The sequence below is a fragment of the Coregonus clupeaformis genome, unplaced genomic scaffold (genome assembly GCF_020615455.1).
Source record: "Coregonus clupeaformis isolate EN_2021a unplaced genomic scaffold, ASM2061545v1 scaf0112, whole genome shotgun sequence".
In the NCBI taxonomy this organism is placed as follows: Eukaryota; Metazoa; Chordata; class Actinopteri; order Salmoniformes; family Salmonidae; genus Coregonus; species Coregonus clupeaformis.
Genome location: NW_025533567.1, coordinates 110,947 through 242,460, shown reverse-complemented (window position 1 = coordinate 242,460; position 131,514 = coordinate 110,947). Strand labels below are relative to the sequence as shown.

Sequence of the window (131,514 nt, the reverse complement as noted above, 5' to 3'; positions counted from 1 at the left end):
AAAAGTAAAATTGAGTCAAGACCAATTTAGTTTGGGCAACAACATTTTATTCTTAGGCTACGACAACACGATTTGTTCTCCAGCGAGTTTGACTGTCAACACATTATAGTTTATGCGGTTTGCTGCCCTCACAGTGAGGTAAGAGGGACAAGGTCAAAGAAGGTCATGAGCTCTGGAAGCATCCTCCCAATGCACACACACACACAAATACACAAGCACATGCACATGCACACATATCCAGACAAACATCCAAACACACACACCCCCATGCACGAATGCAAACACACACTCTCTCTCTTTCTTCTCGAAATACAAATATATAACTGCTGATTGAATAGATTTTGGCAATCATAAACGCTTTCATTTGAAGGACGTTGACCTAGACTGCTCTCAGGGGCATGCACGTACATAAGAGCGTCTGCTAAATGACTAAAATGTAAATGTGACACTGTTCCATTATTCTTACATGTGCCCAGCAAACATATTTCCAAGCCAGAAATATAAATTACAAATATGTGTCCCAAATAATGCATCAAGGCTACGCTACTTTGTGAATTCTGAAGCTTATACCTTAAGCCATGGGGCATGGGCTATAATTCCATGTGTCCATGGTAGTAAATATACACTGAGTATTGTGACTTGAGTTTTCTATCAACTATTTGCTCGCGCCCCAACTTGCCCATCTGGCCATAACCTTGCAATACCAATAAGCGCCCTTAATAACATTAATTTGGGAGATAGAACTTAAGTCAGGGGGATGGAAAGAGATTGAAGACCCTCCATTTTTAGTGTGTGCAACTTCAGATGACAATGTCCATGGAATGAGGAAGAAAGGAGGGGTGAATGAGATGCAAAGAGATCTCAATCTCTGTCATGTATTAATGTTTTGTTATGAGATCTTGGTCTAATATTACACAATGTCTTTCTAATATGACTATTCATAACTCCATTCAGGCTATTTCACATTTCACTAATGAACATAACATGAAATTCCCTATTATCATAAAACTGTAAAATACTGTAAATTAATGAAATATTAAAGATGTGAACTGCTACTATAGATCTGTCCTGAGAGGACTGAATGATCCATAGTAGAGGTTGAAACTCGATTCTTTTAACATTCAAATTCTAATTTGAGATACATGTTAAGGACGATACGCCAACTGGTCCACCCACTCTCATCTTTCAAGGTTCTTAACTTCTCAGTAGGGGCTCATAAGGTATTAGCGGTTGATTCCACACGAAACTACAACAAAATAAGATGATTTCGGGGATTTCAACAAAATGTAATCCATAGAAGGGTCTTTTGGAAGGATTGTTGACACCAATTGTTGCTTTGTAGCAGCTACAGATGAAACATTATGGAGTCTTAAAGGAGGCCTGTGTAAGGCCAAAATGTCACAAATATTCCATATTCAATTAATTATTTCTCAATTATGCTTTAAGATACAAATGTCAAATATATGTCAACAATCCTTCCTCCAAAGGACCCCCTCTATGGATTAAATTATGTGAAAATCTTATTTTGTTCTAGTTTCGTGATGAACCACCCTAACAGATTATTCCTTTTGAAGGTCATCCTACAGTTTCACATGAAGGGACGTGCTGTGTACATGGTGCTGATTGTCCTAAGAATAGCATGGAGGGGTGTACAGGAAGGCAGTACCATTGTCTGAGAGTGGTGACAGAGAGTAATGGGCAGCCCCTGCAAGAGAGGGAATGGATTCAAAGGAGAATTTGAGAGAATCACATGGCAGGGGGGGTTGCCATGCCCCTTACAGAACCCTCACACATTCAGACAAAAACAGGAATCCTGAGAAGGAAGGTAAAAGATACAGGTTTCAAGAGAGAGGGGATAGTACATGAAAACCCTCCTGGCCCCTGTTGCTTGTATTGAATGTGTGACAATGTGAGAGTTTCTGTGTAGCCTATCTACTAGAATTATGCTCTCCCTCTCTATGTCATATAGTAAATAATATATTTCAAGTCCATAATATACAAAATTAGACTCATGGATAACCCTAGGCCTATACATTATTTAGTTAAAGATGGGTAATATATTGTAGCGACCCGCACAGACAGCTGTGTGTTATGTGTTAGGCTAGTAGATGGTTGTGTTGTACCTACCAGTACCCAGTGTTCGCGGGGTCCGACATGTCAATCAACCTGCTATCTGCCAATCACGGGAATGCCTGGAATGTTCTGATGCCGGGCATCCTGGCGGTTGGCGGAGTGGCGTGGAGGGGGTTTGGGCAGGGGGATGGAGCATTGGAAGTTAAGACCAGGTTTAGCCTTTGTTCTCTCTTTTTTTTACGTCTGGGCTTCACAAGAGAAGGTCACGATTGGATTGTGGGTTATCTTTCATTTATTTGGCGTGGGCTACAGCCAAACAGTAGCCTGTGTAAAGTTGGTTTAATAAACCGTCCATTCGTAAACTCAATCCTCTGTCTGGACAGTTGTTCTTTTATGATCTAGTCAGGTCATTACATTGGTGTCAGAAGTAAAAACGTTGATAAAAGTTAGCCAGCTAGCTAGCTGACTTCTGTGGCTAGCTACCGTAGGTGAGAACGGGGTTGAAGATGCTTCGAGGGAATCCGAAAGTGAAGGTGGAGGTAGGGGGACGATTATGGCCAAGGAGGTGCGTGTGCATGGACGTCGGGGGGTTCTGGCTGAGGAGATCGCCAGGGCATCGGAGCCCAGAGGCCGCTTGAGGGAGGACGTTAGAGTGATGGCGGCTGAAGCGGGCATGAGTGCTTCGTCGACTGTGTTTCGCGCGATTCTGGTGGGCGGACCGAAGGGGTGACGTCGGCGCGGCGGGACGAGGAATCTGGGGCTCAGGATGTAAACAAACATGGCGGCGCCCAGTTCCCGGCTGCGTCCGTATCCGTTAAGACCCCGAAGTATTCCGGTAAGGCGGATTGGGAAGCTTTTCATGCTCAGTTTGAACTGTTAGCTCATTTTAGGGGGTGGTCGGATGAAGATAGGGCACTGCAGTTGGCTTTATGCCTCACGGATGAAGCTCTGGCCTGTTTGATATTGATTAGCCCCGAGGACAGACGTGATTATGGTGCTTTAGTGGGAGCACTGAGGAGGCGCTATGGACAGTGTGTACAGCCCGGGCTACTGCGCTCCGAACTGAGTAATAGACGCAGGCAGCCTGGAGAGCCTCTACGGGTGCTAGCTAATGACATTGAGAGCCTCTCTCAGCGGGCATATGCTCACATGCCCCCCTCCGTGCAGAGCGAGCTAGCACGGGACCAGTTCATACAGGCGCTCTCTCCTACGGAGCTGCGCATACAGACCCAGCTGGCTCATCCTGAGTCATTGCAGGTAGCCTTGGAGATGGCTTTGGAGAGGGAGCTGGTGTGGGCTGGGGCTTCAGCTGGGGCTTTGGTGGGGGTGCAGGGAGACAGACCCTCTGTGCGAGCTGGGGGGCAGAGCAGCCCGGAGCCGGAAAAGCCTGCATGGGTGGCTGAAATGACAGAACTCATTCGTGCTGTGTCGCTACAGGCGGCACGAAACACACGCCCTGGTCCCAGGGTCTGCTGGGGTTGTGGCCAGCCAGGCCATCTGCGCCGAGATTGCCCCATGTCCCCCAGAGCTCAGGGAAACGGCTCGGGGTCCGCATAGACCGGGTAGTGCGGACCCCTGGCTTTCTATCCCAACCACCATCTTCTTCAGGAGGAGCCCACCGGCACAGACAGGGAAGCAAGGCTCCACTTCCCCCAGAAGCAGACGAGGGCAAGCGGATGGAGCCTGTTGTTGTGGTGGGCCGGACCTGTGTTGGGGACTTTTGTCATGTCCCTGTCACTGTGGAGGGGGTGCCCTGCTCCGCCCTGGTGGACACTGGGTCCACAGTAACCCTGGTGAGGCCAGATATTGTGCCAGGTTGGACTCAGTGTGAGCCTACAACTGTGCAGCTCCGCACAGTCACAGGTGAGCTGGCACCCATGAAAGGGAAGGGAATAATGACTCTGACAGTAGGGGGCAGGACTGTGCGTCATCCTGTGTGGGTGGCGGCTGTGCAGGACCCTTGTATCCTGGGGTTGGACTTTCTTAGGAGCACAGGCTGCCAGTTAGACCTAAATAGGGGCACACTGAGCTTCCAGGGAGGGCCGGAGGTCACCATGGCCCCTAATGTCACATTCACTCAACCCAACAAACCCTTTACTCCAACAGTTAAAGCAGCAGAGACTCATGGCTGCCCCCCCCCCCCCACATCTGGGTGTGACTTTTCCCCAGCCCCCCTGTCACCTACGGCGTTGCGTTACATTCCCCCAGCTACCTCCACGACACAGTCCTCTGTGAGCCCGGGCCGCGCCCCCAGCCCAGCTACCCCAGATGGGAGGGGGAGAGGACACTGTCTGCAGTGAGGGAGATATGGGGGAGGAACTGTGTTGGTCTTGACCCCGAGCAGCAGGAACGGTTGAGGCAGTTGCTGTTTGAATTCAGAGACAGCTTTGCGCTGAGTGAGGAAGAGGTGGGTCAGACTCATCTGGTGCAGCATGAGATCGACACAGGTGATGCTCGACCTATCAAGATGCGTCCCCGCCGTATCCCGCTGGCACGCCAGGAGGCGGCAGACAAGGCTGTGTTGGAGATGCAGCGGGCAGACTTCATTGAGCCCTCAGACAGCCCCTGGGCGGCGCCAGTCGTCATGGTTCCGAAGAAGGGGGCAAGCTGAGGTTCTGTGCGGACTACAGGCGGCTGAATGAGGTAACCAGGAAGGACTCATACCCCATACCACGTATCGATGAGTCGCTGGACCTGGTTAGGGGGTCCTCCTGGTTCTCCTCACTAGACCTCTGCAGTGGCTACTGGCAGGTGCCCCTCTCCCCAGAGGCCAGAGCCAAAACTGCGTTCTCCACTAACAGAGGACACTGGCAGTTCAAGGTCCTGTGCTTTGGCCTGTGCAACGCTCCAGCTACTTTTGAGCGTTTGATGGACAGGGTGCTGGATGGCATCCCCCGACAGCAGTGTCTGGTATACCTCGATGACATCCTGGCCCATGGCAGCTCCTTCCAGTCAGCCCTGGGGGCGCTACGGTGTGTGCTGGAGAGGGTGGCTGCCGCAGGTCTGAAGCTCCACCCCGAGAAGTGCCACTTCATGAGGAGAGAGGTGTCCTTCTTGGGCCACCGAGTGGGGAAGGAGGGGATCAGCACCATGGAGGACAAGGTAGCGGCTGTCAGAGACTGGCCCACCCCCACCGACCAGCGTCAGCTGAAGAGCTTCCTGGGCCTGGCCTCGTACTACAGGAGGTTTGTACGGGGCTTCTCAAGCGTTGCTGCTCCACTGAACCGCCTGCTGCCGAAGGACAAGGCTTTCACTTGGACAGTGGAGTGTGAGGAGGCATTCAACACCCTCAAACGTGCACTGATCGAGGCCCCCGTGCTCGCCCCCCCTGACCTCACATTGCCCTTTATCCTGGACATAGACGCGAGCAATGTGGGCATGGGTGGGGTGCTGGCCCAGGTGGGGCCAGAGGGGGAGAGAGCGGTGGCGTACTTCAGCAAAACATTTGACAAACATGAGCGCCGCTACTGTGTCACCCGGCGGGAGCTCTTGGCTGTTGTGGCTTCCGTCAAACACTTCAAGTACTACCTGGGTGGTCTGCCCTTTACTGTAAGGACTGACCACTCTGCTCTCCAGTGGCTCATGTCTTTCAGAGAGCCAGAGGGGCAGGTGGCACGCTGGTTGGAGGAGCTTCAGCCGTATGACTTCACGGTGGTGCACAGGGCAGGGGCACGCCACTCCAACGCCGACACCATGTCCCGTCGGCCCTGTACTGCAGACGGCTGCCGCCACTGTGAACGGAGAGAGGGACGGGAGAGAGAGCTGTGTGCAGAGGAGGGGGTCTGTGCCACAGTGTGTCGGGCGAGCGGGCCTGTCTGCTGTGAGCTGCAGACTGTCGATGTGGCTGAATGGGGGCAGCAGCAGGGACGGGACACAGACCTACAGCCAGTGCTACAGTGGGTAGAGGCGCAGGTGAGGCCACCATGGGAAGAGGTGACAGCGCTCTCACTCGCGACCAAAGGGTTGTGGTCAAAGTTTGAGCGACTGCGGCTGGCTGATGGCGTGTTACAGCGGGCATGGAAGGAGTCAGCTACGGGGGAGGAGAGGTGGCAGGTGGTGGTCCCAAAAGCATTGCGGGAGGCTGTGCTCCAGAGTACTCATGGGGGGGTGGGGACTGGACACTTTGGGGTCACAAAAACACTGCGCCGCCTCCGTCAGGGCTTTTACTGGGGGCAGCACAAGAGGGATGTGGAAGACTTTTGCCGCCGCTGTGACAACTGCACAGCGAGAAAGGGCCCCCCAGGCCGCTCTCATGCTCAGCTCCAACAGTTCCCAGTGGGGGCTCCCATGGAGAGGGTGGGAGTGGATGTAGTTGGGCCGTTCCCCACCACAGACAGTGGAAACCGCTGGGTGCTCACGGCCATGGACTATTTCACAAAATGGCCCGAGGCCTATGCTCTGCCTGACCAGGAGGCAGAGACCATCGTCGACGCCCTGACAGCGGGGATGTTCAGCAGGTTTGGAGCTGCAGAGTCCATCCACAGCGACCAAGGCAGAAACTTTGAGTCCCGTGTGTTCGCCACCATGTGTGAGAGGCTGGGTATGCACAAGACCCGCACTACTCCTCTCCATCCTCAAAGTGATGGCCTTGTGGAGCGCTTCAACAAAACGCTTGGACAGCAGCTGGCCATCGTCTCTTCCAAACACCAGCGTGACTGGGACAAGCACCTGCCTATGGTCCTCATGGCATGCCGCTCCGCTGTCCAAGACTCCACCTCCTGCACGCCTGCCCTCCTCATGCTGGGGAGAGAGATCCGTACCCCTGCGGAGATGGCGTTTGGTCGGCCCCCTGGATAGCCCTCATGTTTCCCCGGGGCCGGAGTATGCCCGGAGACTCCAGGACCGCCTGGAGACAGCCCACACCTTCGCCAGAGAGCAGCTGCTGAATGCAGGTGTGAGGCAGAAGAGGAACTATGACGTGCACACCCGGGGAAGGCACTTTGTGGCTGGGGAGCTGGTCTGGGTCTACAGCCCGCTAAGGAAAAAAGGCAGATGCCCCAAGTTGGACAGTCACTGGGTGGGACCCTGCAGTGTCCTGGAGAGGGTAGGGGAGGTTGTTTACCGGGTGCGGCTTCCTCCCAGGGGGAGAAAGGTGACACTGCACCGGGACAGGTTAGCCCCATATAGAGGGGCCTCTTCTCCCCAAACCCCAGGAACCCCCACAATTCCCCTCTCTGGCAATGACATTCTCCAGGCACCCACCCCCAGGTGCCGCAGACAAGGCTCCAGACAGCCCACTCCCCCTGTGTCACCGCGTGGTTCCCCAGAGCCACGGACTGTATTACCCGTTCCCGCTTCCTTGTCCCCCATGTCCTTGCCTTCATCCCCTGGTTCCCAGAGGGGCACTCTGCGGCCATCACAGCCACGCAGGCAAAGGAGACCTCCGGGTCGCTTCAGAGACTTTGTTTGTTCCCTCGGGGACGAGGGACTTTGTGGTGGGGGGGCTGTGTAGCGACCCGCACAGACAGCTGTGTGTTATGTGTTAGGCTAGTAGATGGTTGTGTTGTACCTACCAGTACCCAGTGTTCGCGGGGTCCGACATGTCAATCAACCTGCTATCTGCCAATCACGGGAATGCCTGGAATGTTCTGATGCCGGGCATCCTGGCGGTTGGCGGAGTGGCGTGGAGGGGGGTTGGGCAGGGGGATGGAGCATTGGAAGTTAAGACCAGGTTTAGCCTTTGTTCTCTCTTTTTTTTACGTCTGGGCTTCACAAGAGAAGGTCACGATTGGATTGTGGGTTATCTTTCATTTATTTGGCGTGGGCTACGGCCAAACAGTAGCCTGTGTAAAGTTGGTTTAATAAACCGTCCATTCGTAAACTCAAGCCTCTGTCTGGACAGTTGTTCTTTTATGATCTAGTCAGGTCATTACAATATTAAGACAGTATAATTAAAACGCAAAGAACGGGAGCCCCATTTCCATACACATTTTGAACAAGACTAATCACGTGTTCTTCAATAAGTCACATGAACACTTAACATTAACACATTTGTTTTTTATATTTGTTTGATGTTCTGCTTTTAGAGTCAGTGTGCTTCCTTTGTTGTGTTTTATTGTGTATTTATTGGTGTTGCATGTATTGGCTGGTGCCATCAAATTTCCCCTTTGGGAGATTAATAAAGTACTATTTTATCTTATTCGACGTTTTTAAACATATCAAAAATTGATTCAAATACACGCTAACCACACGTTTACAAAAATGCTTGCAAACTGAGCTTGCTTCCTAATTCTACATTGAGGAACTGTAATAATGATTTTTTTGTAGGTAAGCGTTCTTGAATTGTGTCGTTTGTGAGGGTTGGCGACACGTTTCATACCTGAGTCACCAAAGAGTAGGCCTACCTTTCGTTTTTCAGTCTCCCGTTTAGACGTTTCAACAGTCCTGAATGAAGTTTGCTATCAACGCTACTCTATCGCCACCTGCGGTTTACTACAGGTTGGTGCTCGTTCTCCAGTCTATCACGTCATCGCGTAACATTGTAGTTCTATGTTCACTTTGACGCAAGAGACACACAGACCGACAAAATGGCTTCACTACGACCGTCGTTTTTGTTGCTGTCAATTATTCCCACAATACTTATATTGTGTGCTGATTTTGCGTGTTGCAACACTGGCAGAAGGGTATGTCCACTGTTATTTATCTAATTCCATAAATTTAGACAACTAATGTGCTTGCTGTTAGCTCTTGCTAACCGTCTGACCTTAGCTAACTAACCAAATTAATGAAGACAACGCATGCATGCAAAACAGGTGTTCAATATGCAGCAAATACAACTTTAGTTACTGTGCAAATAATGTTTTCACCGACGTCTATCAAACACGAATCTAAGTAGTCAGCGAAACTAGCGTTACAGTAAAACACTAAAATTACAGTAACGCTAGCTAGATTGATATGAAGCTATTATGTTGCTTAGCTAGCCGTAGTTAGTTAAATTAGTTATCTAGGTACTGTAGGTGGCTTTGACAGCCTTGGTGGTGGTGCTGCTCATTTTCTGTCACGCCATGGCTTTCATTTGTAATATTGCACGGATGTGTCCAACACATAACGTTAAGCGCTGTTAATCAAGCCAAGAATTCGGATCAATACCACCATGTTTTATGTTTGAATGGCAGGACCAATTTGTGGAAATGTATTCTCACATTTGAATTGCCCATTGTAAAGTGTTCCCAGGGTAGATCTCTCTATTACAGGGTTCTTCAATTCCGGTCCTGGAGGGCCGAAACACTTCTGTTTTTTATTTCTACCTGGTAGTTAATTGCACTCACCTGGTGTCCCAGGTCTGAATTAGCCCCTGATTAGAAGGAGAGGATGAAAAACAGAGGTGTTTCGGCCCTCCAGGACCGGAATTGAAGAACCCTGCTCTATTACATCATCCAAGGGGCCCTAGCTAGTACTTTCTGCTCCAGCACTTCTGTTGAAAATGTTTTGCTCCGCCCAACTTTCAAAAGCCAATCAAATTAGTTATGCAGCCCATAGTGCAGATCTGACCTGGGAACTGCCCATGCAGTAAGTAAAACTGCTAGACGGAATAGTTTCCGACCCTACATTTGTTTACTGCTGCGCTGGGGTCGGTCAGGCTTCCTGTTTAGGTTAAGACACCGCGGAGCCTGCACGATATATGGCTCGGAAAACGTACCTCAAACCAGGGATGAGAAAATGCGTTACACTTCGAATTGTCCCATTATCCCAACTGTTACACCGAGAAAAATGCCAGTTTTTCTGTAAAACTGCTGTTTTCGTCCTAATGCTAGCTAGCAGTAGCCACATCAGCCATTATGGAATGGCACGACGTGTTGAACATAGGACTGACCCCATTTAGTCGACTGGTCGATTGTTTGGTCGATAGGCTATTGGTCGACCGAGATTTCTAAAATAAAAAAAATCATGGTATACAAGACACCTATCTGATTCGCACCTGTCTGAGTGTACTGATCCATTGTGGAGGCCGTTGAGATGGCACAAGCCATCAGTGTAAGACGGGCTACTAAAATTGTATATGGTTATATTATGTAAGAACAATGGTGCAACACAAATAATTTATTTTATAACATTTAACATTTTAGTCATTTAGCAGATGCTCTTATCCAGAGCGACTTACAGTTAGTGAGTGCATACCTTTTTTCATACTGGTCCCCCATGGGAATCAAACCCACAACCCTGGCGTTGCAAGCGCCATGCTCTACCAACTGAGCTACATGGGACTAACAAATGCGCTTTCTCCCGCGTTGGATAGTAGTCACTGTCCTCGGTTCTGAAACACATCAGTCCTCTGTTGAATTGGCGCCTTTAACTAGACCATGTTGCTATGTGCATAATAGCAAAGGTAACCAGCATATTCGTGTTGAGAACAATGCTGCGTAGGCAGCAGCAGAGTTGGGAGACGAGAAAACATCCTTTGCCTTAATTGTCTAAGAAAAATGAGGAGAGAGGAAACCCCAACTTAATTAGGTCTATAATCAATAGCCTAACTGTTAAATGTGCCTGGCTTTATAAATCATCCATTTATATCTACAGAAATAAGACAGATCCTGCTTCTGTTGCCTATTTGAGTGTTTGGTTGATAGCCTACTGATTCCGTGAGCACCAAGCCTCACAACAATTTCACAAATTCTGCTGTTTTTCATCTTTGCTATGCTGTAATAAAGGCTTTACACTTTTTTTTCGTTAGACCAGCTTCTCTGGTATTACTTATAATTTATTTAGTGTTGTTTACATTGTTCCAAATTGTCTGATTTTTTTTCTTTATGATGATAATAATAACCCTCCTTTTTCCTTGATCTCCTTCTTATTGTTATTATTACTATTATTATTATTATGATCCTCATTATGTTAATAAGTAATGTAATTATCATTAGTAGGCTTAGTATAGCAGCCTTGTATAACCACCATCGAGCTGTAGGCCTAAGAGTGCATCCTGTTTAGTCTTAATACCGTAACTTACTTAGGCCTATATTTCAATACTTATGTAGGCTACAGCATCAATCAATAATTTATTAGTTAATGTCATCATACAGCATACGAGTCAATCATGATGTGAAATGCAATCAAGCATTTTAGTTTTAAAGTAAAATAACAAAGCGAACATTGAATAATTAGCGTAAACAATACATAGGCCTAAACCGTTCCATTTCGGAAATTAGATTCACGAATGAGTGAGACTGTTTTTAGTCTTTGCTGCAATGAAGGCTTTACAAAAAACAACAAGAAACTGTTACAACAGACTCTATAATTTATTTAGTGTTGTTTATGTTGTTCCAAACGGTCAAAAAAAGTATATTGTAATCTAACAACACCTGTTTGGCACACATAGGCCTAATATGCACGCAGTGCTTGCTCCATACCTTATTTTTCTTGATCTCCAGTATTTTACACAACTAGTCAAATTTATTCCACACGTCTGACTTCCCCTTTACCTCCTGCTCAATCAGCAAAAATTCCATTTTTTACATTTTTACATTCTAGTCATTTAGCAGACGCTCTTATCCAGAGCGACTTACAGTTAGTGAGTGCATACATTTTCATATTCCCCGGCTTTGAGTTTATTTATCACTACCTCTGCACCCATTTTGCTGTCACGTGTTACAGTGTTCAGAGTTTGTTATAACCAATTTATTGATGTGATTATAACACCATTTCTCATCCCTGGATTGAGGTACGTTTTCCAAGCCATATCTCGCTCCGGCTCTGCAGTGTCTTAATCTAAACAGGAAGCCTGTCCAACCCCAGTGCACCTGTATGCAAGAGTAGGGTTGAAATCTATTCTTGCTAGTAAAACGGTCTGTATTTCCTTCTCCAGACTGGTGATGGAATGGACACAGACTTCAGTGGATTCTCTGTGCCTCTTGAGCATTCCTTTGAAGTTGGTGAGTATGTATTGTCTAACTGTGATGTTACGCTATTCTTCAAGGTTCCATTTACCAAATGAAGCAGATGTTGAGGTCACAATCTTGGTGCTCATCATGTGTTGTTATACCATTTCTCTCTTTCAGATGATGTGTCTCGGTTCCGTGTGCGTGGAGCTCTGCAGTTGAGGGGCGGGAGGGAGACCAGTGTGTCCCTCTCCCAGAGCCAGCTATCAGAGGAGGACAGGAACACTCTGAAGGTGGGAGAGGAAGGGAGAGGCAGATGTGGTTTGGAGTTTACTGTCAGCAGTCAGGGTTTTGTTCTGAGTCTGTATCCCTCCTGTCCCTCTGACACAGGAAGTGGCTGCTGTGGATGGTCTGTACAAAATCAGAGTGCCCAGAGTGTCTTTGTCGACTGACAGGCAGACAGAGCGCCAGATGGATGGCTACCTGACGGCGTTTGTCAGAGCGGTATGTGTGTCTCACACTCATAGCAGGCTGAAATTATAAAGACAACACACCTCATTGGCATTTTCTTTTGTAAACATATCTGTTTCTTCTCTGTTTCCCTCAGTGCTCTTTGGTTGAGTCCCACCTCAGCGATGTCATCACCCTCCACACTGATGTCTCTGGCTACCTCATCGGCGTTTCCATAGTGACCATTCCAGGCGCGTGTCGGGGGACAGAGGTGGAAGATGAAGTTGATCTGGAGGCCTTTAACACTACGCTGACCGTCATAGCGCCTACCAATGCACCCCAGTGAGTCCTCAGTCCTCATTGATGTTCTGACCACAGAAATATGATTCTGGCTCTATCAAATCTTCATTTGATTTGATTTTCTAACTCTTTGTGGTCGACTTCAACCTTTCTCTTTCTCTGTCTAACAATATCCTTCATCATCCTCTCCCCCAGGCCGGAGACTGCTCTGTTTATTGAGCGCATGGACATAGAACATGAAAAGAGAGGGAAGCCACAGGAGCAGAAATCCTTCTTTGCCAAATATGTAAGTGTGAATAGACATCTGTGGTTTGTGTCATGCACTGTGGTCGTGCCATGTGTCATTATGACTGTCTATTGGGTCTATCCCTGGGCTCTTCAAGTCTTTAAAACTCTCTGCTCTGGTGTTCAGTCTTGAGCTGCTCTCTTCCGTTATATATACACTGAGTGTACAAAACATTAAGAACACCTGCTCTTTCCATGACATAGACTGACCAGTTGAATCCAGGTGAAAGCTATGATCCCTTATTGATGTCACTTGTTAAATCCACTTCAATCAGTGTAGATGAAGGGGAGGAGACAGGTTAAATAAGGTTTTTAAGCCTTGAGACAATTGAGACATGGATTGGATATGTGTGCCATTCAGAGGGTGAATGGGCAAGACAAAATATTGAAGTGCCTTTGAAAAGGACTATGTAGGTGCCAGGCGCACCGGTTTGTGTGCAACGCTGCTGGGTTTTTTGCTCTCAACAGTTTCCCATGTGTATCAAGAATGTTCCACCACCCAAAGGACATCAACGCTTTCGACATCTTGTAGATAGGGCTGTGGCGGTCATGAAATTTCGTCAGCCAGTGATTGTCAAGCAAATAACTGCAGGTCTCACGGTAATTGACCGTTAATTAACATAAACACATTTAGCATCTCCTGTCTTCCACACATAGCCTACAAGCCACCGATGCAGACCTTTGGAACATCTACTTTTTAAAAAGTCTAATAAATCCATGTAATATAGCCTACACATTCACAATAAATCCATTATTTATTTTAGACAGGTCTAAAGAAACATGATATGAAGAAAATGTAGTCTATTTCAGAAGAACAGAATAGCATACTGAGTTGTCCTTATGTTAGGCCCTGATCTGACGATGCCATACGGCTGTGAGCTGCACTAGTTCATTTAGCAGACAAGATTTGCTTAGAATTATTTTATAGTATGAAGAATGAAGAAGTATGAAGAATACAATTGAACATAGCTGAATAAAATAGAAAGGATATTTTCTCCAAACGATTTGAGGGAGTGCGCACATGGGGCAATTCTGTGTTGAGCAGTTAACAAAGAAACAGGTACTCCTATATGCTTAATTTAGAGTTATTTATGTAACTTTAGTTGTGATACAAACGTTGGGCTATATGTTTTGATTTGTAATACATTCTAAGGCTGCATGATGTGACTCTTAATAATGATTTGAAAAAAGTTCCGTTGTGCCCTTGGGCTGAATATAATAATTATAAATCCCTTCTTTCCGGCTGCATGCTCCAAAGCACCTCTCACTCAAATGGCTCTCCGTCACGTGATCACGTCTTTCTCACAGGCTACAAGTGAAGACAGACACATCAGGGATGCAACTGCGTGCGTCCTTATCCAATTGCGTGCGTCCTTATCCAATTCTGAGGCGCATATTGAAGATAATGGAAGAACTGTCCACATTTACTTTTCGTCAGCCAGCAAGATGAGTAGGCCTAACGAACGGCAAAAGCACTAGCCTATATCAATCTACTATACCCCACAGTACAAAAGTTGACCTATTCTGTGCGAGAAATAAATATTCTAAACATAGTCTGGGACAGTTGTGGGATGGGATATATCCCAAATGAATACAACCACTAGTATCAAAAAAGCTTTTTTAAGCAATGAGGCTGACACAACAGATCAGAACGTTTAGCTTAAAATGTTAATGAACTATTAGGCTATTTCTTCTCATTATAAGTGCAGCAATGTGTACATGGCAGTAGGCTATAAGAGTGAATGTTCCATTAGCGGGAAAACACCATTCTCAAAAGTGACCGCAAATGCTATTATGCATGTAATGCTTTTATTATAAAGGTGCATTTTTATGGTGAAAATTATCTTCCCCAAACTTGAAACTCATGTGCTGCGTATGTATGCCAGTTAGGCTCTAAACCCGTTGTAAAGCTTATTTAATATGCTTAATTTTAAGAAGTTATTTGGCCACTTTAGTTGTGATACAAACCTTATCAAAACATATAGGCCTATGGGCTAGACTACATGAGGTGTGCGACTATGATTTTAAAAAGTCGCAAAAAAAGCCGGCCATCATTCACAAGTGATAATATATCGTTCACAAGTTATAGGCTAATATTGTCACCCATCAGACTGTTCTTGATTTAATCTTGTCTTTACATATACTAAATAATATATGTGTGAAATTAGTTTTGATTTAGAATGGACCATTATCATGCACCTGTCAGAACAGGAGCAGGTGGAAAAAAAATACATGTCATCTATGCACTTAAATAGCGAATGGAAGACGCTTTTCCCGTGGTTCATTTTCATGCCAGCCAGGTAGGCTATACTCCTGTTGTAAAGAGAAGAAATGTGCTTAATATTAGGAAAGTAGAGAATAAATATAGTAGGCCTAGCCTATAGAAAGCTGATGGGATCCTCCTCTTTTTAATAGAGGCCATAACTCTGTTTCCTCACGCAGTTGCGTAGCCTATAGAAATGTTGCGCAACATGAGCTCATGGGCTCTCATGAAGTGTTTGATTAGATTTTCGATTACATTTGCATTGATGTCAGAGTGATTAGAGGGACAATAGAATGCTGAGTACCAGGCAGTTAGCAAGTTTGGTAGGCTACTAATGACCATCAGCAGTATCAGAGCTTGGAGAAGCCTAATTACCATGACTAAACGGTCACGTGGAATTTGACTGCCATCATGACTCGTGACCGCCGGTGTGGCGGTAATACGGTCACAGTAACATCCCAACTTGTAGAGTACATGCGCCGATGAATTGAGGCTGTTCTGAGGGCAAAGGGGGGGTGCAACTGAATATTAGGAAGGTGTTCCTAAGTTTGGTATACTCGGTGTCTATCTGCATGTTGTTGTTTGTCTTTTTGTTATGTCCTCTGCCAGTCAGGATATGTCCTGTCCTGAGGGGTATACTACGATTGAAGCTACTCAGGGTTTTCTAAAGCTAGCCAGCTTCAGTTAGGTTCACATTCCAGCTCAGGCTTGTGGTCCTCTGTAGCTCAATTAGTAGAGCATGGCGCTTGTAACGCCAGGGTAGTGGGTTCGATGCCCGGGACCACCCATACGTAAAAATGTATGCTCACATGACTATAAGTCGCTTTGGATAAAAGCATCTGCTAAATGCCATATTATTATTATTATTATTATTATTATTATTATTATCTGTACTATGACGGTGGATATTGGTCGTCCGCCTGCTGCTAACTCTACGTATTTTAACACACAAAGTCGTCTTCCTCAAATGAAGGGGATGATGACGCAATCTTTGCGAGAGGGAGGGAATCTGATTTTGTTGTTCCTCGACTCGCAGCTCAGACACTTCATTCAGGATAAATTGAGTTAGCCCTGAGTTAACCTGAATAGGAGCAGGGTAGTTCTGAAGGATTCGTTGCCATAGAAATGTACCTGGCTAAAAGGTGAGCTGAGCTACTTTCGTGGTACTGGTTATCCCGAGTTGAACTCAGTAGACCAAAGTTACCTCGCTAACTCCTCAAACCTCGTTCATAGTATAGGGCTCTGTGCTGTATTGTTATATGTGCTGTGCTTCCATTGCTGTGTTTGATTTAATCAGTGCTGTTGTCTATGAGTCTGTGTTGCTGGTTGTGACTGTGTCATTTGTTGACTCAGTGCTGTGCTGTGCCGTTTGTTGACTTAGTGCTATGCTGTGCTGTGTTCCAGTGGTATTTGATTCTGGGAGGCGCAATCTTCCTCATGGCCAGCAGTTCGGCACAACCCTCAGCAGGGGGAGCCGAAGAGCAGCAGAGCTGATTCCCACTCAAGTACTGTTCTCACTTTGGCTCGTTCAGCAACTCACTCTGGGCTGTCAGCCTATGTCTGTGCCGCGCTCCGTGTCTCTTCTGCTTCTTGCAAGCCTATGTATATGTGTGTTAATACTGTTCACTGATTTTATTAACTCTAACATTTTTCACTAATCATTTTTCCTGTTTGTTCCTCCTCTCCTGTCCTTGTCATTCAGGGTCAATGCTAATGATCTAGTGCTAATGATGGGGTTTTTTAGTCACCGCAGACCTTAATTAATCCAGGTGTGTCCCATTTGATTAGTAATAAACGGAAGCACTCTGGTAAAATAGGATTGGATAACATACACACCCTTCATTGCTAAACTGGATTAGATTATCACAGTTTAAGTAGCCAAAGTCACCACAGTCATTTTGTGCCTCCTTCTTTTACACACTTGCATTGGAATTGACCCTGAGATGTGTTTCACTTCACTGTTCACCTCACTCTCTCAGCCACTCTCTTTGTCCTTCTCTCGTTTGCTGAGTGAGGTGGACATTGAACGGGATGAAACTGTGGGACTGTTGTGCAGGAGAAGCATCACTAATCACAGCTTGTAGTCTTACAAGATGTTAATCTAACTCAGGGTATCATTTGATGATAACATCAACATCTCTCTCCCTCTCTCCAGTGGATGTACATTGTTCCCCTCGTTCTCTTCCTGATGATGTCAGGAGCTCAGGATCAGTCCGGGGGTGGAGCAGCTAATGGAGGAGGCCGATGATCGCCATGCCAACAAGATTTATGTGGAGCAATTTCTTCTAGTTGTACATAATTATGTAGAGAAATGCACTCGCACACCATTCAACACACTGTTACACATAATTAGACTAATATGGACAGATGAGCTAACCTTGAGAACGTATGTCATGAACTTCATTTTTAGTATTGATGTGATGGGAGAAATAAAGTATTTATTACTACCTGATAACTGTGTCTGTCTGACTATTGTATTGATAGCCACTAGCCAGTATGATGCCACTGGATATGTATTCAAGAGTGGGGTGGGTGGGGACATGCTGGGTAAAGAGAGAAATGGGAGTTGTTTTCAGTCTACTCTACTCCACTAGATGTCCTCTTTCTCTGCCCATCCAGAATGATGCCTTATTGAAGATTTGTTCAACATGAATGCAATTCGATAGAGGATGACAGAAGGGAAATTGTCATTTTCGTGAACATGTCACCATGGACAATATTTGCAGCATTTTTTTTGTGGTCATTTTTAAAAGTACATTGTGTAATAGCTGTAGACAGTAGAGTGTAATAAGGTGTGTTTATTATGTGTTTAGCTATTGCAGTGTCAGAGAACTCCTGTCATTCAGACCACATACCCTGTCCTGCCATTCATCTCTATTTTATTGCATGGCTTGACTGGCACGCATATCCAAGCGGGCACATAAAACCACATCAAAGCAGTCATGCTTCACAGTCCAATAATACAGTGACAGATTAGTGTTGCCAGGACACTATTGAGTCACCAGTTAAGTCCAACCCCTATCCTCAAATTTCTTCTCTGATCTACTGCTCTGTCCCTCTTCCTCCTCGTGAAAATCCTTCTGCTGTCCATCTTCTATTCAATTCTCTGCCTGGCTCTCTCTGGTACAGCCTTTACTCCCATCTCATCTTTGCTGAATTCTAAGCCATAGCTTCACTCTGTCTCTGTGTCTCTACCACCCTCCTCCCTCTGTGTCTCTGTGTCTCTACCACCCTCCTCCCTCTGTGTCTCAGTGTCTCTATCACCCTCCTCCCTCTGTGTCTCTGTGTCTCTATCACCCTCCTCCCTCTGTGTCTCAGTGTCTCTACCACCCTCCTCCCTCTGTGTCTCAGTGTCTCTATCACCCTCCTCCCTCTGTCTCTATCACCCTCCTCCCTCTGTGTCTCTGTGTCTCTACCACCCTCCTCCTTCTGTGTCTCTACCACCCTCCTCCCTCTGTGTCTCTGTGTCTCTACCACCCTCCTCCCTCTGTGTCTCTGTGTCTCTACCACCCTCCTCCCTCTGTGTCTCAGTGTCTCTATCACCCTCCTCCCTCTGTGTCTCTATCACCCTCCTCCCTCTGTGTCTCAGTGTCTCTACCACCCTCCTCCCTCTGTGTCTCAGTGTCTCTATCACCCTCCTCCCTCTGTGTCTCTACCACCCTCCTCCCTCTGTGTCTCTACCACCCTCCTCCCTCTGTGTCTCAGTGTCTCTATCACCCTCCTCCCTCTGTGTCTCTATCACCCTCCTCCCTCTGTGTCTCTGTGTCTCTACCACCCTCCTCCCTCTGTGTCTCTACCACCCTTCTCCCTCTCTTTCTGTCTCTCTACCACTCTTCTCCATCTCTTTCTCTCTACCACTCTTCTCTCTCTCTTTCTGTCTCTCTACCACCCTTCTCCCTCTCGCCCTCTTCTCCCTCTCTGTCTACCCATCTCCCTCTCTGTCTCTACCCTTTTCACTCTGTCTCAGTCTTCCAATCACAGTTCTCCTCTCCCTCATATTTATAAGTATGAGTCAGGCTAGGAGGATTGTAGAATCCCAGCAGTATAGCTTTAGAGACAGAATGTTCTGTAACCCCTGTGTCAACATGGCCACCCCTCGTCAGTCAGTCTCGACGTCCATTTGCCTGTTTTTAGTCTATATCTGCAGCTGTGAGGAATAGCTCCTTATTTTCAGAGGATCAGTGTTGAGCTCCATCGCTTTAGTGCCCTCTGCCCCTCCCCATCAGCAGCTACCACTTTCTCAGAATAACTCACTGGTCCTACAAACACACAGCATTACATTAGGCTCCGCCCTGTAACCTTTCCCCTCAACCCTATCCTTATCCCCATCTCCATGTTCCTCCCATCTCGCTCTGTTAACTTGAGAAAGGAAGTGATGAGGCGACGAGGACAGCTAAGGGAAAGATGAGAGCTTGAATGGAAGAAGGGAGAGAACGACAAAGTCATTTGTTAGTAAAAAGATACACCACTGTGTCAGGTGGGAAGGCAGAATTGGGGGTCAATCCATACATTATCCATACATATTTACATTTACGTCATTTAGCAGACGCTCTTATCCAGAGCGACTTACAGGAGCAATTAGGGTTAAGTGCCTTGCTCAAGGGCACATCGACAGATTTTTCACCTAGTCAGCTCGGGGATTAGAACCAGCGACCTTTCGGTTACTGGCACTACGCTCTTAACCACTAAGCTACCTGCTGCCCATATGACAGTAGAAAACACTCAAGCAACGTGGGGAAAGTTATATCAGAAAAATATTTATCTGATTGGCAGCCCACAGGTACAGGGAGGTATGAAATATTAATATTATAACTGAATGTATGAATATATCTGAATTAATATGATTTTGAATGTTGTACCTGTAACCCACTTCTGAAACAATGACAAACTAAAGAAAAAGTTGGTCACAAAAATGTTTATTGAAGCTCTCCAATCTCTCTCAAACTAACCACCGATGTTTTGTTTTGTTGAATGAAAAATCCATCCTTATTCATAAACGATTCGTAAACACCAGCATGTCCATCAGCATTAGGTAGGTGGTCACTTTTAACTTTCTCCACAAATAGCTCTCATCCAGCAGCCTGGTCTCATAGACCAGATGTAACATAGTAAATGTAAATCCAGGACACTCAAATGAGTATGATATGTTATGTTTGGAATGGTTACATAAGACAGAAGGTTACTTAAGGCAAAAACGAAAGTAGGGTGGTCGGTCGGGCGTATAACGCAAACATCTAGCAATCCAAAGGTTACGTGTTCGATTCTCATCACGGACAACTTTAGCATTTTAGCTAATTTGCAACTTTGCAACTACTTACTACTTTTGAGCTACTTTGCATGTTAGCTAACCCTTCCCCTAACTATAACCTTAAGCCTTTACCCTAACTCCTAACCTTAACTTCAAGCCACCTGGCTAACGTTAGCATTAGTCACCTAGCTAACGTTACCCATAACAAATTGGAATTCGTAACATATCATAAATTTAGAAAATGTGTAACGTATTGTACGAATTGCAATTCATAACATATTGTACGAATTGCAATTTGTAACATATAATACAAATTGTAATTCATAACATATCATACGAAATGGATGATAGACATCCACAAATTAATACATACCATAGGAAACGTAACACATCATACTAATTGGGGTGTGTCGGATTTACTTTAACTATGTTACGTCTACCTCTGAGTCCAGGTTGCATCCAGAGGAGCCTATCAGCACCAGGCCTGATGAATGCCTGTCTACCAGGAAGCAGGGGGAAGATGACACTGGTGCACATGAGAGTTGGAATCTTCAAGAATGGAATCTTATTCGTTTTTTGCTTAGCTTTAAAAAGGGATTTAGGAAAATGCATACATAAGTTCTGTAGCCTGTCAACTATGTGTCTGTCTATCCCTGTTCTCTCCTGTCTGCACAGGCCATACAAACGCTTCACACCGCGTGGCTGCTGCCACTATAATCTGGTGGTCCCTGCGCGCATGACCCACGTGGAGTTCCAGGTCTCCGGCAGCCTCTGGAACTGCCGTTCTGCGGCCAACAAGGCAGAGTTAATCTCAGCCTATGCTACCCACCAGTCCCTCGACTTCTTGGTGCTGACGGAAACATGGATTACCACAGAAAACACTGCTACTCCTACTGCTCTTTCCTCGTCTGACCATGTGTTCTCGCATACCCCAAGAGCATCTGGTCAGCATGGCGGTGGCACAGGAATCCTCATCTCTCCCAAGTGGACATTGTCTCTTTTTTCCCCTGACCCATCTGTCTATCTCCTCATTTGAATTACATGCTGTCACAGTCACTAGCCCATTCAAGCTTAACATCCTTGTCATTTATCGCCCTCCAGGTTCCCTTGGAGAGTTCATCAATGAGCTTGACGCCTTGATAAGTTCCTTTCCTGAGGATGGCTCACCCCTCAAAGTTCTGGGTGACTTTAACCTCCCTACGTCTGCCTTTGACTCATTTCTCTCTGCCTCCTTCTTTCCACTCCTTTCCTCTTTTGACCTCACCCTCTCACCGTCCCCCCCTACTCACAAGGCAGGCAATACGCTTGACCTCATCTTTACTAGATGCTGTTCTTCTACTAATCTCACTGCAACTCCCCTCCAAGTCTCCAACCACTACTTTGTATCCTTTTCTCTCTCGCTCTCCTCCAACACTACTCACTCTGCCCCTACTCAGATGGTAATGTGCCGTCGCAACCTTCGCTCTCTCTCCCGCTACTCTCTCCTCTTCCATCCTATCATCTCTTCCCTCTGCTAAATCCTTCTCCCTCCGATCTCCTGATTCTGCCTCCTCAACCCTCCTCTCCTCCCTTTCTGCATCTTTTGACTCTCTATGTCCCCTATCCTCCCGGCCGGCTCGGTCCTCCCCTCCTGCTCCGTGGCTTGATGACTCATTGTGAGCTCACAGAAGAGGGCTCCGGGCAGCCGAGCGGAAATGGAGGAAAACTAGACTCCCTGCGGACCTGTCATCTTTTCACTCCCTCCTCTCTACATTCTCTTCCTCTGTTGCCGCTGCTAAAGCCACTTTCTACCACTCTAAATTTCAAGCCTCTGCCTCTAACCCTAGGAAGCTCTTTGCCACCTTCTCCTCCCTGCTGAATCCTCCTCCTCCTCCCCCTCCCTCCTCCCTCTCTGTGGATGACTTCGTCAACCATTTTGAAAAGAAGGTTGACGACATCCGATCCTCATTTATTAAGTCAAATGACACCGCTGGTCCTGCTCACACTGCCCTACCATATGCTTTGACTTCTTTCTCCCCTCTCTCTCCAGATGAAATCTTGCGACTTGTGACGGCCGGCCGCCCAACAACTTGCACGCTTGACCCTATCCCCTCCTCTCTTCTCCAGACCATTTCCGGAGACCTTCTCCCTTACCTCACCTCGCTCATCAACTCATCCTTGACCGCTGGCCATGTCCCTTCCGTCTTCAAGAGAGCGAGAGTTGCACCCCTCCTCAAAAAACCTACACTCAATCCCTCCGATGTCAACAACTACAGACCAGTATCCCTTCTTTCTTTTCTCTCCAAAACTCTTGAGCATGCCATCTCTAGCCAACTCTCCTGCTATCTCTCTCAGAATGACCTTCTTGATCCAAACCAGTCAGGTTTCAAGACTGGTCATTCAACTGAGACTGCTCTTCTCTGTGTCACGGAGGCTCTCCGCACTGCTAAAGCTAACTCTCTCTCCTCTGCTCTTATCCTTCTAGACCTATCCGCTGCCTTTGATACTGTGAACCATCAGATCCTCCTCTCCACCCTCTCCGAGTTGGGCATCTCCGGCGCTGCTCACTCTTGGATTGCGTCCTACCTGACAGGTCGCTGCTACCAGGTGGCGTGGCGAGAATCTGTCTCCGCACCACGTGCTCTCACCACTGGTGTCCCCCAGGGCTCAGTTCTAGGCCCTCTCCTATTCTCTCTGTACACCAAGTCACTTGGCTCTGTCATATCCACATGGTCTCTCCTATCATTGCTACGCAGACGACACAGAATTCGTTTTCTCCTTTCCCCCTTCTGATAACCAGGTGGCGAATCGCATCTCTGCATGTCTGGCAGACATATCAGTGTGGATGTCGGATCACCACCTCAAGCTGAACCTCGGCAAGACGGAGCTGCTCTTCCTTCCGGGGAAGGACTGCCCGCTCCATGATCTCGCCATCACGGTTGACAACTCCATTGTGTCCTCCTCCCAGAGTGCAATGAACATTGGCGTGACCCTGGACAACACCCTGTCGTTCTCCGCTAACATCAAAGCGGTGACCCGATCCTGCAGGTTCATGCTCTACAAAATTCGCAGAGTACAACCCTACCTTACACAGAAAGCGGCACAGGTCCCAATCCAGGCACTTGTCATCTCCCGTCTGGATTACTGCAACTCGCTGTTGGCTGGGCTCCCTGCCTGTGCCATTAAACCCCTACAATTTATCCAGAACGCTGCAGCCCGTTTGGTGTTCAACCTTCCCAAGTTCTCTCATGTCACCCCGCTCCTCCGCACACTCCACTGGCTTCCAGTTGAGGCTCGTATCTACTACAAGACCATGGTGCTTGCCTACGGAGCTGTGAGGGGAACGGCACCTCCTTACCTTCAGGCTCTAATCAGACCCTACACCCAAACGAGGGCACTACGTTCATCCACCCCTGGCCTGCTAGCTCCCCTACCTCTAGGGAAGCACAGTTCCCGCTCAGCCCAGTCAAAGTTATTCGCTGCTCTGGCACCCCAATGGTGGAACAAGGTCCCCCACGACGCTAGGACAGTGGAGTCACTGACCACCTTCCGGAGACACTTGAAACCCTACCTCTTTAAGGAATACCTGGAATAGTATAAAGTAATCCTTCTTCCCCCACAATTTTATTATTTTCTTTTAAAGGTGGTTGTCCCACTGGCTATCATAAGTTGAATGCACCAATTTGTAAGTCGCTCTGGATAAGAGCGTCTGCTAAATGATGTAAATGTAAATAAGTCCATACAGTAGTTTCTAGAGGAAACACTGTTTTGATGGATGATCAACTTGGATAATTCTGTTACAGAACATGTCTACCAGCAAAAGTGAGCGGTATATTGATGTTTTATGTGAGGAGTTCAAATGTTTCCTTCCATGTGTGGTGGATATTATAAGATAAGGATTTGCTCGAGTCCAAGTCAAACTAAGATTCTTTATTTTTCTGAGCTCAGGAGAATAACAGAGTTACACAGCGCAGTGCAGACAGTCTGAATTATGAAGCATTGGGTGATGAGCACATATCTTTATAGTTTCTGTTCTTGGGCGGAACTCTCAGTTCCGTTTTTATCTATACAAGGACACAGGTGCAGCTGGTTTGCAACACAGGTTGATACTCCCAAGAACAGGATATTATAATAGGACAGTTTCACACAGTTAGTCACATACTCAGTTTTGGGGACACATACAATAAAAATGTCCCATTACACATGTCCAGCTCGTATGTTTTATCTTGACCACTCACACACACGTTGGGTTCCAAATCTGAAGGCAGTAGTGGGTAATACAGGGTCCCATGGAGATGTGTATATTAACAGCATACAGGCATGTTCATAGCACCAAAGCCTCTCAATATAAGGCTCTACATAGCACTATGGAGTGATGTATGGTGTCAAGGACAGAGAATATATCACAGTCCACAGATAACTAAGCAAGATAAACCAAAATAAATTAGGAAAAGTGAGGATGGCCACATGGGAAAGGGGAAAGGGGGGAAAACAGACAAATCGAAGGATAAGAAATGAAAGGGTAGAGAAGATAGAGGGTGAAGGGTGAAGAGAGCAAGAGAAATTGTACAGACCAAATGGGCTGCCGCCTGCATGCCGGTGGCGCCACATAAATCTCTGGGCTCCCTGTCACTAAGAAACCAACCATGACACCGTGTGTGGACAGGGGCCCCCGGCTTGGGATGTCCTGTGATTACGGAGTATTATGGGGTTTATGTTGCTCTGCCGCAGCAATAGGGGAAATGTTTACCTAGTCTGTACCCCTACTCTGTAAGTACAATGTAGGATACCAAGTCCTATTCCTTTGAGGGCCTATTTAGTGAACTGTTTGTAACTCATGTATACACGGTACACCATGGAGCAGTTTCCCAGACACAGATCAAGCCTTGTCCTGGACTAAAAAGCAAAGTCAATGAGAAACGTAAGAGGAGGAAAGCACCTGGCTTTTCAATCAGCTTGTGACAGGCTCCCAACAGGGCGTCAAAAAAGGGAAAGGATCGCAAGGGCATACAAAGCATTACAGTCCCACATACAATTATGTTTCTAAATCTATAAGGTACAGTATTCATAGTGTGCCATTATTTTAGTCATTTCACCATACCACTATAACATTATCATAACATGTAACAAATGGAATGCAACACTGGCTATCAGATAACTCAGTCAGTGGACATTTACTTGTATGGAATATACCGTGGTGGTATTAGTCTGTATAATAATGATGCAGAGCAACCCTGGGAGTGCTGAAAGGTCTTAGTGTAATACTCTGTAAGTCCACACACTGACAGTATTTAGCTGTGGGTGTTGAATGCTGATGTTTAGTAGCATACCACATACTAAACATATCTGGTCTTCTGGAGGCCAGCGCTAAGCGGGCACTTACACTTCATTAAAATGCCTCTTCTAATAGCTAGATGTCTCCAAACACAGTGACCCAATGAAACACTGTGTCCTGACAGGAAGTTATTTTGATACAGAAACAGAGACTTGTGGATGAGGGGAAATCCTCCTGTTTGAAATGATGTAGAGATAGGAGGTAGCAGGTAGCAGGTCAGGTGCACCTGCCCAGTCAGTGTCTGAGGATGGCTTTTCACATCACAAGCTAGAACATTTCAACACAAGCCCGCAGACCAAGAACCATACAGTATCTGCAAGGGCAATGTAATCGTCATTCAATAGCTCTGCACTTAGTTCCACACTACACACACACACAGCTCCACACTACACAGCCACTAACACTGCATAAATAAATTCACACTGTGGACTGTTTTTGTCATAGGGTCAATGGATTTTGTTCAAAGTCCTTTTGGGATCGACGTCCCTCGCATCTCACGTCAAAGTTCATTGGCTAAGCGGTCAAAGGCAAAGAATGCACGGTTTCCATGGTTACATAACATAATACGCATCCTGTCTCTCTCTCCACTAAACGTTTTAGATTGGAGAATCTCATATATGGTGCCTTTACATTCTGCTGCCCCTGAGTGTCAGCGTGTAAATGTGATACACGTTTGTACAGTATGTACAGTGAGGGAAAAAAGTATTTGATCCCCTGCTGATTTTGTACGTTTGCCCACTGACAAAGAAATGATCAGTACCTTTTAATGGTAGGTTTATTTGAACAGTGAGAGACAGAATAACAACAAAAAAATCCAGAAAAACGCATGTCAAAAATGTTATAAATTGATTTGCATTTTAATGAGGGAAATAAGTATTTGACCCCCTCTCAATCAGAAAGATTTCTGGCTCCCAGGTGTCTTTTATACAGGTAACGAGTTGAGATTAGGAGCACACTCTTAAAGGGAGGGCTCCTAATGTCAGCTTGTTACCTGTATAAAAGACACCTGTCCACAGAAGCAATCAATCAATCAGATTCCAAACTCTCCACCGTGGCCAAGACCAAAGAGCTCTCCAAGGATGTCAGGGACAAGATTGTAGACCTACACAAGGCTGGAATGGGCTACAAGACCATCGCCAAGCAGCTTGGTGAGAAGGTGACAACAGCTGGTGCGATTATTCGCAAATGGAAGAAACACAAAATAACTGTCAATCTCCCTCGGCCTGGGGCTCCATGCAAGAGCTCACCTCGTGGAGTTGCAATGATCATGAGAACGGTGAGGAATCAGCCCATAACTACATGGGAGGATCTTGTCAATGATCTCAAGGCAGCTGGGACCATAGTCACCAAGAAAACCATTGGTAACACACTACGCCGTGAAGGACTGAAATCCTGCAGCGCCCGCAAGGTCCCCCTGCTCAAGAAAGCACATATACAGGGCCGTCTGAAGTTTGCCAATGAACATCTGAATGATTCAGAGGAGAACTGGGTGAAAGTGTTGTGGTCAGATGAGACCAAAATGGAGCTCTTTGGCATCAACTCAACTCGCCGTGTTTGGAGGAGGAGGAATGCTGCCTATAACCCCAAGAACACCATCACCACCGTCAAACATGGAGGTGGAAACATTATGCTTTGGGGGTGTTTTTGGACAGGACAACTTCCAGAACCTATACAGAACCTCCTTCCCTCAGCCAGGGCATTGAAAATGGGTCGTGGATGGGTATTCCAGCATGACAATGACCCAAAACACACGGCCAAAGCAATAAAGGAGTGACTCAAGAAGAAGCACATTAAGGTCCTGGAGTGGCCTAGCCAACAAGGGTTTTGCCACCAAGTACGAAGTCATGTTTTGCAGAGGGGTCAAATATTTATTTCCCTCATTACAATGCAAATCAATTCATAACATTTTTGACATGCGTTTTTCTGGATTTTTTTGTTGTTATTCTGTCTCTCACTGTTCAAATAAACCTACCATTAAAATTATAGACTGATCATGTCTTTGTCAGTGGGCAAACGTACAAAATCAGCAGGGGATCAAATACTTTTTTCCCTCACTGTATGTAAAAGGAGGATAGTGTTTGTGACATACTGTACAGTATGTATGTTAAAGAGTATAGTGTTTGTGACATACTGTACAGTATGTATGTAAAAGGAGTATAGTGTTTATGACATACTGTACAGTATGTATGTAAAAGGAGTATAGTGTTTATGACATACTGTACAGTATGTATGTAAAAGGAGTATAGTGTTTATGACATACTGTACAGTATGTGTTTGCTTGTGTCCATTTTTGTGCTCTAGAAAGGTTCACTAGAGTTGCAGAAGTTTCAGATGACAGGACCAACCCTTTCGGTAACCCCTTACATCTAACCAACCCTCACCCAGACACTCCTCCTCTCCCAACCTGGGCACCTCCTGTCCTGACCCCCTCTCTGTTCTCCCTGAGGAAATAAGAGTGTTCATGGAGAGAGGACCAGCCACTATCTCTGCTGAAGACCATAGGGTACCATGCCATTGCCAAACTACGCTCCAAGCAGTAACGAAAGCATGCCTGTACCAAAGAAAGCAGGTAAGGGTTCATGATCTTCTCTGTGAGCTTGCATGTATCAATAAATTATGTCATTGAAAGCGGACCAAAACCAAAGCAAATGTAATAATCAGTCAATCAGCATTACATTGATAATACATTTTATTGGCTTTCCCGATTGAGAAATGATAGAAATTACTATTTTTAATGTATATTTCACATTTTCAGAAATTAACATTCATAATTAATATTCCCATTCCCATGAATACATGTTTTACGTTTTGTTGTGTTATAAATGGTTTTGCTTTATCATACACCAGGCAAATAATTAATAATTTAGGATTTTTGTTACGTTATTGACATTGTATTGTTATGTCCCAAATGATTAATCGTAGTTTGCCAGTAACTCAACTAAATAATAAAGGGGAAATAATTGCATTACTATTGAGTAAAAAATGTTAGAATACTTTTGAGATGACACTGTACACTAGTGAAACTATGATTATTGCGGCTGGTGTATTTCTGAACATCAAGTTAATCAAGTTACTATGCCTTCCTCGCACTAAAAACAACATCCAAATATGGAGTAAGTCCAGTGCCGTACTGTGTAATGTTGTTAGTGTTGTTTTTCCTGACAACCGCTCTTCTGAGCCCCAGGATTAAGAAACAAGTCATTGTTTTAAATCAACAAAGGAACCGACCGCCATTTCACTGTGTTGTACTGGAACACACGTTTTAGCACTGGTGTATGCATGGTGGAGTCTATATGTAGACTATGGGGCATGGTGGAGTCTATATGTAGACTATGGGGCATGGTGGAGTCTATATGTAGACTATGGGACATGGTGGAGTCTATATGTAGACTATGGGACATGGTGGAGTCTATATGTAGACTATGGGGCATGGTGGAGTCTATATGTAGACTATGGGGCATGGTGGAGTCTATATGTAGACTATGGGACATGGTGGAGTCTATATGTAGACTATGGGGCATGGTGGAGTCTATATGTAGACTATGGGGCATGGTGGAGTCTATATGTAGACTATGGGACATGGTGGAGTCTATATGTAGACTATGGGGCATGGTGGAGTCTATATGTAGACTATGGGGCATGGTGGAGTCTATATGTACACTATGGGGCATGGTGGAGTCTATATGTAGACTATGGGGCATGGTGGAGTCTATATGTAGACTATGGGGCATGGTGGAGTCTATATGTAGACTATGGGGCATGGTGGAGTCTATATGTAGACTATGGGACATGGTGGAGTCTATATGTAGACTATGGGACATGGTGGAGTCTATATAAGAGTGTCAGGTTGTGAAATACCTGCTTGTTCAGTTACGGTTAAGCTACTGGGAATATTAAGTGTTAACTACTGTTTTGGCATTTGGACTTTATTATATTTAAGGCTAGCTAAGGAGAGAGAGACAGACAAAAAGATACAGACAGAGAGAGAGAGACAGACAGGCAGACAGATAGACAGTGCTCATCACTGGGTATTTTATTATGAATTTATGATGTCGATAACATGTTGTTTATTGGCTACCAATTACAAGCTGTATCATGTTCCTTTGACAGGCCCACTTTTCCAAGTACCTCTCTCTGCCTGTCTTGCTGCCAAATCTCTCCCTCATCTCATCAATCAGCTCATCAAACTGTTTTCCCCTCTTCTGACATCGCCTCTCCAGACCACAATGTTCCCACTGGATCAAATCCATTCTTTCAGCAGTCAGCTCTCACACAGCCTCACTGGCCCGTTGGCCACCTCATCTCTGTCTATCACTTTACTCCATGAAACTAACCTCTCTCGATGCTGCAAATGATCCCGTCCACCCTTTCTATATTGCTATATTCCTCCTCCTCTTACTCTGTGCTTCTCCATTTATCCCTCTGTCCGTCCAACCCTGCTATGGATCCTTCACATTTATCCAGCCCTAGCCCAGTGTGCCCTCAATGTCCCATCACTCCCTTCTCACTCCCCATCACTGCCATCCTTTGGCTCCCATAGTAATGAAGTGTGAAGTCATGGACAGTAACTCAAGTACCTGGCTGTGAAACACAAAGTTTTATTTATGGCTGTTTGATTCTGTGAAAATCCGACCTCTGAGGTTCGTATTGCCAGATTCAAATTTAGACAGTTGCATTGCTTTTCATGACAATGTACAGCTAAACATCGATTATTTCAAAGTCAATTGGAGCTAGGTCTTCACGGGTCCGGGTGGACCCGATATACCCGAGCCCGATCGGGTTCGGGTCTGAAATTCTAACTTGTCCCTCGGGTCCGGGTCTGGTCCTGTTTGATTGGACCCAGCCATGGCTCTGCATAGCCTATAGCATATTTATTTTATGCTAATAAGGTGAATTTATTGACTTATAGAATGCCTAGCCAACATATACTGTAAAGACCTATTTGTTAACCAGAAGAGCTACTTGGCTGATAAACATACTTTTTTTGTCACTCGAGTCTGGTCTAGATTCGGACCAGTTAGGGTACGGGTTGGGTCTAGGTCGAGTTGTCCTCGGGTCCATTCGGGTTCGGGTCTGATTGTCCTCGGGTCCTGGTCCAACTTTTTAGACCCGTGAAGACCTCTAATTGGAGCCCATCACATTTCATCTCATGTTGACATCGTCCCAATGACTTTCTCTCTTGTTCTTTTTCTTCTAGAATGCTGTCATGTATCCTCCTGTTTGTTTGTACATCTGTCTGTCCATGCTTATTTCCATCCATCTCCATTTCATCATCGGCATGGATCACAGCGAGGGTTTTTTACACACTTCATAACGGAGGGCAGAGGGATGGATCTGAGCTTTGGCCAGCTCCCTTCACCTCTCTCTGTCGCATCTCGTGATCTCCCTATCAGTGGAGATCCCGCTGTTCCCGAACCCGATCCGGGCAGAGAGCTTCATCTCATCCAGGGGGGTCGCGCAGACCACCGACGAGCACGTCCAACATAAGCAGCTTCTTTTCTACCATGTCAGAGGGGTCATCGTCCTGGCCTCTGAAAGGCATCTACAGATGTCCTCAACACGGCCGACTGGCCTTCCTCCAATTACCAGGGAGGAGAAGATGAGTCTACATTTCATTTTCCGATTAACTTCTGTCCATCCGCAGCACACCTATCATGTGTCCTGAATGTCGTTGTTACTGTGAATAAACATCATACTCATCTTCAAAAACATCTCTAGAAATGGACAAATGTTGGTTAAATGGACAAATGTGTTGCTTTTCCAAGATCAGAAGAAATATATTCAAATGCTGTTCCCAATACTGTTGGACTTCCATTCCAATCCTTCCCCTGCCAATTCAATCCTATGATTTCACAATTTGATTGATGGTTCAATGGATTCCAATGCATTTGACTCCTATGTTTGGCCTGAGGTAGCAACCTCATTTTCTGCCACTGTCTCTATGTGCCTGAACATTCATCCACCCATCTTCTCTTTTTTTAAATGTCTTTATTTCTGTGTCAACTCATCAATCTCTCTGAGTATCTGTTTATCCATCTGTCGATCTGTCCGGGGCTTTGTTAGTGACCCCATTAAGAGCAGCAGGGTATCTGGCTGAGCTTATCCTCCACAGAGGAGCCAGAGCCCCCTCATATCCCTCACCCCTGCCGGGCCCCGGCCCCATTCATAATAACCAGCCAGGGTGATGTCTCACTCCATGGTGACTCTGGATATTTTCTGGATGTCGGAAAGTATTCAGACCCCTTCCCTTTTTGCAAAAAATTCTAAAAACCTGTTTTTGCTTTGTCATTATGGGGTATTGTGTGTAGATTGACGAGGGGGAAAACTGTTTAATCCATTTTAGAATAAGGCTGTAACGTAACAAAATGTGGAAAAGATCAAGGGGTCTGAATACTTTACGAATACACTGTATACTGCCTGTGAAGCATTCTCTTCAAATGAGGATCAGACACTTTCAAATTGCAAGATTGCCTATCAAATGCTCCATCCCATGTTACTTTAGAACAGGGATGGGCAACTTTGATGGGGGTGGAGGCCACAAAAAATCTGAACTCATGTGGGGTCGCGGTTGCTCGCGGGTCTGCGTACCCACATGTGCGTACCCCCACCACCACTACCTTGCGAGCAAAACATTTTAGCAGCCCCCCCCCTTGACAGCGGAGAGGACATTTTTACATTTTAGAGTTAATTTCGTGCAATTCCACACATTTTGCCATGGGGTGTAGAGAAAATGTAGAGGTTTAAAGTTTGCTGCAATTCTAGACATTTTGCCATGGGGTTGGAGAGAGGATTTAGCAATTTTATAACACATTTCATGCAATTGTACTCATTTTTCCATAGGGTGGAGAGAAATGTTTGCAGGTTTTATGATATCTGAGTGAGACTGACTAACAAAATCACTGACTAACAAAATCAATGGGGGCCCCACGGCCGATAATTCGACCATGATTACTAAGTTTAGATAGCTGGCCACTAGACTAATTTGCCAATATACAAATGTTATGCTGACATGGGCTAATTAAGCGACTATCAGTGACTGACATAACAAGGGAAAAACTGCTTATGCACAACCAAATTTCGAAATTGCACCTTGTGTATTCTACTATTCTAACTTGCAACAGTAAGACTTATTTTAAAAATTTGGGGGGCCGCCAGTTGCCCATCCCTGCTTTAAAATGTATATTTCTCCCTCTTAAATCTCTCTACCCTCGCAATGATTCTCCTGAGTCCCTTGATGACACCCTCCATCAATGTCTTACTTTTGCCATCTACTAACTATCCCTGGCTATCCTATTAGCTGACTCTTGCTATTTCTCTCTGTGTCCCTCCCTCTCCCATCCCTCTGTCCCTATAAGGGAGGATTCCGGGAGAGTATGGAGAGGGATGACGGATGAAGTGACCTGTCATCAACCTCGTTACTCCCTACTGCCCATGTCCTAACTCCCGAGATCAGATGACCTTCTCCCTTCCTCTCTTGCCAAACCTTTCCTGATCTTTACTTCTACTTGTTGTTCAGTACAGTACACATTATATTAATTCCTTCTGTCAAAGTCATTTGAATCTCTTTTGGGCAGTGTGCAGCTGTTCAGTCTTTCAGGATACATACAGTGGCGTATCCAGGGTACCCCCCATTTAAATCTGATTGGCCACTCCATTTTATGAGTTTGTTTCTTTTATTGTTAACATTGTTGGGGAAGACTGGCTTCCCTTGGCATCCATGAATACACGTCACTTTGTAGGCTGAAGGTCATTACACTTATGGTGTTTGTAATAGATGTCCCTATTACCTGGTGCACAGTGCACTGTTCGGATGCTGGACTTATTTTGGAGTAGATGAACGTGCGCAGGTAACCTACTTAATTAACTTTTTGAAGTGATTTTTTGGACAATCAGATGAAAACATTATGACTGGTTGTGTTCATGACACATTCATTGGTAATACATTTTTACAGTTAAACCACGTCTTTACTATAAAGCCCTGAAAACAAATTCACGTGGCGGTCCAGTTAAAGAAATAGAAATCCCTGAATGTCAAGGTATAATTCACACTCTGGATGGCACTTACAAGTGAATGTACTGCTGTATGCTACATAGCCATGGGAAGTAGGGGTGCTGCAACATAATGGACCTTGACACCGGTGTAATGTATATTTAGAATGTTCATTTTCATCTCGTAATGCCATATATTAGTTTATGCTTTTAAGTCACAAACATGGAAGCTTGATTGGAAAGACCAGTGAGTCAGAGTTCAGCCAACCACGATGGGAAGTTGTTGAAAGACATCATAACCTCTACAGTAACGTGGCAGCTTCTTTGGCACACATGCTTCACGCAAGGAAGGCAGTGATGTTCTCAGCCTTATTCTTACCTTGCTCATCCTCCCAGTTTCTCTTGGCCTCTGCCGATGTGGTAACAAGCTCACATTATTCCTCATGGTCATCATCCTGTCGGCTGCCTCTCTACGACTGGGAAGACAAGTCGTGAAAGCTGGAGAGTTAAGTTTCCCTCAGACGGGTACCAGCACGGACTGTCCTGAGCAAAAGAGCCGGGTTAAAAGGACAGACTGGCCAATCCTTCCAGCGATGTGTTGGCAGGGCCGGCGTAATCAATGACCAGTTCACCACTCCATTGGTGTTAACGAAGGGCCTGGCTTCCTGCAATGGTGCAGACTGTCAGGAAGAACCATTAAGACATATCACTCACGCTCTCTGCTATCCCCTCCATCACTGAAAGCTTGCTATCCAGTGACATCCTCAAACACGCATGTGGGGCATTTGAGAGCACGTTGGCATCCCAATGGATGTAGAAAAGAAATGGAAACGCTCACTCTGTATCTAGTTCTCACGTGGGCGGGTGTGTAGGGGTACACGTGCATACCGGTATCCTATGTGTGCAGGTGTGTGTCATGTAAAGGAGAAAATACCCATATCAGTACCTCCAGGATTCTGCAATTCTGCATATTATGAGAGGGGTTGCAAATTTGACCAATCACCACACTATTACTGTATAAAATAGTAAAATAACAACAATATTACCGCATACAACTGTTCAATGACTGCACTACAAAAAAAATCAAGCAATTTTGCTTGCAAATATCACTAAACGCCCTGAAACCTGGAGGGTCTGCCATATATGAGATGGCTTGTCTTGTCCAGGGATCCCCAGCTCCAGAGCAATGACGCAGTCTGATAGGTGAGAATGAGAGATGAGATGAAAGGAGGGAGATGGATGACCCTTTGAAAATCAACAGTAATTTGAGCTAATGTCGCCCATAGACTAAAGGAGACTGACGGACGGTGACAGTCCGAGTGGAAACGGGACAGCAATAGCACCCAGTTTTCTGAGAAAGTGGGATGAAAAATGAATGGACATGAGGGAGAACCAGAGATTAAACAACAGCCAGAGTACTGCAGCAGCAGAGACAAACATGCCATCAGTGGCGTGAAATAACGTCCATCAGACACAACGTGTAGTCTTATAAACGGCCTGACCCCTGGTGTCAGTGGCTGTGATGTGTGTCCTTAGCGGATGTAAGTTTAGTCATGGCATGTCTTTAAGCCGTAACCCAAACCTGGGCTGGTATGGGTAAACTACATTAATCAGTGCTAAGAGAAAAGACTCAGAATAGCACACACACTCCACGGTGATATACGGCATAAAGGCAAGTAGTGAGAGGGTGGGGGGGTGAAGGGAGAGAGTGACAGGAGCAGGGAGGTAGAGGCAAGGAGAGGAGAGATGATGAGAAGGAAGGGAGAGAAGGAATCATGGACAGTAACTGCAACTAGCACAAATTCTACAAATGCACAGTGAATAAATAGATAACAACCATCTGACACAAGATAATGTTCTATCTGGGAAAAATCGAAAAGATAACATTTATTTTTGCCTCTTTTCTGTAGGAAGAAAATCCCAGGCCGCTCCTGCAGGTATGATTTCTGTAATATTGCATGTATTACTACTGAAAAGCCTGACTAACAATGGCATCCCAGGAATTACATTAGACCGGTGGTGTAATTCAAACTGGATTATCTCATCAGTATACCGTTAATGGATTTCACACTTTTCTCTCTCTCTCCTCATCACAGAGGCGCCGCCGGTGTACGAGCCCAATATTCATGATCCCACCACCAGGGCTGACCACATGAAATGTAAGGCCATGTAATTGGCTCTTTATCAGTTTGGGCCTCACTCTATGTAATGCATTTGATGCTAAATCCTGCTTGCCCACAGCCTATACAATGTTGAAATGCACAATTATGACCTGGCTGACAGTATATCCGCTTTACACACAAGAGATTGTACATATCTCAATATCACAGTACTCATCTGATCTTATCTGTTCTCTGACCCTTTCATCTCATCCATATTCATCCTACCATTCAACTCAATCCTCTCTCTTTACCTCATCGTTTCTCTTCCCTCTTTCTCTTCCTCTTTCTCCCCTCAGACTGGATCCCCCTCTCCCTGGATGACAAAACGGCCCAGAAGCTGCTGTGGATATCCGAGAGCAACCTCAAGGTGTCGCGTATGTCAGAGGAGGTGTGTCCATACCCCATGAGACCGGAGAGATTTGAGCATTCACCACAGGTTGGTCTGCCATCCTCAGTTACAGGGCACACATCATAGTGCCATTGTGTAACTAAATTGTGCCTAAATTTTTGTCTGCTAAATGACCAATTTATTTATTATTTATATTTTTGGACATGCCATCAGTGCATGCCTGCCTCTAAGACATCTCTATCTTCCCTTTCCACTATCCGCCCTCTACTCTGTGCAGGTGCTGTGTAAGGAAGGGCTGTTGGGGCAGAGAGGGTACTGGGAGGTGGACTATGACGGCTGGGTGGTGATTGGGGCAGTGTACGAGAGCATGGGCCGGAAGGACGGGCCATGTGGGCTGGGGGAGAATGAGAGCTCATGGGGTGCGGGCTGGGCTGGCTCCTGCTACCACGTCTGGCACAATGGTGAGAATGTGGAGGTCGAGCTCCCTTTGTGCAACACCATGAGCATATACCTGGACCAGCCCGCTGGCATCATCAAGTTCTTCATTGTGGAAGGAGAAGGGGAGGCGGAGAAGGAGGTGCGACTGATACACAAGTTCAAAACTAACCTCAAAGAGAAGATTCTGCCTTGTTTCTGGGTTGGCAGTAAATCCTTCTGTTGGATCCGGAAGAAAGAGGGACAGTAACAGGAAGGGTGTAGGAAAGGAGAGATGGAGAGATTGAGAGGGGGATGGAATAACAGGTCAGGGAAGGAGTAAGAGAGGGAGGTACAGTGGGGAAAAAAATGTATTTAGTCAGCCACCAATTGTGCAAGTTCTCCCACTTAAAAAGATGAGAGAGGCCTGTAATTTTCATCATAGGTACACGTCAACTATGACTGACAAAATGAGAAAAAAAAATCCAGAAAATCACATTGTAGGATTTTTAATGAATTTATTTGCAAATTATGGTGGAAAATAAGTATTTGGTCAATAACAAAAGTTTCTCAATACTTTGTTATATACCCTTTGTTGGCAATGACACAGGTCAAACATTTTCTGTAAGTCTTCACAAGGTTTTCACACACTGTTGCTGGTATTTTGGCCCATTCCTCCATGCAGATCTCCTCTAGAGCAGTGATGTTTTGGGGCTGTCGCTGGGCAACACGGACTTTCAACTCCCTCCAAAGATTTTCTATGGGGTTGAGATCTGGAGACTGGCTAGGCCACTCCAGGACCTTGAAATGCTTCTTATGAAGCCACTCCTTTGTTGCCCGGGCGGTGTGTTTGGGATCATTGTCATTCTGAAAGACCCAGCCACGTTTCATCTTCAATGCCCTTGCTGATGGAAGGAGGTTTTCACTCAAAATCTCACGATACATGGCTCCATTCATTCTTTCCTTTACACGGATCAGTCGTCCTGGTCCCTTTGCAGAAAAACAGCCCCAAAGCATGATGTTTTTACCCCCATGCTTCACAGTAGGTATGGTGTTCTTTGGATGCAACTCAGCATTCTTTGTCCTCCAAACACGACGAGTTGAGTTTTTACCAAAAAGTTCTATTTTGGTTTCATCTGACCATATGACATTCTTCCAATCCTCTTCTGGATCATCCAAATGCACTCTAGCAAACTTCAGACGGGCCTGGACATGTACTGGCTTAAGCAGGGGGACACGTCTGGCACTGCAGGATTTGAGTCCCTGGCGGCGTAGTATGTTACTGATGGTAGGCTTTGTTACTTTGGTCCCAGCTCTCTGCAGGTCATTCACTAGGTCCCCCTGTGTGGTTCTGGGATTTTTGCTGACTGTTCTTGTGATCATTTTGACCCCACGGGGTGAGATCTTGCGTGGAGCCCCAGATCGAGGGAGATTATCAGTGGTCTTGTATGTCTTCCATTTCCTAATAATTGCTCCCACAGTTGATTTCTTCAAACCAAGCTGCTTACCTATTGCAGATTCAGTCTTCCCAGCCTGGTGCAGGTCTACAATTGTGTTTCTGGTGTACTTTGACAGCTCTTTGGTCTTGGCCATAGTGGAGTTTGGAGTGTGACTGTTTGAGGTTGTGGACAGGTGTCTTTTATACTGATAACAAGTTCAAACAGGTGCCATTAATACAGGTAACGAGTGGAGGACAGAGGAGCCTCTTAAAGAAGAAGTTACAGGTCTGTGAGAGCCAGAAATCTTGCTTGTTTGTAGGTGACCAAATACTTATTTTCCACCATAATTTGCAAATAAATTCATTAAAAATCCTACAATGTGATTTTCTGGATTTCTTTTTCTCAATTTGTCTGTCATAGTTGACGTGTACCTATGATGAAAATTTCAGGCCTCTCTCATCTTTTTAAGTGGGAGAACTTGCACAATTGGTGGCTGACTAAATACTTTTTTCCCCCACTGTATAGTGAACAGAAGAGACGATACGTTTCTAATATTTGGAGAACAAGCACTGGTGTGAGAATGCAGAATTGAAGCAGAGAATAACGGAATCTTCACAACATGAAATAATTTGTAATCTGTAATAGATTCACATCATGTCTATGGTTTTAAGTGTTGCTGTTATCTCTCTGTTGCATGAGGACAACTTATGTATGAATTACTAGGTTATATTATGATAATTTTTAGAATGACAACTGTATTGAGTATTACTATTTATTAGTACTGTGACTCCTTTCTGTTACAGCACTAATTAGTTAGTGTTAGAGTAGGGTGTGTAGCTTGAATCATTTTATATCGGATTTAACAGTGTTCATGTATGAATGTGATGAATAACTACAACTGTGTAACAATAAAGTTCAACTATTTACACTGAACAAAAATACAAAAACGCAACATGCAACAATTTCAACAATTTTACTGAGTTACAGTTCATATAAGGAAATCAGTCAATTGAAATAAATTCATTAGGCCCTAATCTATGGATTTCACATGACTGGGAATACAGATATGAATCTGTTGGTCACAGATATCTTTTTTTTTTTAAGTAGGGGTGTGGATCAGAAAACCAGTCAGTATCTGGTGTGACCACCATTTGCCTCATGCAGCGCAACACATCTCCTTCGCATAGAGTTGATCAGGCTGTTGATTGTGGCCTGTGGAATGTTGTCCCACTCCTCTTCAATGGCTGTGCAAAGTTGCTGGATATTGGCGGGAACTGGAACACGCTGTCATACATGTCGATCCAGAGCATCCCAAACTTGCTCAATGGGTGACATGTCTGGTGAGTATGCAGGCCATGGAAAAACTGGGACATTTTCAGCTTCCAGGAATTGTTTACAGATCCTTGCGACATGGGGCCGTGCATTGTCATGCTGAAACATGAGGTGATGGCGGTGGATTAATGGCACGACAATGGGCCTCAGGATCTCATCCCGGTATCTCTGTGCATTCAAATTGCCATCGATAAAATGCAATTGTGTTTGTTGTCAGTAGCTTATGCCTGCCCATACAATAACCCTACCGCCACCATGGGGCACTCTGTTCACAAAGTTGACATCAGCTCGCCCACACGACACCATACACATGGTTTGCAATCTGCCCGTTATAGTTGAAACCGGGATTAATCCATGAAGAGAATACTTCTCCAGCGTGCCAGCGGCCATTGAAGGTTAGCATTTGCCCACTTTAGTTGATTACGACGCTGAACTGCAGTCAGGTCAAGACCCTGGTGAGAACGACGAGCACGCAGATTAGCTTCCCTGAGATGGTTTCTGACAGAAATTCTTCGGTTGTGCAAACCCACATTTTCATCTGCTGTTCGGGTATCTGGTCTCAGACGATCCCGCAGGTGGAGAAGCCGGATATGGAGGTCATGGGCTGGCGTGGTTACACGTGGTCTGCAGTTGTGAGGCCGGTTGGACGTACTGCCAAATTCTCTAAAACGACATTGGAGGCGGCTTATAGTAAAGAAATGTCTGGCATTCAATTGTCTGGCAACAGCTCTGGTGGACATTCCTGCAGTCAGCATGCCAATTGCACGCTCCCTCAAAACTTGAGACAGTTGTGGCATCTGTGGCATTGTGTTGTATGACAAAACTACATTTTAGAGTGGCCTTTTATTGTCCCCAGCACAAGGTGCACCTGTGTAATGATATTGTTGTTTAATCAGCTTTTTGATATGTCACACCTGTGGATGGATTATCTTGGCAAAGGATAAATGCTCCCTCAAAAGGGAGCGTATGGAAAATGTCTGGGATATTTTATTTCAGCTCATGAAACATGGGACCAACACTTTACATGTTGCATTTATATTTTTGTTCAGTATCCTTCTTAATCTGATACTGCCATCTATAGGACAGCCATTATACCGCACCCAAATAACATTCAGTGTCAGAAGACTCACATAAAACCAACAGCCTGATTCACTGATGTTGCTCCTTAAGTTTATTTAAACCATTCAGGTAATCAAATTAAACATTTATCTGCTTTTGAAATGTTGGGAGATGGATACATCTCCGTTCGCTTCCACTGCTTTCTTTCGCTCTCCAACTCACTCATTCAAGACATTTGGAGTATATTACTATAATAGTGTCAATATATCTCAGATAGTAACAGTAATCATTCTACCAGTCATTCATTCATTCATTCATTGGCAAGGTAGAAATACAAAAAGGCGTGTTTCATGGAGGCATAGTGCCCTTCACTCACAATTTGAAAAGCTACAGGCGTCATGTTAAAAAGCCCCCTAGAGCCAACCATTTCTAGAAGGGTGACCCATCCTTCACGGTTCTACTTGGAAAAGTCCCACAACGTACAGAGTCAGCGCCTGTGTCAGTTAGAATAATTTCAAATAATGTTAGTGTCCATGTTGGTCAGTACAGTGGGTCACTATGAGCACATTTGAAGTTAAGTTGCGTGTAGTGAGTTGTCTTGTAGTGTTTGTGTATGGGTGTAATGTGTTGAAAATTATCTTAGTGTGTATACCAGCATATGTTATGTCAGTTAATCCTCTTGGTGTACACGGTTGTTACTACCAAATGTTTGGTTAGTGATTAGCTAATACACTGGGGTACTTTTCTGTTGTTAGTATCATTTACTGCCCACCTGCCAGCCAATCAATTAGCTTATTTTCATCCACATACTTTCTCTCACTCCCTCACTTTCTTTGGCTCTCAGTGTTTGAGGGAGAAGTCTCCCGTGTTGAGGCGAGGGCGAGGTAGTCCTCCAAACATTTCTGTTCCGTCGTTGGCTCCTGGGGCCAACAGGGCCTTCATGCTGGCAGCAATATGATCCAGGTCAGCTACGCCAGCCTGCAACACAGAGAGACAGTTAGTGGGTATGTGTGTCAGAATGACTGATTGACTGACAGAAAGTGAGCTGTATGTTGGATGTGTGTTTTTAAATTAAGGTTGACTGACCCGTTCCCCACTGTGGCCTTCTCCCTGGGGGGGTCTGTTGCCCTTGAAGCCCCACACAGGAACAGACACGGGGAGGGAGCGGGCCATGTTCATGGGTTTGGGGTGTCGGGATGAGAACGACTGTCCCATGGCCATGCTGCGCGGGGGAGGAGGACAATCCTCACTTAACGAGCCTGGAGCAGAGAGGAGTCACATTAAGATCCTTAGATCATCATTAAATAATATTACTACACACATACACTCACCATCAGTACTCTCCTCCTCTCCATCGGACTCAAAGAATGGTTCACAGTCACGAGACAGCGAGTCCTCATCCATGGAAAACACTCCTGAAGCAGAGACAGAGATTAATATTTACGAAGCCATTCAGACCCAGAGTTAAAAATTAAGTCCCACAGAGCTCAGTATTCACCTGCAGTCTCATTCAGATTACGGCTCCTTTCGTCCATGTCCTCCTCTTCCTCACACTCTTCCTCCAAGTCCACAATTCCAGGCATGTCTCTCCCTCGTCCAGCCTCCTCTATCATCACAGCCATCTCTCGCTCCCTCTCTCCATTCCCATTCTGCCCAGCAGCTTGGCCAATGACAGCCCCAGAGTGGTAGATTGAAGGGTAGCTCTGCGAATAGAGTGTGGTATTGGGGCTGATGGTTCCCACCCCACCCTCTCCTGTTAGGCCCTGTGGAAGAGAAAAAGCAAAGTTAAGAACTTCCCGATCACACACAGCACTATGAATGACAGCCACATTGAATGGCACAAAATGACTGACACACAGTCAGTCAGTCTACTCACCACCCTGTCAGTGGGCATGTCCACTACCAGCTTAGCTCCTCCGTCTACTGCACTCAGACGTTTATATCTATGCGCCGTTAGCATAGACGTGGAGTGCAGCACCGCAATGTCGTCCATGTAGCGCCGCGAAGACTCAGCCAAAGCCCCCTGACCCCACACGTGATAGGAGAAATCCCACTTCCGGCCTCCGGCAGGCAAGCCACTGCCACTCTCCCTTTTCCTCCCATCTCCCTCCACTACAGATGGCCAGAACTTCTTACAGGCTGTAAGAATAGCCAGGTCGCAGCCTGACTTCTGACAATATCCCTCCGCCGCTGCGAGTAGTGCCAGCCAGCTCTCTTTGTGGTTGTCTGGGATCTCGGGGTCAGATGATTGGGTGATGGAGGCCATGATGGGTAAATAGGCCTGCCAATGACTGTTAGATTTGTTTAATTTATTAGGGCCAGCTTTTATGGAATGTATAAATGCTTTGTAACTGTTTTTATTGGTCAATAGCTAAAAATGTATAGGTTAGTGTAATCAGGCGCCTGTATGACTCAGCCAGCAGTTTGATACTGAATACTATATATTTTTGCTTACAAGTCTTGTGATAAATTGACCTTTTTTCTCACTGGAGTGTAGGCTGTAGTGTTTCTACGTTTTTGTAATCTGCTTTTGGCTAATCTGAGGAAACATTAAGATCTATTTTCTATTGCTGGTTTGGTTGTTAAAGCTAAGAATAAAACGACCCTTAGTTGTTATAAAGCAGGTTTCAGAGGCATAAGGTGATTGTTTGATATTATCAATGTCAGTGTGCCTGAGAGATCTAGGGGAGAGATAAATGAAAATGCTGCTTGTGTTACCTGGAAAAAACAAAATGGACAAATAAAGCTTGATGATGAAAATATCAGTTGCTCTTAAAATAAATAGCTATTGTTATTTTGACATATTGCCTTGTTAGTCATTATAGCAATATTAACTGATGTCACTAGCTAGGCAATACTTAGATGATCACTAAACCAGAATTCAGACAATCGTCTGATAAAATTATGCATGATGAAACTTCATTTAATTGGTTTACACTCAACTCAAGCATAGAATTTGTCAAATTCACATACATACAAATTCACATACATTTCAATTCCATATTAATTTTCTGATGTCAGACTATCTGCCTTGTTGCATGACATGAGTTCATGGTCAATATCTCAGTGGTCAATACCTCAGTGGTCAATACGCATGCATGACAGTTTGAGTACGTTCCAAAATAGACCTATGCTAACCGTGGAAAGACGTTGTCCACCTGTCGTTACGTCTCAGTTCAACGTCTCAGTTCAGCGTCCCCCCCCCCATCCATCCTCCCTCCCACAATCTCGTGCATTCGTTAGCATAACAAAACCTTGTAGTGTGACTGCCTGCTCTAGACTTACCCAGCTCGTTTCTCAATGTCATCCCTGTGATTATTACTGCCAGGAAAGCACATCAATAAAAATGCACGCCATTGGCAATTTGCATGACTGTGGATTGTTTGTGTTTGTTTGCTAACTAACATGCTAGCTTACTGGTCTCCTGTGCACTCTCCTCCCAACACGAACACATTTCACCTCCATTTTCTCAGCTTTGCAGAGACACTGGCACACATACACAAATAAGCAGCAAGATCAGAAGTCAACTTACACATTCAGTTCCTTCTTTCGTCCGTTGCACGCGTTATTCTAGTTCTAACTTTGTTTCTTTATCCCTCTTTGTCGGATTCTTCTTCTAAAAAATTCTCTCCCCTAGACTCCGACGTTGCTGTTTAGAGACGCTAGATCAGACGCACGTTTTACACGTGACTGTATGCAGTGGGCGGGCTCGTACGCGTCTTGTTTTGGACGCCCACTTGGACGAGGCTTGGGGCTGGCTGCATTTAAATAGTATGTCATGGTTTCTTCTACTGGTATAATTTGCTTCATCCTCACTGATCTGACATGATGGAGAGCTTGACAGGTGGAAGCAAATGCTTTTTGTAGGCTTCTCAATCTCTATATTATTTCCACCTAAACTGTCCTCTCATTTTGCAGGAAAAGAGAGGAGAGTAAAACGTTTTAACTGGGATGCAACTTTGAGAAGACCAACAACAACAACCACTTAACGCTTTCACTAGCCTCCCTGTCCCGGTATAAATTCTCTCTGTCCTAACCACTTCTGATTTTTCTGTGTTTTTTTCTGTATTGGTGGCAGCAGCAGGATACTCGCTGTCAGTCATACATTTGTAAAGTCATACATGAAACTGTCATACATGAAACTGATTGTTACGGATACAGGTATCCTGTGTCTTTTTGTGTTTTTCCTCTCCTTCTGCCCTAATCACAGGTGTCCTGTATGTTCCTGATTGGTGGTCGTTGGGGTGTCTGCTGATTGCTAAGGTGGACCAATCAGTGAACATTCCTCTGCATTGCACCACCTGTTTCTGGTTTTTCAATCACACATCCCATTGTTTAAAAGCCGGTCAGTTGTGTTTGTTAGGAGAGACTATTTCCGTATGGATACTGTGGGAAGGGAGGCACAGCCGCGAGCTGCCCAGTGACACAAGCCTACCAGACGCGCTAAACCACTTCTATGCTCGCTTCGAGGCAAGCAACACTGAAGCATGCATGAGAGCACCAGCTGTTCCGGATGACTGTAAGATCACGCTCTCCGTAGCCGATGTGAGTAAGACTTTTAAGCAGGTCAACATTCACAAGGCCGCAGGGCCAGACGGATTACCAGGACGTGTACTCCGAGCATGTGCTGACCAACTGGCAAGTGTCTTCACTGACATTTTCAACATGTCCCTGACTGAGTCTGTAATACCAACATGTTTCAAGCAGACCACCATAGTCCCCGTGCCCAAGGACTCTAAGATAACCTGCCTAAATGACTACCGACCCGTAGCACTGACGTCTGTAGCCATGAAGTGCTTTGAAAGGCTGGTCATGGCTCACATCAACAGCATTATCCCAGAAACCCTAGACCCACTCCAATTTGCATACCGCCCCAACAGATCCACAGATGATGCAATCTCTATTGCACTCCACACTGCCCTTTCCCACCTGGACAAGAGGAACACCTACGTGAGAATGCTATTCATTGATTACAGCTCAGCATTCAACACCATAGTGCCCTCTAAGCTCATCACTAAGCTAAGGATCCTGGGACTAAACACCTCCCTCTGCAACTGGATCCTGGACTTCCTGGACGGGCCGCCCCCAGGTGGTAAGGGTAGGTAACAACACATCTGCCACACTGATCCTCAACACGGGGGCCCCCTCAGGGGTGCGTGCTCAGTCCCCCTCCTGTACTCTCTGTTCACCCATGACTGCATGGCCAGGCACGACTCCAACACCATCATTAAGTTTGCCGACGACACAACAGTGGTAGGCCTGATCACCGACAACGATGAGACAGCCTATAGGGAGGAGGTCAGAGATCTGGCCGTGTGGTGCCAGGACAACAACCTCTCCCTCAACGTGACCAAGACAAAGGAGATGATTGTGGACTACAGGAAAAAAGAGAACTGAGCACGCCCCCATTCTCATCGACGGGGCTGTAGTGGAACAGGTTGAGAGCTTCAAGTTCCTTGGTGTCCACATCACCAACAAACTATCATGGTCCAAACACACCAAGACAGTCGTGAAGAGGGCACGACAAAGCCTATTCCCCCTCAGGAGACTGAAAAGATTTGGCATGGGTCCTCAGATCCTCAAAAAATTCTACAGCTGCACCATCGAGAGCATCCTGACTGGTTGCATCACCGCCTGGTATGGCAACTGCTTGGCCTCCGACCGCAAGGCACTACAGAGGGTAGTGCGTACGGCCCAGTACATCACTGGGGCAAAGCTTCCTGCCATCCAGGACCTCTATACCAGGCGGTGTCAGAGGAAGGCCCTCAAAATTGTCAAAGACTCCAGCCACCCCAGTCATAGACTGTTCTCTCTGCTACCGCACGGCAAGCGGTACCGGAGTGCCAAGTCTAGGTCCAAAAGACTTCTCAACAGCTTTTACCCCCAAGCCATAAGACTCCTGAACAGCTAATCATGGCTACCCGGACTATTTGCACTGCAAACTATTTGCACCCATCATTTTTACGCTGCTGCTACTCTGTTAATTATTTATGCATAGTCACTTTAACTCTACCCACATGTACATATTACCTCAACTACCTCAACTAGCCGGTGCCCCCGCACATTGACTCTGCAACGGTACCCCCCTGTATATATAGCCTCCCTACTGTCACTTTATTTTACTTCTGCTCTTTTTTTTTTCAACACTTTTTTTGTTGTTGTTTTATTTTTACTTTTTTTTTGTTTAAAATAAATGCACTGTTGGTTAAGGGCTGTAAGTAAGCATTTCACTGTAATGTCTGCACCTGTTGTATTCGGCGCATGTGACCAATAAAATGTGATTTGATTTGGTGTCCTGTGTACTCACTAAGTTGCTGGTTACTCTGTTTGGTAACTTTGTTAGAGACTATTTCCGTATGCGAGTATGGATACTGTGGTGTCCTGTGTTTTGTTTACTCACTAATTTGCTGGTTACTCTGTTTGGTAACTTCATGTGTTTCTGGGAAAAGGGGAATTTAAGCAAGTTGCCCTTGGGCGTACATTACCCGTAGGAAGAAAACTGTCTAAAAACACTAGTTAGACCTGAGCGGACCACCCACTGTATTTTTGTATGATTAGCAGTAGCTTAGCGGTTCTTGAGGCAGGCAAGATCAGTTTAGTTTTTTTTTTACACTATTGTTTCATTTCTTGGGTCCTGCTCAGCCCTTTTTCCCAAACCTTTACCGTGTGTTCAAAAATAAACCTTTTATGTTTGACGGTAGTTTATGGTTGTCGTGTAGTTTTTGTTCTCACTGTTCCATGTCACGCTTCTAATTCGCATGAATTATGTTACGGGTCTCATGTCCATCCACCCTAGACGTTTAAAGCCACGGGGTTCGTAACACTGATAATTACATGAAACCGACAAATATTGCAAGAATAGAGCCCCACAGTGGGGGTGTCATAACAGTAGTATGCCTGATAACCAACAATGAGGAAACAGCCTACAGGGAGGAGGTGAGGGCCCTGGTGGAGTGGTGCCAGAAAGATAACCTCTCCCTTAACGTCAACAAAACGAAACAAACCCACATCCCTGCCGGCCAAACCCTCCCCTACCTTGGACGACGCTGGACCAATTGTGCGCCGCCCAAATAGCCATCAATAGCCAGCCTCCACCCAGTACCCTGCCCTGCACCATAGAGGCTGCTGCCCTATGTACATAGACATGGAATCACTGGTCACTTTAATAATGTTTACATACTTGTTTAACTAATTTCATATGTATATACTGTATTCTAGTCAATGCCACGCCAACATTGCTCGTCCTAATATTTATATATTTCTTAATTCCATAATTTCATTGATGTGTGTATTGTTGTGAATTATTAGATACTACTGCACTGTTGGAGCTAGGAACAAGCATTTTGCTACACCCACAATAACATCTGCTAAATATGTGTATGTGACCAATAACATTTTATTTTATTTGAATACCCATAAAACCTAGTGGTCAAACAGGGAAATGGTTCCAATTGTTTTTCCACCATAAAAATCATGTAAATCTCTCTCGGACAAGGTGACTTATCAATTTATTCGGCTCTATTTACTCTCAGATTCAAAAATGCTAATTAGCATCAAAGTGGACATCATGCAAAACTACAAACCCTTGCAAGCTCCTGCACATCATCTCTAGCTGACACCTTTGCTAACAAGTAGTGTCAATTTAAAACTTGCACAACACAGTTCACAGAATTGTCAATTTAAAGAAATGTAGCCAATTTATTCATTACTACGTTTAGCTTACATTAGATAGTTAATCCAGAGATTCTTACCTTTGCCTCGATGTGGCAGTCTCATCCAGATCATCATATAATTTATAGTTGTGTAGTGGTCCTCTGTAGCTCAGCTGGTAGAGCACGGCACTTGTAACGCCAAGGTAGTGGGTTCGATCCCCGGGACCACCCATACACAAAAATGTATGCACGCATGACTGTAAGTCGCTTTGGATAAAAGTGTCTGTTAAATGGCATATTATTTATTATTATTTATAGTTCTTTATGATAGCCACATTAGCAGCGAATTAGCATTTCATTTTTGGGGAGTAAATACAGGTGAATATATTGATAAAAATCACCTTGTCCTAGAGAGATTTACACGGTTATCAAAACGTCACACCAGGGTAAGCCTACACGAAATACAGCCCTTATTTTAAGTGTTTCTAAAATCCCCTATGGGGAAAATGTATGGTCGAAAAACAATTCGAACCATTTCCCTGTTTGACCGCTAGGCTTTATGGGTATTATGACTCATACTGTGGTACTCTTGCCACATTCAAAACAACTGGGAATTCGGAAAAATACGAGGTCAAATCATGACATCAGTGATCTTCAGGTCGGAAAGTCAGAGCTCTAGAAAGAGGCCTGAGTTGGATTATTTTTCTAATCGATTTTCCAAGTCGGAGCTCGTTTTTTTCGGAGTTCCCAGTTGTTTTGAACGCACTGAAGTCGGAAGTCGGACATTTCCGAGTTCCCGGTTGTTTTGAACGCGGCATCGATAGTCCAATTTAGACGTGTCACCACCTATGATTGGCTGATGTTCCTGACCACCTGACTGACGTATAATGTAGGCGGAAGTCTTCTTCTGACGACATTTGTTTTTGAAAAAAGGCTAGTGGAAGGAAAATGGAGCACAAGACTGAGACTAGTCACAAGGTAAGATCAATGTATTGAAATTGAAGTTTAGATTTACTGTTCGTTTGATTGATTCGGCCTGTATTAAAGGGCCGCCAACTAAATAGACTCGGTTATCACCATTGTACGTTAGCTAGACGTAGCTACAGTAACTAGCTAACGTTATAACAACAAACAACTAGTTTCATAATTATTTCCATAATGGCAGATGAGATTGATATTTGCTGGTGTGATATATGACTTGTTCAATAAATTGGCCATGAGAAATATAATCTTAGCTTTGCTATTTTTATTATTGATGATACATTTCAGATAATATTCAGGATAGTTATGATGGTATATTGTATTTGTATGGCAGCTAACTAGATCTATCAAATTGGGGTCAGTCAGTTTAAGTCCAGTAAGCTATATTCTGAGCTGCAGTAGACACAAATCAAATGTTATTTGTCACATGCACCGAATACAACTGGTGTAGACTTTACAGTGAAACGCTTGCATACGAGCTTCCCAACAATGCAGAGTTTAAAAATAAAATACTAACACAAAGAATAAAATAAAATGCACAGGAATGGAGCTATAGACAGGGAGTACCAGTACAGACACTAGCTGGGAGAAACCCCTGGCAGGCACACAGGTGGAATCACTGTGTGAGTGACTCATAGTGCTCATGTGACTCTATTTTATAGGCTACAGTAAAGTCAGCTAGCACATCCTCTTTGGGATGTCATACGATTGTCATCCCCCACCCTATTCCCACTCTCAGCACTCGTTCACACTTTCTGATTCATTGCACTGGAATCCATTACATTTTGCCATAAGTTTTCACAGCAAATTATATTCTATTAATAGCAAATGTTTTGTCACACAGCTGGTGTTTGAGAAGGAGGGGGTGTACCTCCACACCAATGCTAAGAGGAGCAACCAGGACACCACAATCCCAGGATTCATCCGTATAGTGGAACGGGTAAGTTGGGCTTCTCCCATAGACACCATATTTACAGTAAGCTCCAAAAGTATTGGGACAGTGACACATTTATTGTTGTTTTGGCTCTGTACTCCAGCACTTTGGATTTGAAATGATACAATGACTATTAGGTTAATGTGCAGACTCTGTCAGCTTTATTTTAGGGTATTTTCAACCGTTTATGAGTTACTACTCTTTTTGTACATAGTCTCCCCATTTTAGGGGGCCAAAAGTATTGGGACAAATTAACTTAAAGTAGTCAAAAGTTTAGTATTTGGTCCCATATTCCTAGCACGCAATCATTACATCAAGCTTGTGACTCTACAAACTTCTTGGATGCATTTGCTGTTTGTTTTGGTTGTGTTTCAGATTATTTTGTGCCCAATAGAAATTAATGTTAAACAATGTAATTTGTCATTTTGGAGTCACTTTTATTGTAACTAAGAATATAATATGTTTCTAAACACTTCACATTATTGTGGATGCTACTATGATGACAGATAATTCTTAATGAATCATGAATAATGATGAGTTAGAAAGTTACGGAGGCATAAATATCATACCCCCTAAAAAATGCTAACCTCCCCTGTTATTGTAATGGTGAGAGGTTAGCATGTCTTGGGGGTATGATAACTTTCTAACTCATCGTTGTGTCATTTCAAATCCAAAGTGCTGGAGTACAAAGTCACTGTCCCAATACTTTTGGAGCTTACTGTATATGACAATATTGGTTGATCCAAGACCATTTCTAGTCCTATTCAAAGTGTACTCATCCCTGTGGTGGAAGTCTTTGTCATCAATAACTTCAATAACACATAGGCCTATAGATCATATACAGTATGTCCTTTCCTTCTTAGCTTTAGGCTATAACACATTATTCTAGATTAGACTAAGATGTTTGTCTATGTTTACAGGGTGGGGACCCAGCTTTGGAGTGGAGCGCACTAGAGGACGAGGGTCGAAATGCTCCTGCTGTATTCTACACTAAAAAGGTGAGCGCTTGTTTAATACACTAGTGATACACATCACTCTGTTTTCTTAATATTCTTAATATATAGCCTCTCTTCCTCTTAGGATGGAGAAGGAGGGGTGGAGGACACCAACTTTGACCCTGGCTATGAGCCAGACTGGGCAGTCATCAGCACAGTGAAGAGAGACCGAGTCAGAGAGCACCCCCCCGTCAAAGACACAAGTAAGTAGACTTTTATAACTGTCCCTCTGTGTTTATAGTTCTCATACTAGGCTATACTCACAAGTGTGTTTGCACCACGTGTACAGTGCTGTTGTTGATGTCACCCCTCTGTTTCCAGGCCAGTGGTCGTTCTCCCTGCCTCTGTCGGAGCTGTACTCTCTGCGACGGTCCCGTTTCTCCCTGGCCCGTAACTTCCTGGTTTTTACCAGCAGGGGTGGCCACCCCCTCCCTCCTCTGCACTTCCACAGGGGGGGCACCAGGGAGCTGCTGAGGGCCCTGCAGCGTTACATCATCCTGGCCCCGTGAGTAGCAGCAGACAGCCAGCTCTCCCTCTCTCTCTCAGATCAATGCCTCAGAGGAATTCAAGCCATTTCACTGGCGTTTAACTGGACTCTGAACAGTAGAGAGTTTAGCAGTTGTTGTACCCAACCCCCCCTTACTACATATGTTTGGAAGCGTATTTTCCATACTTTCTCTCTTTCTCGCTTGCTCGCTTGCTCTTTCTTTCTTTTATTCTGAGATTCTATATCTTCTCTGTCGCTGTCTGTGTCTCTTACTGTCTGCCCAACTGTCTTTTTCTTTTGTTTTAGATCCCCTGTAGATGGTCGTCTCTTCCTAGCGTATCCCCATGACTCTGGGGCTCTCTCTCAGTCCTTTGATGAGCTGCAGCTCTTTGACGATGGAAGCTCCGACCTCGTCTCTGTAAGTCTTTTGCTCTGTGTGTGTGCTATTCTCTGAGAATGTGTCGTGTGTGTTTATAATTATATCCATCTCTTTGTTTCCAGAGGTTTATCCAGGACCCTTATGCCACCACCTTTGGGGGATTCTCCAAGGTCACCAACTTCTTCAGAGGGGCTCTACGACCACCAGATTCCCCCTTCTACCCCCGTGGCCCTCAGGACCACCATGGGCCCCCTTCAGCTGACGACGAACCAGGCTTTGAGCTAATTTCCTGTGTAAGTGGGGGGATGGGGGTGGAGATGTCAGGGCTAGTGATAAGAGTTTATATCTGTGGAGTAGATGGAGAAGAGGACCTCACTTTATAGCATCCAGATGTTGGCTATAACATACGGATGGTGATATCATCCAGATGTAGAGTGGTGAGAGTTTTCTTTTATGTGCCACCAGGGGGTGGAGCTTGGCCCTAAACCAGATGTAACCAGGGGACAGCCTCTCGACAAATGGGAGGAGTTCCTGGACCCAGAGGGGCGTGTGAAGGACCCACAGCGAATCAAAGAGCTGGTCTTCAGGGGGGTAAGACCTTACAGTTTAATTCCTCTCTTGTAAAAAACACCTGACACCATCTTCCATCCAAATGTGTTTTGCTGTCCAGTGTCTACACCATGTCATTCACACCATCCCTCCTCTCCCTCTCCTAGGGTATCACGCCATCCCTGAGGAAGGACGTGTGGAAGTTTCTGCTGGGTTTCTATCCCTGGAATAGTACTGTGAAAGAGAGGGAGGACATTCTGAGGATGAAAACGTTAGTCTCTTATTTCCCTCGCTTGTTATGGCTCTCATCACAGACGGTGACTTGTCTAAATGTGAGTGTGTAAATGTATCTCCTCAACCCCTCTGTGTTTCTCTGTCTTCAGAGATGAGTATTTCAGAATGAAGGTTCAGTGGAAGTCAGTCAGTGAAGAGCAGGAGATGAGGAACTCCCTCCTCAGAGGATATCGCAGCCTGATAGGTCGGTGTTGCTGTCTGTTAAACATGATCTCACGCCTCATTGATTGACACACATTTTATGATTTGTTACTTATCTGTTCACGTTATTTTGATTGGACAGAAAGGGATGTGAGTAGAACAGACAGACACAACATCTTCTTCTCTGGCAATGACAACCCAGGCCTGACTCTTCTCAATGACGTGCTGATGACATATTGCATGTTCAACTTTGATCTGGGTAAGCCACTCCCCTTGTCCTTACAATGGCTTTGAACTTTCAAGTGTATCACATTTTAACTGTATTTATTATCAAGATTTCCCACCTGACTCTCCTCTCTCCTTGTGGTTCCTGTTGTCTCTCTCTCTCTCCCTGCAGGCTATGTCCAGGGGATGAGTGACCTCTTGGCTCCTCTCCTGTTCGTCACCCAGAACGAGGTGGAGTCCTTCTGGTGTCTGACAGGCTTTATGGAGATGGTGGTAAGCACCTTACTCTCTTGTGATATACTCATATATTACCACATATACATTATACACAATTGTAATGTTCTCTCTCTCCGTCCCTCAGCACCAGAACTTTGAGGAGTCTCAGGAGGCCATGAAGCAGCAGCTCCTCCAGCTCAGCCTGCTGTTGAAGGCTCTGGACCCTGAGCTCCTTGACTACCTGGGTAAACAATGACTATCACTCAGTCACTGTGTTTCTCTCACACTTTACCATAACCCAACAGTGTTATTACTCAGCTGGTAGAGCACGGCGCTTGTAACGCCAAGGTAGTGGGTTCGATCCCCGGGACCACCCATACACAAAAATGTATGCACGCATGACTGTAAGTCGCTTTGGATAAAAGCGTCTGCTAAATGGCATATTATATTATATATTATTATTATAGGTAGACATTCATCATGCAGTCAATTCTCCAATCAGTCAATTGATTATATTTGACCTTAACTCGAGGTGTGTTGTGTCACTACCTGGATGCGTAAACCATTGAAGTAGTACATTCTTCACATTGTTATTGTTATGTTTAGTTATTATGTTGTGTCTCTCTTTCAGACTCCCAGGACAGTGGCTCTCTGTGCTTCTGTTTCCGTTGGTTACTGATCTGGTTTAAGAGAGAGTTCTCCTTCGAGGACATCCTGTCCCTTTGGGAGGTGAGTGGGTGGATTCTACTCTACACACACAACACTCATTAGAAACACTCAAATGTAGCCTAGGCCCTACACACTAAATGGAAAAAACACCCATACTTTTACAATATATGTAAGAAAACACACAGTGAATGCACTTTTCTGTGCTAGGTTCTTTGGACTCGTCTGCCCTGTGAAAACTTCCATCTGCTGATGGCCGCTTCCATTCTGGAATCACAGAGGGGGGAGCTCATCGGCTCTGACCACGACTTCAACACTATTTTGAAGGTTTGTTGGAAATGTTTGAAGTCATTTTTCTTAATGAAGTTGTCTTTTTGTTTGTGTGTACAGTACTAAGGACTGTGTATGTGTCTCTATGTGCAGCACATCAATGAACTGACCATGAAGCTGGATCTGCAGACAGTTCTTCGAGGAGCTGAAGCTAACTACCTACAGTTGGCCTGCTGCAAAGTAGGGAATATCTTCGAGGGGGATACATTCATATGGACATGATATATTTAACATATTGTATATTGTCATCTAACCAATCTAACCTCCCTCTCTCCATTCCTACTCTGTCAGAAGCTGCCAGTGAAGGTGCAGGAGGTCATTGGTCTGTACGTTCCCCCCAGCTCTGATGACGAGACGAGCCCAGAATCAGAGTCACACGAGACGCAGCAGCTTCTCAGCCAATCACAGGCAGCAGCTACGGAAACGAGCCAGTCAAGTAATGGCGCTGCAGCTGCAGCACACCCTCGCCCTACCTACCCGTAACTCTGAAGAACTGGGTGATTGACATGAGGAGCGAAAGCCATGAACCGCTGTGAGGTGTTTTATATAGGAAGATATAAGCTCAGTGGCCAGTTTATTAGGTACACCCATCTAGTACTGGGTAGGACACCGTTTGCCTCCAGAACAGCCTGAATTCTTCGGGGCGTGGAAATGTTGCTCAATTGATATCAAGGGGCCTAACGTATGACAGGAAAACATTCCCCACACCATTAAACTACCACCACCTACCTGTTCCATTGACACCAAGCAGGATGGGTCCATGGACTCAAGCTGCTTACACCAAATCCTGACTCTGTCGTCAACATGACGCAACAGGAATCGTGATTTGTTGGACCAGGCAATGTTTTTCCACTCCTCAATTGTCCAGCGTTGGTGATCGCGTGCCCACTGGAGCCGCTTCTTCTTGTATTTAGTGGATCCCGGTGTGGTCGTCTGCTGCAATAGCCCATCCATGAAAAGGACTGGCGAGTTGTGCGCTCCAAGATGCCATTCTGCACACCGCTGTTGTACTGCGCCATTATTTGGCTGTTTGTGGCCCGCCTGTTAGCTTGCACGATTCTTTCCATTCTCTTTCGACCTCTCATCAACGCTCTGTTTTCGCCCCCCAGGACTGCCGCTGACTGGATGTTTTTTGTTTGTCGCACCATTCTCAGTAAACCCTAGACTGTTGTGCATGAAAAGCCCAGGAGGCCAGCCGTTTCTGAGATACTGGAACCGGCGCGCCTGGCACTGACGATCATACCACACTCAAAGTCGCTTAGGTCACTTGTTTTGCCAAATCTAATGTTCAATCTAACAGTAACTGGATGCCTCTCTGCCTGCTTTATATAGCAGGCCACGTGAATCACTGTCTGTAGGACCAAACCATGTTCGTGAAAGGGGTAGTGTACCTAATAAACTGGCCACTGAGTGTATATTGGATAAAATATTGGAAGATATATGAGAGAGTTTGATGATAATGTACTGTACTACAGGATAAGAGGGGTTGCAGACTGTTATTACCATCTCTGACAGACGGGCATTACCGAGTGAGCGATGAGAGGTTTTTTCATGAATGTAACTATCCCAAGATAATTATACAGTCTATATATGCAGTGCTTTGTCTTTATATAAATACCGCACTACATTTTTTTGGTTCCCTTAAGTATTTTGTGTGTAATCCAAGTGATTATGTCCAGTCATTTATATATGCATTTGTGTACCTGTCTCATGAGTTTCTTGCAGTCTTTTTCCAAATCCTTCTTTGTGCGTAATGCTGCTATTTTAAAATTGTCTGTGAAATTGTTTTATCCCTGCCTTTCTATCTCAGCCTATTTGTCCCTTTTTAATGGTGTATCAGTGTGTTTATAAACGGCATATGTTACTGTTATTCCTTCTCTCCATTCTCTCCTCTCTATTGCTGTTCTTCTCACTCTCTAAGCGATTCTAAATATAAAATGAAGAATAATCTTACAGACAGAGCGTTACAAGTACTGTAAAATGCCTGCCTTATACAGTGTTAGCCAAAAACATTTAAGCTCAGTTTTTCACAATTCCTGACATTTAATCCAAGTAAAAATTCCCTGTCTTAGGTCAGTTAGGATCACCACTTTATTTTAAGAATATGAAATGTCAGAATAATAGTAGAGAATGATTTATTTAAGCTTTTATTTATTTAATCACATTCCCAGTGGGTCAGAAGTTTACATACACTCAATTAGTATTTGGTAGCATTGCCTTTAAATTGTTTAACTTGGGTCAAATGTTTCGGGTAGCTTCCCACAATAAATTGGGTGAATTTTTGCCCATTCCTCCTGACAGAGCTAGTGTAACTGAGTCAGGTTTGTAGGCCTTGCTCGCGCACGCTTTTTCACTTCTGCCCACACATTTTCTATAGGATTGAGGTCAGGGCTTTGTGATGGCCACTCCAATACCTTGACTTTGTTGTCCTTAAGCCATTTTGCCACAACTTTGGAAGTATGCTTGGGGTTATTGTCCATTTGGAAGACCCATTTGCGACCAAGCTTTAACTTCCTGACTGATGTCTTGAGATGTTGCTTCAATATATCCACATAATTTTCCTTCCTCATGATGCCATCTATTTTGTGAAGTGCACCAGTCCCACCTGCAGCAAAGCACCCCCACAGCATGATGCTGCCACCCCCATGCTTCATGGTTGGGATGGTGTTCTTCAGCTTGCAAGCGCCCCCCTTTTCCTCCAAACATAACAATGGTCATTATGGCCAAACAGTTCTATTTTTGTTTAATCAGACCAGAGGACATTTCTCCAAAAAGTGCAGTTGCAAACCGTAGTCTGGCATTTTTATGGAGCAGTGGCTTCTTCCTTGCTGAGCGGCCTTTCAGGTTATGTCGATATAGGACTCGTTTTACTGTGGATATAGGTACTTTTGTACCTAATTCCTCCAGCATCTTCACAAGGTCCTTTGCTGTTGTTCTGGGATTGATTTGCACTTTTCGCACCAAAGTACGTTAATCTCTAGGAGACAGAACGCATCTCTTTCCTGAGTGGTATGACGGCTGCGTGGTCACATGGTGTTTATACTTGCCTACTATTGTTTGTACAGATGAATGTGTGGTACCTTCAGGCATTTGGAAATTGCTCCCAAGGATGAACCAGACTTGTGGAGGTCTACAATTTTTTATTTGAGGTCTTGGCTGATTTATTTTGATTTTCCCATGATGTCAAGAAAAGAGGCACTGAGTTTGAAGGTAGGCCTTGAAATACATCCACAGGTACACCTCCAATTTACTCAAATTATGTCAATTAGCCTATCAGAAGCTTCTAAAGCCATGACATCATTTTCTGGAATTTTCCAAGCTGTTTAAAGGCACAGACAATTTAGTGTATGTAAACTTCTGACCCAATGTAATTGTGATACAGTGAATTATAAGTGAAATAATCTGTCTGTAAACAATTGTTGGAAAAATTACTTGTGTCATGCACAAAGTAGATGTCCTAACCGACTTGCCAAAACTATAGTTTGTTAACAAGAAATGTGTGGAGTGGTTGAAAAACAAGTTTTAATGACTCCAACCTAAGTGTATGTAAACTTCCGACTTCAACTGTACATGCAGTACTATAATGTTTAAGGTTTTTAACCACCAGTATTATGTCATAACAATATTTTCACTTACCCGAAATTGCTGAATCTTAACAAGTAAAAGGTACAAAAACAATAAATTACTGGTGATAGGGACCATTTTTTTCAGATGTTGTTTACTAGTCATATGTTCCCACCAGACCGTGTGACCCCCTTCTGTTAACCCTCCACTACCCTCCCAAACTGTTCAACCTAACACTCCCATGAATCTTAATGTGTGACTGGTCTATGCCCTCTCCCTCATCTCAGTTTCATATGAAGTTTTAGACATGGAACATGCTAGTACTTATAAGATAAAATCGAATTGCAAACAATTAAAGATTTACCTGAAAACTAAAATACAAGTATTTATTTGAAATAGGGAAACTGTTTGATTGTATTTATTAGGAATCCCCATTAGCTACTCTTTCTGGGGTCCAAACATATTAAAACACTTACATTACATATAAAACAAAATATAAAACAGTACATCATATAACATTATTACACCACTACCAATCTACAATACAAAATGTTTAATACCACCATACAACAATATCACAATGTGTGCGTATGCATGTGTCTATACCTTTGTGTGTGTCTCTTCACAGTCCCCGTTGTTCCATAAGGTGTCTTTTTTTCCTGTTTTTTAAAATCTGATTCTACTGCTTGCATCAGTTACCTGATGTGGAATAGAGTTCCATGTAGTCATGGCTCTATGTAGTACTGTGCGCCTCCCATTATCTGTTCTGGCATGTCTTGTGGGGTATGCATGGGTGTCCGAGCTGTGTGCCATTATTCCAAACAGACAGCTCGGTACATTCAGCTTGTGAACACCTCTTACAAAAACAAGCAGTGATGAAGTCAATCTCTCTTCCACTCTAAGCCAGGAGAGACTGACATGAATGTCATTAATGTTAGCTCTCTGTGTACTTTTAAGGGCCAGCCGTGCTGCCCTGTTCTAAGCCAACTGCAATTTTCCCAAGTCCCTCTTTGTGGCACCTGACCACACTACTGAACAGTAGTCTAGGTGCGACAAAACTAGGGCCTGTAGGACCTGCCTTGTTGATAGCATTGTTAAGAAGGCAGAGCAGCTCCTAATTATAGACATACTTCTCCCCATCTTAGCTACTGTTGTATCAATATGCTTTGACCATGACAGTTTACAATCCAGGGTTACTCCAAGCAGTTTAGTCACCTCAACTTGCTAAATTTCCACATTATTCATTACGAGATGTAGAGGTTTAGGGTTTAGTGAATGATTTGACCCAAATACAATGCTTTTAGTTTTGGAAATATTTAAGACTAACTTATTCCTTGCCACCCATTCCGAAACTAACTGCAACTCTTTGTTAAGTGTTGCAGTTATTTCAGTTGCTGTAGTAGCTGATGTGTATAGTGTTGAGTCATCCGCATACATAGACACACTGGTTTTACTCAAAGCCAGTGGCATGTCGTTAGTAAAGATGGAAAATACTAAGGGGCCTAGACAGCTGCCCTGGGGAATTCCTGATTTTACCTGGATTAAGTTTGTGAGGCTTCCATTAAAGAACACCCTCTGTGTTCTGTTAGACAAGTAACTCTTTATCCACATTATAGCAGGGTGTGTAAAGCCATAACACATACGTTTTTCCAGCAGCAGACTATGATCAATAATGTCAAAAGCTGCCCTAAAGTCTAACAAAACAGCCCCCACAATCTTTTTATCATCAATTTCTCTCAGCCAATCATCAGTCATTTGTGTAAGTGATGTGCTTGTTGAATGTCCTTCTCTATAAGCATGCTGAAAGTTTGTTGTCAATTTGTTTACTGTAAAATAGCATTGTATCTGGTCAAACACAATTTTTTCCAATAGTTTACTAAGGGTTGGTAACAGGCTAATTGGTCGGCTATTTGAGCCAGTAAAGGGGGCTTTACTATTCTTAGGTAGCGGAATGACTTTTGCTTCCCTCCAGGCCTTGGGGCACACACATTCTAGTAGGCTTAAATTGAAAATATGGCAAATAGGAGTGGCAATATCGTCCGCTATTATCCTCAGTAATTTTCCATCCAAGTTGTCAGACCCCGGTGGCTTGTCATTGTTAATAGACAACAACAAAAAAATTCACCTCTTCCACACTCACTTTACAGAATTCAAAATTACAATGCTTGTCTTTCATAATTTGGTCAGATATACTGTGTAGAGTCAGCAATTGTTGCTAGCATATCTTGCCAATGAAAAAATTAGTAAAGTAGTTGGCAATATCAGTTGGTTTTGTGATGAATGAGCCATCTGATTCAATGAATGATGGAGCTGAGTTTGCCTTTTTTCCCAAAATTTCATTTTAAGGTGCTCCAAAGCTTTTTACTATCATTCTTTATGTCATTTATCCTTGTTTCATAGTGTTGTTTCTTCTTTTTATTCAGTTTAGTCACATGATTTCTCAATTTGCAATACGTTTGCCAATCGGTTGTGCAGCCAGACTTATTTGCCATTCCTTGTGCCTCATCCCTCTCAACCATAACATTTTTCAATTCCTCATCAATCCACGGGGATTTAACCATTTATACAGTCATTTTCTTAATGGGTGCATGCTTATTAGTAACTGGAATAAGCAATTTCATAAATGTGTCAAGTGCAGTGTCTGTTTGCTCCTCATTACATACCACGGACCAACATATATTCTTTACATCAACAACATAGAAATCACTACAAAACGTATTGTATGACCTCTTATACACAATATTAGGCCCAGCCTTTGGAACTTTGGTTTTCCTAGATATGGCTACTATATTATGATCACTACATCCAATGGATTTGGATACTGCTTTCAAACAAATCTCTGCAGCATTAGTAAAGATATGATCAATACATGTTGATGATTTATTTCCTGGTAGGTTGACGGATAACCTGAACCAGGTTGCAGGCACTGGTTACAGTTTGAAGCTTTCTCTTGAGTGGGCAGCCTGATGAAAGCCAGTAAATATTTAAATCACCCAGAAAGTATACCTCTATTTATTTATTTATTTATTTATTTATTGCATTTCGTATTTAATAATTGTATTTTTACTTTTCTGCAGTACTCATTTGGAAAAGAGGCCTGGATCTTAATGACTTCCTGTTGAAATAAAGGTTAAATCAAAAAATAAATGGTATTCTTGTCAGATGGTCTGCGAGTTTTAATACTCTTTGTTTACACTGTAGTTATTGTTGTGAACTAATAACATTTTGTGTAAAAAAGCACTTAGTTGGTTGACTTAGTTCTGAGCGATAAAGTGTTGTTTATCAGTTCTGTAGATGGTTTATGCAGTGTGTTAACTGAGTGAGCAGACCCCCTCCTCCCATTCCCCTCCCCTTTCAGCAGGTGTCTGTGTGAGGTGGAAAGAGATGGAAAAGGGGATCTCTGTCCTCCACTGTCCCGGGCAATGAGGTGGAAAATGAGGGGCGGAGAACCACACCCCCCTCTCAAGACCGACTGGGTCGTTCATGTGTCTCTCCGTCCCCCTCTCTCCCTCCCTCCTTCGCTCTCCTCTGTCTCAGTTTGAATACAGCTGCAATGTATGAATTTAGCAGGGTACTTAAACAGGCGGGCGATCTGTCACTGTGTTTCTCTTCCCCACGCCCCTCTCTGCCCTCTCTCTCTCTCTCTCTCTCTTGACCTGACCTCTCCTGACTCCCACAGCCAAACTCACTCTGGCTCTCATTCAAACTCAATCTGTTTTCAGTGCTACTCCAATCACTGCTTATGGATGATGTCTCTCTCAACAGCCATCATCCCCTCTAATTCTACAATGGTCCCAGTGTGTTGGAGTGATAATCTCTCTTGTGATTGTGTTACCTCTAGTACCAGATAAGTGTGCTCTTATGTAAGAAGAATGCCTTTTGTATTCTTCTTGGGGTTTTCCAGCAAATGTGCAACCATGAATAACACACACACACGAACATGCACAGGTTACTAATGATTAAGAGGGATATTTCAGCAATGAAATCTCTGGACTTCGAATACATTTTTAAAAAGGGCTCAGAAATTATGCTTTGACTTTACACAGTAAATGTTAGTGGGAAACAGAAAATAAATTTCAGTTAAATATAATTGCATAAAACAGATACTATTTTAAAGGAATACATAACTGCATTAAAATAGATCTATTTGAAGGTCTGATTATAGTGATTGATTTAAAGCGGCAATCAGCAGTTGAAACAATAAGTGGCTCCCTGCCCCTGTTTTGATAAAGAGCTAAGGGATGGGGCTGTAGAAATGTAACAACTCTCAAATTCATAGACAGAGCTATGGATGCAAGGACTGACCATCCAGGATATCAATATGATAGTTTTAATCATGTTTGTTTACATTTACTTTGTTTACAAACATTGGGGTAAAACAAGCTAATACTTTGGGTTCTGATATGCAGATTTCCCCTTTAATCAAGTAAAAATAAAAGCTAGCCTTAATTTATGCTTTTATCTTATGATATTTTAAGGCTGATTCAAGAGGTGTGTAATTGTTTCATTTTGAGCGCTTCCCAAATGTCTGTGTGAAACATGAGCCCACATTTGTCCCTTAAACCACCTGTAGTGACTCACTGTGTCAAATACAATCTGAATTCACTATTCGTAAGTGTGACCCCATTGTGACCGTCAGGGGAGTCCCCGAGGAGCATGCGAGAGTGTGTCTGCTGTCCAATGAATGTGTGAAGTGTGTGTGTGTGTGTGTCAGAGAGAGAGGGGACCCAGCAGAAGGCCAGGGGCTGGTGTCTGACACTGATTTGTAAAGGAGACAATACGGCTCATTGACCTGCCTGCTCCACTGTCTGTTGCTCATACCTCGCCCTGTCCTCCCCAGTGAATTCACTGCTCTTTAAACAGGGGGAGCAGATTGCCACAGGCCGGGGGGGGGTGGTAATGGGGAGTAGAGTGACGGGACACAGGTTGCTTTGACAATGAGATTCCTCAGAGAGTTCTGGGCACTAGAGAGAGAGAGTTAGAGTTTCATGCCAAAAGTTAGACATTTAGAGGCAGGAAATCTTTATATTTACTGTATATATTAGTTCGTAGCACAATAAATACTGTATAGCTACATATAGGACAAAAATATTTTGTAAAAATGCAACCTTGGAAACATTCAACACAGCATAAACCATCACCTTGCTTTTCTAATTAACCCCAATTATAATTGATAATTTCTTTATAAAGTTTATATTATTTCATGGGTGAGAATTTGGAGCGTTCAGTTTGAGAAGATATATTTCCATCTTTTCTCTTTCCCCCTCTAATATTGTCAACAAACAACCTTCTCCTTGTGTTATCCATTCCCATTGAGTTTGGAGATGACCTTTTCTCTCTCTTTCTCCCCTTCTCCTTTTCACTGTTGGGGGCAAGCTGTTGCCCTGTCCCTGCGGGCCCCTCCCTCTCTTGTCTGCACCCTCTCTCCTCCCCTCCCTCTCTCTCCTTCTCTATTTTCTCCCTCTCTCCACCTGTTGATGCCATTGTTGTACAGACAGCATTGTTGTCTTTTTATTATTTTATGTCACTCACTATGTTACCACCCTCTTTCTCTTTCTTTCCCTCTTCACCACATCCTCTCTGTCACTCTGTCTCTGAGGGGTATAAAACCCAGACAGCGGAGGTTCGGGCTAAGATTCACACCAGCGCCACAAAGGAACACACATGCAGAGGGGTGAGGAAATAAGAGGACATCCAACATAGCAGTGACAAGAAGAGATTTGAATTGAGTTGGATTTGTTGCAGATCTTCAGAACACATATTGGTCCTACATTCTCTCTCCTTACACTGACAGAGTAACATTGACTCGTTGTATCTTTCGCTCTCTGGACCGAGAGGAACACAAACCCACCCAGGTAGTTGTGTGTGTGGGCTAAGCTGAGGGATGTCTGTGTTTGTGTCTCTGTGGTGTGAGGAGGAGGTTCGAGGCCAGCATGGCCAGGGGGCCCAGCAGGGCCAGGCCAGGGGCCAGTCACAGCTCCGGGCCCCCTGGGACCCCAGTGTGTCTGGGCAGCGGGTCATCCAGGGGCTGTTACAGGTGGAGGAGAGATATCTGCCCTCTGCCCTCTACGTCGCCCTCATCCAGAGAGAGCCAGAGCGCAGAGAGGAGCTCGCCAAGTGGGCCATGGAGGTATGAATTTTCAATCTCTGGATTCCATTTTCATCTATTTTAATGTCTTTGTTATACTGTGATGAGGCACTAATTGATTATCTCCTGTTGGTCTCTCTACTAGGTATGCTGTGAGTGTGGCTGTGACGAAACAGTGTTTCCCCTGTCTGTCTCTATGTTGGACCGCTTCCTGTCTGCCTCCCTGTCTCTACCTGTCTCACCCTACTGCCTGGCTGCAGCCTGCATCCTCATCGCCTCCAAACTAACAGAGTGCGACACAGTCTCTGCTGACTCTCTTTGTGCTGCAGCTGAGTACAGCTTCCTGCCCTCCAACATACGGGTCAGTCACCATGGTGATAGAGAGGAGAGACACTTTCAAAACTCTGTATGTGATAATATGGTGGACCTTGGAAATGCAAACCATCTCTGTATTATTATGTGCATTGTATTCAGTGGACCATACATACACTAAATGAAAATGTTTTTACATATATATATTACATGTATATTGATGTTATTGCCCTTTCATCATAAGGAGATGGAACGTGTCATCCTTGCGACTCTTCGATGGGACGTGGCTGCGGTAACCCCTCAGGACTTCATCCCACATTTCCTTCCCCCTGTTGGGGAGAGGAAGGATGGAGAGACAGACACAGAGGAGTTCTTCTCCACACTGCGTCGGCATAGTGACACCCTGGTTGCCATGTGTGTCTGCGACTACCGTTTCCTGGGAGCCCCTCCATCCCTGGTTGCTGCGGCAGCGCTGAACTCTGCCCTCCGGGGGTTGGGCAACAAGGGTCCAGGTCATCTGGGTCATATGAGTGCTACACTGGCAGAACTGTGTCAGATTGACCTGGTGAGTGCCTAGCAGTATCTCTAATATCTCTACATAGGATATCTCAACATATTGGTTGTATTACAGTCAGGAGCTGCAGTTCAACTCTATTCAATAGCAATGCTAGTGGGATTTGAATGAAAGACTGATTTAGATGTGAAAATGGGAAAAGAAAGGACCACAGAACTAAGTGTTTGAGTTACAGATTGGTTGTGTTATGGTTAGTGTGACTGGAAGGATACTGGTTTTAACCCTAATTTGTGCTTCTCTTTCTTGTTTGATCACAGATGGTGTTGCAGTGTTACAGTGAGCTGATAGAAGCTGCCCTCAAACAACGGCTCAGAGGTGGACTCCAAGACAGTGCCATGGAGAAGGATGGAGAAATAGAGGATGAAAGAGCAGGCACTCCTACTGATATGAGAGAGATTGATTTCTAAACACTAAATTGTGTGTGGCATTCAAAGTGTGAATCAATCAAAGTCCTGCATGTAGCTCATCAGTGAAACTGATATAAATTCTATATGACCTCAAATGCTCTACAATGTATTATCATATTTTGAAATGACTTCAATTTAATATAGTTTATTTATTCATTGTGTGTTTTCTGTGCCATATTTATTATCTATTTCATGACTGTGATTCTTTGTCATTGTGTTGATAGTATGTCCTTAATCTATTATTTATCAATTTATTTATTATGTGCAATTACGTAATGTTAATTTATTTCAATTCACCATTGTTTGTGTTTGTATGTGATGTGACACGGTATTTGATGAAATAATATACATAGATATCTATTTTTCAAAGTAATTAAATAAATAAATACATACTTTTACATGTTGGAATTTGATATTTTATTTATTTTCTCTTTATATGTGAGGTGTGTGATGGACAAACACCCCTATAGAAATAAGACACCATTACAATGTAAATAAAATACAATTTCACTTATTTATTATATTTTTAAACTTCAAAACAATAACTGTACTTCGCATATGTGGGTGTTTTTCACAAGGTAAGGAAGGTGTAAAGGAAAGGTACGTTTTTTTTATTGGAACGAGACCGAAGATTATCTATTATATTGACAAGACATTCGACTGACCACGCTGACAATTGAAACACGTCATCAACGATGGAAGGCAGGAGAGATCAGGTGGGACCATTCTAGCCAATGAGAGGGCAGATACGCGTGTGACCAACAGGCTAAACAAAGTTGCTTTTCTCAAAGTTGCCGGAATGCCACTTATATAAATACATTTGTAACAGCCTAAACATTACGAAACTTCTATTCGATCAAATAAACTTATATTCGATCAAGTAATTGGATTTCGACACCCTCTCATAGCCCTCCATACAAAAAAGTGCTTCTCTCACGCGGACATATTTTTGTCGCATTGAATTTTCTCGATTCGCCTCTTCCTCTCTGACGAGACCACTGCGCTACAGTTTAATAAGAACGGACGGGATGGGGACACAGAGGTATAATAATGCCGCGTTCACGTACTAGTCGGAACTAGCTTTGAACGCGGCATAAAGAACGGACGCGACCCCTACAATCGGTCACACACTGTCGCTTCTTTTTGACGTCATTTTCGGCTACGACGCAAAAATCTTTTTTTTTTTTCATATCAGAAAGCTTTCGGTAAAGGAAGTAAGCTGGCTAATAGAACGGGCAATAATTATCCACTGATCAACAAGTAACGGTAAGCGAGAATCCCTCATGTTACACCGAGTGTACATAATACTACATTTGGCCTGTTGGCAATGCCAGACATTTTCTAGAGGGATTCGCGCATTTAATCTGAATGGGGGATGCACGATGGATGGAAGCCTCTCTGTCATCCGTAACGTTAGCTAGCTAGCTTGCAGTTGTCCAAGAGTGCGGTAGTGTCTTTGCTGTTGCCTGTTGTTGAGCTTTCTACTGAAAAGCTGTATTTTGTCACGCGAAATCGGAGCATAGACCTTTCATTCAGAGAGGTTTCGCATTAGCCCACAGTGCGTCACTAGCCCACAGTATCTGATGGTCAGTCTGCCAGTTCCCATATCATTTCCATGCAACAGGATACTCCTCCTGTTATGTGCCAATGTCTGTCTGCCAGATGTCAGCAGTCAAACATCATTCAGTTGATGTTCAGTACCAAATGACAGACAGCCTTCGCTGTACTAAATGTCTGAAGATATAATTGACATCTTATATGCTTCCTACTTCTCTTGCAGGAGGATGAACCTGGATCCTGGTTGGCTGCTGCTCCTGTCCATCTCTCTGGAGGTTTGGTCAGTGCCCCTCGACCGCAATGCAACCCCCCAGGAAGCACAGCCTCCCCAGGAGGTCAAACAGGAGGATAATGTGGTACGCCTTTGTTCTCACTCTCTGTGTGTGTTTGTTGTCTGTATGTGTATCTATGTGTATGCGTGTGTGATGTCTTGTACATGACCTCTCTTTTAAAAAGCATGTGAAAAAGGTAATTCAAATAACCAAATTCAACCTAGCTAATTTCCGATTTATAGGAAATTGTTTGACTACAGAGGTAGCAAAACTGTACTTCAAATCCATGATACTCCCCCACTTAACATACTGTTTGGCTAGTTGGGCCCAAGCTTGCTGTACAACAGTAAGACCTATTCAGTCTGTCTACAAACAGGCTCTCAAAGTGCTTGATAGGAAGCCCAATAGCCATCATCACTGTCACATCCTTAGAAAGCATGAGCTCCTGAGTTGGGAAAATCTTGTGCAATACACCGATGCATGTCTTGTATTCAAGATCCTAAATGGCTTGGCTCCCCCCTCCACTCAGTATTTTTGTTAAACAGAAAACCCAAACATATGGCAGCAGATCCACAAGGTCTGCCATGAGAGGTGACTGTGTAGTTCCCCTAAGGAAAAGCACCTTTAGTAAATCTGCTTTTTCTGTGAGAGCTTCCCATGTCTGGAATACACTGCCATCAGACACACATAACTGCACCACATATCACACTTTCACAAAATGCTTGAAGACATGGCTAAAGGTCAATCAGATTTGTGAACATGGTCCCTAGCTGTGTGTTGCCGCTTTCCATGTCTGTTGTCTGTAACTTGTGAGGTGTGGAAACACTTTGTTGTTTTTATGAATTTTGTCTTGCTGCTTTTTGTTCTATGTTGCTCTGTCTGTATGCTACGTCTTGCTTGTCCTATGTTGCTATGTCTGTATGCTATGTCTTGTTCTATGTTGTTATTGTCTATATTGTAATTGTTTTTAATAACCTGCCCAGGGACTGCGGTTGAAAATTAGCCGGCTGGCTAAAACCGGCACTTTTACTGAAACGTTGATTAATGTGCACTGTCCCTGTAAAAATAAACTTAAACTCAAACTCAAACCTGTGTGTGTGTTGACTGTCCGTTGCAGGACACAGGCCTATACTATGACCGGTATCTGAGAGAGGTGATTGAGGTGCTGGAGACAGACCCCCACTTCAGAGAGAAACTCCAGACTGCCAACACAGAGGACATCAAGGTCTCTCTCTCTCTCTCAATAATCATAATCATTATCCTCCCTATCTCCTGTCATCTCTCCAAGTTGTTTCTCCCCTTGTCTTATATTTTCTGACCTTAGTAGTTTTTTATTAGTTTTGCTAAGTATTAACTCACTAAGTACCCCCTCACCTCCTTGTGTATTACCTATAACGTTACACAAGTAATCTATAGTAAGGATGTGCACGGTTATTCGAATATCTGAATGGACGTTAGTATTAGATTACTTAAAGGCCTATTTTAACAATGAAAAGGCTTTGTCTAAAAGTAAACTAAATGATCTATGTGACATTACATTCAACATTTTAATAACACCACAGTTTTTATGAGTGCGGCCCATTTAAAAAAAAAAAAAAAAAGACACACGTGTAGCTTGTTGTTATTGTCGGTCAATCAAAGCAGCGCTACAGTCAGAGGCTCAATGTGTAGCAAGTGAAGTGGGAGATTTATAATAAATGCAAAATAGAATGAAAATTTAAGAATTTAAGTTGGCTAAATGATCAACCAACAGGTAGGCTGTTGTTTCATAGGAATGGAGTTGTTGTAGACAAGTACGGGGAGTACAGCAAAATAGCCTCAATTAGCCTTGCTACTTTAGCTAGCTAGCTAGCTAGCTTGCTTACTTAGCTGACTACTGTAGCCAGCTAGCTTCTTCACAACGATTTGATGCAGTCAAGACAGGCACTATCAGATGGTGTGATAGATAACCTATGACAGCAACACACAGACTGTCACACACACCGGCCCCTGCTCCTCTCTCGCACCATCCTTATGTTGAAACGCGCAGAGCACCGGCAAGTCTCCATTAAAGTATCCATTGAAGTCTCCCCAAAAAAATAGTTTTCTTTAAAACATGTATTTCGACCACCCGGATATCCGAAAAAATATCATGATACTATTCGAATCGTGAAATCATTTCAAATGCCCATCCCTAATCTATAGTGTACATACTATATGTCGAGTGTGTAAATTCTTCGTCTATACATTCTGTCTGTATTCTGTCTGTATATTCTGTTTATTGTGGCAGCACCATGTCACCAGATCAAATTCCTGGTAAATGTACTTGGCGAATAAAGGTGATTCTGATATCTGTCTGACTGACTGTCGATCTTCCTCTCCTTCAGAATGGTCGTCTCAGTAAGGAGCTGGACCTCGTGGGGCACCATGTTAGAACTCGTCTGGATGAGCTGAAGAGACAGGAGGTGTCTCGCCTCAGGATGCTGCTCAAAGCCAAACTGGACAGCACCAACACACAGAGTGAGTGTTTCTAAAGGCCTGGAAGACCAGGTTGAGGTTAATTCAAAATCAAGTTTATATGTTTTCTCACAGTCACTGGTTAAAACCCCTCTGTTTATCCCCAAGGTTTACAGATGGACCATGCCTCTCTGTTGAAGCAGTTTGAACACCTGGATCCACACAATCAGAACACCTTTGAGGCCAAAGACCTTGAGCTGCTCATCTCAACGGTAATGCAGTGAGCATAGAGTCCAGGGCCTGTATTCGTATTCATAGAGTGTTTAAGAGTATGTGCAGATCTAGGATCAGTTTAGCCTTTTATCATAATTAATAAGATTATAATGATTCTTATCTACTTGTATCATAACACTGGTGTTGATGTACTTCAGTATCCCCCTCATCCTTGTCCTCTTTCTCCCTGCTAGGCCACTAAAGACCTAGAGAACTACGATGCAGAGAGACATGACGAGTTCAAACGCTATGAGATGCTGAAGGAGCACGAGAGACGGGAGTATCTCAAGGGGCTAGACCAGGAGAAGAGAGAGAAGGAGGAGAAGAGGATGGAGGAGCTGAAGGAGAAACACCGCAAGCATCCCAAGGTCAACGCTCCGGTGAGAGAGAAAGACGGAGAGAGACAGAGAGAAAGACGGAGAGAGAGAGAAAGATGGAGAAAGACGGAGAGAGAGAGAGAGAAAGATAGAGAGAAAGACGGGGAGAGAGAGAGAGAGAAAGACGGGGAGAGAGAGGGAAAGAGAGGGAAATACTGGGAGAGAGAGAGAGACGGGGGGAGAGAGAGAAAGACGGGGAGAGAGAGAGAGAGATAGTGAGAAAGACGGGGAGAGAGGGAAAGACGGGGAGAGAGAGAGAGGGAAAGACGGGGAGAGAGAGGGAAAGACGGAGGGAGAAAGACGGGGAGAGAGAGAGAAAGACGGGGAGAGAGAAAGACGGGGAGAGAGAGAGAGAAAGACGGGGAGAGAGAGCGAGAAAGACTGAGGGAGAAAGACTGAGGGAGAAAGACTGAGGGAGAAAGACTGAGGGAGAAAGACTGAGGGAGAAAGACTGAGGGAGAAAGACTGAGGGAGAAAGACTGAGCTGAGGAAGAAAGACTGCGGGAGAAAGACTGAGGAAGACAGAGACAGAGACTGAGAGAGACGGAGACGGAGAGAGACGGAGAAAGACGGAGAAAGACGGAGACGGAGAGAGAGAGAGAGAGAGAAAGAGAGAGAGAGCAAGATAGTGAGAAAGACGGGGAGAGAGACGGAGACAGAGGGAGAGAGACGGAGACAGAGGGAGAGAGACGGAGACAGAGGGAGAGAGACGGAGACAGAGGGAGAGAGACGGAGACAGAGGGAGAGAGACGGAGACAGAGGGAGAGAGACGGAGACAGAGGGAGAGAGACGGAGACAGAGGGAGAGAGACGGAGACAGAGGGAGAGAGACGGGGAACGGAGACAGAGGGAGAGAGACGGAGACAGAGGGAGAGAGACGGAGACAGAGGGAGAGAGACGGAGACAGAGGGAGAGAGACGGAGACAGAGGGAGAGAGACGGAGACAGAGGGAGAGAGACGGAGAGAGAGGGAGAGAGACGGAGACAGAGGGAGAGAGACGGAGACAGAGGGAGAGAGACGGAGACAGAGGGAGAGAGACGGAGACAGAGGGAGAGAGACGGAGACAGAGGGAGAGAGACGGAGAGAGACGGAGACAGAGAAAGACTGAGAGAGACGGAGAAAGAGAGAGAAAGACTGAGAGAGTGAAAGACTGAGGGTGAAAGACTGAGAGAGCGAAGAATGGATGGATTCTCTCTTTGCTCTCTCCCCCTCTTTTCTATCTCTCTATCTCTCCATCAGGGCAGTGTAGCGCAACTGCGTGAGGTGTGGGAGGAGACTGATGGACTGGACCCAACAGAGTTTAACCCAAAGACCTTCTTCAAACTGCATGGTCAGTTAAGCTCCACTCTACTATTACATGATGAGGACATTTGTATGTGTTCAAATCATGTTTATTTTCCTCCCTGTAGATACGAATGGAGATGGTGTTTTAGATGAGCAGGAACTAGAGGCCCTCTTCGCCAAAGAGGTAACGCACATTCCCCTCACGTGTGTGTGTGCGCGCGTGCGTTTGCGGTATAGTAACAGGTCTCTCTCCTGCCCCTCTACCCCCAGCTGGAGAAGGTCTACGACCCAAAGAATGAGGAGGATGATATGATGGAGATGGAGGAAGAGAGGCTGAGGATGAGGGAGCATGTAATGAAGAACGTTAGTATTGTTTGGGTTTCTGCCATTCCTGTTTCTCCTTGATTCTGTCTTTATCCCTCTCTCCTCTCTCTGTGTCTGTTCACCTCTCTTCCTTTCACTCTCTCTGTGTCTGTTCACCTCTCATCCTTTCTCTCTCTCTGTGTCTGTTCACCTCTCATCCCTTCCCTCTCTCTGTGTCTGTTCACCTCTCATCCCTTCCCTCTCTCTGTGTCTGTTCACCTCTCATCCTTTCTCTCTCTCTGTGTCTGTTCACCTCTCATCCCTTCCCTCTCTCTGTGTCTGTTCACCTCTCATCCTTTCACTCTCTCTGTGTCTGTTCACCTCTCATCCTTTCACTCTCTCTGTGTCTGTTCACCTCTCATCCTTTCACTCTCTCTGTGTCTGTTCACCTCTCATCCTTTCACTCTCTCTGTGTCTGTTCACCTCTCATCCTTTCACTCTCTCTGTGTCTGTTCACCTCTCATCCTTTCACTCTCTCTGTGTCTGTTCACCTCTCCTCCTTTCACTCTCTCTGTGTCTGTTCACCTCTCATCCTTTCACTCTCTCTCTGTCTGTTCACTTCTCATCCTTTCACTCTCTCTCTCTCTGTTCACCTCTCATCCTTTCACTCTCTGTCTGTTCACCTCTCATCCTTTCTCTCTCTGTCTGTTCACCTCATCCTTTCACTCTCTCTGTCTGTTCACCTCTCATCCTTTCACTCTCTCTCTTGTCTGTTCACCTCTCATCCTTTCACTCTCTCTCTTGTCTGTTCACCTCTCTTCCTTTCACTCTGTCTCTGTCTGTTCACCTCTCATCCTTTCACTTTCACTCTCTCTGGTCTGTTCACCTCTCATCCTTTCACTCTCTCTCTGTCGGTTCACCTCTCATCCTTTCACTCTCTCTGTGTCTGTTCACCTCTCATCCTTTCACTCTCTCTGTGTCTGTTCACCTCTCATCCTTTCACTCTCTCTGTGTCTGTTCACCTCTCATCCTTTCACTCTCTCTGTGTCTGTTCACCTCTCATCCTTTCACTCTCTCTGTGTCTGTTCACCTCTCATCCTTTCACTCTCTCTGTGTCTGTTCACCTCTCCTCCTTTCACTCTCTCTGTGTCTGTTCACCTCTCATCCTTTCACTCTCTCTCTGTCTGTTCACTTCTCATCCTTTCACTCTCTCTCTCTCTGTTCACCTCTCATCCTTTCACTCTCTGTCTGTTCACCTCTCATCCTTTCTCTCTCTGTCTGTTCACCTCATCCTTTCACTCTCTCTGTCTGTTCACCTCTCATCCTTTCACTCTCTCTCTGTCTGTTCACCTCTCATCCTTTCACTCTGTCTGTTCACCTCTCATCCTTTCACTCTCTCTCTTGTCTGTTCACCTCTCATCCTTTCACTCTCTCTCTTGTCTGTTCACCTCTCATCCTTTCACTCTGTCTGTTCACCTCTCATCCTTTCTCTCTCTGTCTGTTCACCTCTCTTCCTTTCACTCTCTCTCTCTGTTCACCTCTCTTCCTTTCACTCTCTCTCTGTCTGTTCACCTCTCTTCCTTTCACTCTCTCTCTGTCTGTTCACCTCTCTTCCTTTCACTCTCTCTCTGTCTGTTCACCTCTCATCCTTTCACTCTCTCTGTGTCTGTTCACCTCTCATCCTTTCACTCTCTCTGTGTCTGTTCACCTCTCTTTCTTTCACTCTCTCTCTGTCTGTTCACCTCTCTTTCTTTCACTCTCTCTCTGTCTGTTCACCTCTCTTCCTTTCACTCTCTCTCTGTCTGTTCACCTCTCTTCCTTTCACTCTCTCTCTGTCTGTTCACCTCTCATCCTTTCACTCTCTCTGTCTGTTCACCTCTCATCCTTTCACTCTCTCTGTGTCTGTTCACCTCTCATCCTTTCACTCTCTCTGTCTGTTCACCTCTCATCCTTTCACTCTCTCTCTGTCTGTTCACCTCTCATCCTTTCACTCTCTCTGTGTCTGTTCACCTCTCATCCTTTCACTCTCTCTCTGTCGGTTCACTTCTCATCCTTTCACTCTCTCTCTGTCGGTTCACCTCTCATCCTTTCACTCTCTCTGTCTGTTCACCTCTCTTCCTTTCACCCTCTCTCTGTCTGTTCACCTCTCCTCCTTTCACTCTCTGTCGGTTCACCTCTCATCCTTTCACTCTCTCTCTTGTCGGTTCACCTCTCATCCTTTCACTCTGTCGGTTCACCTCTCATCCTTTCACTCTGTCGGTTCACCTCTCATCCTTTCACTCTCTGTCTGTTCACCTCTCATCCTTTCACTCTCTGTCTGTTCACCTCTCTTCCTTTCACTCTCTCTGTCTGTTCACCTCTCATCCTTTCACTCTCTCTGTCTGTTCACTTCTCATCCTTTCACTCTCTCTCTGTCGGTTCACTTCTCATCCTTTCACTCTCTCTCTGTCTGTTCACCTCTCATCCTTTCACTCTCTGTCGGTTCACCTCTCATCCTTTCACTCTCTCTCTGTCTGTTCACCTCTCATCCTTTCACTCTCTCTGTGTCTGTTCACCTCTCATCCTTTCTCTCTCTGTCTGTTCACCTCTCTTCCTTTCACTCTCTCTCTCTGTTCACCTCTCATCCTTTCACTCTCTGTCTGTTCACCTCTCATCCTTTCACTCTCTGTCTGTTCATCTCTCATCCTTTCACTCTCTCTGTGTCTGTTCACCTCTCTTCCTTTCACTCTCTGTGTCTGTTCACATCTCATCCTTTCTCTCTCTGTGTCTGTTCACATCTCATCCTTTCTCTCCATGTGTCTGTTCACCTCTCTTCCTTTCACTCTCTCTCTGTCTGTTCACCTCTCATCCTTTCACTCTCTGTCGGTTCACCTCTCATCCTTTCACTCTCTCTCTTGTCGGTTCACCTCTCATCCTTTCACTCTCTCTCTTGTCGGTTCACCTCTCATCCTTTCACTCTCTCTCTTGTCGGTTCACCTCTCATCCTTTCACTCACTCTCTGTCTGTTCACCTCTCATCCTTTCACTCACTCTCTGTCTGTTCACCTCTCATCCTTTCACTCACTCTCTGTCTGTTCACCTCTCATCCTTTCTCTCACTCTCTGTCTGTTCACCTCTCATCCTTTCACTCACTCTCTGTCTGTTCACCTCTCATCCTTTCACTCTCTCTCTGTCTGTTCACCTCTCTTCCTTTCACTCTCTCTCTGTCTGTTCACCTCTCTTCCTTTCACTCTCTCTCTGTCTGTTCACCTCTCATCCTTTCACTCTCTGTCTGTTCACCTCTCATCCTTTCACTCTCTGTCTGTTCACCTCTCATCCTTTCACTCTCTCTGTGTCTGTTCACATCTCATCCTTTCTCTCTCTGTGTCTGTTCACATCTCATCCTTTCTCTCCCTGTGTCTGTTCACATCTCATCCTTTCACTCTCTCTGTGTCTGTTCACCTCTCTTCCTTTCACTCTCTGTGTCTGTTCACCTCTCATCCTTTCACTCTCTCTGTGTCTGTTCACATCTCATCCTTTCTCTCTCTGTGTCTGTTCACATCTCATCCTTTCTCTCCCTGTGTCTGTTCACATCTCATCCTTTCACTCTCTCTGTGTCTGTTCACCTCTCTTCCTTTCACTCTCTGTGTCTGTTCACATCTCATCCTTTCTCTCTCTGTGTCTGTTCACATCTCATCCTTTCTCTCCCTGTGTCTGTTCACATCTCATCCTTTCACTCTCTCTCTGTCTGTTCACCTCTCTTCCTTTCACTCTCTCTCTGTCTGTTCACCTCTCATCCTTTCACTCTGTCTGTTCACCTCTCATCCTTTCACTCTCTGTCTGTTCACCTCTCATCCTTTCACTCTCTCTGTGTCTGTTCACCTCTCTTCATTTCACTCTCTGTGTCTGTTCACATCTCATCCTTTCTCTCTCTGTGTCTGTTCACATCTCATCCTTTCTCTCCCTGTGTCTGTTCACATCTCATCCTTTCACTCTCTCTGTGTCTGTTCACATCTCATCCTTTCTCTCCCTGTGTCTGTTCACCTCTCTTCCTTTCACTCTCTCTCTGTCTGTTCACCTCATCCTTCCACTCTCTCTGTCTGTTCACCTCTCATCCTTTCACTCTCTGTCTGTTCACCTCTCATCCTTTCACTCTCTCTCTTGTCGGTTCACCTCTCTTCCTTTCACTCTCTTTCTGTCTGTTCACCTCTCTTCCTTTCACTCTCTCTCTGTCTGTTCACCTCTCATCCTTTCTCTCTCTCTCTGTCTGTTCACCTCTTCCTTTCACTCTCTCTCTGTCTGTTCACCTCTCATCCTTTCACTCTCTCTCTCTGTCTGTTCACCTCTCATCCTTTCACTCTCTCTCTGTCTGTTCACCTCTCATCCTTCCACTCTCTCTGTCTGTTCACCTCTCATCCTTTCACTCTCTCTCTCTGTCTGTTCACCTCTCATCCTTTCACTCACTCTCTGTCTGTTCACCTCTCATCCTTTCACTCTCTCTCTCTGTCTGTTCACCTCTCATCCTTTCACTCTCTGTCTGTTCACCTCTCATCCTTTCACTCTCTGTCTGTTCACCTCTCATCCTTTCACTCTCTGTCTGTTCACCTCTCATCCTTTCACTCTCTGTCTGTTCACCTCTCTTCCTTTCACTCTCTCTCTGTCTGTTCACCTCTCTTCCTTTCACTCTCTTTCTGTCTGTTCACCTCTCATCCTTTCACTCTCTCTCTCTGTCTGTTCACCTCTCATCCTTTCACTCTCTCTCTTGTCGGTTCACCTCTCATCCTTTCACTCTCTCTCTTGTCGGTTCACCTCTCATCCTTTCACTCTCTCTCTTGTCGGTTCACCTCTCATCCTTTCACTCTCTGTCTGTTCACCTCTCATCCTTTCACTCTCTGTCTGTTCACCTCTCATCCTTTCACTCTCTGTCTGTTCACCTCTCATCCTTTCACTCTCTCTCTGTCTGTTCACCTCTCATCCTTTCTCTCTCTCTCTGTCTGTTCACCTCTTCCTTTCACTCTCTCTCTGTCTGTTCACCTCTCATCCTTTCACTCTCTCTCTCTGTCTGTTCACCTCTCATCCTTTCACTCTCTCTCTGTCTGTTCACCTCTCATCCTGCCACTCTCTCTCTCTGTCTGTTCACCTCTCATCCTTTCACTCTCTCTCTGTCTGTTCACCTCTCATTCTTTCACTCTCTCTCTCTGTCTGTTCACCTCTCATCCTTTCACTCTCTCTCTCTGTCTGTTCACCTCTCATCCTTTCACTCACTCTCTGTCTGTTCACCTCTCATCCTTTCACTCACTCTCTGTCTGTTCACCTCTCATCCTTTCACTCACTCTCTGTCTGTTCACCTCTCATCCTTTCACTCTCTCTCTGTCTGTTCACCTCATCCTTTCACTCTCTCTCTGTCTGTTCACCTCTCATCCTTTCACTCTCTGTCTGTTCACCTCTCTTCCTTTCACTCTCTCTGTCTGTTCACCTCTCTTCCTTTCACTCTCTCTCTGTCTGTTCACCTCTCATCCTTTCTCTCTCTCTCTGTCTGTTCACCTCTTCCTTTCACTCTCTCTCTGTCTGTTCACCTCTCATCCTTTCACTCTCTCTCTCTGTCTGTTCACCTCTCATCCTTTCACTCTCTCTCTGTCTGTTCACCTCTCATCCTTCCACTCTCTCTGTCTGTTCACCTCTCATCCTTTCACTCTCTCTCTCTGTCTGTTCACCTCTCATCCTTTCACTCACTCTCTGTCTGTTCACCTCTCATCCTTTCACTCTCTCTCTCTGTCTGTTCACCTCTCATCCTTTCACTCTCTCTCTCTGTCTGTTCACCTCTCATCCTTTCACTCTCTGTCTGTTCACCTCTCTTCCTTTCACTCTCTCTCTGTCTGTTCACCTCTCTTCCTTTCACTCTCTCTGTCTGTTCACCTCTCTTCCTTTCACTCTCTCTCTGTCTGTTCACCTCTCATTCTTTCACTCTCTCTCTGTCTGTTCACCTCTCTTCCTTTCACTCTCTCTCTGTCTGTTCACCTCTCTTCCTTTCACTCTCTCTCTGTCTGTTCACCTCTCTTCCTTTCACTCTCTCTGTCTGTTCACCTCTCTTCCTTTCACTTTCTCTGTCTGTTCACCTCTCTTCCTTTCACTTTCTCTGTCTGTTCACCTCTCTTCCTTTCACTCTCTCTCTGTCTGTTCACCTGTCTTCCTTTCACTCTCTCTCTGTCTGTTCACCTCTCTTCCTTTCACTCTCTCTCTGTCTGTTCACCTCTCTTCCTTTCACTCTCTCTCTGTCTGTGCACCTCTCTTCCTTTCACTCTCTCTCTGTCTGTGCACCTCTCTTCCTTTCACTCTCTCTCTGTCTGTTCACCTCTCTTCCTTTCACTCTCTCTCTGTCTGTTCACCTCTCTTCCTTTCACTCTCTCTCTGTCTGTTCACCTCTCTTCCTTTCACTCTCTCTCTCTGTTCACCTCTCATCCTTTCACTCTCTCTCTGTCTGTTCACCTCTTCCTTTGACTCTCTGTCTGTTCACCTCTTCCTTTGACTCTCTCTCTGTCTGTTCACCTCTTCCTTTCACTCTCTCTCTGTCTGTTCACCTCTCATCCTTTCACTCTCTCTCTCTGTCTGTTCACCTCTCATCCTTTCACTCTCTCTCTGTCTGTTCACCTCTCTTCCTTTCACTCTCTCTGTGTCTGTTCACATCTCATCCTTTCTCTCTCTGTGTCTGTTCACATCTCATCCTTTCTCTCTCTGTGTCTGTTCACCTCTCATCCTTTCACTCTATCTGTTATCTATTATTACTTTTTTCAGCTGTTTTCTGTTTTGACAGGTGGACATGAATCAAGATCGACTCGTCAGCCTGGAAGAGTTCCTTAAATCAACAGACAAGAAAGAGTTCAACAGCCCTAAAGAATGGGATGTAAGTAAGGGTAGACGTTGGGTAGATTTATAGCTTGTGTGTTGCGTCATGTCAGACTCCACTCATATTCGTCTTCCCCATCCCTCCAGACTTTAGACGACACCAAGCCGGTGTTCACAGAGGCTGAGCTCCAGCGGTTTGAGGCGGAGCTGCGGACCAAGGAGGAGGAGCTGGGAAGGAGGGCGGAGTCTCTTCGTCAGGAGCAGGATCTGCTGAAGGAGAGGGGCAAGGCCCTGGAAGCCCAGAGACGAGAGTACCAACAGGTAGACAACCACTACTTACTCTACGTAGTGGTAATGGAGGATATCTATCTGTTCATCAATACACTGTGTATAGCCATACTATGAACAGCAAAATACTGTCAAATAAGCCATACTCTCACTATAGCGATTATACCGTCAATGAAATATGAAACTATGAGTAGTCATATGATTATTATTGAAGGAATTATGACTCAGAAATGTTTCTCTGATTCTGTCAGGCAGTACTAGAGATGTCTCAGAGGAAGGAGAAACAGGCAGTGGAGGGGCAGCCTCCTACGGGTCCTAACGGAGAACTACAGTTCCACCAAGAGATGCAGAAACTGGAAGATCAAGGTAAATGAGATGGGAGGAGTTTAAAAAGAGCGGGATGGAGTGAGTTGGACATTTTTGCTTTTGTCTCCTTCTTTCAGTAATGGAATGTTCTCTCTCGCGCTCTCATTCAGGTGCTAAAGCTCCTGTTGAACAAGAAGTCCAAGAGGCCCACAATAACCTGCCTGCAGAACCACCACAGAACCTGCCCATACACACCTAATACAGCACTCGGATACACATAGGGTTGCAAAGGGAGGGTAGAGTTGCAAACTTTCACATAGGGTTGCAAACTTTCTAAGTTTACCAGTAAACTACCAGAATTTTGGTAACTTTCAAGGAATATATGGAATTTCATCAGATGACATCTAGTGTCCTTCTTTGGTACTTCAGATTATCACAGGTGTCTTTGAGCATGGTTACATTCACACAATAACACAATTTTGTTTAAAACATTTACATGTTTGCAAGAAGAAGGATTTCCCTAATAATCCTGTTTACATGGACACATCTGAAATACGGCTACTGATGGGACTTGTGATAAATTCCGAAAATCGTCAATCAAAAAAAAACGTTTGACCACAGTGGCCATGTTATTTTTGCAAAACCTTTTTGATTGTGAGTTGGGACATATAAAGTTTGTATGTGAAAACTATTTCTAATGTGCTTACTTTGTTTTTCCAAACTCACTTTACTCGTGCATAAGAGGGAGTCTTGCGTTACTGGTGCTGGCACATGCTCAGATCACACAGCTAGAACGCCGATTTAAGGTGTTTACATGCCCTAATCATTCGAAAGATTGCTCAGAAAACCAGATGTTTTAATCGGCGTATGCTTGCTTAGATATGGACCGTACGCCGATTTAAGATAAGCAGAGTAAGGTGTTTACATGACTATTTCCATACTAGGCCTACTGCCATAATCAATTTAATATCGAATTATTAGTGCGTATGTAAATGTATTCATGAATTATCTGTTGCCCTCTGTGTGGCCTTATCACATGTAAAATATATACATTAATCGAATAAGATGTTTTTAAAATAACAAATAAAATGACAACGCTGTAAAACATCCTAAATATAAACCATCAATTTAGTGAATGCCATTAGTGTTTAATATGAGGTTTTCCGAAAATATCCTTTGTATTTCTTTTACACACTTTTTATTTTACTATGTCTTTGTTGTAAATGTATTGGGGCCAAACTGGTGACAGTTGGAAACAGTGGTTGGAAAAGTTTGCGGAGTTAATTGAAAATAATGCAATTGTTGATTAGATGCTTTTTTAATTAATTAGGCTGTTTTCTCTTGAACCATAGTCTATCCACTAGAAACTCATGGACGATATGGACACAGATATAAAAATGTTAGACTATATATGAATAAAAAATGTTTTAGTTAAAGTATAAATTACCAAAGTTACCATAGATTGCCATAGATTACCTGTTAATTACCAATATTAGAGGATTCCAGTAAGTTTGGTAAAATACTGGTAGCTTTGCAACCCTAAATAAACACACACACGCTCTCACAGGAACACATCTCTTTCACTGACACACATATCCAGATGGGTACAGCAGATTACATCATACAGCCCAAGCGTACAACCCCAGTCAGTCAGGCACATCGTATCGTCCCCTACCTATCTCTGTGGTTTACATTTTATCTCAATAAATTATTCAACTCACTGGACCTAGCCTTCTTCATTTGAAATTCTCTGTCAGGCCTGTGAAGTGACAGTCTACAGAGGACTACACTATTCTGTCCTTATGTTGTCTGTCTGTGTTGTATACCTAGCTTGCTATTTCCACTGTTTCCCCCCAAATGTCAAATTTCTGATTCGTGACCTCTAACCCTTTCCCAGATGAGGTACATTGTTTGAAAATTTAATTCCCCTGCCCTTCTGCCCTCACACACTCCTCTAGTTGACCTTTGACCTCTCATGCCAATAACTGATTTGTCTATTGGTCGCTGGGATCTTGCATGTTTCTGTGCATTGTTGTTTTTCCAGCCTTATCCCTTTTGGCATCGCCCTTCTTATTTTAAATGTAATTTAAACATTCTGTTGAAGGAATGAATCCCTTAGTTGTCTCTGTACTGTACTGTGCTCTCTCCTTTCCTCTGCTGTTGTCCAGTGGTATGGTTCCCTTGGGAGTATGTGCTCATCCTTGTTGTTGTCCCATGGAATGGGTCCCCTGGCACACAGTGCATTCCTACCCTGCATTCCACTCACCCCCTGACCCCCGGTGACCTCAATGATGTCCTCACTGCCCCTCCTCTCTGGGTGGCCATGCAGCTGTCAGCTGTCAATCACTCTGCTGGTGGTGACATCACTGCTCAGGGATGGACACATCTGTGTGTTTAGCAACATCTGAAAGTAAACTGTCATATTTCTTCAAAATGTTCTATTTTTTATTCTCATTCTGGTAGTAAGTGAGAAAAGTCTGTGACAACATAAAGGAGAGACAGCTGGATGTGATCTCAAGTTATGAGCAACATACAGTGGGGAAAAAAAGTATTTAGTCAGCCACCAATTGTGCAAGTTCTCCCACTTAAAAAGATGAGAGAGGCCTGTAATTTTCATCATAGGTACACGTCAACTATGACAGACAAAATGAGAAGAAAAAAATCCTGAAAATCACATTGTAGGATTTTTAATGAATTTATTTGCAAATTATGGTGGAAAATAAGTATTTGGTCAACAACAAAAGTTTCTCAATACTTTGTTATATACCCTTTGTTGGCAATGACACAGGTCAAACATTTTCTGTAAGTCTTCACAAGGTTTTCACACACTGTTGCTGGTATTTTGGCCCATTCCTCCATGCAGATCTCCTCTAGAGCAGTGATGTTTTGGGGCTGTCGCTGGGCAACACGGACTTTCAACTCCCTCCAAAGATTTTCTATGGGGTTGAGATCTGGAGACTGGCTAGGCCACTCCAGGACCTTGAAATGCTTCTTACGAAGCCACTCCTTCATTGCCCGGGTGGTGTGTTTGGGATCATTGTCATGCTGAAAGACCCAGCCACGTTTCATCTTCAATGCCCTTGCTGATGGAAGGAGGTTTTCACTCAATCTCACGATACATGGCCCCATTCATTCTTTCCTTTACACGGATCAGTCGTCCTGGTCCCTTTGCAGAAAAACAGCCCCAAAGCATGATGTTTCCACCCCCATGCTTCACAGTAGGTATGGTGTTCTTTGGATGCAACTCAGCATTCTTTGTCCTCCAAACACGACGAGTTGAGTTTTTACCAAAAAGTTATATTTTGGTTTCATCTGACCATATGACATTCTCCCAGTCCTCTTCTGGATCATCCAAATGCACTCTAGCAAACTTCAGACGGGCCTGGACATGTACTGGCTTAAGCAGGGGGACACGTCTGGCACTGCAGGATTTGAGTCCCTGGCGGCGTAATGTGTTACTGATGGTAGGCTTTGTTACTTTGGTCCCAGCTCTCTGCAGGTCATTCACTAGGTCCCCCTGTGTGGTTCTGGGATTTTTGCTCACCACGGGGTGAGATCTTGCATGGAGCCCCAGATCGAGGGAGATTATCAGTGGTCTTGTATGTCTTCCATTTCCTAATAATTGCTCCCACAGTTGATTTCTTCAAACCAAGCTGCTTACCTATTGCAGATTCAGTCTTCCCAGCCTGGTGCAGGTCTACAATTTTGTTTCTGGTGTCCTTTGACAGCTCTTTGGTCTTGGCCATAGTGGAGTTTGGAGTGTGACTGTTTGAGTTTGTGGACAGGTGTCTTTTATACTGATAACAAGTTCAAACAGGTGCCATTAATACAGGTAACGAGTGGAGGACAGAGGAGCCTCTTAAAGAAGAAGTTACAGGTCTGTGAGAGCCAGAAATCTTGCTTGTTTGTAGGTGACCAAATACTTATTTTCCACCATAATTTGCAAATAAATTCATAAAAAATACTACAATGTGATTTTCAGGATTTTTTTTTCTCAATTTGTCTGTCATAGTTGATGTGTACCTATGATGAAAATTACAGGCCTCTCTCATCTTTTTAAGTGGGAGAACTTGCACAATTGGTGGCTGACTAAATACTTTTTTTCCCCACTGTAAGTTCTATATGATCGTGACCATTTTGAACGTCTTCTATACGGTTGGACAACATGCAGTACCAGAGCAACACAGCAGATGATGGTAGACACACTGATCAAGCTGAGTGTCCCTCACACAGATTTATGTAACTGTCTTTACTTTTTTCTCTAAAAAGGAATCATTTTTTAGCTTTGATATTTACAGCTCCTCGCCTCCATGTTGGGGGGGTTACTTGATGAGTTGGTTATGAAAGTGACCTGTGTTACCTTGTTCTTATGTGTCCAATGTCCATAGCCTGAGGCACAGCACAGCCTCTGTTCTCATGTGTTAGTTCTCTGAATAGAACATCTGACTGTCTGTCTGTCTGTCTCTCTGCCTGTGACCTTTGGAACCCCCAATGAACCCCACTGGAACCTCAAGGAATCACCAGTTAATAATTTGGAAATTATACCACTATGGAATGATACTAGTATTAGACATAGTACTGATGCTGCTGACACATGATGGCTTCTTCTCCATCATCATCTCCAGATCAGAGCGCCTGTAATTAGGCCATGGTGCAGTATCCATATTGACCTGCAGAGGGAGACATTGAGTCAGTGCAGAAACAGCAGAAATGTGGAAAGATATGGACACAGAGTACTTTCTGTCATTTGCCTCTCTCTCCTATTGAGAGCTTTGTATAAAAACACCCATACATTTGGGCTGTTTACCAAACCAATATGCCTACAGATCAATAAAATTACATAAAAAAACATGAACAGTTACTCTCTGCTGTGAGTCGAATGATATGGGATCATCATCTTCCAGCATCACAGGAACAAACTGTCCAGATGGTCTTTCTGTTAGACATTGTGCTGAGCTTTCGCTAATAGACCTTATTCAGATAAAGGTAGTTTAAAAAGCACATGTGTGCCAATTCACAGTGTGTGGGTGTGCTTCTCATCTGGTCTGGTGTCTTCTGAAGGGAGGCATCAGTGACAGCCAGTCCTCTCCCTGCAACAGCAAGGTATATGACAGAGTTGCTGAAACCTGTTGTGTCATATGTGTCCTATCCATTGTCACTATCTGCACACCGTGGAATCTCAGAGAGCAAGTCTTTGGAACAATAGCACTATTTGTGATTTGGCATGAGATGGACGAGGGATTTAAATGTTGGAAATGGGCAGATCAAGTGTCTTCTCAATAAGGTCTTTGGCCAAAGAGTGGTGGATTACAAATGTATCCGAAGGAAAGAAGAGAAAGGGCATCAGGGGAGACAGGGACTGAGGATCTGTTTGGCCCCTCTGAGGTCAGACTGCTGCCACCTCTGGTCTGACCCTGACCTTAGTCTGACCTGGAAGGAAGGAAGGGGGGGTTATATGATAAACTATGCAATGGACTCACTTTTCTGTCTGACAATTATTGGTTTTGACATCACATCTGTCCTTATCTGAAGTGGGGACCAGCATACATACTCAGATGATTGACACATTCATTCTACTGAGTGCCTCGGCAATAGCTTTCTGTCTCTTCTCCAAAGGAAAGATTATTGCCTATTTGAATGCTCTCTCTGTGCATTACAGTGACATCATCCTCTAAGAGAAAATTACGTCATCCCTTCCGGGACTCTTCTTACCACCCCAACCAATTGAGCTGAAACCAATTTAAATGTATTCTATTGGCTCTGCCAGTTCCAGAAACCGCCTTCTCTTGCCTTCGGTTGGTTGAAGTGTAACCGGTGCCCTGTGGTGATTGGTGTCAACTGCACATCTGTCTGTGCGTCCGACCATGAAAAGAATACAGAGGTGGAGATGACTAGCGGGTAATTTGGTTTTGACATTTATAGACTGTTTGAATTTCTGTAGAAATACGTTCAAAATACATGATATACACAGTTTAATTTAGAAAGATCCGAAAAGAACACAGCATTTGATCATAAACCATATTTAGGCCTGAACATTTAAGGACCCACTCTGCACAACAAAACATTAAATGGTGAAATATGTTCAAGAAAAAAATGAATATTTGGCATATACATAGCTTTATTGTGTGTGTGTGTGTGTGTGTGTGTGTGTGTGTGTGTGTGGGGGGTAGTAATAGGTGAGTTTTGAACTGTTAATAGGTGAGTTTTGAACTGTGAATGACGCAGTTCTCTTACTAGACACCAGAGGGGGAGGATGTTTCACTGTAGCCTACAATATGAGGCTATAGAAGTTATTAGTCCTTCTCTGATTTCCATACATGTCGGGTCTAACATTGAATGTGAGTGTAATTTAAATGTGTGTCAATGTAAAAAAAAATCACGACTGTGCCCTCATGAGTGTATGCGCATGCATGGTCAATAAATTGTATAGCCCGATGATCAATAAACAGTATAGCCCGGCGTGCGTGAGTGGGCGCGTGAGAGCTGCGAGATTGTTTCTTTAAGACCCAGCACCTTTTCATCCGAGGGAGGGAGGCATGGATATAGAGAATGAGGAGCGGGAGAAAGACGGGGGTTGTCTATGGTGAGGTGTAACGTCGCTCGCGCCCAGTGCCATCGTTTACATGTGTGAGAAGGGAGAGGAAAGGGGGTTTGCTGGCTGGCAACCGGATTTTCACGGCGATACGACTTTTAACGGCGAGATGCTCCTATGGGGTAAATGGGAATTATGTATTTTTTGCTTTCGATGATGACAAGGGTGAGATAAGATAATGAATACAACATTGGTATCTGACATTTAATTAATGTTGTGAGATAGAGCTGTGCATGATCTGCCAGCTGTTTATGAGGAGGGGGATGGAGAGGGGGCGAGGCGGTTTGGTGTAAACGCCTAACATTCGGTATAACGGGATGCTTCATTGCCTACAATAGAATTGGGACATTTAAGAAGAATGCACAATCTTTCCTTTGTGCGTATAGCCTTTATTTCGTTTGCCGAATAATTTGCATAGAGGCCATCGGAAGGAAATCGGATGGGAGGAGGCTATAGGCTACATAGCCTAAATACATGACATATTCTGTTGTATTTTTTTCACGTCGCTTTTCTGTTGTGACAGTGGTTTTAATTTATTAGGCCTAACATAGACCCTTCTCGCTAAATATATGTTCAGATTGTAGCATACATAGTGTGAGACACAGGTTATTGTGAGACAGAGATATATTCCCTACTACAGACTACACATAGTCCATAATTACAATGATGACAATTTAAATTCATATACATTATGAGACTGCCCCGCATAAATAAATGTCTGTCTGTCTATCTCTGTAGGCTATTAAGGGCTACATCCGGCTCGCTTATTTTACCCATGATCCCCCTACTGAACGAGATGGCCAGGCTAAGGCTACAGCGTAACCCTCCATGACTCTAGTTTCCGTGTATAACGCGCATCCATGATTAGCATTATGACTAATAGGCTGTATAAGAGCAGAGACGGATGGATACATAGCTTCAGACAGACGTGTGCAACGGAGTAGGTTGCCGTGGAGGCTGGACAGAATGAATGCAATAGGCTCCTATATGTATTCTCCTGAATAGTCATTGTGGTGGAACAGAGATAGGTGTGTGTGTGTTTATTTGCTGTCCAGTGAATGTGTGAAGTGTGTGTGTGTGTGTGTGAGAGAGAGTTGAGAGAGATAAGAGAGAGAGAGCAAGTGTGTGTGTGTTTGTGTGCATGTGTGTGTGTGTGCTTGTGTGTGTGTGTGTTTGTGTGCATGCGTGTGTGTATTTTGGAAAATATTGGTAGTGGAGGTTGATTAGACAGATTTTTTTTTCATCAAGTCAAATGCTTACAATGTGCAATACCTAAGCTACAGTAGTCGTCTTAATTATCTGGCCTGCTCTGTAAACAGCTGCTCCCAACTGGCTATGACAGATTTTATTTAGTAATTTCATCTGGTTTTGTGTCTGTACTGGCCACCCCATCATCTCACCTGGTCCACCCACATCTCAGAGAAGGGGTTCTCCACTTCCTCCTCTTTCGGCCTGGATTGTCTTTATGATGTCGGTTACTAACAAACTGTTCTCTAAAATCTGTTGCATTATTAGATGCAAGTATGAGGCTCTTTCATCTTGTCAATTACAATGATATAAGGTGTTTTAGGGACCCTCCTATGCCATATGATGGGATTGAGAGCCTTGAGAGTTGAATTGAAAAACAGTATAATTTCTCTCTTCTTGTTTTCTATCACCTTTTTCTCTATTTTCCAGCTGCTTCTCTCATCTGTCTGAAGACCACCCTGGGGCGTCCGAGGCCCTCCACTACACCTGCCCTCCCTCTTGCCCCTTCCCTAAACCCTTAGACACCCCCCATGGACTCCTCCTAAATTTGGGAACCTAACTGCACCCCACCCAAAGACACACACCACACCCCAAAGGTACCTCACAATTACCTAGGCTCTGTCACTCAGCCAGACTCACTGAGACAACCAATCAGTTGCTATTAGGACAAGCAGAGAGCCAATCAGGTGTTTGCCAGACACAGCAGAGCTATTCCTGTGGGAGCAATACATCCAAAGGAGCTAATTAGGTGAAGCCAGGAAGTAGAGATGAGGAAGTAGCAAGGTACAGAGTGACAAGCCGTTAACCGACCAAACACAGGCTTGTTAATGATGACTGTGACGTCTTATTCATAGAGAGGAGAGGTACAGAGGAGAGAGAAGAGTAACAGAGTGCCACCTTTCTGCTTGCCTGTCTACCAACCTCTCTCATGTAGTAACAGGAGAAAAGGACAAGGACACAAACAAAAGAGAGAGAGAGACCAAGGGCCAAAGCTAGGCAGAGAGAAAAAGAGAGAGAGAGACAAAAGAGAACAGAGTGCCAACACACCTTACCTCAGACAAACATACACACTTCCAAACATTCCGTGGGCCCCTTGAAGCAAATTCTCCCGGATCACTCCCACACTCTCTCCACCGACACCCACTAACTCTCAGCTAACACCCCACACACTCCAGTCCTCTCCCACACACTCTCCGGCCTCAAGATGATGTGCGAGGTGATGCCAACCATCTCTGAGGATGGGCGTGGCGGGAGTGGGGGAGGGCCTTCCTCTCCGGGAGGGAGTGGCGGGGGAATGGGAGGCGGTATGGGAGGAATGGGGGGTGGGTACGGGGGCAGAGGGGAGCCTCGGGGTGGAGGTGACGAGGGGGGCAGCACGGGGAACCTGGAGTCTCTGATGGTGAACATGCTGACTGAGAGGGAGAAGCTGCTGGACAGCATGAGGGAGACCCAGGACAGTCTGGGGACGGCCCAGCTTCGCCTCCGAGACCTGGGCCATGAGAAGGACTCCCTCTCGAGACAGCTGTCCATCGCCCTGCCACAGGTACACACAGGGGGAGGGAGGGTGTGTCTGTGTGCACGTTCGTGTGTTCGTGCTTGCGTGTGCACTTGCGTACGTGACTCCTGTGTGTGTGTGTTTCTTTGTGTGCATCCGTGCGTGCATGCTTGAGTTTTTGTGTGTGTGTGTCGTATGTGTGTTTACATGGTAAGTGTGAGATCTGGACAAAGAATCTATAGAGACCTTCCTGTTGCCTCGCTACAAACACATTGTGAGTGTGAAAAAGAGAGAGTGAGTGTACACAGTGCGTTCGGAAAGTATTCAGACCCCTTGACTTTGTTCACATTTTGTTACGTTACAGCCTTATTCTAAAATGGATTAAATACAAAAAATTCCTCATCAATCTACACACAATATCCCATAATGACAAAGTGAAAACAGATTTTTAGTAAAAAAAGAAAAAACTGAAATACCTTATTTACACCTGTCTATATAAGGTCCCACAGTTGACAGTGCATCTCAGAGCAAAAACCAAGCCATGAGGTCGAAGGAATTGTCCGTAGAGCTCTGAGACAGGATTGTATTGAGGCACAGATCTGGGGAAGGGTACCAAAACATTTCTGCAGCATTGAAGGTCCCCAAGAACACAGTGGCCTCTATCATTCTTAAATGGAAGAAGTTTGGAACCACCAAGACTCTTCCTAGAGCTGGCCGCCCGGCCAAACTGAGCAATCGGGGGAGAGGGGCCTTGGTCAGGGAGGTGACCAAGAACCCAATGGTCACTCTGACAGAGCTCCAGAGTTCCTCTGTGGAGATGGGAGAACCTTCCAGAAGGACAACAATCTCTGCAGCACTCCACCAATCAGGCCTTTATGGTAGAGTGGCCAGACGGAAGCTACTCCTCAGTAAAAGGCACATGACAGCCCGCTTGGAGTTTGCCAAAAGGCACCTAAAGGACTCTCAGACCATAAGAAACAAGATTCTCTGGACTGATAAAACCAAGATTGAACTCTTTGGCCTGAATGCCAAGAGTCACATCTGGAGGAAACCTGGCACCGTCCCTACGGTGATGGTGGTGGCAGCATCATGCTGTGGGGATGTTTTTCAGTGGCAGGGACTGGGAGACTAGTCCGGATCGAGGGAAAGATGAACGGAGCAAAGTACAGAGAGATCCTTGATGAAAACCTGCTCCAGAGCGCTCAGGACCTCAGAATGGGTCAAAGGTTCACCTTCCAACAGGACAACGACCCTAAGCACACAGCCAAGACTATGCAGGTGTAGCTTCGGGACAAGTCTCTGAATGTCCTTGAGTGGCCCAGCCAGAGCCCGGACTTGAACCCGATCTAACATGTTTGGATAGACCTGAAAATAGCTGTGCAGCGACACTCCCCATCCAACCTGACAGAGCTTGAGAGGATTTGCAAAGAAGAATGGGAAAAACTACCAAAATACAGGTGTGCCAAGCTTGAAGTGTCATACCCAAGAAGACTCGAGGCTGTAATAGCTGCCAAAGGTGCTTCAACAAAGTACTGAGTAAAGGGTCTGAATACTTATGTAAATGTGATATTTCAGTTTTTTATTTTTAATAAATTTGCTGAAATTGATAAAAACCTGTTTTTGCTTTGTCATTATGGGGTATTGTGTGTAGATTGATGAGGGAAAAAAACTATTTAATCAATTTTAGAATAAGGCTGTAACGTAACAAAATGTGGAAAAAGTCAAGGGGTCTGAATACTTTCCGAATTTACTGTAGCTATCTCTGTATTGTCACGTGTAATTGCACTCCATATGTTTCAGTAGCTGTGTGCCTGAGATAATGTACAGTCATTGCTAAATGGTCGTTTATGCTCAGACTTTAACATTATGGTTATGGTTTTATGTGGCTTCTCTTATCCATACTGAGCTATTGTGGGATCTACTGGACATACCAATGAGCTGTTCAGTTTTGTACTGAGTTGTTACATCTGTACTTATACCGTTATGTTCTTGTCTGTTCTAGTTGGGATGTGGTTGTTCCTGCTCATACTGACCACTTCTGATGCATATTGAGCAGGGCTGTGGCAGAATCATGACTTAGACATGATGACAGACTGTTACATATTATTGGCGGTTCCATTCGATTTAGTAAAGGACCTCTATAATACCCAGGCCAATATTAGCCCACATCCTTATGCCCGTGGAGTAATCATTCTAGTGTGACGGACTCCACTGAACATGCGAAGAGGACTCCATCTTGGATTTCTGACAGGCAGTCTCCCTGGATGCCTAAGTGGAGTGATGCGGTTTATTTTGTTAGAACCCATATTTTCTCTAAACTATTGGAAGGAATAACAGATGTGATAGGGCAGTGTGTTCTCACCGAGAATGACTGGACATTAAAGGGCCATATTACCTCACTGAGAGGGGGATCAATATGGTGCACACATCTGCAGACACACACATACACACGATGCGAGCAGCACAGAGCGCTGTGATAGATTCAACACTAGCGCTAGCAGCACAGAGCGCTGTGATAGATTCAACACTAGCGCTAGCAGCACAGAGCGCTGTGATAGATTCAACACTAGCGCTAGCAGCACAGAGCGCTGTGATAGATTCAACACTAGCGCTAGCAGCACAGAGCGCTGTGATAGATTCAACACTAGCAAGGTTCATTGAGTGCGTCTGCTCAGAGTGTGGCGCCACTGCCTAGAGAGAGAGGAGAGGGAGAGTGGAGAGAGACAGTTTGATGGAGAGAGATGGATGCAGAGTGAGAATAAGAGCATGGTACAGAGAGAACTGGTGGTATGAAACACACACACAGACTAACAAATCAGGCCAATTTGCATATTGCTGCATACTAATGATGGAGCTACTGGCGTCTATTCTAAGGTGTTCTGGGTTATCACATGGAGAGATAGAGATGGATGAAGGATTGTGAGGATGAGAGCGCAGTAGGCCTAGTGAGAGGATGAGAGGGAGAGATGGAGGCTCGGTACAGTCGAGAGACACCTTGAGGTAGTTTATGATCACATTGTGTCTTGGACTGGGGAGGGGGAGTGAAACAGGGAGAGAGAGAGAGAACTCTAGAGAGAGAAAGCATAGAATTGTGGGATATTGGTGCCAAAAGCTGTCTCAAACCATTTTCAGCTAGAATCAATCCCAGAATTTCAAGTTCCTATGGGTCTGCCGTGTGCCATCTGTACATGGCTCTCCCTTTTCTCCTGTCTTCTTTTTCCCTTTTCCCCTGTTCTCTTTTCCCCTTTTCCCCTGTCCTCTTTTTCCCTTTTCCCCTGTCCTCTTTTTCCCTTTTCCCCTGTCCTCTTTTTCCCTTTTCCCCTCTCCTCTTTTCCCCTTTTCCCCTGTCCTTTTTTTCCCTTTTTTCCTGTCCTCTTTTTCCCCTTTCCCCTGTCCTCTTTTTCCCTTTTCCCCTGTCCTCTTTTTCCCTTTTCCTGTCCTCTTTTTCCCTTTTTTCCTGTCCTCTTTTTCCCCTTTCCCCTGTCCTCGTTTTCCCTTTTCCCCTGTCCTCTTTTTCCCTTTTCCCCTGTCCTCTTTTTCCCTTTTCCCCTGTCCTCTTTTTCCCTTTTCCCCTGTCCTCTTTTTCCCTTTTCCCCTGTCCTCTTTTTCCCTTTTCCCCTGTCCTCTTTTTCCCTTTTCCCCTGTCCTCTTTTTCCCTTTTTCCCCTGTCCTCTTTTTCCCCTTTCCCCTGTCCTCTTTTTCCCTTTTCTCCTCAGTCTCCTCTATCAGTAGTTACCACTGATGTGCACACTGACAGCCCAGTCCCTAATATCACTGAACACAATAATCAACAGTGTTATGTTATAATGCTCCAGGGCATGTAGAATTACACCATATACTGTAAGAGCTGGACTAAGCACCACTGCCTCTCAGTGGCTTGTGGGAACGCCAGCCTTCACATGCTCCAGGACACAGGCGGTTGCATGCTTTTCCTTACTGTGACACTGATAGTGAATGTGTGTCATGGCTTGATCACGCACGGGTAAATTTAATCTAAGCCAAGATGGGCGACAGGACAGAGGATGGTACAGTGGCATATGTGGCTATATGTCAGCGTACACAACATGGCTGGCCACGCCACAACAGAATGGCCATGAGGTGTTCACTGGAGTGTTATGAACAACCCAGGCCAGGCCAGGAACATAGACATTATCTGCTCCCAGATATACATAGTTGGAAATTCAACGTCATACTATAGTCGACTCAGTTATGATAATGATGTTGATCATCTTCAACTTCCTGTTTTTATGTAAGGTGGCACTATTAATGGTGTTTGTGTGTCGCGGGGGGGTGTCAGTAGAGACTGGTGGGAGGAGCTATAGGAGGACAGGCTCATTGTAATGGCTGGAATGGAATATATGGAACGGAGTCAAACGTGGTTTCCATATCTTTGTGTATGATACCATTCCATCGATTCCATTCCAGCCAATACAATGAGCTCGTCCTCCAATAGCTCCTCCCACCAGCCTTCACTGGTGTGTGTGTGTGTGTGTCACACCAGTGTGTCACAGGTCTGTCATTAAAGGCTTGTTTGGTATTTACATATTTGGTATTTCTTGTTGAAGTGTTTTTGTTCTTAATTGTATCTTGTTGAGCTGTTCATGTTTGTAATTGTGCTGTATGTATGTGTGTTAATGTACTGTATATGATTATGGCTTCATGCAGTGTATTGTGAGTAACGCCGCCCCCTTGTGTCTCTGCAGGAGTTTGCAGTGCTGACCAAAGAGCTGAATGTCTGCCGGGAGCAGCTGCTGGAGAGAGAGGAGGAGATAGCAGAACTCAAAGCAGAGAGGAACAACACACGGGTTAGTCAATCTGTTTCTGTGTGTGTGTGTGTGTATGCGTGTGTGTGTGTGTGTGTGTGTGTGTGTGTGTGTGTGTGTGTGTGTGTAGAATTGTGGGCTTGAGTGTATGTCTTTGTGTCTGTTGATGTGTGTATGTCTATTCATGCATGCATATGTTTACGCTTGAGTATGTCTGTATACCTATATGTTATACAGTTCAGTTCATGTAGATCAGATCCTTATTCCAAGTGTCCCCTGCTCTCTGTGTGTCTAGCTGCTGCTGGAGCATCTGGAGTGCCTGGTGTCTCGTCATGAGCGCAGTCTGAGGATGACAGTGGTGAAGAGGCAGGCCCAGTCTCCAGCCGGGGTCTCCAGCGAGGTGGAGGTCCTCAAGGCCCTCAAGTCCCTGTTCGAACATCACAAAGCCCTGGACGAGAAGGTGTGTGTGTGTATGTGTGTGTGTGTGCATGTATGTGTGTGTGTGTTGCAAAGGGCTGGACAAGAAGGTTAGTCTGGGTGCTAAATGGAGGAGTGAGTGGGCTGGCTCCACAGGATTTCTTCTTAACCTTCTGTACTAACATCCACCTCTCTCTCCCCTTCCCTCCCACTCTCTTTCTCTCTTTCCGCTATCTCGTCTTTCTCTCCCCCTTTGTCTGTCTGGGACTTCCTTAGGTGCGAGAGAGGTTACGTGTGGCTCTGGAGCGAGTGACTCTTTTAGAGGAAGAGCTGGAGTCCTCCTCAAATGAGGTGAGTTATCCTCCTCTACTCATTCTCCTTTTCCTTTCCACTGATAAAGCATATTTTCTAAACCTTTCTGTTCTCCATCTCTACCTAGTGCCATTCCTTAAGAGACCAAATCAAAAGACGACAACAAGGCTTGGAAAATGGGAAAGAGGTGAGGGGATTTATGCTTTATTGGCTGAAGTAAATGTTGAAGTATTAGTGTCACATGTACTGCATATATAGTTTGCTTTGAGTTTAAGGAGTGACATCACATTTCCATATTTACATGATCTTGTATTTTCCTTGTCATTTTCCTCTCCTTCTTCCTTTTACAGCGGCTGCCCAATGGACCCTCCTCCATCCTGGATGATGGAGAGATTGACAGAGAGAGACAGAGAGAAACAGAGATAGAGCGGCAGAGAGCAGAGCTGGCCCAGCTGAAAGAAAGACTGGCCCTCATGTGCAGACAGGTGAGTGACAAATAGAGATAGAGAGAACTATTTATGTAATGTATTACACAGTTTTAGACATACTTACACCAGACTTACATGTGTTTTAAGGAATATGACTTTCATAGATGTGATACTGACCCAGATAGTGGCTTCTTGTGTGTAACTATTATGTCACCCTCCAGGTTGGGGAGATCGAGGAACAGCTGACTGCAGCTAGGAGGGAGGTGACCAAGTCAGAGGAAGCCAATCAGAAACTGCAGAGGGATGTGAAGGAGGTGAGCCATACTTCCCAATTGGTTGAAAATACACGTGTGTGTCAGCATCTCATTGTGCTAGAGAGAAGATATTTGTGTCTATTTTCCCTACTCTACTAGAGAAATGTAACAGTTTCCTATGGCAACAGAGCCATTTGCATACTTGGCAGCAATAATTGCTACTGTACTGTACTGTATGTGTGAGACTTGTAGCCATGGCGACAGTATCTCTAGTAAACAGGCAAGTGCATGGAAAGAAGCTGGCGCTGTCACTCACACAGCTGATTGGTGGCCTGGGGACTGGGATGAATTTTGGGGCTAGTAGTCCCAGAGCCACCCAGTCACCACACCCCCAACCTCCTCCTCCTCTCCCTTCCTCCTCCCTCCTCCCTCCCTCCCTCCCTCCTCCTCTCCCTCCCCCTCCTCCTCCTCCTTCCCTCCTCCTCCCCCTCCTCTCCCTCCTCCTCCTCCTCCTCCAGGACTTGTGCAATAATATCTGTCACTTGGCAGAGACGTGACTCCTCTGTCAACAACTTCCTTCAACTAACTATTATCATTCTTCAGCTACAGTAATAGTGGTTTAGCCCGCAGCGCCAAGTCCCTTTGATCATACCCAACTTTTATGTTATTTTCTCCCTCTCTTTCTGTTTCTCTCTTTTCCTCTGTCTGTCTGTCCCTCCCGCCTTCTCCTCTCTATCAGGCTCTATGTCAGAGAGAGGACATGGAGGAGAGAATAACTACCTTAGAACGCAGGTAAATACCACAGTCTATCCACCCCACTGAATACACCAAGGAGTGTCTCTGGCCATAGGCAATTTTGTCTGTTGTGTTCAGTTGTAGGACATTACCTTCAAGATACGTCTGCTGTATGTCATTGTGCTGTGTGCCTGCAGGTACCTGAGTGCCCAGAGGGAGGCGACGTCTCTCCACGACATTAAAGACAGGCTGGAGAATGACCTGGCCAGTAAAGACTCCCTCTACAGGCAGGTGGGTGAAATTACCTGCTTTCTCCTGGTTGTTTCTGCTAATGGGGAGGATTGGTGGTTTAGTGATGATAAAAGCTCTACATTTTGCATTCAGGGTTGATCATTATTTTTGTTACTGACTGTGAGGGTCAATTCCTTCTCCTCCTACTCGTCTTCCTCTCCCTTCCACCTCCTCCTCCTCCTCCTCCTTCTCCTCTTCCTCCTCCTCCTCTCCTGCAGAGTGAGGAGAAGAACAGGCAGCTCCAGGAGCGTCTAGACGATGCCAAGCAGAAGCTGCAGCAGACTCTACAGAGGGCCGAGACGCTGCCTGAGATAGAGGCCCAGCTCGCCCAGAGAGTGGCTGCACTCAACAAGGTACACCACCTCCACTACCTGTGTGTGTGTGTGTGCTTGCATGTGTACGTGTGCGCGTGCGTCAAATCAAATAAATATCCAATCAAAATATGAAATAGATAAATACCTGCTACGACCCCTGCATGATAATGGTTATGGCTTCACCACACTTCATCATACTATAAACCAAAGTAATTATAGTTCAGCCTCAGGTGCAGAACAAGTCAAGAGCTGTATGATAATTCATTGCTTGCATCACAAAACTGTCTCATAACAAATATGATTGTCAAGGAGATGTAAATATTTCAGTCATCAGCGTAACTTCCCAAAAAACCAATTATGTAGTACTTGTTGAGGCAAGATGGCTGAAATGTCACTCCAAATAAGATTAATGTACACTGACATCAGTGGAGGCTCCTCAGAGAAGGAAGGGGAGGACCATCCTCCTCTGTGAATTTCATAAAAAGAAAAATGGTAAAACATTTAAAAAGTTACCCTTTTTAGATAAAACTATACTAAATATAATCACGTCAACAAATACTTGATTAAAACACACTATTTTGCTATTAGATTCTACAGTAGCCTCAACAGCACTCTGTAGAGTAGCACCATGGTGTAGCCGGAGGACAGCTAGCTTCCGTTCTCCTCTGGGTACATTGACTTCAATACAAAACCTAGGAGGCTCATGATTCTCACCCCCTTCCATAGACTTACACAGTAATTATGACAAGAAGGACATCCTCCAACCTATCAGAGCTCTTGCAGCATGAACTGACATGTTGTCCACCCAATCAAAGGATCAGAGAATGAATCTAGTACTGAAAGCATAAACTACATCTAGCTAGCACTGCAGTGCATAAATGTGGTGAGTAGTTGACTCAAAGAGAGAGAAAGACAATAGTTTAACAGTTTTGAACAAATGTGTTTATTCCAAAATGAAGGAGAAGCAAGAGAGAGAGAGAGAGAGATTGTCACTTTTCACTTTCAGTTTCACTTACTTAGCTAGCAAATGCAGCTAGCTAGTTTAGCCTACTCAAACACCCTGCTCAAACAGAGGGATGCTATGTTAGCTAGCTGGCAATGACTATCCAACACAACACTGGAACTCTTCCAAGTCATGGTAAGCTTTTACTAATTTATTGCCACCGGGGCCCGCCGGTGTAACTGCTTACTGACTGTACACTGTAACGTTACTAATTTGTAGCGGGTTTACTAACGCGTTAGCTAATACAACTAACGCGTTAGTTGTATTAGCTATGTTGACTATGACGTTACTTTAGCTAATATGGTGACAACGATATAGGGTATGTGTAGTGGTTATGATATGGTTTGGCTTGGAAAAAAAATTCCCCACCTGGTCACATACAGCTGATGTGTTGTGCATTCAAGTCCACAAGCGAAGGGACAAGGTGAGAGGAGGAGAGTGCATAGATGCGAGAAGGAATACGACGTGGCTGCTATGAAAGTGAACTGTGTTTATGCATGATCAGGGGTGTATTCATTCCGCCGATTCTGTTGAAAAATGTTTCTTAAACGGAAGCAAACTGAATAAAACGGGGATGAACATACCTGAATTTGTCCAATAGAAACTCTTGTTTGCAACTGTTGGACTAATGATTACACTCTATATCAGCTAGATGCAGGCAAGAGTGAGCAAGGCGGTATTGAATGTGTCACTGTCTTACCATGTGTCACTCAAATCTTTCTCTCAACCTGTGTGCACCTACTTTGTAAACTTTCATTCATAGGCTAAGTTGTACCTCATGATGGTTATAGGGAAAATTAGATTATCCTACTGTGTTTGACTATGATCTGCACAGACAGGGGATCACTTTCATCAAAAGGTTGACCCAACCCAAGGTTGCTCAATCATCATTCCTTTATGTTCTAATAACATTCTGACATGGTGACTCCCCACCCTCCTCCTCTTGCATCACAGGCTGAGGAGCGTCATGGTAACTTTGAGGAGCGACTGCGACAGATGGAGGCGCAGTTAGAGGAGAAGAATCAGGAGTTACAGAGGGTGAGTCATGCTCACGCTCCCTTTTTCTTTTTCTCCCTTCCACCCCCTCTTTCAAACCATTCCTTTATCACTCTTTACTCTACAATGGCATACTAATTTTCTAAACCCTCTATTTGACAGTCTGCACTCAGATCCCAATCTCCTTATCTTTCACTCAGTCAAGCAGAATGGTTGCTGTTCACTCTCCGCCCACCCTCGCTTCCACCCTCTCTCCTATTTTACTCTCTCCCTGCCTCAGGGCAGGCGAGGCACACAGAGTTTCCCAACTGGAGAGGCCTTGTCCAAGATGGCAGCAGGACCAACAGTAGAAACAATAACAGACATGAAAAGACCACTATTTAGCTCCCTAATCTCTCTCTTTTCTCTCTCCCCCTTCTTTCTTTCTCTCTCTCTCTCTCTATCTCTCTCTCTGCCTCTCTCTCTCTCTCTCTCTCTCTCTCTCTCTCTCACTCTCTCTCTCCCCTAGGCGAGGCAGAGGGAGAGGATGAATGATGAACACAACAAGCGTCTGTCTGACACGGTGGACAAGCTGCTGTCTGAGTCTAACGAAAGGCTTCAGCTCCATCTCAAGGAGAGGATGGCTGCCCTGGAGGACAAGGTACTACTTACCGGCCCACTCACACTTTTTCAAACTTAGCATAGTTCCCACTCAAAACAGTCAACACTACAACCAAAACCCATACCCCTTCTCTTCACACTCACCTGAGTTCCCACTCAAAACAGTCAACACAATCCTCTTCATCCAGTTTCTATTCAAGACTGTTGTCACTTCAATATTAAAACCCACTCTGGCTCTAAACAGCTACTAAGGAATACAGCTCGGACCTCATGTCATTGATAATGTGTAATTAATATGTTATTACACATATATTGTTGTTATGCAGTAGGCTTAATAAAGTTTTGAATGGTGATCCTTTCAGAATGCTCTCTCTGAGGAACTTTCTAACATGAAGAAGATCCAGGACGACCTTCTAGCAAACAAGGTATATCAAGAGATAATTCCTTTTTTACTTGCTTTTATTAAATATTTCAATTGTATTAACATATTATCTCTTTCTGTCCCTGTTTCAGGACCAGCTGATAGCCGAGCTGGAGAGGATTCAGCTGGAGTTGGACCAGCTCAGACTGAGACCCGGGGGGTCCTGCTATTCCAGGTCAGCCTCCCTCCCTCCCTCCCTCCCTCCCTCCCTCCCTCCCTCCCGCCCTCCCTCCCTCCCTCCCTCCCTCTACACACCTCCAACACACCTCCTACAGCTGCTGCCTATGAATGTGGCTGGCAGTATTGTAACCAAGTAGTAGAAGTGGTTTGCAGTGTTAAACACTTCCTATAACCTCTCTCTCCTATTTTCAGTATAGAGATAGGGCTATACATTCAGGTGTGGCCTATACATATGGAGCAGAGAGGTTGGATGAATATACATTCCAGTTATCTCTCCCACTCACTGTCTATATTGGTCTATCTTTCCCCTCCCTCCCTCCCTCTCTCTCTCTCTCTCTCTCTCTCTCTCTCTCTCTCTCTCTCTCTCTCTCTCTCTCTCTCTCTCTCTCTCTCTCTCTCTCTCTCTCTCTCTCTCTCTCTCTCTCTCTCTCTCTCTCTCTCTCTCTCTCTCTCTCTCTCTCTCTCTCTCTCTCTCTCTCTCTCTCTCTCTCTCTCTCTCTCTCTCTCTCTCTCTCTCAGGTCTCTCCCAGGCAGTGCTCTGGAGCTGAGGTACTCCCACGGGGGCGGCTCCCTCCCCATGGGCTCCACCGCTCACTTGGATCACTACGGTAATGCCAACACCGTGGCCGTGGTCAGGCGGACTCACCGCGGACGCTGGAGCACAGCCCGGGAGGACACCAGCAAGGTCAGAGGTCACATGATCGCATGCTCACCTTTGACCTGTCTAATATTCATAATGATATAGTCACATTGACTTACACTTAACACATCTATTCATTGGATGTTGTCTGTCCATTTGGGAATTAAACCCACAATTGTTATGTTGCAAGCATCACAACCCAACAAACTGAACCTTCTCTGTGTGTATGTGTGTGTGTGCCTGTGTGCATGCTTGCGTGTGTGTGTGTTTGTGCGTGTGTGTATGTATGCAGTACGGGGACTGGGACAGTGGGTCAGCGCTGCTGAGGACCGGGTTTGAGGGGGGTGTGGACCACGGTTGCTCTGACGATGAGGACGACAGAGAGACGCTGTTTGGCTCGGAGCTGCTGTCTCCCAGCGGACAGACTGACGTACAAACACTGGCCATCATGCTGCAGGAACAACTAGAGGCAATCAACAAGGAGATCAAGTAAGGGAGGAGGAGGGATGCAGGTAGAGGGGTGCTGTGATTGTGTACAAGCAGTTTAGGTCAAATACAGGTTTCTTTTCATTTTCTCCTAGAGGCTTCATTATGTTGATGTACTGTTCATTCATTGGACTCCTCTATTCTTATCTTCAGTCTTTCACCCACACCCTGACACGCTCCTCCATTTCCCCTGTCTTTCTCTCTCTTCCCTTTTCACTTTCCTCTGTTTACCCTCTCTCTCTCTCTCTCTCTCTCTCTCTCTCTCTCTCTCTCTCTCTCTCTCTCTCTCTCTCTCTCTCTCTCTCTCTCTCTCTCTCTCTCTCTCTCTCTCTCTCTCTCTCTCTCTCTCTCTCTCTCTCCCCCTCTCTCACTCTCCCTCCCTCTTTCCCTACCTCTCCCCTTCTCTCTGTCAGGTTGATCCAGGAAGAGAAGGAGAGTACAGAGTTGCGGGCGGAGGAGATCGAGAGCAGGGTCAGCAGTGTGGCTCTGGACGGTTCCCCCATCCCCCCCTCCTCCCTAGGGAGGGACAGTCTGGGACGCGGCTTCATCCCTCAATCCCTCACCTCCTCCACCCTGGCCTCCCCTTCTCCCCCCAGTTCTGGGGTCTCCACCCCTCGCCTGCCCCACTCCCCTCACCGCGAGACAGATAGACAGGTATAGCTGCTCTGTCTGTGTGTGTGTCTGTGTGTGTGTGTATACATGCGTGCGTACATACTGTATAAGGCCCCTAAACGTGTTCCAACTTTCCCCTCCAGAACAACAAAGAGGATGATAGGTCCCTTGCCCTTCTTGACTCCACCCCTCCACCCACCCCTCGAGCGCTGCGACTAGACAGGATGACCCTCACCCACCCAGGGGCCATGATGGACGACCCCAGGGAATTCCGCAGGTATGACAGCCAATCATCATCGAGGAAACCCTGTAGTGCTCGTATGGTTCGTTCCTTCCCTGTTTCTCTTATTCCTTCTGTCTCTTCTGTCTGTCAGTCTGTCAGCAGATGGCAGTAGTTCCAACAGCAGTCAGGACTCTCTCCACAAAGCCAGTAAAAAGAAAAGCATCAAGTCTTCCATCGGACGCCTTTTTGGGAAGAAGGAAAAAGGAAGGATGGGCCCGGCTGGGCGAGAGTCTGCCTCTCTAGGTGAGAGAAAATTTAAATTATACTGGAAAAACTACATAACCCATGACTTTGCTTTAAATGTGTTTGAACTGCAACAGGTCAAAGTCCACCTGGTGTTGACGCCCATGTTTGTAGTCTTTGTAACCCCTGACCCCCTGTGTCTCTCAGCCTCTACGCCTTCTGAGGACCTGGGTACTGGGGATTCTATGGGACTGACCAAGGGGAGCATGACAGGAACTGTTGACAACCGCCGCAGCAAAAAGAAGTGAGTCTCAGGGAATATCACCCTCCTATTCATTTCTCTCCTGGTGTCATTTCTCTTTCCTGTTCCTCTCCTTTTCTTCCTCTCTTTCAGAAATCACTTTTGGTTTTATGCTTATTCAACCTTTGTTTCCCCCGGTCTCTTTCTCCCAGACATGAGCTGCTGGAGGAGGCATGTCGACAGGGTCTTCCCTTTGCATCCTGGGACGGACCCACTGTGGTCTCCTGGTTAGAGGTAGATGTTTGATAGATAGATGGGAAACCTTTTATAGCCATATAAACCTTCACAATCAGTACATTCTAGCCAATCTGTTTCTAGCTCACCTCTTTCCCTCACTACTCCAGCTGTGGGTGGGCATGCCAGCGTGGTACGTGGCAGCCTGTCGTGCCAATGTAAAGAGTGGTGCCATCATGGCCAACCTGTCTGACACGGAGATCCAGAGGGAGATTGGCATCAGTAACCCCCTGCACCGCCTCAAACTGAGACTGGCCATCCAGGAGATGGTGTCCCTCACCAGCCCCTCTGCCCCAGCCAGCAATCGCTCTGTTAGTAGTTTCACTAGTACACACTCACAGAACACAAACCGTGTAGACACAATTATAGAGGTACACATGATACTATATTGATATACACACATATACGTACAGGTAACTGCCAAAATAAAGGAAACACCAACATAAAGTGTCTTAATAGGGCATTGGGCCACCACGAGCCAGAACAGCTTCAATGCACCTTGGCATAGAGTCTACAAGTGTCTGGAACTCTATTGGAGGGATGCGACACCATTCTTCCACGAGAAATTCCATCATTTGGTGTTTTGTTGATGGTGGTGGAAAACGCTGTCTCAGGCGCCGCTCCAAAATCTCCCATAAGTGTTCAATTGGGTTGAGATCTGGTGACTGAGACAGCCATGGCATATGGCTTACATCATTTTCATGCTCATCAAACTATTCAGTGACCACTCGTGCCCTGTGGATGGGGGCATTGTCATCCTATGGGGGCATAGCCATGGTAGCCAAAATACTGGCCAAAATAATGGCCTGCGCAACATTTTTATACATGACCCTAAGCATGAAGCGATGTTAATTGCTTAATTAACTCAGGAACCACACCTGTGTGGTAGCACCTGCTTTCAATATACGTTGTATCCCTCATTTACGCAAGTGTTTACATTATTTTGGTAGTTACCTGTATATGCACGTTTACATTATATGTGCAGAGATTAACATAAAAATGTTACATGCATTCACAGCAGACTCATCAACACAAACAAAATGGCAACTTTTTTGTTTTTCTGATGATCATGTTTTCTTTCTTTCCTGTCTTGTGACCACAGTCGACCAGTAACGTGTGGATGACCCATGCTGAGATGGAGTCGTTAAACGCAGCCACCAAACCGGTAAGTATGTTTGTCCTGTTATGTTAATGTCTCAACATTTTGTTACGTTACAGCCTTATTCTAAAATTGATTTTTTTTTTTATAATCCACAATCCACAGTGCATTCGGAAAGTATTCAGACCCCTTCACTTTTTCCACATTTTGTTACGTTACAGCCTTATTCTAAATGTATTTTATTTTTTAATTGAATGACAAATCGAAAACAGGTTATTAGAAATGTTTGCAAATGTATTTAAAATAAAAAACAGAAATACCTTATTTACATAAGTATTCAGACCCTTTGCTATGAGACTCGAAATTGAGCTCAGGTGCATCCTGTTTCCATTGATCATCCTTGAGATGTTTCTACAACTTGATTGGAGTCCACCTATGGTAAATGTAATTGATTGGACAATGATTTCGAAAGGCACCCGCCTGTCTATATAAGGTCCCACAGTTGACAGTGCATGTCAAAGCAAAAACCAATCCATGAAGTCGAAGGAATTGTCTGTAGAGCTCCGAGACAGGATTGTGTCGAGGCACAGATCTGGGGAAGGGTACCAAAACATTTCTACAGCATTGAAGGTCCCCAAGAACACAGTGGCATCCATCATTCTTAAATGGAAGAAGTTTGGAACCACCAAGACTCTTCCTAGAGCTGGCCGCCCGGCCAAACAGAGCAATCCGGGGAGAAGGGCCTTCGTCAGGACTCTAGAGTTCCTCTGTGGATATGGCAGAACCTTCCAGAAGGACAACCATCTCTGCAGCACTCCACCAATCAGGCCTTTATGGTAGAGTGGCCAGACGGAAGCCACTCCTCAGTAAAAGGCACATGACAGCCCACATGGAGTTTGCCAAAAGGCACCTAAAGGACTCCCGACCATGAGAAACAAGAATCTCTGGTCTGATGAAACCAAGAATGAACTCTTTGGCCTGAATGCCAAGCGTCACGTCTGGAGGAAACCTGGCACCATCCCTACTGTGAAGCATGGTGGTGGCTGCATCATGCTGTGGGATGTTTTTCAGCTGCAGGGACTGGGAGACTAGTCAGGATCAAGGGAAAGACGAACGGAGCAAAGTACAGAGAGATCCTTGATGAAAACCTGCTCCAGAGCGCTCAGACTGGAGCGAAGGTTCACCTTCCAACAGGACAACAACCCTAAGCACACAGCCAAGACAATGCAGGAGTGGCTTCGAGACAAGTCTCTGAATGTCTTTGAGTGGCCCAGCCAGAGCCCGGACTTGAACCCGATCGAACATCTCTGGAGAGACCTGAAAATAGCTATGCAGCGACGTACCCCATCCAACCTGACAGAGCTCTGCAGAGAAGAATGTGAGAAACTCCCCAAGCTTGTAGTGTCATACCCAAGAAGACTTGAGGCTGTAATCGCTACCAAAGGTGCTTGAACAAAGTACTGAGTAAAGGGTCTGAATACTTATGTACATGTGATATTTCAGTTTTTTATTTCTAATAACCTGTTTTTGATTTGTCATTGACAAAATGTGGAAAAAGGGGTCTGAATACTTTCCGAATGCAGTTGAAGTCGGAAGTTTACATACACCTTAGCCAAATACATTTAAACTCTGTTTTTCACAATTCCTGACATTTAATCCTAGTAAAAATTCCCTGTCTTAGGTTAGTTAGGATCACCACTTTATTTTAAGAATGTGAAATGTCAGAATAATAGTATAGAGAATGATTTATATCAGCTTTTATTTCTTTCATCACATTCCCAGTGGGTCAGAAGTTTACATACACTCAATTAGTATTTGGCAGCATTGCCTTTAAATTGTTTAACTTGGGTCAAACGTTTCGGGTAGCCTTCCACAAGCTTCCTACAATAAGTTGGGTGAATTTTGGCCCATTCCTCCTGACAGAGCTCGTCTAACTGAGTCAGGTTTGTAGGCCTCCTTGCTCGCTTACGGTTTTTCAGTTATGCCCACACATTTTCTATAGGATTGAGGTCAGGGCTTTGTGATGGCCACTCCAATACCTTAACTTTGTTGTCCTTAAGCCATTTTGCCACAACTTTGGAAGTATGCTTGGGGTCATTGTCCATTTGGAAGACCCATTTGCGACCAAGCTTTAACTTCTTGACTGATATCTTGAGATGTTGCTTCAATATATCCACATAATTTTCCTTCCTCATGATGCCATCTATTTTGTGAAGTGCACCAGTCCCTCCTGCAGCAAAGCACCCCCACATCATGATGCTGCCACCCCTGTGCTTCACAGTTGGGATGGTGTTCTTCGGCTTGCAAGCGACTCCCTTTTTCCTCCAAACATAACAATGGTCATTATGGCCAAACAGTTCTATTTTTATTTCATCAGACCAGAGGACATTTCCCCTAAAAGTATGATCTTTGTCCCCATGTGCAGTTGCAAACCGTAGTCTGGCTTTTTTATGGTAGTTTTGGAGCAGTAGCTTCTTCCTTGCTGGTCGGCCTTTCAGGTTATGTCGATATAGGACTAGTTTTACTGTGGATATATATACTTTTGTACCTGTTTCCTCCAGCATCTTCACAAGGCCCTTTGCTGTTGTTCTGGGATTGATTTGCACTTTTCGCACCGAAGTACGTTAATCTCTAGGAGACAGAACGCGTCTCCTTCCTGAGCGGTATGACGGCTGCGTGGTCCCATGGTGTTTATACTTGCGTACTATTGTTTGTACAGATGAATGTGGTACCTTCAGGCGTTTGGAAATTGCTCCCAAGGATGAACCAGACTTGTGGAGGTCCCCAAAAAAATTTCTGAGGTCTTGGCTGATTTATTTTGATTTTCCAATGATGTCGAGCAAAGAGTCACTGAGTTTGAAGGTAGGCCTTGAAATACATCCACAGGTACACCTCCAATTTACTCAAATTATGTCAATTAGCCTATCAGAAGCTTCTAAAGCCATGACATCATTTTCTGGAATTTTCCAAGCTGTTTAAAGGCACAGACAATTTAGTGTATGTAAACTGGAATTGTGATACAGTGAATCATAAATTAAATAATCTGTATGTAAACAGTTGTTGGAAAAATTACTTGTGTCATGATCAAAGTAGATGTCCTAACCGACTTGCCAAAACTATAGTTTGTTAACAAGAAATTTGTGGAGGGGTTGAAAAACAAGTTTTAATGACTCCAACCTAAGTGTATGTAAACTTCCGACTTCAACTGTATATATTGCTCTACAGTTATAACTTATACTGCTCAGTTAGGAGTCAAACTCTCTCTCTCTCTCTCTCCCTCCCTCTCTCTCTCTCTCTCTCTCTCTCTCTCTCTCTCTCGTTCTGTGTTTGTGGGACTACTATGCCTTAGTGTTGAGCATCTTCTTCTCTCCCTCTAATCTCTAGTTTCTGTTTCTGTGTAAACTGCTTCACACTAATGACCCGTTCACTAACACACTGTTCCTCCCTTGGTCTTCTCCTTCCTGTTTACCCTCTTCTCCCCTCCTCCCTCTGCTTTTCCTCCATCCATCTGTCTTCCCTGCTCCCCTATCCTGCTCTGCCTCTGTTCTCTCGCTCTATCTGCCCATGTCTCTCTCTCTCCTTTCTATCTGCTGCATCTAAGGAGCTGAAAGAGATTAGCTGGGATCAGGTAAGGAATGGAAGCACTGTGTTCAATATCATCAACATATAACACACTAATTACACTATTGTATGTGGCCATTGAAATACAAATTATCAATACAGAAAAGTACTATAAGTAATAATTGAGCTACACCACAAACAAATGAGACACTAGTGAAGGAGTCCTCTTCTGCCTCTCAGATCCTGGCTTATGGGGATATGAACCATGAGTGGGTGGGTAATGACTGGCTGCCCAGCCTGGGTCTGCCCCAGTACCGCTCCTATTTCATGGAGTCCCTGGTGGATGCCCGCATGCTGGACCACCTGACCAAGAAGGAGCTGAGGGGACAGCTCAAAATGGTGGACAGCTTCCATAGGTACGTACGGCTTGCTCGTCTGTCTGTCTGTCTGTCTGTCTGTCTGCCTCGCTCTCGCTCTCTCGCTCTCTCACTCTCTCACTCTCTCGCTCTCTTTCTGTTGCTGTTATTAACATCGGCACCTGGGTGGGTAGGCGTTTTCTGCCTCAAGGGGGTGGTGAAAAGCAAATAGACAAATTCCAGTTTCTGCAAATGAACAATGAAGTCTTCTTCTGTAACTGTCTCCCACTCCCACTATTCACTCACTGCCTTTCCTTTTCTGTCCTTCATTGTTTCTCTCCCTTTCTCTGTTGACACTCTCGCTCTCTGGTGTGTGTGTTCGTGGCATGGGAAACATGCAGGTGTTAAAGGATATGTTGAAACATTTCCTGCTGTTGTGACACTCACTCTGCAGGTGTGTCTCCAGGCCTTCTCAGGGTCAAAGACACCGGAGTGCTCTAATACTTTCTCTGAGTACAGGTGAGAGTCAGTCGACCATGCCCTCTATTAACCTTTTGACCTCTCTTGACCTTTCTCAGGGTTAGTTTACATTATGGCATAATGTGCCTGAAGCGCTTGAACTACGACCGCAAAGAGCTAGAGAGGAGGAGAGAAGACAGCCAGCACCAGAACAAAGGTGAGTTCCTCCTCTCTGACATTATATCCTCTGTTCCAATTCAGTGCTTCTCATTCACCCATCCATCCATCCATCCATCCACCCATCCATCCATCCATCCATCCATCCATCCATCCACCCATCCATCCATCCATCCAATCCTCCATTCAGTAACAATCAAAGCCTTGATTGATGATTATGATTAAGGTTAGTAGAATCAGGTGTTTCACTGCTTGGCTTGAGCAAAAGTCTGCACCCACACTGGCCCTCTTAGTGTAAGATCCAGTCATCCTGTGGGTTTCTCTGCATGAGAATGTCAGGTGTTCTGATGTTTTCTGACAGATGCCTTCGTCCCACTACCCCTCTGTGTAGATGTGATGGTGTGGTCCAACGAGCGTGTGATGTGCTGGGTGCAGAACATCGGGCTGAAGGAGTACGCTGACAACCTGACAGAGAGCGGGGTCCATGGGGCTCTCCTGGCTCTGGACGACACCTTCGACTACACCGACTTGGCCCTGCTGCTGCAGATACCCAATCAGAACACACAGGTACACCCATCTAACCAATCAGAACACACAGGTACACCCATCTAACCAATCAGAACACACAGGTAATCACCCGTCTAACCAATCAAAACACACAGGTACTTACCAGCCTCACCCATCTAACCAATCAGAACACACAGGTACTCACCCATCTAACCAATCAGAATACACAGGCATGCACCAGCCTCACCCCACCCACTAATCAGAAATGTAAACGCACAGGTGAAACTGATCACGTCACTCATTAGAAGTGTTTGGACGCCTTCCCCAGCTCAGATGTTGCATGCAACAACCGATGGTTGTGTGCCATGTCATCGGTTATGTCGTCGGGGACCAGATTGCTATATTGAGTGGCGCAGCGGTCTAAGGCACTGCATCTTAGTGCTAGAGGCATCACTACAGACCCTGGTTCGATTCCAGGCTGTATCACATCCGGCCTTGATTGGGAGTCCCATAGGGCGGCGCACAATTGGCCCAGCTTCGTCCGGGTTTGGCCGGTGTGGGCCGTCATTGTAAATAAGAATTTGTTCTTAACTGACTTGCCTAGTTAAATAAAGGTTCAATAAAATAAAAATATTTATGATGTGGATAGCAGATACTTCAAATCAAAATAAAATAGATGTTTATTGGTCACATACACAGATTTGCAGGTGCAGCGAAATGCTTTTCACACTTAAAATACCTATCCAGGCATTGTAAGATATGTCATGCGTCAGCAAAGCCTGGGAAGAGAAACGCGCCCATAAACTGGTTTCTTACTGCACCTGTATCTCAGTAACATCATCCCCAGGCTAACTGCTAGCTGGTGGATGACAGTTGTATCTCAGTAACATCATCCCCAGGCTAACTGCTAGCTGGTGGATGACAGTTGTATCTCAGTAACATCATCCCCAGGCTAACTGCTAGCTGGTGGATGACCGTTGTATCTCAGTAACATCATCCCCAGGCTAACTGCTGGCTGGTGGATGACGGTTGTATCTCAGTAACATCATCCCCAGGCTAACTGCTAGCTGGTGGATGACAGTTGTATCTCAGTAAGATCATCCCCAGACTAACTGCTGGCTGGTGGATGACGGTTGTATCTCAGTAACATCATCCCCAGACTAACTGCTGGCTGGTGGATGACGGTTGTATCTTAGTAACATCATCCCCAGGCTAACTGCTGGCTGGTGGATGACAGTTGTATCTCAGTAACATCATCCCCAGGCTAACTGCTGGCTGGTGGATGACAGTTGTATCTCAGTAACATCATCCCCAGGCTAACTGCTGGCTGGTGGATGACAGTTGTATCTCAGGCATGCAAGTGAAACTGATAGCACTGTATATCAAATAAAGTGACTAACCTGATTCTTATCTGTACCCCCCCACCCTCACATCTCTCCTCTAGGCCAGACAACTCCTAGAGAAGGAATACAACTCCCTCATCTCTATGGGAACAGAGAGAAGACCAGATGAGGTATTAAAGAAAACAGTACGCTTAGTTCAGAAATTATGTGAAGACTGCATTTTTCCCCCCCTCATAAAAGTAATTCTTTCTAACTTGATATTATGACAATGTTGACAGACATAACCTTTTTCTATTCTCCCCCCGTTAGGATGGGACTAAGACATTCACCCGCTCCCCTTCCTGGAGGAAGATGTTCAGGGAGAAGGACCTGAGGGGGGTGACCTCGGACTCGTCGGAGACCCTGCCTGCTAACTTCCGTGCCTCCGCCATCTCCACGCCCTCCGTGACCCTGAGAAAGGTTCAGAGTGACGGTGAGTAGGATGACCCCTGACCTCTGACCCCTCCCTTTGGCCACGCTCTCAGTTTCCTATTCTTCTATTATCACTCAGAAGGTCACGCTTTGGACAATATATGACCCCTTAAAACTCTGGGCTAGTTATACTCAGGGCTAGTATCGATAATGACACTTTTTTCAATTGGATAGCTGGGATTATGTACTGATCCAATGTCTGACCAGGCTTATCATGAGTAGGTTCAGCACCATGCAGATATCACAGAATATAAACTAGGCAGTCTGATTTATTAATAGATAAAAACAACATTTGTCTTGAGGCTGTTTGCATGTTACGTAAGAGAAGAAATGTAAGACCAGTGTCACATGTGAGTATGTTCCGATGTACCCCATTCATAGACGCTTACTAACTTTAGCGCCGATTGACGATAGTATTTTCTGTCCGGTAGAGTTTTGTTAAGAACCCCGACGCTTGCTCTAAAAACGTTAACATGCATGGCTTGCGGTACAGTTTTGGAAACATAAGGAACTGATCTTTCATTTCAGTGAGAAATCATTTTCTAAAAACAAAAGGTTACATTTCTACACACCTTTATAGGATTAGGGTTCCCACACGGCCATGTTTCCAATGTTACAGCGCTGTTTTGTATTTGTGAAATTATTTTGATGTGATATGAAAGTAGAGGGCTTTATGTTTCTACAACCGTATCACAATTGAGAATCGAATCACGTTTAGATGGAGTATCTGGCCATTTTGCCTCTAAACAGAACATGTAAGGTCCTTGGACTATAAGGAGTAACGTTAGGCTCCTTTAGTCTATTATTGGGCTAGTTCCAACGCTGATGGCATTAGCTTGGATATTCATATGCTAAACCTCCTTCAAATGGCTCGCTCCAACAGGACACAGCAACTTCAGAGGGCAAGGCTACAACAATTTCCTCCTCCCACGACTTTATAATAGTACATCATGGAAAAGTTCAACACTATTTAGTCATTATTTTTATGATGTTTCTCTCTCTTTCTTCTTCTTCTCCCACAGTGAACTCTGGGCCTCGCGGTGAGGCAGCCTCAGTCAGGACATACTCTTGCTAAGAGACATGGAGGTGAGAAGCCCTCAATCGACACATTAAACACACATGTAGTAGCTAGTTAGAGTTCTCTCATGGTTTGCCTTCAGGTATGCCAGATAGCTTGCACATGTGCAAATTGAAGTGGCTCCACTTGTTTTCGAGCTACATTGTTTGTTGTGGTGCTTTGGTTATATACAGTGCCTTCGGAAAGTATTCAGATCCCTTGACTTTTTCCACATTTTTCTAGGTTACAGCCTTATTCTAGATTTGATTAAATTGTTTTTTTTCCTCATCAATCTACACACAATACCCCATAATGACAAAGCAAAAACAGGTTTTTAGAAATGTTAGATAATTTATTAAATAGAATAAACAGAAAATACACATTCAGACCCTTTACTCAGTACATTGTTGAAGCACCTTTGGCAGCGATTACAGCCTCAAGTCTTCTTGGGTGTGACGTTACAAGCATGGCACACCTGTATTTGGGGAGTTTCTCCCACTCTTCTCTGCAGATCCTCTCAAGCTCTGTCAGGTTGGATGGGGAGCGTTGCTGCACAGCTATTTTCAGGTCTCTTCAGAGATGTTCGATCGGGTTCAAGTCCGGGCTCTGGCTGGGCCACTCAAAGACATTCAGAGACTTGTCCTGAAGCCACTCCTGCGTTGTCTTGGCTGTGTGCTTAGGGTCGTTGTCCTGTTGGAAGGTGAACCTTCACCCCAGTCTGAGGTCCTGATCACTCTGGAGCAGGTTTTCATCAAGGATCTCTCTGTACTTTGCTCCGTTCATCTTTCTCTCGATCCTGACTAGTCTCCCAGTCCCTGCCACTGAAAAACATCCCCACAGCATGATGCTGCCACCACCATGCTTCACAGTAGGGATGGTGCCAAGTTTCCTCCAGTCGTGACGCTTGGCGTTCAGGCCAAAGAGTTCAATCTTGGTTTCATCAGACCAGAGAATCTTGTTTCTCATGGTCTGAGAGTCTTTAGGTGCCTTTTGGCAAACTCCAAGCAGGCTGTCATGTGCCTTTTACTGAGCAGTGGCTTCCGTCTGGCCACTCTACCATAAAGGCCTAATTGGTGGAGTGCTGCAGAGATGGTTGTCCTTCTGGAAGGTTCTCCCATCTCCACAGAGGAACTCTAGAGCTCTGTCAGAGTGACCATCGGGTTCTTGGTCACCTCCCTGACCAAGGCCCTTCTGCCCCGACTGCTCAGTTTGGCCGGGCGGCCAGCTCTAGGAAGAGTCTTGGTGATTCCAAACTTCTTCCATTTAAGTATGATGCAGGCCACTGTGTTCTTGGGGACCTTCAATGCTGCAGACATTTTTTGGTACCCTTCCCCAGATCTGTGTCTCGACACAATCCTGTCTCGGAGCTCTACGGACAATTCCTTCAACCTCACGGCTTGGTTTTTGCTCTGACATGCACTGTCAACTGTGGGACCTTATATTGACAGGCCTTTCCAAATCATGTCCAATCAATTTAATTTAACACAGGTGGACTTCAATCAAGTTGTAGAAACATCTCAAGGATGATAAATGGAAACAGGATGCACCTGAGCTCAATGTTGAGTCTCATAGCAAAGGGTCTGAATACTTATGTAAATAAGGTATTTAAGTTTTTTCTTTTTAAGACATTAGCAAAAATATCTAAAAACCAGTTTTTGCTTTGTCATTGTGGGGTATTGTGTATAGATTGCTGAGGATTTTTTTTTGTTAATCAATTTAAGAATAAGTCTCTAACGTAACAAAATGTGGAAAAAGTCAAGGGGTTTGAATACTTTCCGAAGGCACTGTAATTGTTTGTGGGTGAGGTCTTTAACGGTGGGCTTGGTTCATTGGTTGGTGGGTATTTGGTTTGAGTGAAGTCAGGAGGGCAGTGGTGTGTGAGAGTAATCCTGTGTTTCTCCTCAGGGCCATGGTGACTGGATCACGACTGGACTGCCCTCCTCTCATTCATTCACAGGAGGGGAAAGCAGCGGAAAAGCAATGAATATATACATTTATTAAATATAAATCTATTGGTCTGACCATTCTGCAATAACAGTGGTAAAGAAGAAATGACGAAGATGGAGAAACAACAAAGGGAAAAGGACATGAAGAATGTATGAAATATTGACAGGATCTATATTGTACGTACATGGATGGAAGGGTAGGATGAGGCAGGAAGACTGTTTTATCTCTCTCTTTGTTCCGTCTCAATATGTGGTTGTGTGATGTGGAGTTGTGTGCTGAGAAGGAGGAGAGGAGACTGGTGTCCAGTGTCACCCATTGTGGCTCTCTATCTGTTAGTTTCTATGGTGCTGTCAGGGGTTCCCCTAAGTTGGTTAGAGTGGTGCAGTAAAACCATGTCCCATTCAGGCCGCCATCTTGGCTCCAGCCACATCAGAGGGGCAGCAAGCCGCTCCTCTACTCATGGTTTATCCATTGGCACCTTGAAAGCTGAGAGGCTCTAGTGTAATCTATTTTGAATGGAGTCTATTGTGGAGATCAAAGGCCGGGCCACAGCAGTGGAGATATGATGGGATGGGGGGCCACACAGAGGCATTGTGTTAAATGGCTGTGATGTCATTTAGTAGTTTGTAGGTATCCACTAAAGCCAGGTAAATTAGAGTGGGGGGACATGTTGTTGAGGCCAGGTTACATCCTGCAGGTCTAGTACAAAGCCCAGGGTAATGGCTTTCTGGATGTGGTGGACTTTACGGCTCTCATCATCAGCTCAGGTTCATTGGGTGCCCCTGAAAGACGAGGGGAAAGATAGAGGTGTGACGAAGGAGATAAAACAGTCAAAGTGACCAGAAGAAAAGAGGATGGAGACGATTCATTTACTGCACGCAAGCCATAACAGAAACCAAGACAGGAAGGATGATGAGCAGATCCAGGAAGAGAGAAGAGACCGTTGGAAGTCAAGAAAAACCTTTAGCTTCTGTGTTTCGATGCATGTCAAACAACCAAGATGACAATGAAGTCAACTTTGGGGGGTGAAGATGATACACATATATCTGTAGAAATCAAACCTATGAGGATGAAAGCCTGGGGAACAATTTGTAAAATGTGTGTATTATTATTTTAATTTTTTATGTTTTTATGATAACTATATTTATTTTCGTTATGTATGTATGTATGTATTGAATAATTGTATGTACATGTTCATTTAATACTTATTTCTGACTAATTTAATTTGACCTAGTTTGAAAAGTAAATATGAAACATAAAAAATGGTCATTAAAATATGCTACTGTATGTGTACATTTGGAAAACAAATTGTCTTATGATTGAAAAAATATATTAACGACGAAGATGATAATACAAGTTGAAAATGACACCTGCAACATAAACAATAATGATGATGATGATGATGATTAAAAGACAAAATAAAGTGTCTCGTGGTACTACACATCATCCCAAAGTGTGTTCTCACTTTGTGTATCTGGGGTTGGCACGTGTGTAGACAACAGGAGAGTGTGTAAGGGGAAGAGAGGCATTGGTTTGTGTATTTGTGAGAAGCATGTTCAGTATGTACACTACCGTTCAAAAGTTTGGGGTCACTTAGAAATGTCCTTGTTTTCAGAAGAAAAGCAAATTTTTTGTCCATTAAAATAACCTCCAATTGATCAGAAATACAGTGTAGACATTGTTCATGTTGTAAATGGCTATTGTAGCTGGAAACGGCTGATTTCTAATGGAATATCTACATAGGCGTACAGAGGCCCATTATCAGCAACCATCAGTCATGTGTTCCAATGGCACGTTGTGTTTGCTAATCCAAGTTTATCATTTCAAAAGTCTAATTGATCATTAGAATTATGTTAGCACATCTGAAATCTGTTGTGCTGATTAAAGAAGCAATAAAACTGTCCTTCTTGAGACTAGTTGAGTATCTGGAGCATCAGCAATTGTGGGTTCGATTACAGGCTCAAAACGGCCAGAAACAAATAACTTTCTTCTGAAACTCGTCAGTCTATTCTTGTTCTGGGAAATGAAGGCTATTCCATGTGAGAAATTGCCAAGAAACTGAAGATCTCGTACAACGCTGTGTACTACTCCCTTCACAGAACAGTGCAAACTGTCTCTAACCAGAATAGAAAGAGGAGTGGGAGGCCCCGGTGCACAACTGAGCAACAGGACAAATACATTAGAGTGTCTAGTTTGAGAAACAGACGCCTCACAGGTCCTCAACTGGCAGCTTCATTAAATAGTACCCGCAAAACACCAGTCTCAACGTCAACAGCGAAGAGGCGATTCCGGGATGCTGACCTTCTAGGCAGAGTTGAAAAGAAAAAGCCATATCTCAGACTGGCCAATAAAAAGAAAAGATTAAGATGGGCAGTCTGAGATATGGCTTTTGATGCTCCAGATACTCAACTAGTCTCAAGAAGGCCAGTTTTATTGCTTCTTTAATCAGCACAACAGTTTTCAGCTGTGCTAACATAGTTGCAAAAGGGTTTTTAATGATCAATTAGCCTTTTAAAACGATAAACTTGGATTAGCAAACACAACATGCCATTGGAACACATGACTGATGGTTGCTGATAATGGGCCTCTGTACGCCTATGTAGATATTCCATTAAAAATCAGCCGTTTCCAGCTACAATAGCCATTTACAACATTAACAATGTCTACACTGTATTTCTGATCAATTTGATGTTATTTTAATGGACAAAAAAATTGCTTTTCTTTCGAAAACAAGGACATTTCTAAGTGACCCCAAACTTTTGAACGGTAGTGTATATACTGTATGTGCATATGACAGAAAGAGAGACAACACACACTGATAGATCACACCATTGACACTTGCCCGATGAGACCATTATACATAAAAATCATGATAAAATAAGTTGTAATAGTTTATCTTTTACTTATGGAATAAGAAACAGGCCTTTACAATATACATACATGTATTATAAAAAGCCAGATGTATAAATATGTTGTACTGCATATACTATACAGATCCTTTATAACAGCTTCTTTGTGATTAGAGTGCAGAGTTCAAACTGCAAACTGAGTTGAATGGAATTCTTCAATGATCTAATGATCTAACTACAGGGAGAGACAGAGATATAAGGCTTCTGTGGTTGTCACACTGCTGCATGGTTTCTATTGGTCAATCAAATGTTCTGATCACATATGATTGGCTACACTGTAAATGGACTGTTGCTCTCATGACAACAGTATGGGCATCATGATGACACCCACCATTGTGCTCACAGTATACATGGCTCCATTCTCCTCTCTATTTTACTATTAAAGCACTCAGTGATAATGTTCTCTGTGAGACTTCACAAAGGAGGACTGGGGATGGTCAGTGCTCAGTATGGAGTGTTGAGCAGTATCAGGCTAAATCATTAGGTGGTGCCCCTCCCATTCAGAGCAGAGGCTGGAATCATGTAACAACAACAAACCTATCATTCCACATACCTTACTCTATAAATATACATAGGTACATACTTTCATACATAAAAGCATACTGTTCACATATTGTACACATATATAAAGAAATATATTAATATCAAACATGCTTACATACAGTATTACTCAGCAATAACATGTATGATATGAAAACAATTATGAAACAAACAGTACTTTTCTAAAATCATTATTTTGATATGATAGTTTTCCCTAAGTTATAGTGTTGAGGTTCATTTGTTTTTGTGTAGTCACTCGCACTGAGCCCGTGATGGGTGGTGGGGTTGTCTCACCTACACTCTTAAAAGAAAGTGCTATCTAGAACCTAAAAGGGTACTTCGGATGTCCACATAGGAGAACCATTTTTGGTTCCAGGTAGAACCCTTTCGGTTCCAGGTAGAACCCTTTTGAGTTCCATGTAGAACCCTTTCCGCAGAGGGTAACCCCAAAAAGGGTTCTACCTGGAACCAAAAATGGTTATCCTATGGGGACAGCCGAATAACCTTTTTGGAACCCTTTTTTCTAAGAGTGTAGCTATCAGAAGATGAATGCACTAATGTAAGTCGCTCTGGATAACATTGTCTGCTAAATGACTAAAATATCATAAAATGTTGTGGGATTCAGAGAGAGCTATTAGTAAAGATAGAGAGAGGAGTGAGAGTGAGGGATGAGAGGAAGACAGACTGATAGGCACTAGTCCATGAGGAGAGGCTCGTCAGTCTAAGAGCAGAGGCACCCTGGCCTAGAAAGTAACACTTACTGTCTCACTGACATAACATCCAATGTCCCAAGCATTATCTGTGCTAACATTTCTTCCACATTATCCTCTCCCTCTCCACCTCTCCTCCATCTCCTGCCCTCACTCCCTTCCTCTGTAGTGCCTGGTTACTCTGGACAGTAGAACACACACGCAGGATGAGTTGATGCGGACCCACCTCCAGCCCTGCAGACCTCTGTTGTCAACAGTGAGGGCTCGGACATATGTGTCCTTGGCCTTACACTGACTCACCCACTGCCTGATATCCACGCCCCGGCAGCTGGCCCCGGACACACCTATGGCCTCTGTCCCTGTGCCCGCTGCCGAGGCCCCTGCCCCCCTGCCTCCCGCTGCGGCCCCCCGCCCCTCTGCTGCCCCTCCTGGCGGCAGCGAGTCTCATAGAAGTACTGCTTAAGCAGCCCCTTGACCGTCTTGATCTCTGGCACGATGTTGACCGTGTGACCCTTATCGTCGATGACCGTCGTCTTGTCCGTCACCCACACGCTCTCCGACTCGCACACCGGCATCTCACCCCGCCTGGTGTGGGACAAGTGCGAGCGCTTGTGCCTGTGGGCGGGGCGAGGGGGCTCCCTAGCCCCCCTGAGAGTGTCCACCCAGCTCAGCGGCACGCTCCCGTCTGTCTCTCTGTCCCCATGGCCCTCCATGTGTCCGTCTGCGTCCGCCACCTCCTCCTCCTCCTCCTTGTCGTCTCCTTCCATGGGCAGCATGCCTGACTCCAGCATGAGGAGGAGGGGTGGGTGCTCTGGAGGAGAGGCAGAGAACAGGACCCGCGGATGTGCATCTAAAAACACCAGCTCTTGCTTCTCCTGTAAACCTCCCAGACCCAGCCCTAAACCTAGTCCTACTTCCAGTCCTAAGCCTTCCTCTGACAGCTCCGGACCTTTCTCAGCCCCTGCCCAAGGCCCACCCTCCCACCCCTCCTCTCCCCTGTTATCACTGCTCTCTGTCCTAGCCTCTGCTCTCTGCGGGGCCCTCTGACTGGAGGGATCTGGCCCAGTTTGACTGTGGTGTCCAGCAGTAGTGGAAGGTTTGTACGTTTCCACCACAGACATGTTGGGAGGTCTGAGATCCTGTTTATCGGTCCTGGGGTCTAGAGAGTGATGAGGGTTTTCCTTCTGAGCCATGTCTGTAAAGCTGCTGTCATCACCAGCTCTACTGCTGTCTGATTTATAGTCCCCTAGTACATAGTTCTCCTGGGAGGGGTAGTCCTGACGACTGCTGCCATTGGTGCTCCCGAGTTTTCCTCCATCAGTGTTAGAATATTTATTTAAACCGACGCTGTTTGTATTTTCTGTATGAAAATTGCTTTTTGACAGATAACTTTGTTGTTTTCGCTTCCCTTTCAAAGTTTGCACCTCCTTTTTAATTATGGAGGGGTTATTGTAGTCTTTCTTGACACCCATCATGCTGAGGTGTTTTGTACTGTCTGCTCTGCCAGAATCAGCAGTCAAGTTGTAGTCCTTGAGTGAGGCATTACTGTGGGAGTTGTAGTCCACAGAGGCCTGAGGAGCTGGAAGTGTGGCGTAAGATCCGGAGCGACTGGAAGAGTCATCGATGTCCTCTGTGTGGTTGTCCAGGCTACTGCCGGGCTCCATCATCGCAGCAACAGTACTGGCCACAGGGCTGTGAGGGAAGGGCAGGGCCGAGGCAATCACCATGGCAACCAGGGGAAGCCAGTGCATCACTCCCAACACGTATCAACTGATGGAGTGACGGGTATGGGGGGAGAGAGAGAGAAAGAGGAGAGAGAGAAATTGGGTTAAAACAGTGTTCAGTACAGTAAATGTGGCACTCTCATAAAAAGGTAAAACAAGCCTTTTTACTGGTGCTAACCTGTAGATTTACTGTTAACTATAGAAGTGTAGAGGTAGCTTTATAATCTTAGCAGAACTCATGGAACATGGGGAAAACTGCAGCAAGCTCAGTTTGTCCATGTGAGGAGACTGTGGAACAATGGACATGCAGCAGAACTGATCCCCTGCCTGCCCGGTTGGCTGCCTGGTTGGCTGCCCGGTTGGCTGCCCGGTTGGTGCCTGGTTGGCTGCCCGGTTGGCTGCCCGGTTGGTGCCTGGTTGGCTGCCCGGTTGGTGCCTGGTTGGCTGCCCGGTTTGCTGCCCGGTTGGCCTTCAGATGGAGCCTCTACAATCCTGCTATGTGTGTAGACTGTGGGTCATACATTTCACAGCCAAAGGAAATTCATTACAACTCAAGCAGTCATAATGCGGCCTTAGGTTTTCGAAAGGCTTTTTTCAACTTTTAAGGGCATAAAACATAAAATGTTTGTAGTTGCAGTTTGTCCTCTGTGCACAATCTATGGTTGTGTGCGAAGTAATCCCTTTGGTCAACAGATTTGGTTTACATTTACATTTTAGTCATTTAGCAGACGTTTGGTGCATATCAGTTTGCAAAAACATACATGTTGCAGATGAGTAAACATGCAAGCTTTGATCCAATAAATGCCTTGTGGCAGAAAATAAGGAATTGCACAGTAATAACTGAACTAATCACTTAATTGTTGTTGTGACAGATGCTTAACCTAGACTGGGAAACATTAACAAAGAGAAAGCAGAAATACTTGAAGAACAGTCTCTTTTTCTTCTCAAAAGCTCCAGCAAATCCTGGCCCTTGGCCAATTCTCTGAAAGTTTACACCACAACCTCCTTTGAATACAATGACTGATGAGTAATACCAGAGAGACCTTTAACCAATTCCCTGATCCTCTGTCCTCTCACTCACACCTGCCACCAGAGGGCAAAGCAGACCATCACATTCAGCATTTTCAAGATAATATGCTACTACAATAATAATCTATTGATTGAGCGTCAATGTCATATTGGTATGTCAACTATGGCATTGGATTGGCAGTTTCATGTAAGAGTGTAACATTAAGGATTTTTTTTTAAGAACATTCTACTCCAAAATGTAATTATGTTCTCTTCCTTTGAAACTCTTCTGAAAATCTAGGACAGTTTCCTTTTATCTCTTGATCTCAATGACATCACCAGCCAATTATATATGAACCCCAAAAATAATTTAGCTAGCGTAAAGTTACTGTATCATAATTATTACATACATCTACAGATGTACAATCTTAATTTGAGCCAGTTTGCTACAGCAGGAAAAGTATCCTGCAGCAATAGGAAATGAAATTATTATGTGGATTATAATTAATTGACATTTTTGTAGGGGTTGATGATTTTCCCTTACGAAAAATCTAAGTCTGAAATGTCAAAGTGGAAATTACAAACTTCAGAAGCCTTTTTAAACCTCAAATACACTACACGTTTTTAAATGTCCTGCATTGCAGGAAAGTTCTCCTGCAACAGGGTGATCAAATTAAGATCCTACGTCTGTATTAATAGGGTTGGCTCATTGAGATAGTTAGAGGACACAACATTGTATCTGTCCCATTATGGTGTCTGTGAGAGCATGGACAGCGCCATTGAGGCCATCTCCATTTTGAAGTAGTTAATTGTCCTCTTCTACTACGTCTGAGTTGGTAAACAAACTGAAAAGGTGCATACTGTCACCATACTGCCACCTGGAGTGTGTTGTTTGAACAGGTATAAAACCAAGGTTGGTGATTTACTGTCACCTGCAGTTATGGAATGTTTGCTCACTAGTATAATTCAATGGCTGATCCCTCCTGATGACCTGGATGGAATGATGTGATCCTTCCTTAACCCATAGGAAGTCCCACCCAGTTGACTACTTCAAAATTGTAAAAGTCCTCACTGGCGCTGCCCATGTTAAAACCGGCTTTTGGGCACTAGAGTCCTCTATCTCTATGGGTTGGCTACACTTCCAGGATTACAAACTAGCTAGCTAGTTACCTGGGAGGTTTCTCTGAAGATCTGATGAGAATTTGAGGAAGATATGTAACTTGTTGTAACTTGTCACTCTGAACTTGTCACTCTGATCTTGGCAGAAGAAGAAGAAAAAAGTTGTTGTTTTTCAGTGGCGCCAACGATTTAGCAGCGACTATGTGCCACTGTTAAATGAATACAGAGGAAACACTGATCAGTACAGCAACATATGCCTTCCTCTGGTTCTCTTTTTGTCTGATGAGGCCTGTTCCGTATGTGGCATATCGTGATGGTGTCACACATCATCTAGGACTAGTCAACCATGATTATGAGAATTCCTCTGGGAGAGCATGTGGCCTCCACCCAGAAAAAGATGAACTCACTTCCAAGGCTGAGTCAAGTGTCACTTCTATTTATCTGTTGTTGTGTGAAAAAGGGGAGGACATTTAGAAAGAGTTAAAAAGGTGGAATGCTCAGAATGTCTGTGATGTGGGTTTACTGCTACCTTCAGGTGTCCCCAGACCAGACAACAGACTGAGAAAGGGGGAGGGAGAGACTGAGAAAGGGGGAGGGAGAGAGAGAGAGAGAGAGAGAGAGAGAGAGAGAGAGAGAGAGAGAGAGAGAGAGAGAGAGAGAGAGAGAGAGAAAGAAAGATACAGCGAGAGCGAGAGAAAGAGAAATGACAGGAAATTCACTACACCTGACCACACCTGGGACACAATGCAGTAGTGATTAGTGGAACAACCAAGGACATTAGATGACACATCAGCCATACATTTATGTTTGCATGCTGTGGGCCTCGTTCCCTGGTGATACGTAAATCACATCAAAGGACTCATTTCCTGTTTTCTCTTATTGGTACAGGGCCATACGTAAGTTCGTAAACGCAGGTGTGCTGTGTGCAAATAAAGTGTCCTGAAGTGCCATTCTGGGTTCTGGTTAGTTCCAGCCCAGGCAGGTGGTGAGCTGCAGCAGAGCACTGTCAATTATAGATGAACATGCAACAGACAACACAGACAGAGACAGAGACAGAGACAGAGACAGAGACAGAGACAGAGACAGAGACAGAGACAGAGACAGAGACAGCGACAGAGACAGAGACAGAGACAGAGACAGAGACAGAGACAGAGACAGAGACAGAGACAGAGACAGAGACAGCGACAGAGACAGAGACAGAGACAGAGACAGAGACAGAGAGAGGGGGGGGGGTAGAAAGAGACGCAGAGAGGTGAACAGCAGTCAATTATTCAATCAGTGGCATTATGATCCCCATGTAAGTTTATGAACAGGTTTATTCTGAAAAATTGGATCTAAGGCTCTGAAAAATTGGATCTAAGGCTGTGTGTGTGTTTAGTGGAAGAGCTGGTTGTAAGGTTTTCTGAAAACACACACCAGACAGGCAGGCAGACACACGTGCTGGAGACCATATGAGCGAGCGGTGTGTACTCTGTGGCACATCATGCTCCATTTGCTACAATGACACGCGCCATTTACACTCCCTGCATGGCCAGACAAGGACCTCCTCACTCCTCAGCTGTCTGGACAAGACACAAACACTGTCCCAACTAGCAAATCTCAAACCATCTCACAAATTAATAGACAACCCAATCCCCCAAACGAACCCACTCGGTCTATAGAAAAAACATCCCAAAACCACAGATCCAAAACTATAAGAAAACATAAGACTTTCACAACTAACTTACAAAACCTCCAAACATTATCCAAACGAACAATCCAAACCCCAAATGCTGTCAAAACAAACCATCTAACCCCAAACCAAAACACTCCACCTAGTTCCTACAGAAGACCAAACTGCCCAACAGTTCAAAAACACACTAATTTTTTTTATTAACTTCAAATAAAACAGACAAAACGTAACACTATTATAACAAAGTCATAGGTACAATTTACAGCTAGGCCTAAATCTCACAAATAATCCTGGTGATTAGGGATAGGTGCCTTATGGTTGTTGGATTGACTTATCTTTTAGATGGTTACCTGATAAGTATATTGTGGGTCTGAAATGACAAAGAGGGAGTGAGAGAGAGGATGAGAGAGGAGTGAGACTGGGAAGCTAGAGTTAGTCTGGGAGGCTCTGTTAGGAAACAGTGAGAAGAGAATTCCATAAAGCTGGCTCCACACCTGGCAGTGGCTACTGTGCAATTATCCTGTTAACAACTAATCCCCTTCATGTGTGGGTAATAACCCGGATGTCCATTTGTCCGTCTGAGATCATGCATTCTGTCAAGGCCCAGACCAGTCGAGATAATCATATCTCTTTGGAGTCAACACGTAACCTTATGGACGTGTGTGTGTACTGAAACCATCCGTCCATAGACCACATTAGACATTGCAATGTGTGGACTTCACCATAGCCTAACTGTGACAGAGGTCAACTTCACGCCTGTGACACCTGCTGTGGGTAGAGCAGAGGAAACACTACAGCAGCTTAATGTTTTGTCTTTGTTTTTCTCTCTCTCAGTATGGCCTGAGACTGAGTAAAAGCCTTGCGCTCACGTGTGTTGAGCATGTAACAGTGCTTAGCTGTCCTACTGTGCAAACAGCCCATTAATTACGGTTCTATGATTGTGTCATTCCATGCTTTAGTCTAACTGGGTATCTACCCTGGCCTCTCTCTGGCCTTGGCTCTGTGTACCGATCTATCAGTTCATATTTCCACACCACACACACACACACACACACACACACACACACACACACACACACACACATACAGATGTAGGATCTTAATCCTGCAGCAACATGAAATGAAAATGATTAGGTGGATTATAATTAATGGACATTTTTTGTAGGGGTTGATACATTTTTCGTTAGGACACACACAAACACACACACCCCACACAAAAAAAGCACACACACACACAGCATAAACTCAGATGAATATGCAAGGGGCTTGTGAAATCTAATCAGGCACTGACCCAAAGGATAAGTGATAGTCAATCTGATCATAGGAAGAACGGAGAGCAGCAGTGCAGTGTGAATTAAGCTGTCTGCCAGAAGGGAGCCTTCTTGAAGGAAACATTCCATATGGTACCATGTTCTGACTTAATCGTAGGTGCAAAACCCATAACGTTTTCCTTATGCATTTAACCAACTGAAGCTGGTGCACATGATATTATTTACATGCAAAGGGCCACGTTTGCAGGCATGTTAAAGGCATAATCTGGAAGATTTCCTGCTGTTCTTTGGTTATTTTGATTTCAATTAATGATATACCCATTGATTCTTGAAGAATATAATTTATTATTCCTCATGAGTTTAGTATAACTGTCTTCTTACTCCATCATAACACAAAATATAAGGTTGTAGGCCTTATTTATTTCAGTAAGCAAACAATGTATTGCTACAAAATGTTTTAAACTATCATGCATGTAATAGACTGTCAGTACTTGCATTCAATGCTCCATCTATGAATATGAGAGTGGTTACATTTCCTAACCCCATCTCTCAGCTTCCTACCAAACCTACTGTTGGGCTGAAACACATACTCAGGATTGTGGCTTTAATGCACTCCGCTACTGGTAAATGGACATAATCATAGTAGTCTAATATTTCAGGGACATTATGCACTTAATGTCATAAATTACTTTTAACATAAGAGGTAAGCAACCATTAAAATCTCAAAAACTCCCACAAAGTAGCATATAGGCAAGATTTCAGTCGATTATGGATCAATTGGCCTGATGACCTGTCAATTTGTGTGATCTCTAGCATACATATCGGTAGCCTATTCTCATATCTGAATAATTGTGAAAGAAAAAAAACAGTGATGGGGAATTATATTAGGCTATACCAGCGTTCTTCAATTCCGGTCCTGGAGGGCCGAAACACTTCTGTTTTTTATTTCTACCTGGTAGTTAATTGCACTCACCTGGTGTCCCAGGTCTGAATTAGCCCCTGATTAGAAGGAGAGGATGAAAAACAGAGGTGTTTCGGCCCTCCAGGACCGGAATTGAAGAACCCTGGCCTATACAATAATGCGCTGTGGCAAACCCAACAGTAGGCGTATTAACCGAAAGTGTCCATAGCTTGTGTTAATCAATATGCAAACAAATTAACATATACATGAACTGCAGTTTGTAAAAAGAACACAAGTACATTTTTACCGTTTAGGTGAGATCCGGACAACGCGTCCTTCCAGTTGACAACACATTGGTTATAGGCTAATGGTCCGAGAGAGTTGGCGAAGTGGTAAAACTCTCAATATTGGTTTAAATGAAAAAGTTACGTTTTCATATTAAATTCAAATTAACTTCCCACGTCACAAAAAAAATGTTCCTTCTATCAGTTAGCCATGTCAGTTTGAATTAATGAAAACCCATTTGAAAAAACGATGGGAAGAAAAAATTAATAGCGCAAAAACAGCTCCGTCCTAACCGCGCTTTAAACAAGACAGACAACGCGTTTTCTAAAATAAAAATTCCATACATGATTCGGTCAAGATCTCATCCTCCTGACGTTGTTATTCATATTCCATGAAAAGAGGAACTATAATTTATTTACATTGAAGTCGACATACGCAGTAAACTAATCGATGTCTCTATAAAGATTGGCAGCGAAGCGCTGCGGTCCGTTTAGGCTACGTTGGGATCAAAAAAGTTTGTCAAATTCTTCCCAGTTCTCAAAATCTCCGCCTGTAGCCTAAACGCGAATAGCTTCTGGTTGCTAGTGGAGCGGAGGAGAGGGAGGACAAGACGGGGCGAACGAGTTTTTTGAAAGGGGTAAAGGACAGAGGGGGAAAGAAAGCACAGAAGAAAAAACAGGACGAGGAACATCTGTGAGAGGGATATCGAATGCCAAGTTTCCTCAAGACAAAATGTATAGCCCCAAATAGCCTAACTGTTGTTTATTAGGTGTAAATAAAAACGTTATAGATTGAATAACCAATATTTAAAATCAATACATCAGGTAGGGCAATTTAAGCTATGATTTACCTTTACCTCACCCTCCCTTTCCCTGGGATATCATGAGGTTAAACTGGGTTAAGGTTCATGACTCGTCAGTCGAGCTAGGCCTACTGTCTTGTACATATAACACATCATAACCTACCTGTAAATACTGTACCTAATCAGAATTTGAGGTAATTGGATGACATGGGACATTTTGGGTGGATGAGTATGAGTCTGGTTAACTAGTACATATAACACATCATAACCTACCCCTAAATATTGTACTTAATCAGAATTTTAGGTAATTGGATGACATAGGACAGCTATCTTCTGATTGTTTGAAGATAGCTGACATATAGGAGACCACATTTCTAGCATACTAGGCTACTGTGTAGGTCTTTAGGCTAATGTTTGAGGTTTGACAGACTCAACAACAAACTGGTGAAGATGAAACCATGGCTGAGAGCTGAGACCTAGGCTACTGGGAAGAGAAGGAAATTCAAGGTAAACGAAAAACAATGGAGATATGACAGACAGTTCATCTAGATGGGGCTTCGCACCAGCTAAGTATGTAGCCTATGTGGACTTCTTTTGACCTTGGAGAACAGCACATCCACTGAGTCGGTCCACCTTGAAGGGTCTTGTTGAAAAGGAAACCATACATTGGTAGATGAGCAGAGGAAGACTTTACCTTTCCCTCGTGTCTGTGTCTCTCACACACTCTCTTTCTTTTCTTTACCAAGTCGTGGTTTCCATCTCACCAAAACCTTTTTTCCCTGAATGTTTAAAAAGATGAAAGGATAAGGAAAAGAATGGAGACAAAAGCAGGGAGGCTTGTGTTACAACCCTGCCCCTGTGAGACTGCTCATGAAAGACTTTTGGAATGGGAGAGATAGGGACAGAAGAGGAGACAGAGAAAGAGGGGGAGAATGAAAATAAGTTTTCAAACTCCAACTGCTAAACGGGTCAATTGTGTATAGTGGAACTAGATAAAATGCAGAACTCACTCAAAGATGGGGGTACTTACCACTGTCAATACAGTCAGACCTAAAGGGATGTTGATATATAGCACTCTGTGACTGACTGCTACCATTTTCCCACACACACATGCGCACAGCCGCACACACTCCATCAAATACACTCAGTCTCACTCACACATACAGGAGCAGCACTAAAATAAGATTTGGATGTTATTACCTCTTCATATCCTCACCCTGTGTCTCCCTCATGGCATTCCTCCCTCTCAGCATTTAGTGTCAGTCATTGGCAGTCCTTGGAACCCTCCCACCATTCTCTCTCTGCTTCTTTGTCTGAACTTGTTCTGTGCACACTTAGATATTTCTGCCAGAGGGTGCATCAGTGAGAGAGGGAGAGCGAGAGAGAGTTAGCAAGGTATTGACAGAGATGACAGTCAAACAAAGACGGTGAGAGTAAGGTCAACACACACAAATGTAGGGACAAAAGTTATTTCTCTCTCTCTCTCTCTCTCTCTCTCTCTCTCTCTCTCTCTCTCTCTCTCTCTCTCTCTCTCTCTCTCTCTCTCTCTCTCTCTCTCTCTCTCTCTCTCTCTCTCTCTCTCCCAGAACCACATCATTAGGCAAATTTTTTACACCCATTCACCTGGAGCATTTTTCTGTCACATGAAACACAAATCACATTATCCAAACATTCTCTGCTAATATATTTAGAGACTGTGCTTCTTAAATGCATGCCACATTTAAAAATGCACACACAGAGACTCTTAAATGTCATAACATTGTGACTCTCGTGATCCATTTGTCTTTCATTCATCTCGTATACGTGTAGCTAATTGACCTCAATAACTAACAAACGAACATAACAATAAAATCATGGTATTGCAATTTGCACCAATCCAATAACCTCAATAAACTGAAACACATTCACACACCCCTAGGCTGTGTTGATCTACTTCCAAGTAAACCCTAATGTTTCAGATTAAACCAATCAGTCTACCTCCCTTTCTCTTCCTCACACAAAATGTAATCAAACATGGATTTATTACTATAGCAATGAATATCCCATCAATTTGACCTCAGCCACATATCAGTGTAATTGTGGCAATTATTGCAAATAGCCGAGCTGTCAGGGGGGAGGTTATACAGTCTGATTGTCCACACCAGAGACCATGGGCATGAAGGCAGACGCGTCAGACTTAACTTCAATTATTGAACTCACCCTTTCCCCAGGCTGTGTCAATCTTTCATTAACTCTCATTCCTTCTCCCCCTACTCTCTCTAACCCTTCCACTATCTTTTCATGTCTCTCTCCCTCTCTCTTTCCATGTCTGTCTCTCTCTCTCTTTCCATGTCTCTCTCTCTCCCTCCCTCTCTCTTTTCATATCTTTCTCCCTCTATATTCTCATGTCTCTCTCCCCTCTCACTTTGTCCACTTTATCTCCTCACATCTCACTCTTCCGCCTTTCTCCTTCATTCACATTCTCTCCTCAACTCTCACTCTTACTATATCTAAACCATCTCTTCATGAGCCTCACCATCCCCCCGTTCCTCCTCTTTTTCAGACTTGGGTACGATGAGCGGCCCCATGTGTTTCCAATTTCAGGCGTAATGCTCCACTCACCGCAATCTGACCCAATTAGCCGGTGACTCCTGGAAACGCCCCAATCACCCTCACCGGCTACGCCACTACCCCGCCACCGTGGCACGGAGGTAAAGGGTCGGGTCACTGAGGGGATGGGGGGGGGGGATACTATCTGATGATGAATGTGTGACTGGCTCTGTCTGGGTGGGGGGAGGGAGGGGGGAGCATCTCGCCTCGCCTCGCCCCCCAGCAGTAAGTGAGCTCTGCTTCAGAGGCGTCCGACCATAATGCAGACATATCTGAGGAATAATCACTCAAGCCTGAAATTGAATTTCACAGGAAAGGGAGGGTCAGAGAGGCTGTGGGATGGGGTTCCAAAACAGACCACACATAGCCTATCACAAACACACCAGTGGTGGTCGGTGCCGTTTAAGATTAGGGAGGACGATTTCTTTTTTGAATGAGCATGGCCTTATTTCAATTACAGCATATTGGATGACTGTCATTCATATTCCATTCACCCAGCTCAGTGTAACATCGATAGGTTTAGGCTACTGTATGATACTTGAATTTGCTCTCTACCTTTCATGAGGTTGCTACAACCTAGCCTACAAATGAATGTTTATAACATAGGTGCACAGGTTGAGAGACAAACTGGAGTAATCAAGGTGACAGACAGTGACACATTCAATACCGCCTTGTACACTCTTGCCTGCATCTAGCTGATCTAGGGTGTAATCATTAGTCCAAACGGTTTCAAAACATTACGTTTTGCAACTAAACAAGTCTTTCTATTGGACAAATTCAGGTATTCCATCCCTGTTTCGTTCTGTTTGCTTCCGTTTAAGAAACATTTTGCAACAGAATTGGCTGAATGAATACACCCCTGATCACACAGTTCACTTTCATAGCAGCCATACAAACAGCATCATCACATCTACCCGCTCTCCTCCTCTCACATTTTCCCTTCACTTGTGGACTTGAGTGCACAACATAACAGCTGTCTGTGACCAGGCGACAAAACCTTCTCCTTAATTTTGGAAGAAATTAATTTGTTCAAAACTGTTCAACTATTGTCTTTCTCTCTCTTTGAGACAACTACTCACCACATTTTATGCACTGCAATGCTATAGCTAACTATCGCTTATGTGTTCAGTACTAGATTCATTCTCTGATCCTTTGTTTGAATGGACAACATGTCAGTTCATGCTGCAAGAGCTCTGATAGGTTGGAGGACGTCCTCCGGAAGTAGTCATAATTACTGTGTAAGTTTATGGATGGGGTGATAACCATGAGTCTCCTAGGTTTTGTATTGAAGTCAATGTACCCAGAGGAGGACGGAAAATAGCTGTCCTCTGGTTACACCCTGGTGATACCCTACAGAGTGCTGTTGAGGCTACCGCAGACCTTCATTGCAAAACAGTGTGTTTTAATCAGTTATTTGGTGACGTGAATATATTTAGTATAGTTTTATCTGAAAAGGATAATTTTTTTAATGAAATTCACTGAGTCCTAACCCTTTCTCCTTTGAGGAGCCACCACTGAAATACACACACACACACACACACACACACACACACACACACACACACACACACACACACTCACATACACACACACAAACCCATAAAAACATTTATACACATACTCATAAAAACATTTACACACAGCGAAACAAATAAAACACACACAAAGCCTCAAGTCTATATAATAAGTGTGGGAGAGCGAGAGAGCTAGGGCAATATAAAAAAAATCAGAGTGGAGTTGGATGTAAGGAATGTCTTAATTATGGGAACAGAGGACTAACTTCAATTTAATCTTTAATGAGAAACAGGTTTGAATGGAAGAGAAACTAGAGCTGAGGGGAGAGGGGGCTCTACATTAGATTATCTGGCAACCCATGCTACAGATGTAGGATGTTAATTTGAGCCAGTTTGCGACAGCAGGAAAATAATCCTGCAGCAACAGGAAATGTGAATTATTATGTGGATTATAATTAACGTACATTTTTGTAGGGGTTGATATTTTGTAAGGGAAAATCAAGTATGACATCTCTAATTGGAAATTACGAATTTCAGAAGCCTTTTTAAACCTCAAATACAAAGTTATCCTGCAACAGGGTGATCAAATTAAGATCTTACATCTGTAAATACTGTAGTTGACAGTTGATTCTCATAATTGTATCAATGCAAAATATGATGTCTCTTCATGTTCGTACCTCTATTCTATCTTTCCATTGTGCATCTCTACTTCTCCGTTATGCATACATCTCCGGCCCTTTCTCTCCATCCCCTTATCCATCTGTCTTTTCTCCCTCTCTCTTTCTGCCAGAGAAACATTTTTACACATTGTAAACTTTACTCACTGAACGGCACCCGGCAGTATAGGATTTCACAGGCAGACTTTTTATGTGAACCACTCTGTCAATTAGCAGAGGATAGACTTACAGCGTACCCACTGCACAAAGGAAGGACTGGCCCAGTTCCACAAGCCTCTCTCCCTGTTCTGTTCCTCTGCCCCTCTCCATCTGTCAGTCCCACAGGACAGGGTGTGTGTGTGTGTGTGTGTGTGTGTGTGTATGTGGGTATGTATGTATGTGTGTTTGTGTGTGTTGTAGGAGGTTTGTGTATCTCTGTGTCAGAAGGCGTGTCAGCCATGTGACATTGCATGTACATGTGTGTGCATACATTGGATGTATGCAAGTGTGACAGAGCAGAGGTCAGGGGTTTCTGTGATGCGCTTACTTACATCACCCTGTCATTATCCTTATCCCTTGTACCTTGTTACACTGTCATTGTCACAGACTTGTTATTACGTCACACAAGACAGAATGTAGCACACACTGCTTTAATAACGCTTACATAGTGCTTGGTCTGTTCAGTAACACTACTGACATCATGGCCATTACACTTTCATTGCATAGTAATGACTTTGAGTGTTTTTTGTAATAATTATTCAATTTGTGTAATAACAAAAAACGCTACTATGCAATTACATAGCTGTTGCTGAATCATTCATTTCAGCATTATTATAGATATTATTGTACA

General features: G+C 44.6%; 8 protein-coding genes across 11 annotated transcripts; 6 read left to right on the top strand and 2 right to left on the bottom strand.

Moving 5' to 3' along the window:
- The first annotated feature begins 8,575 nt into the window (after positions 1–8,575).
- On the top strand, positions 8,576–17,635 carry LOC121568938 (ER membrane protein complex subunit 10). 2 transcript variants are annotated; one of them, XM_041879434.1, is made up of 8 exons: positions 8,576–8,696; positions 11,873–11,939; positions 12,066–12,178; positions 12,276–12,389; positions 12,493–12,677; positions 12,831–12,921; positions 16,588–16,688; positions 17,339–17,427. In XM_041879434.1, the coding sequence occupies exons 1-7, from the start codon at positions 8,601–8,603 to the stop codon at positions 16,675–16,677; spliced, it is 756 nt and encodes a 251-aa protein (XP_041735368.1). In that variant the 5' UTR covers positions 8,576–8,600; the 3' UTR covers positions 16,678–16,688; positions 17,339–17,427. The 2 variants fall into 2 exon arrangements, with proteins under 2 accessions (XP_041735368.1, XP_041735367.1); XM_041879433.1 differs by lacking the exon at positions 16,588–16,688 and having other exon boundaries at positions 17,339–17,635.
- Positions 17,636–28,138: 10,503 nt separating this feature from the next.
- On the top strand, positions 28,139–37,072 carry zgc:195001 (uncharacterized protein LOC567531 homolog). Its single transcript, XM_041879435.2, has 5 exons — positions 28,139–28,314; positions 35,645–35,671; positions 35,831–35,893; positions 36,193–36,332; positions 36,523–37,072. The coding sequence occupies exons 1-5, from the start codon at positions 28,254–28,256 to the stop codon at positions 36,928–36,930; spliced, it is 699 nt and encodes a 232-aa protein (XP_041735369.1). The 5' UTR covers positions 28,139–28,253; the 3' UTR covers positions 36,931–37,072.
- A 3,506-nt stretch (positions 37,073–40,578) lies between these two features.
- On the bottom strand, positions 40,579–44,180 carry LOC121568930. Of its 2 annotated transcripts, none has more exons than XM_041879417.2 (6): positions 44,022–44,180; positions 42,366–43,207; positions 41,988–42,252; positions 41,821–41,904; positions 41,576–41,748; positions 40,579–41,467 (listed from the first exon to the last, which is right to left on the bottom strand). In XM_041879417.2, exons 2-6 carry the CDS (start codon positions 42,753–42,755, stop codon positions 41,330–41,332), a joined length of 1,050 nt encoding a protein of 349 aa, XP_041735351.1. In that variant the 5' UTR covers positions 42,756–43,207; positions 44,022–44,180; the 3' UTR covers positions 40,579–41,329. The 2 variants fall into 2 exon arrangements, with proteins under 2 accessions (XP_041735351.1, XP_041735352.1); XM_041879418.2 differs by having other exon boundaries at positions 42,366–42,780.
- A 4,854-nt stretch (positions 44,181–49,034) lies between these two features.
- LOC121568915 (TBC1 domain family member 17-like) lies at positions 49,035–55,418 on the top strand. Its single transcript, XM_041879394.2, has 17 exons — positions 49,035–49,119; positions 49,967–50,062; positions 50,977–51,054; positions 51,137–51,254; positions 51,373–51,556; positions 51,845–51,956; positions 52,040–52,210; positions 52,383–52,508; positions 52,634–52,737; positions 52,850–52,944; positions 53,044–53,160; positions 53,299–53,399; positions 53,488–53,587; positions 53,974–54,071; positions 54,219–54,335; positions 54,432–54,518; positions 54,630–55,418. Exons 1-17 carry the CDS (start codon positions 49,090–49,092, stop codon positions 54,819–54,821), a joined length of 1,926 nt encoding a protein of 641 aa, XP_041735328.2. The 5' UTR covers positions 49,035–49,089; the 3' UTR covers positions 54,822–55,418.
- An 8,139-nt stretch (positions 55,419–63,557) lies between these two features.
- Positions 63,558–65,681, top strand: LOC121568933 (G1/S-specific cyclin-D1-like). Its single transcript, XM_041879420.1, has 4 exons — positions 63,558–64,032; positions 64,136–64,351; positions 64,547–64,867; positions 65,134–65,681. Exons 1-4 carry the CDS (start codon positions 63,787–63,789, stop codon positions 65,281–65,283), a joined length of 933 nt encoding a protein of 310 aa, XP_041735354.1. The 5' UTR covers positions 63,558–63,786; the 3' UTR covers positions 65,284–65,681.
- Positions 65,682–66,205: 524 nt separating this feature from the next.
- LOC121568923 (nucleobindin-2) lies at positions 66,206–79,890 on the top strand. Its single transcript, XM_041879403.2, has 13 exons — positions 66,206–66,549; positions 67,064–67,196; positions 68,230–68,337; positions 69,479–69,611; positions 69,717–69,820; positions 70,016–70,201; positions 71,437–71,527; positions 71,607–71,665; positions 71,752–71,844; positions 78,574–78,663; positions 78,753–78,926; positions 79,145–79,259; positions 79,370–79,890. Exons 2-13 carry the CDS (start codon positions 67,068–67,070, stop codon positions 79,456–79,458), a joined length of 1,371 nt encoding a protein of 456 aa, XP_041735337.1. The 5' UTR covers positions 66,206–66,549; positions 67,064–67,067; the 3' UTR covers positions 79,459–79,890.
- A 5,779-nt stretch (positions 79,891–85,669) lies between these two features.
- On the top strand, positions 85,670–114,410 carry LOC121568910 (liprin-alpha-3-like). 2 transcript variants are annotated; one of them, XM_045213438.1, is made up of 32 exons: positions 85,670–85,913; positions 87,469–88,582; positions 93,238–93,339; positions 93,593–93,757; positions 93,991–94,065; positions 94,154–94,213; positions 94,377–94,511; positions 94,676–94,768; positions 95,448–95,500; positions 95,641–95,734; positions 95,953–96,087; positions 98,006–98,089; positions 98,556–98,687; positions 99,010–99,072; positions 99,161–99,243; positions 99,768–99,933; positions 100,181–100,377; positions 100,788–101,028; positions 101,130–101,263; positions 101,361–101,512; positions 101,660–101,756; positions 101,906–101,987; positions 102,098–102,298; positions 103,090–103,152; positions 106,688–106,714; positions 106,888–107,063; positions 107,582–107,679; positions 108,031–108,206; positions 109,591–109,659; positions 109,799–109,961; positions 110,983–111,046; positions 112,923–114,410. In XM_045213438.1, exons 2-31 carry the CDS (start codon positions 88,244–88,246, stop codon positions 111,033–111,035), a joined length of 3,708 nt encoding a protein of 1,235 aa, XP_045069373.1. In that variant the 5' UTR covers positions 85,670–85,913; positions 87,469–88,243; the 3' UTR covers positions 111,036–111,046; positions 112,923–114,410. The 2 variants fall into 2 exon arrangements, with proteins under 2 accessions (XP_045069373.1, XP_045069374.1); XM_045213439.1 differs by having other exon boundaries at positions 85,670–85,956.
- Positions 114,411–116,953: 2,543 nt separating this feature from the next.
- On the bottom strand, positions 116,954–125,711 carry LOC121568629. The gene is made up of 3 exons (XM_045213482.1): positions 125,126–125,711; positions 117,502–118,893; positions 116,954–117,451 (listed from the first exon to the last, which is right to left on the bottom strand). Exons 2-3 carry the CDS (start codon positions 118,872–118,874, stop codon positions 117,274–117,276), a joined length of 1,551 nt encoding a protein of 516 aa, XP_045069417.1. The 5' UTR covers positions 118,875–118,893; positions 125,126–125,711; the 3' UTR covers positions 116,954–117,273.
- Between the last annotated feature and the right edge of the window lie 5,803 nt (positions 125,712–131,514).

Coding starts and splice junctions, on each gene's coding strand:
- LOC121568938 (XM_041879433.1), top strand. CDS start 8,601: ATGGCTTCACTACGACCGTCGTTTTTGTTGCTGTCAATTATTCCCACA. Junction 8,697..11,872: donor GTTGCAACACTGGCAGAAGG/GTATGTCCACTG, acceptor TTCCTTCTCCAG/ACTGGTGATGGAATGGACAC. Junction 12,179..12,275: donor AGGACAGGAACACTCTGAAG/GTGGGAGAGGAA, acceptor CCTCTGACACAG/GAAGTGGCTGCTGTGGATGG.
- zgc:195001 (XM_041879435.2), top strand. CDS start 28,254: ATGCCATTGCCAAACTACGCTCCAAGCAGTAACGAAAGCATGCCTGTA. Junction 35,894..36,192: donor CAGGGCTGACCACATGAAAT/GTAAGGCCATGT, acceptor TTCTCCCCTCAG/ACTGGATCCCCCTCTCCCTG. Junction 36,333..36,522: donor GATTTGAGCATTCACCACAG/GTTGGTCTGCCA, acceptor TACTCTGTGCAG/GTGCTGTGTAAGGAAGGGCT.
- LOC121568930 (XM_041879417.2), bottom strand. CDS start 42,755: ATGGCCTCCATCACCCAATCATCTGACCCCGAGATCCCAGACAACCAC. Junction 42,253..42,365: donor ACATGCCCACTGACAGGGTG/GTGAGTAGACTG, acceptor TCTCTTCCACAG/GGCCTAACAGGAGAGGGTGG. Junction 41,468..41,575: donor AAGGCCACAGTGGGGAACGG/GTCAGTCAACCT, acceptor TCTGTGTTGCAG/GCTGGCGTAGCTGACCTGGA.
- LOC121568915 (XM_041879394.2), top strand. CDS start 49,090: ATGGAGCACAAGACTGAGACTAGTCACAAG. Junction 50,063..50,976: donor TCATCCGTATAGTGGAACGG/GTAAGTTGGGCT, acceptor CTATGTTTACAG/GGTGGGGACCCAGCTTTGGA. Junction 51,557..51,844: donor CGTTACATCATCCTGGCCCC/GTGAGTAGCAGC, acceptor CTTTTGTTTTAG/ATCCCCTGTAGATGGTCGTC.
- LOC121568933 (XM_041879420.1), top strand. CDS start 63,787: ATGTCTGTGTTTGTGTCTCTGTGGTGTGAGGAGGAGGTTCGAGGCCAG. Junction 64,033..64,135: donor TCGCCAAGTGGGCCATGGAG/GTATGAATTTTC, acceptor TCTCTCTACTAG/GTATGCTGTGAGTGTGGCTG. Junction 64,868..65,133: donor AACTGTGTCAGATTGACCTG/GTGAGTGCCTAG, acceptor GTTTGATCACAG/ATGGTGTTGCAGTGTTACAG.
- LOC121568923 (XM_041879403.2), top strand. CDS start 67,068: ATGAACCTGGATCCTGGTTGGCTGCTGCTCCTGTCCATCTCTCTGGAG. Junction 67,197..68,229: donor TCAAACAGGAGGATAATGTG/GTACGCCTTTGT, acceptor TGTCCGTTGCAG/GACACAGGCCTATACTATGA. Junction 78,664..78,752: donor ACAGCCCTAAAGAATGGGAT/GTAAGTAAGGGT, acceptor CCATCCCTCCAG/ACTTTAGACGACACCAAGCC.
- LOC121568910 (XM_045213438.1), top strand. CDS start 88,244: ATGATGTGCGAGGTGATGCCAACCATCTCTGAGGATGGGCGTGGCGGG. Junction 103,153..106,687: donor TAAACGCAGCCACCAAACCG/GTAAGTATGTTT, acceptor GCTGCATCTAAG/GAGCTGAAAGAGATTAGCTG. Junction 108,207..109,590: donor TACCCAATCAGAACACACAG/GTACACCCATCT, acceptor TCTCTCCTCTAG/GCCAGACAACTCCTAGAGAA.
- LOC121568629 (XM_045213482.1), bottom strand. CDS start 118,874: ATGCACTGGCTTCCCCTGGTTGCCATGGTGATTGCCTCGGCCCTGCCC. Junction 117,452..117,501: donor CGGGAGGCAGGGGGGCAGGG/GCCTCGGCAGCG, acceptor GTCCGGGGCCAG/CTGCCGGGGCGTGGATATCA.